The sequence below is a fragment of the Podarcis gaigeae genome, assembly GCF_964106915.1.
Source record: "Podarcis gaigeae genome assembly, chromosome: 8".
Classification (NCBI taxonomy): domain Eukaryota; kingdom Metazoa; phylum Chordata; class Lepidosauria; order Squamata; family Lacertidae; genus Podarcis; species Podarcis gaigeae.
This window is the reverse complement of record NC_139684.1, coordinates 53,147,699-53,275,068: the sequence shown is the minus strand read 5'-3', so window position 1 is coordinate 53,275,068 and position 127,370 is coordinate 53,147,699. Positions and strand designations below refer to the sequence as shown.

The following is a 127,370-nucleotide window of genomic DNA, read 5'->3' as shown; positions in this document are numbered from 1 at the left end:
ATGTTCCTTTCACATCCCAAACAGCATCAAGACCACTGCTGCCATTTAATAAAATGTAACCATGTCTCAGTCAGCCAAACAGAATGCACTTGGCTCCTCCTGAAGTTCAAAAGTCATGCAAATTACTTTCCCAGACACATCAGGTTGGAAACTGCATTTTTGTGGTTTTGCAAAAGACTTCCTTTTTGCTAATGGTTTCATGATGGAAACCAGCAAAATAACCAAGACTCGAGACATCTGAATCACTGTGTCTTACAAAATGAGAACAATACATGTGTTGAGGACATTGTTCTTCTTTAGTACAAATACATCCCATGTCTGCTCCCTGATCTCGCTAACATGGGAAGGAAGGAAGGTCACTTGGGATTCAGACCACCACAATCAAAGTACCGCCCTAGACATAATGCATTGAATTACCACCATCATATTTCTAACAGGCATAGAGATTGTACAGCAACAGTGTGTGATTGTGTTAGGAACACAGGAAGCTGCCATATACTGAGTCAGACCACTGGTCCATCTAGCCCAGCCATGTCTACACTGACTGGCAGAAGCTCTCCAGAGTTTCAGGCAGGGAACATTCACAACTCCACCAAGGGATGCTGCCCCCAGGATTGAACCTGGGGCCTTTTGCATGCAAGGCACATGCTCTGCCACTGAGCTATGGCCCCTTTGCAATGCTGAATTATTTAATTGTCTTGCTGGGTCTCTAATTAAGTCCACCATTTGGTAGCCAGTATCTTTAGCAGGTGTGTACCTTCCCATTGCAGCACTGTGATTGGAGGCATCGAGCAGGGAGAAAATATGTATTTTACTCTTAACTGATTGCACACTTTGCAGGTGGAGAAAGCGCGCACGTGCGAGAGAGAGCTAAATTAAATTTTTATTTCTTTTTTCCCTTTTTTCCTTTGTTGGGGGTGGGTGGGTGGGATGGATATTTGGTTGGGGATTCATTTTAGTATAATTGTTCTGTTCTTTGTTGTTGTTGTTGTGGTTGTTGTTGTTTTATTGGTTCTGTATAGTTTATGTTTTGTTTTTAAGGGGTGGGATCAGGGCTGCCTGGGAGTGGGGCCCCAGCCAACACTATGGCTGGGACAAGTTCCACGGGGGGGGGGGGGGGCACTGGGACATCTGATCTCGGTGATCATGGGCAGGAGGCGGAGTTACGCTAAGACCAGACCATGTCATTACCGAGGATGCAGGTTTAGTCGTTGTTTGAAGACTATCCCTGCCTCCGGGTCTGGCCTTGACCGGATGGATACTGGAATCAACAGGGGAAACCCACATGACCTGAAGGTGTTGCTGTGTAATGCCAGGTCAATGATGAATAAAACCACTGCCATCCGCGACCTGATTGTGGATGGAGGATTTGACCTGGCATGTGTGACAGAGACCTGGTTGGAGGAAGCAGATGGGCCTGTCCTTGCTGCTGCTTGCCCACCAGGTTTCTCTTACGCACAGCAACCCAGGTCATGTGGGCGGGGAGGGGGGTTGCAGTGATTTTTAGGAAGTCACTAGCTTGTGCCAGGCGTCTTACTGGAAAGATCCAGTTTTCTGAGTGCATGTTCTGGAAGTTGGGCAATAGGAGCAGTACAGGAATCCTTTTGGTGTACCGACCTCCCCGCTGCACCAAGGATTCGCTGTCCAAGCTGCTTCAGGTCGTGGCGGATTTTCTCCTGGAGACACCTAGTTTGGTTGTCCTAGGGGATTTTAATATCCATGCCGACACGACCTTACAAGGGGCTGCTCGGGACTTCGTGGAAAGCATGGCCTCCATGGGGCTGTCCCTGAATAAGTTTGGCCCAACTCATAGTCATGGACATGCCTTAGACCTGGTGTTCACCTCTAGTGACGTGGGTGATCTGACACTAAGTAAAAGTGAAACAAAAGAAGTGCCATGGTCAGATCACTTCCTGGTGCAACTGGACTTCTCCGCGACCCTTCCCCTCTGCAGGGAGGTGGGACCAATTCGGATGGTCCGCCCCTGCCACTTAATGGATCCAAATGGTTTCCAGAGAGTGGTAGGGGATGCTTTATCCCATGTTGATGACCTTTCAGCTGATTCCCTGGTGGCCCGCTTGAATGCGGAATTAACCAGGGCTATCGACTGTCTGGCTCCGAAGCGCCCTCTCCAATTGCATGGAGCCCGGACAGCCCCGTGGTTTTCTTCGGAGCTGAGGGCGATGAAACAATCACTGAGATGGCTAGAGCGTCGGTGGCAGAAAACTCACTCCGAATCTGACCGGACACAGGTTAGAGCTCAATGTCGAGCCTACCAAGTGGCGATAGCGACGGCGAAGAAGACTTTCTTCACCGCCTCTATTGCATCTGCAGAAAATAGTAGCAGGAGACTCTTTCAGGTGGTTCGCAATTTAATGGAACCACCTTTACCACCGGGGCCTTGTAAAGACCCCAAGATCTCCTGCAACGATTTTGCAAAGTTTTTTGCAGATAAAACCACTCATATTTGGAAGGAGCTAGACACCACCGTGGGCGCAGGGCTGGGGCGGGAGAGTGCTGGAGCTCTGTCTGGTCAAGTTGCATGGAATCAATTTCAATCCGTTACCCCCGAGGATGTGGAAAGGCTGCTTGGACGTGTGAAACCAACCACCTGTCTCCTTGATCCTTGCCCATCCTGGCTAATAAAAGCAAGCCGGGAAGGGCTGGGCGATGGGCTTTGCGGGGTGGTGAATGCTTCCCTCTGTGAGGGAACATTCCCAGATCCGCTGAAAGAAGCGGACATTAAACCGCTTCTTAAAAAACCACTATTAGATCCAGCCAGTATGGCCAACTATCGCCCAGTCTCAAATCTTCCATTCTTGGGCAAGGTGATTGAGCGCGTGGTTGCTGAACAACTCCAGGCACGCCTGGAGGATGTGGACCATTTGGATCCCTTCCAGTCGGGATTCAGGCCTCATCATGGGACTGAAACTGCCTTGGTCGCGCTGGTTGCTGATCTCCGGTGAGCTAGGGACAAAGGTGAGAGCTGTTTTCTAGTTCTGCTGGATCTCTCAGCAGCCTTTGATACAATCGACCATAACATCCTTCTGGACCGTCTAGAGGGGCTGGGAGCTGGGGGCACTGTTATACAGTGGTTTCGCTCCTTCCTCCTGGGCCGTGTTCAGAAAGTGGTGGTGGGGGATGAGTGTTCTGACCCCTGGGCCCTCACTTGTGGGATGCCTCAGGGTTCCGTCCTCTCCCCCATGCTTTTTAACATCTATACGAAGCCGCTGGGAGAGATCATCAGGGGGTTTGGATTGGGTGTCCATCAATATGCAGATGATACCCAGCTCTACCTCTCTTTCAAATCAGAACCAGTGAAGGCGGTGAAGGTCCTATGCGAGTGCCTGGAGGCGGTTGGAGGATGGATGGCGGCTAATGGATTGAAGTTGAATCCTGACAAGACAGAAGTACTGTTTTGGGGGGACAGGGGGCCGGCTGGTGTGGAGGACTCCCTGGTCCTGAATAGGGTAACTGTGTCCCTGAAGGACCAGGTGCGCAGCCTGGGAGTCATTTTGGACTCACAGCTGTCCATGGAGGTGCAGGTCAATTCTGTATCCAGGGCAGCTGTCTACCAACTGCACCTGGTACGCAGGCTGAGACCCTACCTGCCCGCGGACTGTCTCGCCAGAGTGGTGCATGCTCTGGTTATCTCCCGCTTGGACTACTGCAATGCGCTCTACGTGGGGCTACCTTTGAAGGTGACTCGGAAACTACAACTAATCCAGAATGCGGCAGTTAGACTGGTGACGGCCGCCAAGACCATATAACACCGGTCTTGAAATACCTACATTGGCTCCCAGTATGTTTCCAAGCACAATTCAAAGTGTTGGTGCTGACCTTTAAAGCCCTAAACGGCCTCGGCCCAGTATACCTGAAGGAGCGTCTCCACCCCCATTGTTCTGCCCGGAAGCTGAGGTCCAGCGTCGAGGGCCTTCTGGCGGTTCCCTCATTGCGAGAAGCAAAGCTACAGGGAACCAGGCAGAGGGCCTTCTTGGTAGTGGTGCCCACCCGCCCTGTGGAACGCCCTCCCATCAGATGTCAAAGCGATAAATAACTACCTGACATTCAGAAGACATCTTAAGGCAGCCCTGTTCAGGGAAGTTTTTAATGTGTGATATTTTAGTGTATTTTTGGTTTCTATGGAAGCCGCCCAGAGTGGCTGGGGAAACCCAGCCAGATGGGTGGGGTACAAATAATAAATTATTATTATTATTATTATTATTATTATTATTATTATTATTATTGTGTGTGTGTGTGTGTGTGACTGCATTTGAGTGTGTGAGAGGGCAGAAGTGTGAGAGTTTGGTGTGTTTCCATGCAAAGTGTGTGAATTTGTGAGTTGTTGATATGCAGTGTGGACATGCGTGTGGACTGTCTGGGGGGGTGAGTGTGTGTCCCTCTGTGCAGAGACATGTGGCCCTCCCTCCTATCTTAGATCATGTGCATGCTCAATTTCTTTGTGTCAGTCCATCTCTAAAGGTAAGAGGGGATGGCACTGGAGAAGATGGCTGGGGGACGTATGCTGCAGAGGTCAAGTCCTGGAGACCTCCTTGGTGATAAAACAGCAAACTACATCAAGAAGGGATGGAGTAACTTGGAGGTTGGATGTACCGGTATGTTGACAGTTTACAAATAATAGGTGAAAAAGGTAAACTACAGAGGATAAGGCAAGAAGATCAGTGGAAGGAGGTCAGATTTAAATGAAATGCCACTTAAAGCTTTCTGCTTTTAGGAGTGGTTCAGCCCTGGAATAAACTGAGAGGTTTCAGTATGGTTGGACAAATATTTACGAGGGATGCTTTTAAGTAGAGGATGTTTTGCCTCGGAGCATGGGATCAACTAAACGTCCTGTTGGATGCCTTCCAGTTCTATCAGCCAGGTGTTTATTCTGTTGTTTGGTGGAAAGGAATTAAGAGGCACTCATTTTTCGGTGTAACCTCAGACCATATATTAATAGAGGAGTAACTAGCACCCAGGGCCAAATCCAGCCCCTACTTGCCATTCCAGAGATATATGGAGAGGGGCCTGCCTATGGCCATGGCTAGCAGCCTTGTTTGGAGAGTGATGTGGGTTTCTAGGCTGCCAGCCATCACTGCCTCCTCAAACATTTTCCTACAGTAAAGCTGACCAGGACAATACTTGATGAATAGTTTGTTATTCATACCCCTAAGGACACAAGTGTGGGTCAGCAGTTTCATCTAGCAACAAATAACTTTAAACCACTTCTCTGAAAAAAAAGGGCTTTAGCTGGCCAGGATAGCAGAACAATGGCACACTTCCTGCCCTGATGGCTGGAAAAGATTATTTCTGACATTTACTTTTAACAGACCAGCTGGCTTGTGCAGCAGCATTGTCAAACAGCATTGTTCAGCGATAGCAAGTTAGGCATCCATTCATGAGAATGAGAACTCCCAAACTGCAAGAAAGAAATCAATCCCAAAGCATCCACACCCAGAGGAAGCTGTCTGCTGCCTCCCTGCATGATTATGCTGCTCTGGGCTTGCACCTATCTGCTGGTGGTAGGTGATTCTGCCACATCTCCATAATGGATCCTGCTCTTAGCTACTGGAAGTTTGGGAAACACTGTGTTGGAAGGATGAGTCCACAAAAGTATAATATGTACAACTGCTTCACACCCCTTTGTAAGTATTATCTCAACATTGCATCTTATCATCTAGTTACTAACATACGACTGTTTTTCCTTTTTCAATATAACGTAACAGAATATCCAAGTTCATTTTTGGGGCATGGTCTATTGGGAACATCCTGGTGCAGGACCGGGCTTGAAGCCAGTTTAAAAGTTTGGGGGCAGGGGAAGGGATGGACAAAAAGTAATGGAGCTGTTTAAGGGGACAGTTAATTATTATTATTATTATTATTATTATTATTATTATTATTTATTATTTGTACCCTGTCCATCTGGCTGGGTTTCCCCAGCCACTCTGGGCGGCTTCCAACAAAGATTAAAAACACATCAAAATCTGGCAGGTCCTTTTAAAGACAAAACTGTGAAATGTTTTTAATTAACCCTTATTTTTGGAGTTTTCCTGTAACTTAGGCACATTCAAACATTTTCACTAAGCAACTTCAACAAATCTTAATTATCTTGCCAACAATTAACACAAAAAAGGTTGTTAAAACATCAGGAATAACCCTATATCTTCAATGCCTTGTTTGTCCCTAGTCTCATCAACCAACAACACAACACAAGTACTTTAAGCCATTTGCTCCAGAAAAAAATCTACAACTGTTTGAGTCATGCTGTGGATTTCATTTTGGATTTCAGGGCTAGTATATTTAGCACTTGCAGGAATCATTTTCACAATTTGTTGCAAATTTTAAAATATTTTCTCATAGCAAATGCAGCTAATTATAAAAAGAAACCACCTGCATAATTGTTCACACCCTGAATCGTCCCTGAAAGACAATTGATTGACCACTACAAACTGAGTTACTCCAGCAATACATTTCACATAGTATCTGTTATTTTCCACCACTTGGCTGCAGTTTTTCCCTCTTGAATAATTTCTCCTGTTTATCCTTGCTTTTGTTGCTCCTGAAAATTGTCCATTGCACTTTTATGGGCAATTTACTTTGTGTGTCTGGAAAACATTTGCCTGCTTCCCTTCAGAGTCTCCTGCATTTACAAATACTGAGTCAGAGTTTGCAACAGGATTTTTTTCTCTAATGAAGAAGTAACATCTCTACTAACTGAGTACTCCAGCCACTCCTAAGATTTAAGACAGGAACACTGGAACTTCCATTTATGGCCAAACATTGTAGACCCCTGGGTATGATGAAATTTGAGGCTGTGCAGGTTTAGAGTTACCTAAATCTGTTGGTGCAAGTTAGTTGAATTACTTGCTGACTTCTCAGTGGTACATTCTCCTTCCAAAACAGCAGTCTACTGATAGTAGACAAAGAGTTAGATCCAATGTTCTCTTCATCAGGGAAGGACGGTGCCACCACCTTGCCTTGCGCAGAAGAGTTGCTATTCTGGATTTACTTCCAGCAAACAAACTTATGATGAATGTTTGCTTTGAAGTTACAATGGTAATAATGGTGGTGATGAATTGCGGACCTGCATTTCTCCAGCCAGGGGAAAATATAGCTTCATATCCTTTGCACCCTCACCTGACAAGACATAAAAAATACACCCCCATGGCCAGTAGTTCCTCAACCCAGCAAGCAGAAACTCCCAGAATCCCACCTCCTTGAAGAATAATAGCTCTTGAATGGATATCATAGTCATATAGCAGGTGTTTGTTTGCCATCTCATGTCAGGCAGGGAAATTCTGCCTACCTTCCGAGTCCCTCAACAGTGAATTTAGATACTTAAAAACAAATTGACCAGACTTGTCAAAATTCCTTCCATTTTAAGTTCTGCCTCCTGGCCCTTCTCATGTGAAGTTTTCATACTAGGCAGATTCCATTGCCAACCCACCCCAAAATATTAGCATTTGTGCCCTTGAGAACTAAAACAAAGGATTTCCTGTTTGTTTTTATTTTTTCTGTAACAAATTTAATTATTTGTTTGAAAAAAAGGACATTCGGGGGGTCACCCCCCTGCCCCCAGCTACAGGCCTATGCAGGACCCAATGAGTATTTTGCTGGGCTCATCACAAATTCACAACCTGGGCGTCACCCCATTCCACACAAACACATGTTAAGAAATGAAGGAATGTGCATGTTTTATTTCTGAAATGGCATGGCCAGTCCTCTCTCCAACTTTAAAGGCCATAGCAGAGCACTTCTAGTGCTCAATGGATTTCAGTGTGAGAAAGAATAGCCCAAGCTTAGGCATGTTTACTTGAGCTTAATGAGGCTCATCCCAGGTAAGTGTGCAGAGAAGATGGGAGTCAGAAACATACATGTAAGTCTTTAATTGAAATCAGTGTGCTTTCTGATCCTACGCAGAGTTAGGTGTGTGCCACGGGGGTGAGGTGGGAGATGATTTTTTGTTATATAAAGATGGGATCCAGGTTCTGCAGGTTAGGTGGGTTAAACACGTAAGACTCGCTAGGCAATTTGGCTTCTCTTGACTAGGGCAGCAGCTAAATTTATACTTAATCTCTGCCAATATAACGACTACCACGTATCTCTTTACTTCTGCTCTCTGCTGCATAGGGGACTTGCTTTCCCAAACAACTCTGGCTTTTATTTTTAAATGGGGAAACAGACACAATTTGCTTTTTGTCCCAACAGCCCTGGGTGCAATCTGCAATCTGTTTTGCACCCAGTATGGTTTAACTAATATATGGAACCAGGGGTGCCAACTCGGATAAAACATGGGGCTGGGGACAGGTAAGCCCTGCATAATCGATCACATGATGCAACACACACCCACACTATTTGAATGGCAATGCCCGTTAACTTTGTGGGGGTCCTGAAATATTTTATGGGGGGAAGGGACCTCGGCCCCTAGGAGTTGGCTCCTATGTATGGGGCAATTCTATCCCCAAGTTATACTGGCAGGATATGATTGCTGCTGAGCCCCATATGCCAGAATAACTCCAAGTTATGACAATGTAAGGAAGCTATGCTGATGTTACAGTGCCTAGCTTTACATTTCCCAAAACAGTGATTACTTTGGCTGAAGGCTGTAAGGTACAAAATGACCAATGAAGGGAACTGAGGCAATGGTTAGAGTGCTGGACTATGACCTGGGAGACTAGGGTTTAAATCCCCACTCAGCCATGAAGCTCACTGGGTGACCTTGGGCCAGTTATCATCTTAGCCTAACCTGCCTCACAGGTTTGTTGTGAGGATGAAATGGGGAGGAGGAGAACCATGTACACCATGTTGATATGCTTGGAATATAAAGGTGGCATATAAATGTAATAAACAAACATAAATAAATCTGTGGCATCAAAGACAATGACCTCAGAGAACAGCTGTTGCATGAGAGGGATCTGCCCCTGGATGAAACTATTCAGATTTGCAGGTCCTCAGGAACTGTAAAAGCACAGGCCAGAAATATTGTCCATACTCTGCATATTAAGGAGCAGTGTATAAGGAAGCTAGTTTCAAAAGTGGAAATAGCTTCTCTCACTGTGAGAAGAGGCCACCTAAAATTCTGTCAGGGAAAAAGGCAGGGTATAAATAAAAATATAATAAGAATACAAAAGAAAGAACCATGCAAAAAAATGTGGAATGCCGCATGGTCCTAAACCGTTGAGCATGAGGGGGGGGGGGGAAGCTGTTTTAACTGTGGGAATAATTTTGCAATGTGTTACCAAGCCAGAGAAAGAAAGAAAAATCAGGTGCACACTGTTGAAGATATTTCAGATGAGTTGTATGTTGATGTAGCAAAAGCAAGAAAGACTAGTGAAAGCGACTGGATCCTCTCTATGCAGGTGAATGAGATATCCATCTCATTTAAACTGAACACTGGCGCTCATGTGAATATTTTATCTGGAAAGGATTATTAAGGTCTGTCAAGGCCAAAACTGAAACCAGCAAATAACAAGTTACTGGTTATTGTGGAACAAACATTGAGGTGTTCTACCAGAAAGATAATATCTCCAGAACGACTTATAGAGAGATGTGCTAAAATGTAGAGTGTAAAATGTATAGTGTAATTCATTAGTCAAGATCAATTAAGTTCCATAGTAGATACATCTGTGTCTATGCAGTTCATGCAGCAGAATCAACATATATGTCTATAGTAATAATCCTATGGGTTGGTTTTTTTAAATCATTTCATTTTTTGTTCACATTTTATAACTTATTCAAGGTTAAAGGCTTGGGAATCTGAGGACTTACTCTGGAGTCACAGGACCCTGGGCCATTCCTTAGGCCTTGAGTTTCAGTTCCAGCAGAGGGTCTTGGAGACTACTCTGAATAAAGCTTGTTTTATAAAAACTACTCCTAATTCTTTATATCTTTTGTTGACCCAGAAACATTACACAGGTGATGAGCCAAGGACCCTAAATTAGAAGGAGAAGGGCATATGCAGGAGGGGATGGGAAGGTGGGCTGGTTCCATAAGCCCTGCTACCCAAAGAACCTATGGGACCAGTTAATTCCCTGGTTCTTGTTTCCCCAGTGCAAAAATATTTCAGCCTCCCAGGATGCTGTGTAAAGGAACTGAACTTAAGGCAGAAACCCTTGAACTTCAAAAAGAGACTGCACCTTGAAACTGCTACAGATTCAGTGCCACCACTTTGGACTGAATCAACACAATGTTTTGTTTTTTAATTGTACTAGCTGTTCATTGACACCAATGCCAAAAAGATGTCTGTGTTATCAAGAGGAACTGTTGCTTTGTATGTGTGAATGGCCACTGTCAATAACATGATTCTCAGCATTTCAAATACTTCCGTTCTTCCTGTCAACAACACCCACATCATACATATATATGAGGCAGAGCTTATGCCATAATAAATACAATAGGCATCCTAACCACTTAACTGGAAATAAGTCCCATTCCATTGAATGCAATAAGACTAACTTCTGAGTAGGCATGGTTAGGAAAACACTTTTTAGTTGCCACAAGACCCGTTTTGGGCTGCAATCGCTTATCATGGCTACACCTCTGGAAGATGAGTAATGATAATGTTCACTGAAGATGTTCTGAGCTCTCAAATGGAAGAGTGGGATGCAAGCCGAATCAATAAATCATAATCGTCTGGGTGTGGGAGTTGTTACATTTAATCTGTTTTAATGTTTATATTACATGTTTTTAATGAATAACTACTGTGGAACAGGGTTACTAATGCAAACACAATAAAACGGTGGTTGGCAATAATAATAATAACCTTATGCCTGAGTAAATGTGGTGTGCAGCCTTATCTGAGAGTAAGCCCTATTAAATGCAATAGGACTTACCCTTCTGAGCAGACATAGTTAGGCCGGCACCTTTTAAATGTCACACCACTTGTTTTCAGCCTGCAAGAACATAACGCGGCCACGCTTCTGGAAGGTAATAACAATATCCTTATGCCTGAATGTTAGGCATCCTACCCCATTAACCCGGGAGTAAGCCCCGCTGAAATGCAGTAAGACTTACCCCTGAGTAGGTATGCTTAGGACCGCGCTTTCAACTTGACACAAGACTCGCTGTTCTTTGCCTCAAGAGATAAGCACGGCCACACCTCCGGAAGATGAATACCTAATTAAAATAAAATAAAAAATACTTGTTGCTAATGAATAATGCAGCACTAATGCTACTAATAAACAAGACTACGTACTAGGACTAATAAATAATGCAGCGCTGCTCGGCCCCTCCCCCCGCATTCTTCCTCTCCGTCCCGCCCCTGAGCCTGTCATTCCCCGCCCAAGCCCCTCCCCCTCGGCGCCCGGCTGAGGAGCCGCCGCCACCGCCGCTCCTGCTGTTGGCGTTTCCGGACTGCCGCCGCCTCCAACCGCCTGCTGCTGCCGCCACCGCCGTCGACGACGCTCCCCGAGCGAAGCGTAGCCCGGCCGCCGCGGGGGAAGGGGCTGCTGCTCGCGGCCGGCTCTAGTCGCTCGGCCTGGGGGAGGCTTGTCAGCCGCGGCGGGCAGGTGAGTGGACCGAGCGGGGAGCCTCCGCCTTCCTTCTTCTCCGGGCCTGGAGCTGCCTCACGGAGGCCGGGCGGGAGGGCGGTCGGGCGAGGGGGCGCCGTCGTCGTGAGGGAATGAGGGGAGGCCGGGGTGCGGTGGGGGGGGGAGAGGCGCACAAACCACGCTGCCCCCTGTGAGGGGAAAAAAGGGGAGGCGCGCGGCAAAAGGCCCCGTGTTTGTCGGGGGGGGCGGGTGTTTCCCTCTTCGAGGGGGGGCAACTGCTGAGGAGAGGGGGCTGCAGCAGGAGGAGGAAGCGAATGGGGAGGTGGGGGAAACCTTTAGGCAGTCCCTGGGAGGGGGCGCTGTGGGAGCCTAGACCCCCACACCTATCCTCCTCCCCCCTCGCTTTGGGGGGTTTCAGAGAGAGGGGAAAGCTCTGCAGTCCGTGCGGGGGGGCAAGGGGGTGTCGAGGAGTTTCTGGAGCGACCCTCCCGTCCCCGCGGTCTCCCGTCCCTTTTCCTCTTATTTATTTATTTTAAGGTGGGCTAATTCCGAGCGGGACTGCGCCTGCGCGAATTCCAATGCATCTTCCTGTGCAGAATAAGTGACCCAGCCCTGCGAAGAAGGCTCCTCTCCGGGCAGCAGCTCTCTCTAGGAGGGAGAAAAGCCAGTGCGTGTGAGGGCAGGCCGGCAGGCTGGATACTAGTGTGCCAGGCCCTCGGAGAGAGAGGGAGGGGGGGAGGCCTGCTCTAATCTCTCTCTCGCTCCCTGGAGCCAGCCTCCCAGAGCAAAACATGACACCGTCACACAGGCCAAGAAAAGGGCCCCGGGATTCCTTGCTTGGGTGAGGACACCCTCTTCTCTGCCTTACAAGCGCTCTCCCTCTATTTCTCCCTGGCGCTTGTGATCATTTTTTGAAAGCTAGGAACTGGAAATGTTAGCCTGCAAACCCCTTTTTGTCCAACGCTGGCAGGAGCCACCTCACCCCCACCCCCTGAGCTTTTAAAGTTGCCATGCATTGCGAAGTATTGTCTAATCCCTTGGTCTTCAGCTGGTTGGCTGGGTTGCAGCCTGACCCTTGCGGCATTGCCACATTACAGATGGTAAAATAAACAAACGCCCCAATGCATGTTTAGCCTTTTAGTCTTAAAAGGTTGGGAAGACTGAACCTGTGTTGGTAGTTTTGGAACTACTTCTGAATCTGTGGGTTTTAGCAATTCTAGGGTGATCTTATTTACGGTAGGTGTGATGTAGGGATATCCCTTTAATTTGTTGGTGTGGGGATGATGCTGATTGTAATACTGCTGGGTGGTTTTGGCTTATTCTAAAGCTGGGGACATCCCTGAAGGTTTTGTTTGTTGTAGCATCTTATCAATGCCTGGTAAACTGTCTTCAACTGTGATTTCCTCACTAACACAATACCCTTGGTGAATGATTTGTTGTTTGAGGTACAAGGGTGAAGTATATGTTTTGTTAGAATGGTAAAAGCGTCTTTTACCTAATCACAAAAATATGAACCAATAAAGCTGCTTTGTTGACATTAAAGTTTTTAAAAGTTCTCTTTTGAGAGAGAAACATATTAGTAACAGCTTTTTAGAATGTGGTTGAATTTTCATTAATTTCCTTCAAGTATACCAATAAGCGAGATGTAGTTCAGACTACTTTTAGCAAAATTTGTGTTCTTGAACATTATTAAGCCCCTTAACATAGTAATTCTTGCCATTAAACTGGAAGGCTATCACTGTAGAGTTCTGAATGGTATACTCCATAGTTGTAAAATATGTAATCTCACTTTGTTCTTTATTGAATAAAAGTACTGAAATGCACATGACATCAGATTCTGCAGCTTGCAAATCTAACATATTACTGAGTACTCCTCCTCCCTCACTTGTGAGGGGCTTTAATTTCTTTCTTTGTGTTAATGCATTTTCAATTTTAAAAATTGTCTATAATACAAAATTCTATAGAGTAATGGTTGTGAATTTGCTTCCCCATATCATTTTTGTAGTGCTTCTAAAGTCATTGGTTTCTGATAACATATTAAGTATTCTGCTTTTCCAGATGGATAGTCTCCACACTGCATCTTACAATAACCAAAGTGTTATGCAAATGAATAATGCTAATTTAAAGAAGTGTGGAAACAGATTGTAAATATATACTTGTTTGGCAGATAAGATATGCTCTTGGAACAGTTTTAAGAAATGAATGGTAGCAGTTCAACAGATTATAATGGCAGTAGAGCAAGTGGCTGTTGAGTTTAGCTCTAAGGAATTAGTATTTTTGTCTATAATGGGGTCTGGTTCTTACATTAGCTTCTAAATGAGGCATTGTATGTTTATAGTTGCAGACTAGGCACTTGGAAGCAAGTCTCATAAGTCTTGAGGCATACTTTTGAGTAAATGAGCATAGGGATAGGTTTCACATGCGGCTATTTTTCCTTGCTCTTCCCCCTCACAACTGAGAGGGGAAAGGGAAGCAAAACAGACCAATGGCATTGCTTTGCTTTTCTTCTTTAAGAACCCCCATGCAGTTATTTGAAGTTAATGAGCATTGAACATTGGAGGAAGTTTTTGTACTGAAGGATCTCAAGTACTTTTATATGTGGTAATAATTGGGCATCTAGTCCAAGAAAATCTTTGTACAGTTGGTAAAAATTTAAAGTTGTACCACATGCTTGTAATGAGAGAAACCCCTATCTTCTGTAATGGGGTGATTTTATGATAGTTGGATCTTTATTCTAGATTCTAATTACAAAAGCTGCCACAAAGTTTACCATAAGCCTTTATTGCATGTTGCATGACATTGTGGTTCACTTCTAAAAGTACACCGGGGTTAGTTCTTAATGCAGTTGATCTAGTTCGGCAAACTCGCTGCTAGAAAATGTCAAGAGTGAGGCCAAAGGAAGTAATCCCAACTTGATGTAAAGATAGATTAGCATTCAAGATAGTTTATCAAGGAGATGATGGTTCAAATTCTAGTAGATTTAGGAGGCAGCACTAGGTACAGGTGAGTTCACCCTTTGACTGCTGTGCCCTATCTGTTCCTCCTCCTTGGGGAGGGTGTTCAGTTAGGGGATTTGTTAAGTGTGCCCCCCCCCCGCCCCCGTGAGGTGTGTATCCCATCAAAAGTGTGTACTGTAGCTTACAGAGAGGAGTATGTATGTGATGGAGGTGTCTGGGTTCACAGCTATAGACAGTGATCTTAATTAAGGTTTTCATTAATCCCACACACAGGTATATTAGGAAGCAATTCATGGGTCTATATTGCCTCTGGCATGATTTCAGATTGAAGCTTTTACTCTTTAGAGATTGTTACAAGAATCCATTTCAGCCTGCTGAGTGAGAATGCATCATCTGGGCAGAATGGTTGGCTGTTGTGATTGAGAGCTGTGTGTGACACGTGTGACTGTGTTTGTGTAGTGAAACCAGGTACCCATGTATTCATAAGATCGAACCCCTTCACTTCCTTTTGCATCTGTGTGCTCAGAGTTCATTTGGGAGGAATTGTACATGGACACTGATACCTGGACACTGCATCAACAGTTTCTCTGAGCTCCAAATGTTAAATGTCAGAAATTGTCCAGATGACATAATTCTCCCCCTGCCCTCATAGTGTGAATACAGATGCATATAGTAGGAACCATTGTGACCTTTTCTTTCCATTGTATACCTCATTAGCATGATTCATACTTTCGTCTCCTTCAGTGTACATACAGCTGCAACATGAATCAGTTATTCCTCTATTAACTATATATAAAAATCCCTGTGGGAGCTGTTCATATAGTCATTCCCCTAAGCATTTTACTTCATTAATTCCAATGGGTGGGCTAAAAGTGGTAGCCAATGGTTTATTCCTGGCTTACCACTTACGATAAACAACTGATTTGTTGATCCCTGTCCTGAAAAAGAAACTGCTTTGACATGCTCAATATTTGCATCTGCATTTTGTCTTTATGTGACTGGCTGAATATATGTGGTTTACATATTGTCTAATACCAACATATTCAAGTTCTTACAGATGCAGGATTTTTCTTTTATTGGCTCTCAGTTCTGCCTGTTTTGTTCATATGAGGAATGGTACCTAGGCAAGTCTAGTTTAAAGTAAGTGCAGATGCCCCAGAACTGCTGTTAGATCTGATGCAGTTTAGGCAGGAAATGTTTCCCATTGGTTTGCAATCCCTTTATAAAATAACTGTATTTCAGGGGCTTTCAGCTCAGCACTTGTGGGTACCATAGTGCCAAGAAGGCCGCCCTTGCAGTCCACGAGGCAATCTGAAGCATTGATCCAGACATTCACTGAGCTGTTGCCGCCCACCAACCACATGGAGCTGACAGTGGATGCTTCCTTACATGGAAGGCCTGTTTAAAAAAATCTGGTGGGGGAAGAGTGAGTGACCTTGCCTGCCAGCCACATGGTGGTGGGCACTTCTTTTGTTCCATGCAGAGGCAAAAAAACCTAACTAAACAAAAATTGGTGTGTGGGGGGAAAAGGAGGGTACATCAGGAATAGTCCTGTTAACTCAAGTTAGTGTGCTGTTGCTGGCCAGCCTCATTTCACTGGTGGCTGGCACTTCCTTTCCCCATTGGAGGGACTTCTTTAAAACAAATGCCAGGTGGGGGAAGAACCACATTTCTTCAATTTGCTTGAAGTTGCTACAACCATTTTGAGCTAGGAGTGGGCACTTCCTTTCTCTCTGAGGGGCTTTAAAAAAAGTTGCACAGGAAGGGAAAGGGATGAGTGAACAGGTTTGTTTATTGTTGCTGCCAGCCATGGGGCTGGTGGCAGGCATATCCTTCACTGCATGTATGTGTGGTCTTTTTGTGTGTGAGAGGGTGGAGGGGAAGGTGTATATGTGTGGTTTCTGTTACATAGGATAGATTTTTATGCAATGTGTTTGGATGAGGGCGAGATGCAGTTGGGCAGAGGCAAGTTGTGTGTGGCTGTGTAGATGTGAGGGTGAAATGCATGTATATCTATAATCTGCATGTATATGGTGAGTGCAATGTGTGTGCATGAGAGTGTGGTGTGGTCACCTTGTATACTTTCTCTAGTACTGGGGAATGCTTATTCTTGTTAGACAACAAATTTCTGATGTGATGGTCAAATTGGTTTGATATATCAAACTGTGGTGCTCTATCTTTAAATCAAGATTGAGAAGGTGGGAAATTTAAGGATGGTTAATTAACCTTTCTGGGCTTTTTAAAAGCAGTAACTGAGATTAAATGTATAGACATTCTCAAGGAGCTACACCTCGCAAGTCTAGTTGCAATTGAATTTTGTTTGCTTCCAAGACACAGATGGAGACAAACAATTATTTTAAGATTTAAAAGAGAAATTTAGATTCCATGGCATGTTGTACACTCTCTTGTCTCATTGTAACTGTCAAACAGGATTTGCAAGTTTTTGAAATGGTAAAGAAGTCTAAAAACCTGAAAAGTGATGTGTGCACATACCACAAGTAGTGATCATTCTTCCAGTCTGACTTCAACTTTGCTTTATTTATTTTTCCTTGCAGCTCAAGTTTAAAAATTCTTTTTTCAAGTTTGATACACTACTAAGAATGTTATTTAAACAAGTAAGTTTTGTTAGAAAGATTGTATACTATAACAGAAAATAGCCTAATATTCCAAGCGGTACTGATTTTACCTTGGTTGCATTTATTGCTTACTCCAGTATAAACAATCAGTACTAATGAAAATGTTTTATCCTGAACTGGCCAGTCCCATCTGTAGGGTATCGCGTTAATGCAGCAAAACTATGACTTCTCATCCAACCCAGTCTCTTTTGTGCCTTTATGGAAGCAGTTGATTTTATATTCAGATAAGTTTTTCTCATAATAGATCCACTGAAATTGATGTACCTGTATTTGAGTTGTATGTCCATTAATTTCAATGAGTCTACTCTGAGTAGAACTAATATTGAATACAACCCAGAAGGTCATAGAATCACAGGTGTCAGAGGGGGGATCTACAGAAACCACTTCTGCCAGGGGGATGCAAACTCACTGCCTCTGCTGACTGACTTGTGCTGCAAGCTATGATTATTGGGTGTTAGACAGTTTCTTGCATGGAGTAGCTCTGCAAGTATGTGGACAGTCACAGTCTTCGAGGTTTGCTTACACCACAGGTGTGTATAAAGGCATTATGTTTTGGGCAGTTTTATTTTTGATGCCTTTTGTAGTGATCTAGAATTTGCCTTTTTTCACAGTTTCTGCATACTGGTTTGACATTTACATTGAGTTATCTACCGTGACCAAAAATCTCTTTCCCAATCAATCATTCATACCCCATATTAGGAAAAGCTAAGATTGTTATCTTCAATGTACTTCACTTTACACTTGTTTGCATTGAACCTCATATGCCATTTGTTGCCCATGCAGAGTTTTGGGAGGTACTCTTGGAGTTCTTTGCAACCTGTTATACTTTATACTACCCTGAATAATTTTGTACAGTATCTGTAAATTTGGCTATATCACTGCCATTCCTGGACCATTTACAACCTAGTTAAAAATCACTAGTTCTAGGGTAGGTCCTTGGGAAAGCTCCATTTACACCACTTTATTGTGAGAACTTTGTGTTTATTTATTTCTATGCTTTGCTTCATGTTATTTAACCAGGTACCAAGCCATATCCATAACTTGTAAGTTTACTCAGGAGGCTTTCATGATGAACTTTCTTAAAAGTTTTTTGGAAGTTCAAGTATACAATGTTGGATCACCCCAATCTATGTGCTTTTGTAGAACTCTATACACTCTAAACCACAGAGCCTAGGGCTTGCCGATCAGAAGGTTGGCGGTTCAAATCCCTGTGACAGGGTGAGCTCCTGTTGCTCGGTCCCTGCTCCTGCTAACCTAGCAGTTTGAAAGAACGTCAAAGTGCAACTAGATAAATAGGTACCACTCCAGCGGGAAGGTAAACTGCATTTCCGTGCGCTGCTCTGGTTTGTCAGAAGTGGCTTGGTCATGCTGGCCACATGACCCGGAAGCTGTACACCGGCTCCCTTGGCCAATAAAGCAAGATGAGCACCTCAACTCCAGAGTCGTCCACGACTGGACCTAATGGTCAGGGGTCTCTTTACCTTTATACAGGTTTAGTGAGACAGAATTTACCTCTGCTGAACCTGTGTTAATCCTTCACATTATTTTGTATGCTTGATAATCATGCTGTCCACCAATTTCCCCAGAACTAAGTTGAAATTAACTGGCCTGGCACTTTCTGGAACATCGCCCCAACCCCCAAATCATTTTTTAAAAATGGTTTTACGTTACCTGTTTCTAGTCTCCTGGTACATAGGCTGGTTGTAGTAAAAAGTTAAGTTTTGCTTTTTTTTTTAAAGAAGACTAGTACAGTAATTTCTTATTTAAGTTTATTAAAAACAATTGAGTGGATACAATACAATGCAGACCTGGTAATTTGTTAATTTGTAAATAAGAAAGGAAGGTCATTCTTGCAGCTTGATACTCAAATTAAGGCCTTCCCAGTAGTTCAGGCATTTTTCCTGTCCCTAACTAGAATGGAAACATCAGGATAAGAAAATAAAACTCCGGTTTCTCTCTTACTTAGTAAACCTGAGTCAAACTGCACTGTTGGGTATGGTGATAAGGCAAACATGATGAGTCACAAATCCTTATCTGTGTGGGAAGGTAACATACTTGACCTCTGCTGTTTTGAAATAAAACTGGTGCTTGGTTTTGTGGTTTTAAAAAGGTTTTGATCTGCTAAGTGAAACACTGTGATTTGCAGATGTTGCTGTATATGAGATCTAGGCTAGCCACTAATTATTAAATTTTTTGCTGTTAAAAGAATGTTGCATTCTTGTGGTGAAGGATTGGTATGATGGAGTAAATCTGTAGTCAACACATTGGCAGTTTGGGAGGGATGCACAGTGTTTCTTCTTTGAAGACTGAGCAAAGAAAAATACTTTCCAATTTAGTTCTGGAAATGATATGCCTTTTGCTTGAAAATACAAGGCTAGTCCAGATTTTATGGGCCGCTTGGTCTCTCCTCTCTTTGGTTGTTTCGCTTCAAGGGGAGTCATGACAGAGGTTAATAAAGTTATGCCGTTGTTTTTGTCTAGTTTCACTTTTCATATTGTTTGTGGCTGTATTCCTCTACACCCTTACCTGAAAGTAAGTCCCTTGGAACTCACTGGTGCTTGCTTTTCAGTATACATGCATAGAGTTGCACTATTAGCATTGCCTAGGAAGGATGCAGCAAGTCTTGTTTTAGATTTTTGACGCCATTCGGTGATTTCACATTACATATTTTTGAAAAGTTTTTGACTTTTTGCTGTGCATTTGGACACTGCTTGAGATCTTGAAACCACAAACAAGAACTAAAATAAAGATACAAAAACCTAACCGAAACAACCCTCCCCCTGCTAACAAAATACCCCAAACACCCCAGATCTACTTCTCATCACTGGCTGCCAGTCATGATAGCTGCAGCCTTTTGGAACTGGACTCCACCAACACACGTCCCCACTCCCTGCATAAGAACGAGACACTGGTAGTACATACACACCATGTTAAGGATGGAGAACTCTTCTCCCTCCAGACGTAGATTGATGAGTACCTGTTTTGCATACAGAAGGTCCCAGGTTCAACTCAACTTCTTCAGACAGGACTGGGAATGTCCTCTGTCTTAAAACCTGGAGATCTCCCACCAGTGTGGTGTAGTGGTTAAGAGCGGTAGTCTCGTAATCTGGGGAACCAGGTTCGCATCTCTGCTCCTCCACATGCAGCTGCTGGGTGACCTTGGGCCAGTCACACTTCTCTGAAGTCTCTCAGCCCCACTCACCTCACAGAGTGTTTGTTGTGGGGGAGGAAGGGAAAGGAGAATGTTAGTCGCTTTGAGACTCCTTAAAGGGAGTGAAAGGCGGGATATCAAATCCAAACTCTTCTCTTCTTCTTCCACAAGCGGCCCACAGGGGTCATTTAATTGGCCCACGAGCCGCCCCCAAACAAGCCACCCTCTTGGTGAGTCCCTGTGCACTGCACTAAGCCAGAGCAGGAACTTGCTTCCGCTGCGCTGGAATTTGCGTCTGTGCAGACGCAGATGCCGGAAATCACAGGGGTGCACGTGATCCGGTGCACGGAGGGATTTCCGCTGGAGTGAACAGCTCAGGTGAGGTAAACCTTGCCGACCCCTGGAGTAGATTGTCTTCTGCAAGATGAACAGTGGTCTGACTTTGTATAAGACATCTTGCTATGTTCTGTGTTTCAAACTATCAAGCTGTGCCATGGATTGAACAGGAAGTGTGTGCGTTCATGTGCACAATTTTGCGTCCCTAGCCAGTTACTTAAAATGGGGCATATTTGTGCTAAAATGGTAGTATGCTTCCATTTTGACCTGAAATAGGAAAGCATGGTTCACATGACTTGTTCCCAGTTCTTTGCGCAGTGGAATCCTGTGGGGTGAACAGGAGAAAGTGGGGTGGTCCCTTCTGAGCAATGGATTATTTTTATTTTGCTTATTAACATTCCCACAGGGCTCTATGTTTTTGATCCTGTGCCAGCATATTTCAGAGTTGCACAATAAATTGCTTAGAATATTATGTGATGCAAATAGTGATGGTTTTACCGGATTCGCTTCCTGCTTTGTAGGAAGAAAGCACACAACTTTTACTCATTTCCAGTAGTTGCGTAGTGTAAGCATTAGCTACGGTACATACCAGTACTTTCATTTTGTTGGAACTGAAGAATGGATACTTGCCAGAAAATGACGGCTAGATTATTCAAAATGTAGACATGGGAATGTAGACTTTAATAAAGTGTCCATAATTGCAACAGAGTCCAGAGAGATGAAAGAGGGTATTGTAGGTTGGATTATATTTTGTCAACCAAATCCAGTTTTCTCAACCCATACCAGGAAAATGACTGCTTTTCAGGTATCTCAATTTCTTAAGTATTTGTTGTGTTAACTTCCCTTTGAGCACATGTATGTATATTGCTATGTGTAGTTTCAGTTTCGACACTGGCATGCAGTCAGTGTTCTTTCTACACCTATTTCAAACAGATCAAGCTCTTAGGGGCTTTCACTTGCTACTAATTTGACCTATTGTCTATGCCGGCCTGAGGTTCATGAATCAGAAAAAGATGTGGGGGAGAGAGGGTATGGCAGTGCCATTTAAAAGTCCCTGCATAGGCATCCCTCCACAGTTCTAATGTTTCAGCAAATTGGAAACGTAACATTTCACATTCTTTTGGCTCAACTCAAATCTGTAGAGCTCACAAGAGAATAGCTGCAGGAATTTGTCCTTCACAGTTACTTTGAACAGAGGAGGCTGTGGAGTTGAATGGGTGTTGACCCTACCAGCACCTCCCTATCAATCTAGGCTGGGAGGTGCTTGATTTAATAAACATTTTTTTCAGACTTATATGCATACTAAGTTCAGTGAGGCTCATTGCCAAGAAAGGTGTGCACAGGGTCATGCTATTAGTCATAGTGCTTTGTTGACGTTTCCCCACTGCCTGTAGAGCAGAAAGACCCCGGCTGGTACTTGAAGATAGGCAACATTGCTGAGAAAGAGGAGGCCATGTCTGGCTGCATTTGTTAGCATATATACTTAGGTAGCTATCTTATGACAATCTTAGTAGTGTCTCTACACTGACCGGCAGCATCTCTCCAGATGGGTCTTTCCAAGTCATGCCTGGGGATTAAATTTAGGACCTCCATGCAGACCATGTTCTTGTGTAGTTTCCCATGTTACATCTTTAATTTATATATAATACATCATCCTGGAGGTAGAGAGAAGCAACTAAAGTGGGCTTTAGAAATACTATTTCAGTGTCGTTCACCAGGTACATCTGGGGAACTTCATCAGGACAACATGGAGGCTGCATTAAGTGACTCATCTGCTTGATCACAGTGGGAGGTGGCACAATAGGCATGTTTTAATGCTGAAACAAAATAAAATACTTGGTATTCTGTCATCTGGAGCAGTAATTGCATTGTGCTTGGAGCAAAGGTGTGTAGGTCATTTGTATTCTTGCATGCATTAACACCAGAATAGTACCTGTTGAACAGATTATGTAGTGTTGCCACCTTTGTTCCCATGCATTTAACATTTGCACACTAGGCAGAAATCCATCAGATGAAGTGTTCCATCTGATGAATTTCATTTCATATGCTCTTAAGGAACTTGGGAGTGCCATGCAATGGTTATTTAATTTTATATCCTCAACATCACTGTAAGGCAGTGTTCAAAACTTCCATTGTTCTAGGCACATTTTGCAACAGGGAATTTCATTAGTGCGAGCATTTTCTGAGCTCTGGGTGCAGTACTACGCCTAAGATTTCAGATTAAACCTGCAGAGTGGAAGGAAAGGAAGACCCTTTTCTGCCTCCCCAATTCCAGCTACTCTCTGAAGACTGGAGAAGAGACCCTCTTAAGAATATTGGGGGGGGGGGGTTGCAGGGGAAAGACTAGACCATGTGAAAAATGAACATAATATTTTCACTGCAGTTCATTCATTATAAGCTTTGAAATGGCAACCCTAATTTGATGTACAGTACCTAATTTATGTTTGCTCATTTTGAAGATTCTTTCCCATTTTTAGAGTTTGACTGAAATTGCACATTAAAAGGCTGTTTTGTTAAGCCTTGGGTGCCTAATATTGTACCCTCAGAGACATTCCCTTTGGCCCCTGCCAAAGCTCCCCGTCCTTCCCGGTCTCTCAAAACTGAGGTCTTACGTTTTTTTTAGTATGTTTCCTGTTTATTGGGAGGTGCTGCCTGCTTTTTTTGACTGTGTTTTTCTTTTCGTAGCTGTGTTAAGTATTTTGCATGTTTGCATGTATTCTGATCATACTAGTTTTTCTTCCATGAGATGGATATTATGTTGTGCCCATTATAGTTCCTTAGATTTCCGAAAGTGCAATGGGGACCAAAAAGGGCAAGGACCCCTGAGTTAAGCTTAAATTCACCCTGTATTCAAGCAGTTGTCTGGTAGTCATAGGTGACAAAGAAATGTACGCAGGTGAGTGCATGGAATTCTAAGGTGGCAGCCACTGAGGAATGAAATGTTTGTAGCAGCTACCTGCAAGATAGCAACAGGAGAACAGGCCTTTTCCGTAATGCACCCCCCTAATCTGTGCAGTGCTCTCCCCACGGTGTCAATGTTCTTTACAAAGATGAATACTTGGGGGGGTGCTCATGAAGAGCCAGGCATAAGAACCCCAATAAAGGTACAGTCTTACCTCGGGTTGAATGTGCTTTGGGATGAGCGCGTTTGAGTTGCACTCCGCGGCAACCCGGAAGTAATGGAGTGCATTACTTCCGGGTTTTGCCGCTTGTGCATGCGCAGACGCTCAAAACGATGTAATGCACAGAAGCGGCGAAAAGCAATGCGTACATGCGCAGACGTGCTAACGCTGGTTACGTTTGCTTCCAGATGCAAACGGGGCTCCGGAATGGATCCCGTTCGCACCTAGAGGTACCACTGTAATTGATATGTTGGGCAAGTCACTTCATTTTGCTTCATGTTCATTTTTTAAAATGTATACTTATCCTACTATTGCTGTAAGTCATTGTTGCAATCACTGTATTGCACCAACATAATAATTGGCAACTACCCAAGCACACAAACTTAAATTAAAATATTTATATTCCTCTCCATGATACTCAAAGCTCTGTGCATTAAAACAAATTTTAAAAAACCACTCCACAGTAAATGATGCATGATGAATTCCATGTAAGCAAGATAAGCACTGTAGCAACACTGTTATTAAGGGAAAGTTCACAGCTTTTGTCTGTTTTTGTAAGGCTAAGTTAAACTGGGAATTGCATTGGGTAAACTGCCCAAGCTATCAAAGCCAAGTTGCTGAACTGGTGGCTTTGAAATGCATACTTTTAGTAACATGTTATGAAGGGTTTGTAACTATTATTTATCTGTGATTTTTTTAAGCACAAACAGTTCTAGTTTCAAAATAACTTTGTGTGATTGAATAGACCAGTCCAGCTGTCTTGTGTTTATTTTATAATTTATAATATGGTTGTATTCTGTGCAGAGTCTGTTCTTGGCAAACGGATTCAAAAGATCAGCCTAGGAAACTGAAACTTAAAGGGAGAAGAATTGTAGTTACTAGGAAACCTGAAACGTTGCAAAGGTTTCTGCTCTTCTGATTGCTTAAGAAGTTGAGCAGTACAAGGTTGAAATCTTGTATATTACTCTTCTTTTTTTACTTCGCCAAACCTTTATTAGGTATTACAAGTACAGTAGCGCCTCGGCTACTTTTGGTTCCGAAAGCGGCAAACCCGGAAGTGTTTTGCTGCATGCGCAGAAGCGCTCTACCGCTTCAGCGCATGCACAGAAGTGGTCTGTCATTGCGCACGCATGCACAAAAGCAGTCCCTCTGGTTGCGGAAACCTCGGGATCTGACCGGAGCTCCAGAACAGATCCTGTCCAAAACCGGAGGTACCACTGTATAGGCCATCATAAAACATCCATATATAAAAAAATTAAATATGTACAAATAGCCATGTAAAATATATAATGACAAAGATTTTCATTGGGATTTCTTCCCACTAAATAGTGCCATTCAGCACTCTAAGAGATACTATTGGGTATTGTTACTGGCAGGTCTGTCTTGCCAAAAACTTCCCCCCTCAATTTTTGTCATCTGCATATGGCTCATAGGCTGTTGTTTTTAAAGGTGCCAGTGTCATGGGCTTAAACAGCCTTGTTTTGCTTGGAAGATCAAAAAGTTTAATCCTGTCAGCATATTTTGTGCTTTACTAAGCAATAATGGCACAATAGAGACATATGGTTTCAAGCTTCTTGCTTTGAGGTCATCTCAGGTCAGCCCAGACACTAGTAGACCTTCACAGGCATTGCTGGAAAGCTCACACTACTATATTTGTTTTGCCAAACCTGGAGAGAATCATTGACATCTTCTCCTGGAGGGACTTGAAGCTGTCTGGATGCAACACTTCTTAGAAGATACTGGATTTTAAGGAGTCCAGACATCAATAATAGTGTACACCAGATTGAATGGAAAATGAGACCACTTACTCTACACCACTGACAATACAAGTTAACAGTATCTGAGTCAAAATGCTACATGATTGTCAAGACTTCTGTTCCACCAGCAACATAAGTTTCTATTCTGACCCATATTGGTCGACTACTACTCTTGATAACTCCAGTAGCTCCACTTGTGAATTGATACTATGCAGCACTAGAAATTCCCCACATCTTTGCTTCCCCCCAATATTGGTAGAGCCTCCGAGGAACACATTATCTGATCCTCAAAGTAAAGGTGTAGAAAATCCCATTTTTCTTCTCATAATGGTTTCAAATGTCTTATTCATTGACTATACCTGCTTTGGAAGAATACACTTCACTCAAGGTTATGGAGGGCAATCTTTACATCTATAGAAATTTTCCATGTTGATGGGTCTGTCAAAGTTCATAACATAAGGCAACACGTGGGCTAATAATGTATTGGCAATATTTATGAAACACTATCAATTGTTTCTTAATTCATAAACAAAAGCCATGTAATTGTTTACTATTAATATTTCTTCCTTTGACAGGGACATCTGTCCATTCGAAAATCCTGTATATCATGCATGGCACTCTGTCTATGGGGAAGGGGGTGTAAAGTTGAATGTCGTTCATTGACATCTGATTGTGATGAAATGCTCTACTCACTCATGAACCTAGTGGCATTCGAAGGATTAAATCTAGAGTCAGCCTTTTGTTGATCAGATTGTTTCGTGTTGTAACACAGAGGATTTTCTTTGTCTCAAAGTTCATAACATAGCAGTCTACTTCATGACTAGAAGACATCTCCCTTGAATCCTCTAGGTTCTAATCCAGGAGTAGCTACCATAGTCTACTGGCTCAGCAGTAAAATTTCCCTTAGAGTAAGAAAACAATTCCATTCCTGTAGTTGCATCATGCTTTTTAGCTTTGTTATCAGATACTTGGTATTGTCATGTCCACCTTTAATCTTGCCACCAAAGTCAGCTTTGGTTGATCTAGTTTTGACACTGCTCACCACTCTTCCACCAGTGTCAACTGCTCCATCACTCTTGGAGAAGAATCATAGAATTATAGAGTTGGAAGGTCATCTAGTCCAACTCCCTGCAATGCAGGAATCTCAACTGAAGCATCCCTGACAGAAGACCACCCAACCTCAAGGCCTGTGAATGGAAAGTGTCATTGTCCAGGATATGGTGTAGCTGATTGACGTGTTGGAAAGATTTTTAGCTGGGTGCTGTAGGTGTCTAATCATGTTCTGTCTCTCCTCCTATTCAGTTAAAAACAGATTAAAAAGGTATACCCAGTTAACTAGACTGCTAACCTCTTCTCTCTCTCCGCCCCCCATACTGGCACTTGTAAACATATAGGTTGTAAGTACAGCCGTACCTTGGTTGACGAATGCCTTGTGACTCAGATATTTTGACTCCCGAATGCCACAAACGTGGAAGTGAGTGTTCTGGTTTGCGAATGTTCTTTGGAACCCAGACATCCAACACGGCTTAGGCGGCATCCAGTTGACTGCAGGAGCTTCCTGCAGCCAGTCAGAAGCCATGCCTTGGTTTCCCAACATTTTGGAACTCAAACTGACTTCCGGAACAGATTCCGTTTGACTTCCGAGGTACAACTGTATACTCTTAAGAGGCACTCCCCTTTCTCCGTCCTCTTAGTGATGTTTGTTCTAAGAACCTTCTACAATGTACACATATATTCTCTAAACAAAGTGTGGTTTTGGCTTTATTTTTCCCTATATATGTTTTAAAATACAAACTTGCATTTATTTTTAAATAAATTAATCAAAGTGAAATAGAAGAGGCAGAATGTACCATAACCTTTGACTGTTGATTAATAATAACTATGTTCACTAATTCTGACTTCAAAACAATGGTTTTTTTTACTTCATAAATATTTATTTTATATGCAAACTTAATTGATGATCACTCATATACTTTTGGATGATTAAGTAGAGTACCTTTAAATGAGTCCTAGATAAGGAATATTGATTGGAACAGACCATACTGGGCAAATGGCATAGGAGGAAGTACAAGATAAAAGTACCTGTGTTTGGACGTGCTGTAGAGGTTTCTTGGCAAATTGAAAGGAAGCAAGTAAAGTGAGGGGAGGTAAACTCATGTAGTTGTGTAGTACACAAATGTTGAGCAAGAATAACTCACTTGATTGGATTTACTTAACAGACTTGCTCAAGAAGCTAAATAGATAATAAAATGTATAGTGCAAAGTTTATTACCAGGCACCCAACAAATGTGAGGCATTAGGAATAGCAGATAAACCAGCACACATGAGCACAGATGCAAGTTCATTTTAGAAAGCAATGCAAAGTCCTTTGGGTTAAAAAAGAAGCTGGAACATGGCATAGTCCTGTGATGCATTTTATTGTAGGTTCTTTTTTGTACTGGGCTTTCTGCCAGAAAGGAATCCCAGTGATCAATTCATGAACTCATTAAAGCTTAGACAGTTGAAGTGATGTTACTGTAATAAGTTCTTGGGATAGGGCATTCTGTAGATTTAAAGCTACCCACTCATCAAAGGAAACATTTTCCTTTTCCTGTCCTCATATTTTCTCCCTATATACTCTAGTCAAGGAGTACCTTGTCTTGGAATTTTCTTGTTGCTCTGGATACTTTTGGTCTTGCCAAGGAAGGCTTGGGGTTAGTGTGACTCTGACCCCTGTCCTCAGTAAGTAAAAGAACATTGTGTGCCACAAGTAGGCTATTGAAGTGACATCCTCTCACCAAGTTAGTGCCAGAAGAATGCATAGGTAGAAAACAGCTTCTTAGTTCTTTGCGGTTTCATTTTCAGATTCCACTTTGAAACCTGCAGTGTAGACCAGGGGTGGATATCTAGTGTATTTCAGCTAAACCCTTACCGTTGCTTGTCTTTCAGAGGGCACTGCATGTTGGAGGATATACTTCACTGTTCTCTCCATAACAGAGGTAAACCCATTTCTGTTGATCCCATGGAGAGATATGAGAGGTTGAGTCCAGAGTCTCTGGTTTTCCCATGTGTTCTCTTTCAACTCGTGTCTCTTGAAATGAGACATAATAGTCTTTAAAGAGCTGAAAGTGGCTTGAGAGAGAACTCTAGCCGCATTTGCATGTAACAGTAAGGCATGAACTCTGCTGATGCACACATCCTGAATGCTGCTTCACTCCTCCCCTGTGTGAATGGCTAAACAAACCAGAATTGATATAGCTCAATGTTGGATCTGAACTGAGATTACTAGCCAACCTTAACATATGATTTGCTGTTGGCTTACCACTCCTGGTTTGTTGAGGCAGAGTGAACCACAATCCAGGGTTCAAATGCAACACGATGGTTTGTTAACTCATTCATGCTAGGGGTGCAGCAAATTGAGAGTGATCAGTCTGTGTGCACTAACATGCATCTTGTGCACACTGGTTTATTAAGCCAGGGCTTGTGCACATGTGGCCATTGATTCCCATGATGTGTGTACACATTTATTTTATCCCACCACTGCCTCTAGTCAGACGTTATTAGGCAAGTTTTGGAAACAATTGAATAGCACAGTGTCCGTTAACCCAAGGTGAAAGCAGGACATAGATGCAGTGACCCCTCTTTGGAATTTCTTTCAGCTTTCTCAAAAAACTAGTGTCTGTCTCCAGCATTTGATTGACCAACCCAATAAAAAATTAAGGGGTGGCTATTTGAGGATAATGGAGCATGTAAACAAGACTGAGACTCCAACCCTAGCTGTAGAACTGTGGAACAATGTGCATATTGTAGTTTAAAGAGGATAAAAAATAATAAGCCAGTTGTGCAATAACATATCAAAGCCAAATTGAAATACAGAATTTTAATACCAACAGGTACTTTAAAAAGTACCGTACATTGTGTTCTAGGGATATGTCTAAAAGATTAACCACCTGATCCTAAGTATAGCTACTCAGAAGTAACTATTGTTAATTAGGACTACTTTGGCCTATTTTTTCAGTTGTGTGTAAATAAAATAGGAGGGGAGGGTGGCAAAAACCAAGAAAGGTTGAGTCCTAGGGGCCAAATTAATCTCTGATTTTGATTAGAGCAGTGGTACTGGAGAAAGGGGGCATTTAATTCTAACGACTCTGAAACTCTTGTTTGATCATAGTGAGGAGAAATACAGTAGCTGTCACCTATATTTTCCTTCCTGTAGAGCAAACAGAAACTGTGGTGGGGGATAAGGGAAAACACATGGGGGTGGAGGAACACACCCTGATGCTGGTGCTCGAATATAAAGCAACCCAGGAAAGGGCTCTGATTTTTGCAGAGTGGGAGCACAATAGGAGAACCATTAATGGATCTCCCACATCCTTTGTCATTATGCTTCCAAGCCAGTGTCAAATGAGAATTTGATACATTTGAATTCCCTAGTGTATTTTAGCAAGTGTCTTAATCAAAAGAAGAGCTGCTGGATCAGGCCAATGGCCCATCTAGCCCAGCATCCTATTCTCAGAGCAACAAACCAGATTCCTGTGGGGAAACCTACTAGTAGCTGCTGAAAGCCTTGTCCTCTATGAATTTGTCTAATCTTCTTTTAAAGCCTTCCAAGTTGGATGGCCACCAGTGCCTCTTGTGGCAGCAGGTTAGTAATAGTAGTAGTAGTAGTACCCTGCCAATAGCTTTTCTCCTCCACAATCAGTTTAAAAAGCTTAGAAATGCTGTCTAGCAAACAATTTTAGTGAGAGATTCTGGACAATTTTTTGAACCAATGAAATAAAATGTCAAAGCATATGTATATTTATCTGGGGAAGGCAACAAATCAGATTTGCAAAAAAAAAAAATCTAACTTGACTAGTTATGGTTTAACTGCTTGAGCAGTTTTGGGTTTCACAACCTGTGCAGAGTTGCTTGCACAAAAGTTAGTCAGAGAGCATCTTTGATCATTTTGGAAACAAGGCAACTTGGGGGTTAGACATTTTGCTGTTACATATCATCAAGTTTACTATTGGTTTTCCAGATGTTGCTGAACTACAACATCAACCCTAGCAAGCATGATCAGTGGCCATGTACAATGGAAGCTATAATTCAGCAACATATGCAGGGCCATTGTGTGTGTCAGTGGTTGTGCTTAAGCCCGTTCTGTCCCTGCCCTGTTCTACCGCCTTCCGGGGCCAAAAGCACCACACATGTTGGTGGTCGCGTGTCAGTTGGATGTGCACAGAATGTTCACTGCCTGTACAAAGTATAGAATCCAAGCAATGGCTCCTAATTTTCCTTGTTTCCTTTCACTCAAGTCACTAGTTATGGTGTCTTGTGGTTTCCACAATTTGAAGTGCTGAGCAAGTGTGAAATCTTGGTATCTGCTACTTACAAAGCAGGTAACTAGCCTTTATGGTTGCAGACAGGCTTAAGGAGGCCTGGCAGAGTGTGATGCAAAAGAAAAACCAGAAGCCAGAATGAACTGAGTTTCATAGCCATAAAGTGGATGGGACTTCATTCCTTTGTACAGTAATGGCTGCTAATTTGAGACCCTCTTATCCCTCCTAATCAAATCTTTTTCATTAACCCTTCCCTTAGCCTGTACTATTATTTTTGTTGTTGTTGGAAAAATTATAAATGTCTGTATTATGTGAGCACACAAATTTGAATATGATTGTAGAATTTGGATTGTTTTGGTGCAGAATTTGGAAGAGTGGGGAAATGCAGAATAGATGCAGCCTTGTTTAAAGTGCATCAGTGTAATTGAAACCCCAAAGCTCAGTGTCTTACTTGGTTGGCAACTAATTTTAGAAAGGAGCTGTATTTTTGAATTGGACAACAGCTGAAGGGTTGACAACATTGTCTCTGCACACTAACACTTGCTGCACAGTCAGAGATGCAGGCAAAGGATGCTACACCTTAGGCAAGGTGATTGAGCGTGTGGTTGCTGAACAACTCCAGGCACGCCTGGAGGATGCGGACCATTTGGATCCCTTCCAATCGGGATTCAGGCCTCATCATGGGACTGAAACTGCCTTGGTCGCGCTGGTTGATGATCTCCGGTGAGCTAGGGACAAAGGTAAGATTTGTTTCCTAGTTCTGCTGGATCTCTCTTCGGCCTTTGATACAATCGACCATAACATCCTTCTGGACCGTCTAGAGGGGCTGGGAGCTGGAGGCACTGTTATACAGTGGTTTCGCTCCTTCCTCCTGGGCCGTGTTCAGAAAGTGGTGGTGGGGGATGAGTGTTCAGACCCCTGGGCCCTCACTTGTGGGGTGCCTCAGGGTTCCGTCCTCTCCCCCATGCTTTTTAACATCTATATGAAGCCGCTGGGAGAGATCATCAGGGGGTTTGGATTGGGTGTCCATCAATATGCAGATGATACCCAGCTCTACCTCTCTTTTAAATCAGAACCAGTGAAGGCGGTGAAGGTCCTGTGTGAGTGCCTGGAGGCGGTTGGAGGATGGATGGCGGCTAATGGATTGAAGTTGAATCCTGACAAGCCAGAAGTACTGTTTTTGGGGGACGGGGGCGGGCTGGTGTGGAGGACTCCCTGGTCCTGAATAGGGTAACTGTGCCTCTGAAAGACCAGGTGCGCAGCCTGGGAGTCATTTTGGACTCACAGCTGTCCATGGAGGCGCAGGTCAATTCTGTATCCAGGGCAGCTGTCTACCAACTCCACCTGGTACGCAGGCTGAGACCCTACCTGCCCGCGGACTGTCTCGCCAGAGTGGTGCATGCTCTAGTTATCTCCCGCTTGGACTACTGCAATGCGCTCTACGTGGGGCTACCTTTGAAGGTGACTCGGAAACTACAACTAATCTAGAATGTGGCAGCTAGACTGGTGACTGGGGGCAGCTGCCGAGACCACATAACACCGGTCTTGAAAGACCTACATTGGCTCCCAGTACGTTTCCAAGCACAATTCAAAGTGCTGGTGTTGACCTTTAAAGCCCTAAATGGCCATGGCCCAGTATGCCTGAAGGAGCGTCTCCACCCCCATCGTTCTGCCCGGACGCTGAGGTCCAGCACCGAGGGCCTTCTGGCGGTTCCCTCATTGCAAGAAGCAAAGCTACAGGGAACCAGGCAGAGGGCCTTCTCGGTAGTGGCGCCCACCCTGTGGAACGCCCTCCCATCAGATGTCAAAGTGATAAATAACTACCTGACATTCAGAAGACATCTTAAGGCAGCCCTGTTCAGGGAAGTTTTTAATGTGTGATATTTTAGTGTATTTTTGGTTTCTATGGAAGCCGCCGGGAGTGGCTGGGGAAAACCAGCCAGATGGGCAGGGTACAAATAATAAATTATTATTATTATTATTATTATTATTATTATTATTATTATTATTACACCCTTTTTTCTCTTTCTGAGTGTGACTTGGGCAGAGTTTTCTCTTTATTCTGCATACAATGGTTGAAACATGGGCAGGCATCTCTTTCCCATGCCCTGCCTAGTGAAGAGTTTTTGGCAGAGCTGCCCCCCCCCCTCCATTCTTACGCACTTCAGCTGCTTTGCTTTGAGTGGGAAAGCACATGATCAGCAATGTCTTGTGATGTATCAGTTTCTGGACTATATACAACATCAGATTGTAGGGTCAGGACTGAATGCTCCCCCACATTAAAAAAAAACACAAAACATTTACACGCACAAAAATGAGACTCATAGATTTGTGGGTTCAAGGCCCATGTTGGGCAAAAACAACCCTGCTTTGCAGAGAGTTGACTAGATGACCCTCGTGGTCCCTTCCGACTCTATAATTCTATGAAACAAGCCCCCTCAAAGCTAGTACACATACAAAACTAACATGTAAGGCAGAAGTATTTAGTTCCCTTGCCTTTTCCCTCACATGCTAGTTAAGAGTGTGCAGGGAGTCTTTGTTCAATATTTAGTTCCTGCTCTGCACTAGTACAGTCAAACAGTTAATATAACATGATTAGTTATGAGCAGCTTCAGTGCATAAGCCCTCTGCTTGTGTTTCCAGTTCACACAGAAGAAACCAGTTAAGGTGTATGATGTGTATGATTAGGGGGATTAGGACCAGGGACTATAAATGGGGAAGCCTGATGGCTGTCAAGTGGCGCTTGATGAATGTGTGTTCTTGATATGAGTTCAGAATGTTCTTGAGTCCTGGCTGCTGACTACTTGAAGTTTGATTCAACTATGATTGCAATCTGTTGAGGGACACAGACACAAGTAGCATTATTTTGTCTTCCCACTCTTTCTCCCTGCCTTTAAATTTCATTCATAATGCCACACTGTTGAAACTGGCAGAAAAGCCTGCTCTCTTCTAGATTTAGAATATTACTGAAATCTTAAAGAATTTTTTGTACATCAGCTAAGTCACTCTTTGGCTATAATTTAGTAAGCTGGTGATTTTTAGACCTTGCATGAAGCTTTTCTCACGTTCCCTTTTTTAAGCCACGCTGATTCTTATGGGAAGCTTTCTTCCGATGTGTGTTTTGAGTGTGTGGATTCTTTTATTATGTGGAGAAACAGGTCAGAATAGTATGAAAAACCAAGGCCTTCCAAGACATTTTTCCAACTTCAATTTGTGTTGCCAGGCTCTTTAAATTTTCTCCAAATGAGTTATGACTGGCATTCCCCACGACTGAGAGTATAATGGAGTGCTTTGAGAGAGCCTTGTGCTCTGTTCAGAATGTTACTCAGCCTTCTAAATGAGTGGAATGCAAGTCCTACTAAGCTAATGTGTTCACCTCACCTAAGCTGCTCAAAAAATTCATTTTTTACAAATGAAATTTGTTATTTTTCTGCACATATATTTGTGGTGTCAGACAAGGAAGCTTGTTTCTATTACTAGCCTTTCTCCTCATTCAAATTTTTGTGAAGTTCCAGAAAAATTGAACATTGTGTCCCCTGTATATGGTTTTATATACAAAATATGGTTGAAAGAACTCAGAAGAAACTTAATGGTGGAGAGTCGACATCCATTTTTATTTGAATCTTTATGTTCAGATTTTTAAAAAATCTCTGTACAGAGACTGAGTGACATTGCATAGCACTTTTCAATTACCAGAGTGCTCATACATCCTATGTATTTTTCAGAGTTCCAAACAATAAAGCTATCCTTTTTTCCTGCAGCAAAAGTGAGTATTCTGTTTCTCCAGGGGTGCTGTGCAGCTTGTTAACAAGAGAGCATGAATATTTCTCCACCCTGAAAGCAAAGCTCTTGCTGTCCTTAACATGAGGATAGGATGTTAGCACTACATGGGGTATTGTGAGAGCATTCTGCTAAAGGGAGAAATTTGGAGTTTTGAATGTGCAAAAATTTTATAGATGCTCTACAACGTTGTTGTTTTTTAAGTCCTAGTGGGTTTATAGTCTAACAGACACAATACAAAAGTCAGTGGCTGGGGAGGGTACAGGGAGGGTACAGGGAATAATTCAAGCATTAATTATTCATAAAAGAGTATTTTAGTACCCTTAACGAAGTGGGTATCAGAAAGCTTGTGTGCGGGATATTGACTATAGTTGTTGCTGCATCTAATGATCTTGATCCTGATAATTCTGGGGTTTTTCATAAGGCCCAGGCATTGAGGCTGCTGGAGTCCTCAGGCAGAATTAAAAGCATTTTTTTCTGGGCAGTATATTATAGCAGCACTAGAATAGGATCTTCTGTTGTGGTCTGTTTGGAGATAGGAATGGGATGTGGCTGCTTGGAAAATCAAGACAAAGTGGTTGGAGGACTGGACTTTTGGCAATGGTTTATGCCAGCAGTGACTTGCTTTTTTACTTGGTAGCCTGCATGGATCTACTGATTTTTATATTAATTAGTTTATTAAACTTATTAGTCACTTGTCACCCAACTGTCTCCAAGCGACTTGCAATAAAGAAAAATATATGCAAATACGTAATTTCATCCTCTGCTTCTTACCAGACCTAAATGGATCAGAATATCAGGCTAGAATAACTCTTAAATGGACAATTACATCTTTCCTAACTGCCTTGGCCTTTGTGCTAGTACAGGGCAGTCCAGCTTTTCATACCAAGTGGGCTACAAGAGTACTTTGATGCACTGCTTTGTCGTGTGGGGGCAGAGAACAAGGCCAAAATTTGGTGCCCTTCCCCCAAGTCTTCCCACTGCCTTCCCAAGCCAGCTAAGTGGGGTGCTGAGTTTGGGGAAGGAGGCATGAGGCTCTTACAGGGCCCTAGATCCCTCTGACCTCCTTCCCAAAACTGGGAAGGTGCTAACTATGCTTTGGTAAAGAGGATGGAGGAACCTAGGACCCTGTCAAAGTCCTCAACCCTGCTTTGGAGTGGGGGGTGTATCAAAGCCGTGAGGGCCGCACATTGGACCACCCTGTGCTAGCAGCACAGCACATTGGATGGCAGGTATTAAGACTTCCTCTGCCCAGCTGTTACAGGAGAAACCAATTCATGAAGTGCCTGGTGCAGGTGATGTAGGATCCAAAGTGTTTTGACTTCAAGATCTTACAGTATTTTAGACCCAGTTCATGTGGCTCAGATAATGTTGGCTGGAGCGGGGTGGGGGGTGGGGTTCTGCTCAAACAAGTTGGGATCCAGTCCAAGCCAGTGCCTCATAGGAACTTTATGAGTGTATAACACTACGCTTGTACAGCTCCCATTTATTTTGGCGAATGTACAGGAAAAGAAAATGGCTCTTTGTCTTGTTTGCAGAGCATTCATTCTGCATGCTGTTTTCTGTCATGTCTGCAGACCCAAGGCAGGGATGTCTTTGTATAGCTTGATCAAGGAAGGGGTTCAAACTGCACTGGCAGGTGGCTTTTCATAACACGTGTGTGGGAAGCTGTTCGTCCTGAGAGCATCTCCTACACCCATCTTCCCTAGGCATGTTCAGGTGATACCAGTACCCAGGAGAGGTCTCAGCAGATCCTAATGGTTCACACACAAAGAAAATAGCTTTTACCATAGTACACTTGGCTGGGTGGGTTTGAAAATTGTGCTTTTCCACCTCTTTTTTTCGTTTCCTCCTTTCCCCATTATAAAAAAAATGGTGCAGCTTGGATTCTTAGAATAGATGCAGCTAATATTCCCTTGCATTCTTCATCATCTGTAATCTTATGAAGGATTTGAAATTGGTAGAGCATATTCTTCTGCATTTTTTTTTTTTTTTTGCTTTTTTACTGTTCTGGACTGCTGGACATGTCAATGGAAAATCCTCTATAAGACTTCTGGAATACACCAGGATCCATAAGCTTTTGGGGATGAAATATGTTGATTGTTCCCCCTCTTCTGCAGAGGTTTGAGAGTTTTCTGCAGAGGTTTCCGACTTTGCGAGTCCCAACCTAAGCATATCTGTACATGGCCCTTAAATCAAAGCAGATTCTCCTGCCCACAAATATTCTTTCAGTTATAAAAGTCAGATTGAAATTGTATCTGTTTTTGTTGTTACAGCACACAATTACCATGCATAGTTTATCAGTAAAACTATGAATTAGAAAATTAGAAGTTTGGTTTTATATTTTTGTGATTAAAATCTAAAGCAGTGGTTTTATTTGCCTTGTGTTGACTCCTTGTTATAGAACGCAGTGCTGTCTCCCAGCAACCTTGACTTTTTAGACTCTTAGCTTCACAGAAGACATTTCTTTGGCAATTTTAAAACCTACCCTAGGCATGTGTGTCTGCTGTCTTCAGGGCTGAGGATAAGCGAGTGTTGATTTTGCTTTGTCGTAGTGTTTGAGAACCCTTTGTTGTCCTAGCAGAGAAGAAATAGTTAAGGTTGTGTGTAACGTGTATTTCTTAAACTGGAACTTCTTATACAGAAACCTAGTTTTCACCAAGCAAACACATTGTGGAATTGAATCATGGCTTGGACCTAAGATGTTTAGAGTCCGTATCCTCAGGCATAACCTTCCATATTGAGGAGTCTTGTACATAATAATGAAAGAGCAGTCTGCTGCTGCTTCAGCAGCAGCAGCAGCAGCAGCAGCAGTAACAACAACAATCTGACTGGGTTGCCCCAGCCAGTCTGGGTGGATAATAATCTCCAGAAACAGGGAATAGGGATGGTGGATAGGGCATGCCTAAATTTAGTAAAACCTGGAAATGCTTCTTAGTAGAAGTCTAAATGAACCATATTGGTGAAGCATAAAGCACTTATTTATAATATATTATTAGCAGCAAAAAAATTATTGCTGAACAGCAAAATCTAAAGGTTCACTTTATATGTAAGAACAATTGAGAGATTTGAAGGTAGCTGAAATGAATACTCTGACAAATCTGCTATATAATTTAGAGGGGAAGATCAATTGCGATCTTGTGTAGAGATTGCTATCCTGTCTGAACAAAATCCCAGGATGATTTACAAATAGATGGGCATTCTTCATCACATTTGGGAAACCTTGATGTTGATGCCTTCCTTTTTTACTTATAATGATGTGATTGATGTTGGCAGCTACCTTTTAATATTTGTCATGAAGTTTATCTATTACAGCTACATGCATATAAGTCCTGTCCCAGCTTTTTGGCTATTTGTTTTGTATGGTTGTTTCTAAGCATTTTGTTTGTGGTCGTTGCAGATAAGACCTATTAAGCACTGCTATGTTCGTATTCATACTTTATTTATTTACTTACTGCTATTTCATTCCTAACCTTGCAAGTACATGCAGAAAATACTACAAAAGTTGTGTGATGCATTCTAGATTTTTGTGATTTGTGTTTTTGTTTGATTTTTCTAAATTATTCCAAGTTACATATATTTTATTAAAGTAGCTAAGTGTTAGAAAAACCCATTTGCATCAACACAATCAGAGGAAGTTGGCTTGGTATAAAAGGCTAACAATTGTAAATGTGAAACAGAAATATATGTGGTCTGAAGAATTGCATGAAAATGAAGAAATAAAAATAACTGGTTCATTCTTAAGATAATGCATTAACAATAGTAGAAACCCCGACTGATCAGCTGTGATCATGTGATGTCATGAGATGCTTACTAACATTCTATTTGTTGAAAGATGTTATGAAGCGATGCCATCCCAAAATGTTGTCAGTTTGCAATAGGGGTTCTCTTATAGTGATTACTTTGGGAAGCACGCCACTTAAATAATTTGTTTCTAAAACACTGTGTGTGCTACAGAGAGACAGCATCATCTTGTATTGTTTGACCCATACCTTAAGATCTAGAAGGGCTTTCTTGCTTTAGTGCCTGCCAGTAAAGGCAATTAGACTGATGAGGGTTGATAACTGGACCTTTTGATGGTGGTTCTGAAGTTATGGAGAACAAATACAAAGAGCCTGAAGGCACCATTTCTCTCAGTATTTAAGAAGGCTTTAAAAGCCTATATTTTTACAAAAGCTTTTGATTAGGGTGGGTATGCCTAATTTATTTTATCCTGATTTTGATAATTTTAATATTTATTACAGTCATACCTTGGGTTACAGACACTTCAGGTTGCGTTTTTTCGGGTTATGGACCCGCCGAAACCCGAAAGTACCAGAACAGGTTACTTCTGGGTTTTGGCGGTCGCACATGCGCAGAAGCACCGAATCGCAACCCACATGTGTGCACGTTCACAACCTGAGCGTCCACTGTACTGACTGTGTTAAAAGGTTGCGTGAAATGGATTTGTATTTTAAAATATTGTAAGCCACTTTATTGAGGGTTTTCTCAAAAAGCTGAGTATAAATCCATTAAATTAAATTAAATTAAATTCAAGCTGAGGTGGAGTATATTATAGATGGTGAAGGGGAGAGTTCATACCTTTCCGTTAAAGTGGTTTCGAAAGACTAATGTCAGTAGTGCTGTTGAAAAATATTCATAAAAGAGCAGCCTTTGGCTATTTGTTGTGAGCATGGCAAGCCAGCAAAAGAAGCAGCTTTTTATCACAATCTTTTAGCTGTCTATAAAATTCATTATTGGAGTTCCCTTCTTTAAAAACAAAACCCCAGCTGAAGGAGGGAGAAATACATATTTTGCAGTATTTGAAGTAATTTAGCCTTCTTTCACCTACTCTTTCTTTAGTTGAACTGCAGGAGTAATAATAAAAAAACAACGCCAGTATTTGCTTTGTTTTTGTTTTAAAACTGTGGATCTGTTTGTCAACTTGGGCTCCTTTGGGAGGAAGGGCAAGATATAATTTCAGTAAATAAATAATGTATTCTGCTGGATCACAGAGTGGCCAAATATTGGCCTGCACCAGCGCCTCCACCCTTCCTTGTATCCTTAATCTAATTCTACTCATTTAGTTAGTTAGCTATCCCGGTAGTTAGTTTTGTTTGTTTGTTTGTTTGTTTGTTTGTTTGTTTGATTAATATACCACCTTTTTTTATAACATCCCAGGGTGGTTCACAGAAAAAAATACAGGATAAAAACATGAAAATAAATAAAACAAAACAGCAAAACAATACAAAACAAAAAAACCAGCACTTTCAATCAGGCCCACAAACTAATTGGCAGCCAATGCAGTTGGTGCAATATGCTCAGACTGTCTTGTCACTGTGAGCAACCTGGCTGCTGCATTGTGCACTAGCTGAAGCTTTTGAACCATCTTCAGAGGCAGCCCTACTTATAATGTGTTGCAGTAATCCAACCTAGAAGTTACCAGAGCATAGACAACAGAAGTTAGGCTATCCAGGCCCAGATAGGGGTGCAGGTGGGCCACCGCCGAAGCTGATGGAAGGCTCTCTGAACCACTGAGGCCACCTGTTCCTCAAGTAACAGCAGAGGATCCAGGAGTACCCCCAAGCTAAGTACCTGCTCCTTCAGAGGGAATGTAACCCCATCTAGAGCAGGCAACCTCCCTGCCATCTGGTCTGAGGAACCACCCACCAACAGTACTTCAATCTTACCTGGGTTGAGCTTCAATTGTTGGCTCTCATCCAGTCTCTTACCAAGGCAAGACATCAGTTCAGCATATCCACTGCTTTATCCGCAGATGTAAGGAGTAATAGAGTTGTGTGTCATCAACATATTGCTGACAGCCCACTGGGGTCTAGATGACCTCATTCAGCATTTTCATGTAAATGTTAAATAGCATCGGGGATAAAATTGAGCCCTGAGAAACTCCACACTGAAGGCTCCACAGAGTTGAAAAGCACTCCCCAAGTATTACCCTCTGGGAGCGACCATCCAAGTAGGACTGAAACTATGCAGTGGTTGTGTACTTAACAGTACAATAGACAACTGTACAGTATTTTGTTTTAACATCCATTATTATAGCATCCCATTTAAATATACTAAATATATTACAAGTAGATGAATGGTTTAATAAGTAAGCTATGGATTGGTTTGTAAGTGAAAGGGACTGCATGAAAGCACAGAGAAAATAAACATGTTCAGATGTGTTCATAATAGTTTACTTCCAAAGAATTATTCCCAGAGAGTTGGGACTTAGCTCTTAAATAAAACAGCTCACTTACCTATAATCTTTTCCTGTTTTTCCCCCTGCTTAGGAATGACCTAGAGGCCTTAAATACATTTCTGCATCCTTTGGGCTCTACAATTGAGAGAAGCTCCCTGAAAGCACTACTCATTAATGTTAAAAGGAAACTACCTCAGCACACGGAAGGAAAGGTGGAAAGACTTGCAATAAAAACAAAACAGTTTTTCTGAATAATGTGTACTTGCAAAGTCTCCAGGAAACAAATTTCCATATTTTTTTTCAGTATTAAGATGGGAAATTCAAACGGATTTGACTGACGGGCTCTGTCAAACCAAGAAGCTGTTAGATCTGCTGATGTGAAGGCTCAGTGGTTCTTCAAAGAAAGACGTCTCTGTTAACAATCACTGTTGAACAGTGATTTTGCTCATCCCCTCCTAATACTATTTGAAGCAGTTTCTAACTATTATATTACTTTGAAAAAAATTAAGTTCCTTCAGTGTAAATTAATGTTAACATCAGGTGTCAAAAATGTGTTGGCAGGAAAACTGCAACAGATTGTTTTGTTTTTTTTGTTTCGTTTTGCCCCCTGCTTTGAAATTGTATCTTGAGTGCACACAATAGAATGCTAAGTGGAAAATAAAGTATTTTTAAAAAACTATCATAGCTAGCTTTTACAATTATAGTTTGTAATAGCAGCAGTGCTGCATTTGAACACTGAATAATACAAAGACAGTAAACCTGCTGCCTTTCTCACTGCTGACACAAATTACCTATCTTTTTTGTTTTTGAAATGCCTCCTATGAAAATTATGTGCATACTCTACTACTGCTACACATAGATCTATTTCTAAGGGAGCAATTCAAGAGGAGGGATTGTTAATTCAAGGAACCTTTGGTCAAGTACTTCCTTATGTATTGCTGCAGTGCACAAGAAAGTAAAATGGACTACAAGCGGCGCTTTTTGCTTGGCGGGTCCAAGCAAAAGGTGCAGCAACACCAGCAGTATCAAGTGCCAGAACTAGGCAAGACTCTGAGTGCACCTTTAGCATCTCCAGCCACAACATCCCCTCTGATTTCTCCGGCTGCTGCTGGCGGCTGCAACCATGCGACTCCAATTGCAGACATCCAGCAGGGAATCTCCAAATATCTGGATGCACTCAATGTATTTTGCCGTGCAAGCGCGTTCCTTACAGATCTTTTCAGCAGTGTATTTCGGAACTCGCACTATTCTAAGGCAGCTATGCAACTGAAAGACGTGCAGGAACATGTCATGGAAGCAGCAAGTCGACTCACAGCAGCAATAAAACCAGAAATAGCAAAAATGCTCATGGAACTGAGTGCTGGAGCAGCGAACTTTAAAGATCAAAAGGAATTCAGCCTACAGGACATTGAGGTGAGTTAACACTGATATCACTGATTTTCTATCCATCTCCTTAAATTGCCTGATATCTGCAAGACCTGCAGAGAAGGTTTAAGCCAGGGATAGGGAACATGTGGTCCTCCCAGATGCTGTTGGACTCCACTTCCTGTCAGCTTCAGTGAGCACAGCCAGTGGACAAGTACACTGGTACCTCTGGTTGTGGATAGGATTCGTTCCGGAGGTCCGATCGGATTCCAAGGTTTCTGCAACCCGAGGACTGCTTCTGCACATGCACGCATGGCAAAACCTGGTAAAATTCTTCCAGGGTTGCCACGCGTGCATCCCGAAGTTTACATAACCAGAGGGTTAGGTAAACAGAGGTTCAGTTGTATTATAGAAGTCCAACAACATGTGGAGGAGCCCATTCCATTTTTGTGCTGTTTTAGTGAAGATAGAAAAAGTATTAATTATACATCTGCACCTTTCTTATTGTCTTTTGGAGGCTTAAAGAATCCAGTGTATCCCTGAATGCCCTTGGGAAGTTTCTAGTTAGCACGGTTGGCTTTGTCCTGCAGGATTCCATCTTGTCTCCTATGCTGTTTGATATCTATATGAAGCCATTGGGGAAAGCCATCTGGGAATTTGGAATAGAGTGCTTTCAGTATGCTGTGTTTCTCCTAGTCAGGTGAGGTAGTGAAAGTGCTGAGCTGTTGTCTAGAATTTGCAATTGAGTGTTAATAAGCTGCAGCTCAGTCCCAACAAGATAGAGGTGTTGTGGGTATGTGGGGTTTTTTGGTTCAGGGCGGGGTGTGTGTGGCTTCAACCTGTTATTGATAGAGTCATAATCTTCTAGAAGAGTAGGGTGCCAGGATGCCTTTGGAGGCAGCCTTTGAAAACTGCCTAGAAGCAACAATCAGCTCAGAATACAGCTGCTAGGAATTTAATTGGGGAAGATCATTCCAATCATATCTGCAAAGTTTTAGAAGGGGATCGCTTGCTACATGTCCACCTCTGAGCCAAATTTAGGGCGCTAGTGTTTCGTTTTAAAGCCCCAAACAGTTTGAACCTAGATATCTCAGAGCACTTTCTCCCATATCAGCTGACTTGTGCTCTGGCTGATGTGTTTTGAAAAAGGATTTTGTGTTTTTAAGAAAGTGAGCTTAGCTGAATTATCCAGTAGGATTGCCATTGTTAGCTACATCTTGAGGGGTTTTGTGTGTGTGTTCCTGTCACATCGTCTTGCCTTTAAGTATTTCTGCAGTAAGTAAAAAAGACAGGTGCCACTTTATTTTGGTTGCATAGCTGCAGTTGCTTGTGTCACATGTGCTACTTTGCCATCTGTACAGGACACGCATAAGTAGTCAGATGCAGGACATTCTTTTGGCTCAACTAAATATACATACAAGTTTTTCAACCTGACGGTGGGCTTTTGCTGTTAGAGAACATTGTAGAGTTCACTAACAGCTTCATGTCTGAGTGGGGTTTTGAATATGGGTCTTCAGCACTCCAGTCACCACATTGGCACACTCATTTCTCAACAAGAGAGAAGTGATAAACACTGTTAAAAGCAGCTTTTGTCCTGGTAAGCCTCTGTTGTTTCTTAGGGTGTACAGTATTTCAATGTGGCATGAGGCAGAAATATGATCATTTGTACTCGCTTGTATCACAACATTTCCATGACTTGTCCAAAGCCTGGAGATGTGTATGTTTTTCTTTCCGTCCCTGTCTGTCTCCACCCCCTGGAGGGGGAAAGTAGTGTTGCAAAATACGGGAAGACGTGCATCTTGCAGCTTTGAATGACAGTCACGAGTGCAAGTCATTCATGCTTCTGACCTGCATGATGTCTAAAGCTGCCCCCAAGAGTGTTCACCTACTTCCCTATTAATTTCTCTTGGTAGCATGTTGTAAGCAAGATGATGACATTCAAAAGCCCTTACAGGGTTGTCTTTTTAAATTGGGGCTGCATGACATGTTATAAAATTTTCAGGTACACAGTATCAGTACTGCCTGTTCCCAGAATGCACAGCACAAAGTTTGAGGCAAGCACTATACCAGTATGCTGCAGGAATCCAGGCCCCAGGATACATCCATGGCTTACATATGGAGCAAAAAATGTATGAGAACACACATGTGTCACAATTCAGATTGTGTAACAGATAATAAAATTGGCTCTGAGATGGAAAAGAAGCAGAGAGAATTTCATCCTAGTTCTATATTGTTACATTATAAAACACTCAATGGACGCTTTAGCTGGTGTCCACAAATCTGCTTTGTTCAGCAGCACAGGAACACAGAAATCTGCCTGGTACTGAGTCAGACCATTGCATTTAGCTCAGTCTTCTACTACTGAGAGCAGCTTCCCAACATTTTAGAGAGGGGAGACTCCTAGCCCTACATCCCTGCCCCTGAGTTCTTGCTTGTGCTGCAGTTTGGTGGAGGTGAGAAGCAGCAGCAGTTTCTTCCATTTGTTGATTATGTTATCCAGGCTTTTGTGTAAATGTGAGAACAACTCCCTTCACCTGTGTTAGGTGTGGATGGTGAGCACAGAGGCTGGCTTTTAAGCCATACCAGTCTACACCGCTGCTGTCACCCCCACCCCCCTTTAGTTATAATGTTTTAGAAAGGGAACCAACACAGTAGATTTGTATTTGTATCACTTTTTAGAGTTGTACTTTCTGCAGTCTTGCAAAATAGTCTGCAGTACTGCAAAATGTGTTCTTGCTGTTTGCCTTAACCAGTGGCCCCCAGAAGAAAGGAGCTTTTCTGTTGGAGTGTGCTCTGGAGTCTCATCAGTTTCAACTTTTAAAATAAGATTTACTAATAATTTGAGACAAGTAGCCCTTGGCCTAAATAAACTGAATTCTGTAAGAACCCAGAATCAGAGTGTCATTCTTTCCATAAGAATCGTATTGACAGGCTTAACCATTGCAAATTTTTTTTTACGTATATGTGTGTGTGTATGCTAGCTGAATACTTCTTAAAATAAGGAAACTGCACTGGAGAGGCCAGTCGGCATACCTAAACTGTTCAGTTTAAACTTTGTACAAAGAGGGGAAATGATCGAATCATAAAGGAATGTTGAAGGGAGACTAGATGGAATGGGCAGGGAGGGGGAGCCACTACCACCAGCAGTTCTGCTTAAGTAGAATTAGCTGTTAGCATTTTGACAAACTCAGCCAGTAAATGAATTTATTAAAAGGGGAAACGTATTCTAAAAAGAAGTCGTATATCTATTTGCCTTATTGAAATACTTATTTAAATTTATTTAAAGCATTTTTATCCCCCTCTTCAGCTGAAACAGGCTGCAGAGCAAGTTACAGTTATCAGTGATAATACAGTCTCTGTCCTTGGGTATACAATATAAAAGGCACAAAAGGAAAAGGAATTGGTAGGGGTGGGGAAACAAGCTCTTAGTTACAGAGAACTGTAATTTACTGGTCTTTTAGATGGAAGGGGCCGTGGAGGCCCATGTCTCCCTCTCTTATAGCCTGACTGAACGGCTGCTTGTACATGCTACATACTCCAAAAATGAGGCAAGCAAATGTACTTTACTGCAGTTATTGTGTCTAGTGCATTTAACCACAGAATCCTCAAAATACTGGGTTGTAGCCAACTAAGTTCTGCTCAGAGTAGACCCATTGAAATTAATGGACATGACTAACTTAGGTCATTGTGTGGGAAGAGTGGCAACTCAGTTAGATCCCTCAATATGCTACACAGGATGGAGCCTTCAGTGTAAGTAACCAGTGCTTCATTTTGTGCTTTTATTAATTTTTAGATTAGATGTAGCGTAATAATGTATTTGTATGAATGTCAATCAGATATTTTCACATGGGAAAATTTAGTTCAAACACCAGAACACACTTACAAATAACTGAATGAAAGAATATCCTTTTGTTTTTGTTTTTTCATTTTCATAGGTACTTGGACGATGTTTCTTGACAGTGATGCAGGTTCATTTTCAGTTTTTATCCCAAGCATTGCAGAAGGTCCAACCAGTGGCTCATTCATGTTTTACGGAAGCTGTAGCTCAGGAAAGAAAGAATTCTAATATGGCTGAGACATCCAGTGCAAGTCCCACAATTGAGCTAGAAGAAGCTGTGCGGTCATGGAGAGGAGCGGCTGAGGTAAAGATGTAATTGAGTGGCTTTACTTTTCATAGTGGTGGTAACTTGCAGCTTGTGTGTTGGTAACCTTTTGGTTTCTAAAACTACCAAAAGACTGAAGAATTCTACAGAAAATCAGGCCTTTGGCCACAGAATGATAAGCTAGAGGTTCCAGCAAGCCACCATGAGGTTGGGAGTATAATGTACTCCGTAAAGTCAAGTGGTAACTCTAGCTGCATTAGGGAATGCGCATATATTGGTTGAATTTTGTACAGTCTTACCTTCATGCATAATTCCCAGCTTACACTCATCTTAACATTTATATGTATTTTTAATGTGTTGGTATCTGTAATTATTTGTTAATTTAATTAATCTACACACACAAAGTTCTCCCTCCCACCTCGACAGTAGTGCTGGCTACCATAATGAGGGTTTATTAACGAGTTTGTTTAAAAGATTGCAGTCCCCCTGCTGCATCTCCCCCTGCAATGAAAAATCAGTCATACAAATCTGATGATTAAATTGAGAACTTTAACTAAATTCTGAAGCTAGATTAAATAACCCACTTCCCTTCCTGTTTGCTTTCACCATAGGGACTATGGGGCTCAAAAGTTTATTTTGCCACTTTTGAGCCACTGCTATTTTGTCTTACCCATTTTTTGTGTCCTCTTTGAAGGCCACATCACGGCTACGAGAAAGGGGTTGTGATGGCTGTTTGGCTGGAATCGAGGTCCAGCAACTCTTCTGCTCCCAGAGTGTGGCAATTCCTGAGCACCAGCTAAAAGAATTGAACTTGAAAATAGACAGTGCTTTGCAGGTTAGTTATATCTTTATATCACCCTTTGGGTGAGTATGGAATAAAATATGTAGGGCAGTCTGAGGACTTAAGTAGGGTTGCTGCTGAGCAAGTCCTTTTTAATGAGAGCTTCTGTGCCAACAGCAGAGACTGCTGACATTCTGGAAGCTTTAGCTGCCCCCTCAGTTAAGGGAGGGTGTGATTGATCATGGGGAAGATGTTATTTTCTCTTTTAGGTTAGCAAGGTTTTGTGATGATATTGGGTGGTGGTTGTTTTAAATTCAGGTATGTGGTGCATTAAACATATATCTATTTAATATCAGGCATATAAAGCTGCATTGGAAAGTTTGGGTCACTGTGAATATGCGATGAAGGCTGGCTTCCACTTGAACCCAAAATCTATTGAAGCCAGTTTGCAGGTAAACACCCTCCCCCCCATCTTTTTCCAGCAAAGATGTTTACTGTAGATAAAGCTGAATTGCTTGCATATGGATTTCTCCCTGACACATTGCTTTGGTGTTCTGTCTCTAAAGGGGTGTTGCAGTGATGCTGAAGCCCAGCAGACTGGCCGGAGACAGACCCCTTCTCAACCCATTCAGTGTGAGCTCCCCACAGTTCCTGTTCAGATAGGTGCCCACTTCCTAAAAGGAATATCCTTTAATGAGTCGGCGGCAGATAACCTGAAGCTCAAAACGGTAAGTACCCCAAATCTGTATCAAACCCAGTAATATTTTCTTTGTTGGTAGCAAGCTCTGTGTTGATAGATATGCAAAGCAAGCATTTTAAACCTTGTCCCACTTTAGCAAGTTTATTCAGTAAATATTTAGTGTTTTGGTATTTAAAAGATACTGGATTGCAAGCGAAACTGTGTTCCAAAAGCTAATGATCACATTCAGCCAATTGTAGCCCTTCTGGCTGAAGGGACTAACAGCCCCGGTGATGCATCTTTTCTGCTTTGTGTCTTGTTTCCTTAAAGCGTACTGGTAGCATTCTCCAGAAGTTAGAGGCAGTTGTCTTAAATGCTCCTCCTTCCCCTCCACATGCTTGCTTGTTTTGTGTACAGTGGTACCTCTGGTTGCGAACGGGATCCGTTCCGGAGGCCCGTTCGCAACATGAAAAGAGTGCAACCCGCAGCGCTTCTGTGCATGCGCGTAATGTCATTTTGTGCTTCTGTGCACGCTTGAGCGGCGAAACCCAGAAGTAGCCCTTTCCAGTACTTCCGGGTCGCTGCTGGATGTAACCTGAAAGAACGTAACCTGAAGCGGACATAACATGAGGTAGGACTATATACATGTTGACTCTGCTTGTCATGAAGTGGCTCCTCACTTCTGTCTGAAGAGGTGAAGAGAGACAGAAGACAGATCCTCACATATGGCCACAACCAAGAGCAAAGTCTCTCCTTGCAAAGTTCTAAGGTGCTGTAACTATGATGATGATGTTGGCACAGTCTTTCTGCACTGGAGTTACCTGTTCCAGAGCATCTAGTTCTTTGCCAGCCACATTTTTTTGCAGTGTATGGAATGGATTGGCCTGGTTTAGTATGGAAAGAAATCAGCCACAGCCCAGAGCTTGAAAAAAAGGGAACTGTGATTTATGATAGAGGATTTGGGCCACTATTTGGTGCAAGAGGTTTCCTGCAAAGATAAGTTTTGAACCTTCAGCATGGTGAATTGTGTCATAAAAAGTTAGCTTCAAACAGGATTGTCCTAATTTTGTATCTTTTGCATCACGTCTGGGTAATTTTTTAATTATTTTTTTTACTATCATTTTATCCCTCTTTTCAGACAGTTGTCTTCCAAAATGACTTATATTGGTTTTAAAAACAGCTGGGATATCTTATTGGGCTTACAAAGGCACACTCAATGGAAGGAAAGTGAAGAGATAGTGTAGGAGGGAGGCCAGTCCTTTAAGGTCAGAAGGAAGTGGGTGAGCTATTTATAATCCAGCTGGTTCCAGGATGACCTTCCCTTGTTCTTCTTCTCTTGAATAGCAGTTGGTGACTCTTGTTCCTTTGGCCAATGGTTGGGACCAGAGTGTCCTTTCCATTTGCTTCTGCAGTCCCAGGACAATTGGCAGCGGGACCCAAATATTCTGTCTGGCAGGGAGGAAGACACAAACTTTTTCTCCGCACTGGATGAGAACAGGCTACACTCCCCCTTATAATGATGTACTTTATGGGAGTTGCGGAGAAGCAACCTCCCAAGGGCCTAGGCCAATGGCAGTTGCCAGAGTGTGTTGCCTTCAACTCTGAAATTCTTGAGCAAGCTGGTAGTTGGGTTAAGACTTTATTTGGTTCTGATATGAAGTTTTTAAAATACACATACATATTTTAACACTGTGAACATCTAAGCCTACATTATCCAATATGTGGCACGTACCATGCATATTAGAAAATCCATGCATCCAATGAAGTGGACAATAATCCATGAAAACCTATTCTATAATTTAAAAAAATATGTTTTAGAGTGCCACAGCACTTTTTGTAATAATAGATCTGATAACCCCCGCCTCTCTTCTTCAGCAGCCTTCCCTTTATTATCATTCCACATAATCTCATGCTACTTCTAATAAGCCATTGGAACCCCAGCCCTGGTTGCTGTGTGTTTCCTCCTGAATTCAGAGAATCTACACAGATATAGTATGAAACAGGGATATCACCATTGGAATGAGGGTGCTGGTGACCACTGGAAACAGCAGGCACAGGGGGAAGTGTTGGGCTAGAACCATCATAATTTGAACATTGATTTAAGTAATAACTGCAGTCATCAGTATTTATGTAAGGTGTTTATATATGGCTTAATTACCAAAGTGCCTGCATGCATGGTGGGGGGAGTGGGGAAAGGGTATCATGACTTGCATGCTTCCTGCATAGCAATCTTGTTTTGTGTTCTTGTTTTTGCAGCACACGATGATACAACTAATTAAAGAAGCTGGCTGCCATAATGGAGTGACCCCAAGGGATGACTCTCCTGTGACTGAAGTGCTGAACCAAGTTTGCCCTTCTACATGGCGGGGCGCATGTAAGACAGCTGTACAGTTGTTGTTTGGCCAAGCTGGGCTGGTAAGTAGCCATGAGTGCACAAGTGTTGATTTTAGAATACTTAAATCATTCATTACGGCTCCAAGGATATCTCGGGGCAGCTTCCCAAATATTTGCCCAATATAATCTCGTTTAAGCATAATTTAAGAAACAAAATAGCATGTTTATCGATTTGGTGCAAAGATTGTTCAGGCAGTCTTTCCTGCCCTCATCCTTGGTGTTCTCTGGTGCTGCCAGGTTCTCTGAGGCAAGGCAGTTGGGTCAAGCACCTGGAGCTCACTCAGCCCATTATGGTGAAGGGGAGATGTCTCCTTTGCTGCCAGCAGGTAGTTCCAAGGTGGCAGCTCCCATTGAGAACCTCTAGAGCCAGGTAATGGTACTGAGCAGTTGGCATACTCAGCTCATGGATGGAAACCATCTTCCTTTGCTAGCGGTTTCCAGGCAGAAGGTCTTCTGAGGCAAGGGAGTCAGGCTGAACAGCTATGTGAGGAGAGTAAAAAGAAGGGGATAGCTGACATGCGGCAAATATAATTTAGTTCTGAAAAACGTATGGGTCATCATCTATATGTTGGAACCCGTAGTTGATGGTTGCAGTGTAGAGTGCTTTGTTTTGTATGCCAGTCAGTCACCTGTGTCCTTTTCCAGGATACCCTATTCCATACCACCTCCTTCCCCATCTGTTTTCTTTCTCCTAACAGTCAGTAACCCATGGCCACTGAACACAACCAACTCACGTTGGGCATTTTTCATCCCCATCCCCAATAGGCTTTTGGCTGTATAAGATTATGCTATTAATTGACCAGCTTCTCCGTGATCCCTTTTGTTTTGGGGAACTTATATTCCACAGAGTAAAATATTCCCAACCTGAAGTTCATTTTTTGCATATTTGCCTGTGTGGAATCACACAAATCACTAGCTCCATCTACCTTATCGCACAAGATCCTTGACTACAATGAATAAGAGGCATTGCAAGGTTTGGGTAGTTTTTCTTTGTCTGCTCAGTCTCAAAGTAACTCTGGTCACTGTAACCAAGAGCTGAGTTGTAGCAACTGGAGTGTTAGGTTTAGATAAATGCCATTCAGAGCTCCTTGGAGGAAGGTATAACATAAGCAATAAAACAAGTGTTTGAGATTTGAAATTGTTGCCTTTGCGTAGAAGAAAATGAGAAGTACCAGTGCTTGGTTGAAAAGAAGGAATAAGAGCAAGTAGGGCCTTAGTTCTAGTAGCAGGGGTAAGGGGTGGTTTGCCTCCAGGGGTACCAAGCCAAGAAAGTTAGCTGCTTCACCTGCAGAGATCATTGCAGTGTGTTCTTTTGCTGTCTTTCTGAGAAGAAATCCATGTTGATGGAAAGTCGAGGAATTGGCCCCCCAAATAGTGCTGCTGCTGCTGCTGCTGCTGCTGCTGCTGCTATTTTGTGGTCTTGTACTGTGCAACAATTATGATTTCTTTTAAACTGGAATTTGCCATTTTGAAAACACTGCCTGTGCAGACTCTTAAGAAATCTGCTCTTGCCATCAGTCTTCTCATTCACATTTTTGATATGTGATGTTGGCCCAAGTCATGTGATAATGTGACTAGAGCAGGGACTTCAATTAGATGGACAGAAACTGCCACAGACTCCTCTTTTTTGCTGGATAGAAGCAGTGATATCTGCATGTTTATGTTCTACTTGCATTGCTTCTAATTTGGTGTACCGATGAGACATTATCTTCTGTTGTTTAGATTGTCCTCTAGGTGGGTGTTATGGAGGAAACATCTGTAAAGCCAGAACAATGGAAGTCGGGAGTCATTTCCCAGGCTGGGCGTGAGAAATGGCTGTACTGTGAGATTAGCTTGTTTAGATAAATGAAACACAAGGAGTTGGTAACGTGCTTCCTCATCCGTTGAAATGCTGTTGGCATATACTACAATGCCACTTAGAAATCCTGAATATTGAGTGGTATATAACTACCTGAAAATATGGAAAATAAATACCACTGATATATACACTCCCACAATTGAACTTTAAGATCTCAAGGCTTCATTGGGTATGGAGGAGAGCCTTTAAATGTATGGGCATTGTGCAGGCAGTGTTTCCACTAGATCATAGAATAGGACTTCTGAACTTGGCATTTCTCTGTTGTTCTTTATGAGACCTCAGTGTCTCCCTGTCCTATGCTGATAGCAAGGAAGCTGTTCCTTTTTATAACATTCCAGATTTTGCAGCACCTTAACTGTCCAGATAGAATGCAGGATAATCTTATTGTGAAAACTTGTTTTATAATCATAGGTAGTAAATTGAGAGGGTAGAACTATAAAATGGTTTACTAGATATCAAGTAGTTCCACCCTCCCAAAAGGAGGACAAAAGGAAAGGCCCAGATCATGTGCAGCTGAAAAATCTTTAGATAAGCCTTCCTCTTTTTAGTTAACAGTGGCCTTTTCAGATGTTACACTGTAGGATTTATCAGAGTAAATGTGAAACGATTCTTCTACACCCACGCACCCCAATTAAAATTCCCTACACGTGCCCCTCTTGCTTGCCTAGTGGTTGAATGCAGTAGACTGATGTCCAGCCCCTGTAGCAGTGGGGTGGTGCTTTTGCTAGTTTTAGGGAGTGACGTCTTACACTATCGCTTACTGCTTTTTTCTTCTTGAATAGGTCGTTGTGGATACAGCACAGATTGAAAACAAAGAAGCATATGCGCCACAAATCAGTTTAGAAGGTTCCAGAATTGTGGTTCAAGTCCCATCAACATGGTAATTATGACTTACTACTTCGGAAAACTCGGGCAAGCTTTAAATAAACAAATAAATAGGGACATCAATTTTTGGTATGAAAGTGAGTGTTGTTGACAGGAGATTTGTTATTAAAAATTGTTTCCTTAGGTGCCTGAAAGAAGATCCTGCAACAATGTCTCTGCTGCAGAGAAGTCTGGATCCAGAGAAGACTTTGGGACTAGTGGATGTGCTTTATACTGCAGTGTTTGACCTAAATCGTTGGAAGGAGGGAAGGTAGGTGTGATTTGTGCTGCGCTCTTACCACATAAGGGTTATGCACTGATGAAACCTTATTCAGGAATACTCGGTCACATGTGACAAGAGAAGATGGCAATGACAAGTTTCAGCCAAGGCTACCAGGTCTTAATGTTGAAGGCTAAGTAGTAGGAATGTACTGGTAGCAGTACCTGGGCATGGCTGGGCATCTGCTGAAGCCCCACTGCCTCAAGAGGACTGAGCTGGGGCACCTCACAGCCCCAGTGGGTAGATAGGAAGCTGCCATTTTGACATTCACACAATTCCCCAGAGTGACATATTGTTGGGCACTGTGGGAACAAAAAACAAAAAAAAAAGAGAAGCAGATTGCCACCACTGATGAGTCTGCAAAGGGGAGGCCTTGTGAGATTCAGATGGCACCAGGAACTGGATGGCACCCCACCTTACTTGTGGGTACAGAGCAAAGCTGCTGAAAAACTTTGTAATGGTGAAATGCTTCTTCTTCTTCTTTTTTTTTTTTTAGAATATACTTAGTAGGTTTTTACAAAAAAGAAAAGCACATAACCGCCACAAAAGTAAAAAGAAAGTAAATAGAAATAAAACAATCAAAAATACGCATAGAACAGATCAAAATACTAGAATATAGAATACAGTAAAGAAAAGTTCCACCCAACCAGATACAAAACATAAAAACTCCAGCTTTTAAAATCATACTTAATTAACTTCCTTTCTTGACTTCCTCACGCCTCCCTTTTTTGTGTTCCTCTTTACCCAATCAGATACAGCAAATCCTTACCCTCTTTCAAATCTCATTTCTAATTATTAGGTTCATTCTATTATGTCACCAATCTTTCCTCCTCATACTTAAACACCTTTATAATATTATTTACTTTCAACATAATATAACTTTAGTCTTTCCTCCTTTTCTGTTACATTTTGCATACTTTTCTTAAGCTATATCACTAATGCCATATTATTTCCAAAACCAACATTGTTTTAACATTCATAAACTTTACAGTGTTTCTGCAAATAGTCTTTAAACTTCTTCCAGTCCTCTTCCACTGATTCTTCTCCCAGGTCTCGGATTCTGCCAGTCATTTCTGCCAACTCCATATAGTCTATCACTTGCATCTGCCATTCTTCCAAGGTGGGCAAATCTTGTGTCTTCCAATACTTTGCGATGAGTATTCTTGCTGCTGTTGTCGCATACATAAAAAACATTCTATCTTTCTTTAACACCAATTGTCCGACTATGCCCAAGAGAAAGGCCTCTGGTTTCTTAAGGAAGGTATATTTAAATACCTTTTTCAGTTCATTACATATCATCTCCCAGAAAGCCTTAATCTTCGGGCATGTCCACCAAAGGTGAAAAAAGTGCCCTCAGTTTCTTTACATTTCCAACGTGAAATGCTGCTTCTTGTTAATATGTGCTCACAAAAAGCAGCTATAATGTGAGCAAAAGGCCAGAACAAACCTGAGTAATTTGCCTTGTTATTAGACTGAGTAGGGCAAAGATGAATAAGCATAGTGCAGTTCTCTTTCCTTTTTAAAGGATAATTCCCTGACCTCTTTTTCAAAGGAAGGAAGGCAGATCAGGGGAATTGGAAAATTTAGGCTGATCAGTGGCTGGAAATAGGTTCCATCAGATTGCCAAATAAATTATAAGCAACTGGAGGAAAATGAGGTCAGTCCATACCTAGATGCGTTTAAGCTCAGATCTTAAGACTTGACCATCAGCATGTAGTGAGTTCAGTGGACTTTGATGCAAGCTCTTTATGTAATTGAGAAATGTGGCCTGTAAAATAATTGGTGAGACTAGATACACAACTTGCTTGAAAGGCAGCATCCAGTCATAAACTGGAAAGAGGCAATGTTAAACACCATTAATTACTTACATAAAATACTGAAGGTTACACAAAAAATGAAAAATTGGGAGATATTGCTATTTTTAGGATAACCTGATTGCTAGTACTCTAGCAGAATACACTGATCTCCAACACCATATAGCAACATTATCACACCTTTTTAGATTATCACCTCTCTAGCCTTCAGTCCTAGGCTGAGGCATAACTCAATACCCAGTGATACCAAATGTCCAAGAATACCTTACCCAGACAGTTATCAGTAAAACAGGAAAGTCTGGTGGCCATGTAAGAGGAAACAGCATTTTATTTACCACCAGACTTTACAAACTTCAGCAACAACAGCAAACGTTTTGCCATTTTTTTAAAAAAACACAATTGTCTAAAACAGTGGAGCAGGATAATGGGGCAAGCACTGCTTGTCTTGCTCCCTTCTGCTTCTGTTAAATTCCTTCACCACCATCTTGCCCACAAAGCCAGCTTTGACTAAACATTTGCTTCTCTTTGCCACCCCATTCTTGATCGCCCATCACCTCTCATAATGTTGAATCCAAGCAAGCAACACCCTCTCCCAATAGAAAACTGAGGGAACTGTCCTCTCCAAGCAACAACCTTTGCTGGGAACTAATCAAAAACATAATAATCTCAACCCTATGCACAGGGGAGCTGCCTGTATTCCCTGCTGTTGCCTCACCTCCTTTACCTCACGTGACTATAGACCCAGCAGGCTGGGTGGCTGATGTGTCCTCCTGGCATGGGTGAAAGTTGAGCACTGAGCATGCTGCATTGTTTAAACAAAACATTTTCTCAGTTTACTTGGCTGTGTTGTGCTGTTTTCATAGGTAGGTCCATGTTCAGAAGTAGCACTGTGCGATATATCAATATATCACCCAGGACGGGTAGTGGGGGCGGGGGGGGGGGGGAGATTGCAATGACATCTTCACTCAGCGGTATATTGCTGGTGAAAGTCACTGTTTTTGAGTCCCTCTGCCTGCAGTGCCCAGTGCACTGAGGAAGAAACAAACTAGCCGGGAGCTGGAGGCAGAGGGACTCAAGCGGTGGTAGTTGCACCAATGATATACCACTGGTGAAACTTCCATTGCACTCTGCCCTGGCAGAGGGAGAAACAAGCTGCAGTGGTGAGTAGAAGCGGGATCAGGGCTGCTCAGCTGGGAAGCCTGCCCTTTCCAGCTGAGAGAGCCCCGACCCTGCTCCTGCTATCGTCTGACTGCTTTGTCTGGGAGGGTGTGCTGCGCCTTTCCTCCCAGAAAAACAAAGCCCACCCTTCCAGTAGAAGGCAGCCAGGCGGCAGAGGGGCTCCAGCAGCCCCTTTCCACAAGGCGTGAATAGGGTGGCTTTGCGCCCTATTCAAGGTAGGTCACCTGCCCACATGCCACCAAACAACAGTCTGGCCAAGGAGCCCCAAGGTCCTTGCTGCTGTAGCGGGAGTGGCAAGGACACCGGGGCTGGCTCCGCTGGGGGCAGGTGCCCTCCCACCCCCAGCAGAGCCTGGCCAAGGAACCCCGGGCCCCCTGCTGGTAGTGTGTGAGCGGTGGGGACTCAGGGCTCGCTCAGCTAGGGGCAGGAGCCTTTCTGCCCCCCCGCCCCCCCCCCCGCTCAGCAGCAGACCGTAGCCAGCTGTATTGGCCACAGCCAATAAGGTGAAAGTGCCTCAGCCCCCATGGTGACAGCTGCAGCAGTTTCATCCAACACCTCGCAGGCTGGGGCCAATGCAGCTTTTTACAACATCACAGTTTATCGCCAAACCTTGATGTTTGGCTGGTGATATACTGCGATTTTGAGAACCCAACAACGCCCAGCCCTATTCAGAAGCTTAATATTACCCGGACAGATTTATAGTGGTTAATTTCTTGAGGCAACATTTATTTATTTCTTCAAGTATATATAATCCACACTTGTATAACAAGGCAGGATACAACATACAAGAGTACAGTTACAGTTACAGGTTAGTAAAAACATAATTAAGATCAATAAATACTTAACACTCTTACATCTTATTGTGAAAAAACTAAGTTATAGGGCAGCTCACACATATCAGTAAGAAATAAATATTGGACTGTCTAATCCACAGTTTTGTGAATGCTTTGATTTTTCCTTAGCTTGGTTAACCTTTTATACTGGAGGTTGCCACATCTGGCTCACAAAGTTTTTTGAGCCTCCCCTCAGATTTGTCTTTTTTTAAAAAATGACTGCTGCTATGGGTCCCTCTGCTGTAATGCCATGATGCCAAAACTTTGTTGTGGCATCTTCTAAGATCCCAAATTTTCCATTTCAAAAAAATAAACATTTTTTCCTACATTACCACTTTCATAGGTCCCCTGGTTTGATACAATGGGTAGTATTCAACTTTTACTCACAGTAGACCCATGGAAATTAATGAGGTCCATTATTTTCAGTACGTCTAAGCTGAGTACAACTTACTTGAACGCCACCCAATGATGCCCTCAAAGACCCCCACTACCTCTATGTCAATTTTTTAAAAAAAAGTTATTGATGATGTTGTTGCTGCTTTTTAAAATAATAATAATAATAATGTTTAATGACTGCTTCCATAGGTACCCCACTGTGATGTCAAAAGGTTTTTTGTTGGGTCCCCCTGCTAAAATTTGTCATTTTAAAAATCATCTTACTGGCCACTCTTGCAGGCCCTGCTGTGATTTTGTAATATCAAAAGTTTTGTGACCTTTTTCAAAAAACAGAATGACTCCTTTGTTCACTCCCACTTTGATAAACAGACCTCGGAGTGTTGACCATGGGTCAGTGCAACTTCCAACTCAAAAATGGTTAGGCACCCCTGTTTTATACATTATCATACTTTTCAATACCTCCAGATTGCATGCCTTAGTCCTAATTACTGTAAAGTTGTTTTGAAGTTGGTGAATGTTGCTTTTTTTGCCTGAAATAGAGGGTTCTTTTTGTTAAACAGAGAGCAGGCTTTGCCGTGTATTCAGATCCAGCTTCAGCGTGAGATCTGTGACTTCGGGGGTCACATTGACTTACCATCTGGAAATGGAAGCAAATCGACGGGTGGATTGCAAAGGACTTTCTCAAAGCTGACTTCACGATTTACAAAGAAAACATCCTGTTCCAGTTCAAGCAGCAGTGGAAGTTACTCCATTCCTAGTACACCTTCCAAAAACCTTTTCATAGCTAACAACTCAGAGGATAAAGCAAAAATGCCCAACAATATGGATGCCCGATTGCAGAGTATTCTGAACATTGGTAACTTCCCCAGGGCTGTTGAGTCGGCCCAGGCAATGGCACAGAGTGGAAGCCATCAGGTTGTTAATGGGTTCCTCCTTGACAGGCGTAATGGCAGCAAAGCAGATGACAGCAAGGATGCCAAAGGCATGAATTTACCAACCGACCAAGAAATGCAGGAGGTCATAGATTTCCTATCTGGTTTCAACATGGGCAAGTCCCAGCAGACCTCTCCGCTGGTGAAAAGAAGAAACTCGGTTGCATCGTCTTCGGCAGTAGCAGAGCAGAAGCCAGCCACCGTGCCACAGCAGTCCCAGTCTTCGTCTCACACGCCTTTGCACCATCTCCAGCAAGGGTTGCCACAGCAACAGCAGCAGCAGCAGCCACAAAAGCCCCAGCAGCAGCAGCAGCAGCAGCAGCAGCAGCAAATGCATTACTATCAGCACCTGCTGCAGCCCATTGGGTCCCAGCAGCAGCAGCAGCAGCAGCAGCGTCCACCTGGCAAGTGGCCAACCAATTCCAGCCAGCCGTCAGCCCAGACTGTTGGTCCGGGGTTGTCTCATATGCCTCAGTGGAGCAGTCATGCCTTTCCTGACCTGAGCTCTGACCTGTATAGTTTGGGTCTTGTGAACAGTTACATGGACAATGTGATGTCGGAGATGCTGGGGCAGAAGCAGCAAGGACCTAGAAACAACACGTGGCCAAACCGTGACCAAAGTGATGGAATCTTTGGGATGTTGGGAGAATTTCTACCTTTTGATCCTGCAGGTGTGTGCATGTTAAGTAAATGCAACCTTCTACTACCACATGTTCATTGAGTAATGTGTTTGAATGTGTTGAATGCTGCCCATCTGTAGACACAAACCATTTGTGTCTTCTGCAGGTGATGGGAAAGATTATAAGATTACAAGAGCAAAAACAACAGCAGGGGTACCTTTAAAAAAAGTCTGCCAAATATTGGGTGAGGAAAGATAGTTTTTGAGGGCAGTAATTTTTGAAAATGTCATCTTACTGATAATCTTACTGTTTTATTATTTTTGTAAGTTTTCTACAATCAAGTGGTGTATAAATTTTATGAAATACACAAATATGTTAATTTAGTGGGTGGGACCCATGTCCAGGTCTTCAAACAGTTGACGAGTCACAAGGAATTTCCCTACTGCATCCTACCCTGACCTCCCAGATGTGTTCTGTGGGGTGGGTAAAAAGGGAAAGTGTGCTCCCTACACCTCCTCTCACTGCCACTTCCTGCCTTCTAGCTCACTTAGGTCTGTGGCAACCAATTCCTGTTCCCAAGGTAGTAGCACAATTTAGCCATCCTGCTAGTCAAGTTTTGTTCAACTTAGTAGGATTGAACAGATTTGCCTTGCTGAGGTTTTTCAGAGTATGTTGGGTAGAGGGGGAACATTCCTTTGGACAAAGTCATCTTAACAGCAGGATTTTTGAGCCTCTTAATTTCTTGGATCTGCTTCCTTCAGACATTCTTTAGTCTGTTCCATCTTTATGATGCAGAGCAGTCTCTCTTAGCAATAGCAATGCTAAGCATTGCAATAGCAAAGGCTTTCTGAAATTAGTTTTCCCAAAGGTCTGATGGGCTGCCAAGTTCCATAGCAGTATGATATGTGGAGATGATGGACTTACATGTGAATATACATGGGCAGCTTTTTGGCTCCATGTTGTTGGAGACAATGTTGTTGGAGGCAATGACTGACCCGACCAGAGGTATGGCCTGACTCTTCCTTTGGGTTGTCTCCCTTTCTTGTATTCTTCATTTGTTTGATCCTCCTCTTGATTTAAGCGTACTGAATGGATTTCAGTAGTATTGATCTGTCTTCCTATTTCACGTGCATTCTAAAATAGGATCTAAGCTGATAGATAGATAGATAGATGATAGATAGATAGATAGATAGATAGATGATAGATAGATAGATAGATAGATAGATAGATAGATAGATAGATAGATAGCCAGGCACACAGACAAAGCATTTCTTGGGCTTCCACTGTGTATGATGTCACCACCACCTCTCTACTCTGCTGGTGGCTACAATGTTAGGGATTTATGTAGCATATTTTGCCTGCCCCCACATAAATCGCTCCCTTGTGAAGTTCTTAATTTTCAGCACTTCAACAGGCATTCCCAACCACTGACTAGCTTCAATTGTGTTTGTATGCATGTGTACACATTCTCATATTCTCTCTGTTTGTCTGTCTGAGGGGTAGATGGCGGATCATTGCAATGGAAATAGCCAAGTGTGTCAATAGTTGACTGTCAGGTTTCTTTTTTTACTCCCAGTTGGCTCTGATCCAGAGTTTGCTCGTTATGTGGCTGGGGTCAGTCAGGCCATGCAACAAAAAAGGCAAGCACAGCACTTCCGTCGCCCCAGCAACACACGTAGCAACTGGCCGCATCCTGACGACCCGCACAGAACCTGGCCTTTCCCAGAGTATTTCACAGAAGGGTAAGGAGCTATCTGTGGCACCCTTGTGTACATCCAGCTTTGCAAGCAGCTGTAAAATATAGTAAATTAGGGATTTTTGCTGCATCAGTTACATATCTTGTTTAGACATACCTACCCATATGCTTAGAAAGTTGAGGGAATTTTAATCTGTTTTAGTATTCAAACTTTTATATGTTTTAAAGTATAGTTGTGAATTTTTCTCAATTTTATTGTTTTAACTTTTTGTAAACCACTTTGAGGGTTTTGGGTCTTTTTACAATCAAGTAGTATATAAATTTTAGTGTGTGTGTGTGTGACCACTTTGTGTGTGCCCAATTGACATGCAGCTGTCAACACGTGTGCTGCTTTCGTTCCCAGAAGGGGTTGGTGTGGGGCAGAATGAGCTTATGTGTGACTTCTGATGCGCACAATGACCCAGAACAGAACCCCTGTGCAAATAGGGAGTTGCCTGTTTATAATATTATTACTGCAGCTCTTCCAAGTTCAGGATTGCAGCATGTGGATATTTTCTGCTTTGGTTCTGAGGCCATAATGCAAGGGCAGCCAAGGTAGCACCTTTCTGATGTGGTTGGACTCCAGGTCCCATCATTCCTAGCCATTAACTGTGCAGGCTGGAGCTGATGGGAGCTGGAGTCCACAACATCTGCAGGACACCACCTTGGCTGCCGCTGCAGTAATGCCAGTTTTAAAGGGTTGTTAAGTGAATATGTACTGGGTCCTTAGAGGGGATATGGATTCCATATGCAGTGCCTGAATAAGCCATGGGATAAATGCTGTAAGATGATGCTGAATTTGTCAGTTTAGTTTTATTTTAGTGTTAGCATTCATAGAGATTTTTCTTCTTGCCCTGTGAAGGTTCAGTAACGTTTAAGAGCAACTAGGGTGGTGAGCCTCCCTGCCACCGCTCACATCTCTACTGTTTGTCTCTTTCTCTTGATTGCTTCCCTGCTCTCATCTCAGGGAGATGGCAAGCAGCTGGTCAGGTACTCAGGGCGACTCTGCCAGCTCCAGTGATGAGACTTCCTCTGCCAATGGAGACAGTCTGTTTTCCATGTTCTCAGGGCCAGATATTGTTGCAGCAGTCAAGCAAAGAAGGTGAGTTGAATTATTGACAAAGCAATAGGCAAAATCTTTGGTTTTGCTGGTGGATAAAGATTTTGCCACCTTAACTTGCAAGGGTCAGGCTGTTTCAAAACTTTCCTGTGCCAAGTGTGAGTCACAAGGTCAAGCTAGGTTTGGAAATAAGAAAGAAATCTGAACTACTCTTGGCTGTCTTGCCACCTATGTTTTGTTTCTCCTTTAATGTTGCCTGAGCTTGCAGTTGTCTCAGCCCTTTGAAAGAAGCAAGAAAAGAAACTGGGGCCCAGAGGGTTTGGGGAATATGCCATAATCTTCCATTTCTGGTTGTGGTTCTGACTATTTTCCCCTTAATTTGTCTTGTGGGATTTATTTCTGCTCATTAGTACGTGCCTGCATTGGTGGAAGCTAGGAAAGCCACATGGATGTGCTGCATGTGTTATGTCTCTGCTATAGTGACAGGCGTGCATTATTATTATTATTATTATTATTATTATTATTATTATTAGACATGTGGCAAACAGGTATTTGAAAATGCAAGTGTGGATTGGCTGTGGCTCCCTCTTGAGCACACCCAGCAGCAAGCACCAGATTTGTGGCTGTGAAATAACCATGAAGCTAATAAAAGTGCCCAGTGACAGAAAAGAGGATCCACAATTGAAAGTCCAGTTAATCAGTCCAATGTCACACAGTTTTGACAACAGCATGCCTGGCGTTGAGTCCATGTTCATAAATACTATTCCTCTGAAAACCAGATGCTGCTGAGTCAGAGCTGCTACTGCCAAGGGAGGTCTGTAGCCTTGCTGTCCTGCTTGAAGGCTTCCCCAAGGCATAAGCCAAGCTATTCTTAGGGACAAGAACCCTGTGGTCCCTAATGAATAGTGATTGTGACCATCCTACAGCTATTTGAGCAGGACTGGACAATTAAATATTAAGTATTGCAAAAGTACAAAACTCTGCTTTGGTGCAATATCAGAAGCACTGGTCCACAGATTTTATTGGCTGCAGTACGGCCTAGCTGCTGCTGTGCCATAGACTTCTATCTGCCTTGTTGGCTAGGTGTCTGAAAGTTTACTTTAATCCATAAACCTTTAATTGCCATGAAAGTAGCGGGTTACATGCAAAGGCCCTTAGTACAAGTGCACTTCAGTTGTAAGACTCCTATTGCCCTCTATTTTGACCACGGAAATACAGCATAAAGTGTTGTCAGAATTGAAGAATATTTTCTCATTTAAGACCCTGCCATGACACTAACAGACCATTTTCTCTCATTGGATAAATATTTCCACAGGAAACACAGCAGTGGGGAGCAAGACCCGAGCACACTTCCTTCCCCACCACTCCTTTCTACAGTGGATGATCATAGTCAGGCAAGTATCAGGCTGAATAGTGCCTCTTTTTGGGTGGCTAATGGTGGAGGGGGCCTCTTTGATGGGATTCCAGGTGGCTTTTCTTTTAAAAAAAAAATCCCTCAGTAACAATGTTCCCTGAATTCAGTCCAGTTTTAAATAGTCAATTTCACTATACTTCCAGATTTTATGGCCAGCAAAACTGCACTGCTTCATTTTTTATTATAAACAACTGAATATGCTTCATGGAATTTATTGGAGACTTCAAAATGTTTCACTTTTACTTTGATCTTAGGGGGTGTAGATCCATTGGAGATGCATTTCCCCCTCCCCCTTCTCTGAAAGCCAGATAATATATTGGGCTGCTGGGAGAACTTCCCAGGTGAATGTTATTGCTCTGTGTGGTGATTTATGTAGGAGGGCTTTGACCCCAACAGGCTGCCAAGCAACATGGCTGGGTGGCTCTTCCTCCTTCCCAAGGGAGTGCTTTTGGAGTGTTGCAGAAATGGCAAAGAGGTGGTACTAACTGCAATAATAGTCCAAGTTCTAACCAGGGTAGGAGAAAGAACTATGGGAGAGTTCTTCTTCATTGCTCCCCTCCCATTTGTAAAAGACAAGAATATTGGCTCTTCCTGCTCCTGGATTCTGTGGCTTTAGTGCTCTCTAGGGAAGGCATTGGAGGGGTGGGGCTATGAGTGGGCCCCTTATGTGTGCTGTTGGTCCAGGATGTAGTGGTTTACATGGGACAGAGTTAAACTGCTCCAGTGGGCAAGGGAGATGCCCCAGGAGTTCAAGTCATCAGTGGGACAGGTTACCTTGCACTCTGATAATGTTCCTGTGTGACTGTCATTCACTCTTGTGGAAGAAAGTGGTATACTAAAGAACATTTGCAGCAGGGCCAGAAATGGTTCCTGGCAGTGGATGTGCAGGAAGGAAGCTCAGATGTTGTCATTGGTCTCTTGCAGGACAACAAAACCAAAACCTGGCCTCCGAAAGCTCCTTGGCAGCACACACTGCCCAGTCAAAACATGTCTTTGTACCAGATGAGTAGCCCTGCCAGCCAGTGGAATGACACCATGCAGATCCTGCAGTCACCCGTTTGGTCCACAGCCAACGATTGCACACCATCAACAGGGATTTCCTCCACTTTTGCCTATGCGCAGCAGCAGCAGCAGCAATCGCCGCCGCCGCCATCTCAGCACAAACCGATGAATAAGGGCTTTAAACCTTTTCCAGTCAAGCACGAACGCAGGCCATCTTACATGCATCAGTACTGACGGCTTTTTCTAGCAAGAAATGCCGCAGAGGACCAAAGTCTTTGATGTGACAAACATTTGCTTTGTTTTACAGTTGTGCGGTGATGGCTGTCTCTTCTGGTGGTTCTGTGGAGTGACAGCTTCTAGTGGTGATTCTCTCTCTCTCTGTAGAGTGCTGAGCAAATGGTGCCAAGGTGTTACATGTACACACAACAGCCCTAAACTGTGATGCTTTCAAAGCGTATATGGACTACCCTGCTAACAAACTGCTACATTATTACCACAGAAAACACTGTATTTTATAGCTATTTTTTCATATAGATTTATAGTTACCATTTCTTGCTAAAACAAATTTGAGTACATTTTTAAGCAAATTTAGCAGTTTTGCTCAACACTCCTTTTCTTTAGATTTCTAATTGACAAGGTAAAAAGTCTTCACTCCGGTGACATCGGCTGCTGTAGCTTTTTTAATGCATCGGTTGTTAACGTGCCACACAAGCTCCTGGTCACAACGGTGGTGCACAGACAACTGCAAAAAGCTTTTTCCAGTTATTTGCTTCATGCAAAAATAGCTGGAACCACTCCAGCCCAGGTAACTTGTGACATAACTTAATGGGCACAATCCACCTGTAACCTGAGCTCAAGATCCATAAAGTAGTTTGGGGTGGATTGCGTTCATCTGTGGCTGACACTACATTAGAATACACAATTTGATACTTTTACATTTGGCCAAAGGCATTATCCATACAGTGCTCCTTAAATGTATGAAAGAATAGTTAAGACTACTTGCAAATATTTAAAGTCTTATTTCAATGCTAGACTTAGTGTGTAAAAACATGAGCTGGCTCAGAAGAGAGAGAACTTAAAAACACTATTTTTTTGTAGTGCTAACTATTAAAGTAACTACTTTCAGTCAATATGTGCCATTAAATAAATGAACCTGTGGAATTAGGAAATAACCTTCCAACCAAAGTGGATCTGGGGGAATGACTGGTGCTTAAATTGAAAAAAAAAAGGTAAATATGTATAGTTATCCCATTGTATATTAATTGAGGTGAGAGAAGTCTTTATAAAAACCTATTTAAATTTTCATATTTCATCTTTGAAAGAGTAATTATAAACCACAATATTTTCTGGTATAAAGGTTTTTGACAGTATTAATATTATTTTTATATTTTCTTAAGTCATATCATTCTAATACATTGACAAGTAAAATGGGTTATTAGTTATAAATGCATATAGTTTTTTGATGAAGATAAAAGCACATTTAAGTTCCCATTTTCTACAAACGAAGTACATGTGTATATTAAAGATACCAAATTATATATAAATATATATAAATAAAATACACAACACTAAACGTTGGGGTGGGCAGAGTCGAGGAACCCCTCCCCCGCCTTCTGCTTGTGTGGTGATGGGCCATCTTGGCAGGCCCAGAATGTTACTATTTGTGCTGGTTGAAGATGCCAATGTTGCCTGTATTTATGATATTGTCACCATGTTTCCTCAAAACCCACCCTTACCATGTTTACAGAGTTGTTTGCTGTGCATAACTTTAGTCATGTGCTTTGCACAATCAGTGTGGCTTCTGTCTGTAAATTGTTAATGTTTTGTACCTTCTGCTAAAAATGTTGGTGAATTTAACAAGTAGGGTTTTTTTGGTTGGTTTTTTTTTTTTTTAGTTTCCTGGAGTACACCATTGAAAACTTATATTGGACCCTACAATCTATTGCAGTTGTATGCCACAATGATTTCAGGTCAAAGTACAGATGTTTGTTGCGTTGACGTTCCCTACAGAGCATCTAAACTGCAGTTGCAAATGAGTGGTAAATACAAGCACTGGCAGTTTCTAAAATTGGAGTGAATTGTGGAAATACAGGTGTGTCAGTTTCTGTCTAGTAGGTGCTACACCATCCTCTGCTTCCAATTATGCTGAACACTGGTAATTTTCCCAAGTTGTTTGCACTTGGCAACCAAATGTTGCCATGTGATGTTTCACACTGCCAAGTGCATGGGGTTTGGTGCTTAGTTAACTTACCCTTATTGCAGTACTTCTGTGAATAGCTAATGCTTTGGAACTGGAATTGTACATTTTGTATTTTAATTTTAAAGCTCCTGTAAGTAAAAATAACCTTATTTGCTTTATTAAAGATATACCTTTAATAGTAGGTTATATCTTGTTAAAATAAGGTTTCTGCTGAAGATAATGAGCACCATCAAGCTGCAAGTTAATTGCAGTGGAGCATTCCTTGCTAGCCCCCAAATTACAACATTCACACAAATAGATACGTGCTCTGAGCTGAAATACCCCTAGGTCTGTCCCATTTTGAGGATAAGGCATGATTGTGGAATTACTGAAAAGATGGCACATTCGCTCTAGATGCAGCTGGATCGTGGTTGGTATATGAAGGTCTTGTGTGTGTGGTGGTAGGGAAAGAAAATCCAAAGTCGTATTGGACAGAGGCAGGCCCCTTGCAAGGAACTGTTGAATCCGGGCCTTGCAAAAGCAGGCACCATCCCTTTGATTCAGTACTAATACCCAACAGTTGATCGTCTCTGTGTAGTCTTCCTCAACCTGGTGACTACAGCTTCCAACATCCCTTCCTATTGGCTGTGTTGACTTGGGCCTATGGGACTTGGAGACCCAAACAGCTGGAACACACCAGGCTGCAGGAGGCTGCTCTGGAGCTTAGAAGAGCCTTGCAGCACGGAAACAAATACCTTGCTGCTAGATGCCTCCAGGGCAGGAACAAAGTGCTCTCCAGCTCTTTTCCCACTAGTACCAAGACAGCATGATAGAGAACACGGTCTAGATTGGGGGGGGGGGGGAATCCCCTCACAAAGACTGTTAGATTATCTCTTTTGATCCCTCATTCTTTTACTTATTTACAAAAATGAGGCTCTTGTGCCTTAAAACATTGCTGCATTTGTGAAGTTCCCTCTGCTTGACATGCCATTGATTTCTCCCCTCCCTGTGCCATTAAGGATTAAGTACTTACTTGAATTTCTCAAAAGCATGTGGGTTCCAGCCTGCTATCATAGTGTAACTTTGATAACAGTGATTTTCATTCAGGTGCCTCTTTCAGTGTTAACTTACCAAGTATGAAGTCATAGGCAAGGAGCATGTATTCACAATGCCACATGAAACCAAAAGTCCCGTAGCTCCTGCTCTGCTGTGGGTGTAGAACTGATGTGGGATCATTTGCAGAGATCATTAAAAACCTCACCTACACCATTCCAAAATCAATTTTCTTTGTTGAGCTAGCCCTTAGACTTGGTACCTAGGCCAAGCCAGCCTCAGTCCCTAGCATCCTCTATGCTTACAGCAGGCATGACCAAACTTGGCCCTCCAGATGTTTTGGGACTACAACTCCCATCATCCCTAGCTAACAGGACCAGTGGTCAGGGATGATGGGAATTGTAGTCCCAAAACATCTGGAGGGTCGACGTTTGGCCATGCCTGGCTCACAGTCTTAATACTACCAAGTGTAGGGTATGAAACACATGCTACGTGGACACATTTTCTGAATGGAAATGTATCTGGATTCCTAACCCAAGCTTTACTACCTAGCAGACATTGTGTATATTGTCTATAGGTCTCACTCAGCCTGTCTCATCCAGATGTTTTGGACTAGAACTTTCAACTCCAGCCAGCTCACATGGGCTGGCTGGGACTGATAGGATGGCATTCAGTTGAAAGGCTGCCCCTTAGGCATTGGTAACTAGTGTGGTTGGTACCAGAACTATAGCTGGTCCCATAATGCAACAGCATAAGTGGTGAGGGACAGGAATATAGATGTTTACAAGAACACCTGTCTATAAATAGTGTGGCAAAGCTTTTTCAGATGTCGGACCTGGAGCAGGAACGATGTCTCTGCTTCAGGAAGGAAATTTTTGACCAACATTCATGAGTATCTAGAACTCCTATTGACACTTTGAAGTCTCACTGCCTCATTCAAAGCTTGATATGGGCACTCTATATCCTCCAAACCCATCCAATCTGTCCTGTGTAGCATCTTGTACTGATGTTTCACTTAAGTATGTGGGCATCTATAGCACTTAAGTTCCATACCATGTAAGCAGTAAATGTCTTACCTCACTAACTATTCTGTTCATTTAAGTCTTCGCTTTCCACCATCTTTCTGCCCTTGTTCTCATCCAAATTTAACAGGCTTAACAGACTTGCGACAAATAGTTTTGGTTTTATTATTAGAAAATTCATGATTCAAAATGGCAGGATGCTATTTGATCCCACTGCCTTAACTAGTCAGGTACTATTGTCTTCTTGCCTCACTCTGCTTTAGAACAGGTCTGATTGCCCAGCTACAATACAGCATTCTGCCTGGGGTACCTCACTGCATTATCAGGTGCAATCGATGTGAATTTAGCAGCAGTTCCAGAAAGTAATGTTTAAAGTTAGAAAGAACATTGAAAATGTATGTTTTAAGTTACAATACCTGGATCTGCTCCACTTGCAGGATACCAAATGATATGGAATTGCTGAAGAGTGCATTCATTCTAGATGCAGCTGTTGTGTGGCTGTATCCTACAGCTGTGCTGCAAAGAACTGCACAGCTGCCATGGACAGCTTCCCAGGGCCCTGAGGCCAGTGGCAGAGGCTAGAGAATGCCTCCCTTCATCTCGGAGAGGATTAACAGGTGCTTTGCCTCTGGCTCGAGTGTGTTGTGTAGTGGCCTTCATTGTAAGTTGGGAGTAAAAACAATTTCTAACATGAAACCCCTTTGTATCAATATGCTGTCATTTGTTACCATAGACTGGAAACATAACTTAGAAACTTTTAGTTAATAAGCATGGTTGGGGGAGAGCTCCCATTTTATACTACTCCTGGTCCAGGGGGGCAGGGGTCCATTCCACCACCAGTGCAAATGTAGTAGGAGAGGCTTTGCACCACCAGCTTCAGTGATAGAACAAGCTGCTGTTACTACTTCACATCAACTCAGTGTATAGCTTTAGGTTTTTTTCTTTTTTAAAAGGAGAGAAATCCCCCATGCCAACAGTCCTCTTTTACAATTGTGTGCTCTGGCAGCAGCTACTTTGCCTAGTCAGGGGAGATAGCTGGGGCTACAGCAAACAAGGAAAGTAGTTTTAAGCAATAATAAAAGGGAGCTATAAACTAAGCAAGCAAACTCTGGGTGTTTCTGACAGTAAGCTGTTTTGAGAGTGGAATAGACTCCCTCAGGAGGTTGTGGGCTCTCCTTTCTTGGATGTTTTTAAGCAGAGGTTGGATGACCATCTGTCAGGGATGCTTTAGTTGAGATTCCTGCATTGCAGGGGGTTGGACTTGATGACCCTTGAGGTCCATTCCAACTCTACAATTCTAAGTGAAAAGCAGCAATGCACCAGCTCCTCTGCATTCCAAAGCAGCTGTGGTGCTCTTTCGTCACTCATTCATAAAGTGTTATTACTGAGGCAATCTTACCCAGCCTGCAGCCTTTCAGACAGTTTGAACTTCAGCTCCATGAACCCTGCATAGCACAGCTATATTGTCTGGAGCCAATGAGTTTTAGTCCAAAACACCTGGAGGGCATTGGCTGGGGAAAACAACTCATGCTAAGCTACGAAACCAGCTATCCTTTCCCTAAGAATCCATGGGAAAAAACTCAGTTCACTGCCTAGAATATTTCCGTAAGTACTAGCAAGAAACTTTTAAAACATTGCTAGAACTTTAGCAGTCCAGGAGGGAAAGAAAATATTTCATAAAAGTACACTGAGAACTATGGAGATATGGATTGATCTGAAAATATTAAGTGGTTCAAAACAGCCAGTTGAAATATCTTTTATTTTTTCCTCTATTGCATGTATGTATCAGGATCAATATGGTTTTTACTACAGAAAAGGAATACACATTAAAGTAATCAAAGCTTAGCAGTGCCCTTTACGAGTGACAATGTTTAATTCCATTCAAATAAGAGGCAAAAGGAGGTGTTTTGTCAGTAGGCATGTGACAGTTCTGTCTTCCAAGCACTAACGGGTGACTGCATACACCACCACATTGTTATAATCTCTTGCTCTTTTCACCATATCCGGAATAAGATTTTAATGTAAAAATGTTAAGTACCCCTTCTTTACCAACCTTCTTCATGAGTCAGTGGGCTAGAATGTAATGTCACCTGGAGAACTGATGCTCTGAGGCAATGGCAAACGTTGATAATAATACCCATCAACCTTGACCTTTTAAGCAGTGACATTGTAGCTGAAGGAATATGCAGTGCACTATGTCATTTTTCCTTTTGCACCCAAGGTGGGAGGTAAAGCAAATGGCATTTACTAGTTGATGGCAAAGAGGATGAAATGAAGGCAGGAATGTGTTCTGTTAAGGAAGCACAATTCAGCTGGCTTTCCATCAGGTGCTGGATTTATTCCTCTCCTTTAAAGAGGAGGGGACTAATGGATCTTCCAGATTCACTCCCCATTTCCTTCAAGGATTCACAAGTGTGCCAAGGAGCACAGTATCAGTCTGCAACAGTCTTCCCTGCATTTGGAGGGGGAGATGCATCCGCAATAGTAGCTAAATAAATCAGGTTTCTGTGCAGTGTGTGCTGGTGTCTGTAACAGAGAAACAGAAGAATGAGATTCCTTAGGGCAACTGAAATAACAGAATTGCTCTGGCAGCCACCATATAAGTGACAGTAGGATTTAGGTCTCTATTTTGCTCACTTTATACTTGAGAAAGCAGGGGGAAGGGAAGAGTTGTTAATTAATATGAAGCCAATAATATTTTTGAATCCTCTTAGCTACTTTCCCCTGTTCCTGATAGTATTTTATTTTTAAATTGAAGGATTTTTTTTTAAAAAAATACTAATTAAGTCAATGTTTTGTTGTCGTTTAGTCATGTCCGACTCTTCGTGACCCCATGGACCAGATCATGCCAGGCACTCCTGTCTTCCACTGCCTCCCGCAGTTTGGTCAAACTCATGTTGGTAGCTTCGAGAACACTGTCCATGTTTAATGATCACTTAATTCCTGCAAAGGCATAGATGAGTGGGCAATGATGCACACTGGAGCACATCATTCTAACTTTATATTCGCACTGATGTCTGAACTAGCAGTGTCTAACCAGGGAAGATCTTGGGGTTGTGGTACACAGCTCTATAAAATCATCAAGCTTGTGCAGTGGCAGCAAAAGGGGAAAATGTTAGGGATTATTAGAAAAGAAATTAAAAATAAAACAGCCACTATTACAATGGCCTTTCAGAAGTCCAGGGCTGCCAAGAAGAAGGGGTCAGTACATCTGTAAGCTATTACCTCCCACATTAAATTCAGCAAAATAAACAAGATTTTCATTAATGCCCTGCACAGTCTAGTTGTGTTTGACAGACTAATTGCATTTATTTCAGCAACAATGTGCCTGATTTCAGTTCTCCTTCACCTCCCCTGTAAATTTGCTCAGGACCAATGAGATTTATTCAAAACCACGTCTCGCAATGAGACACGCAAGCTCTCTAAACAATTACTTGATTGTTTGCTTTAATCAAGCAAATACAAAAATGAAGTCCTGAAAAATGCATAATAGGCGACTCTTAGATTGAATTTACTTACTGCACACATTCTTCAGCTCTTCCTTTATTCTGATATTCCACAATACATCGAATCAGCTGGTCATTTTCTTCAAGCAGCTGAAAGTCACAACAGCACTGGATCAACTGCATATTACTGAAACTTGTTCAAGAACAACTACTTAACAATTACACTAGATAATTGTGAGGATGCTTTATAGACTGTGAACTACCATCTCAAGATCAAGGAGGCAGTGGGTGGTCAGAGGCTTCAAAGGCACCAGGGAGCAATTTTAAGAGCACCATGGTGCCCGCAGGTGTCCTGATGACCCGATTTCAGATTATTAAAGTGGTGAGTGAAGAATATCCGGTGTCAACTTCAGTCGTCAACTTACAGACTTAAATATTAAAGGGTGAGTTTTCTCTTTGGTAGCGTTAAGGGTTTACTGTTACTGCAAAAGATATAGGATATTCTAGCAGACTATGCTATTCATTTGTTTTAGTCATCTTTCTGGCGGTATACCGCTTTTTATTGCACTTGGTTATGGCCTTTCGCTAAGCGATCATGATCGAGGAGAGTGAAGGAGCCGAACTGCGCAGCGACAGTAATTCCGCCCAACCCTGAGAATGTACAGAGTGCACTGCCCTTCGTAATGCGCAGGCGGATCAGAGTGGGCGTTCCTTGACCAGGCTCACTGACGTCACGCTCAGCTTTTAAGCAGCCCAGACCATGTTCACGCAGCCTGCAAGAGGCGGGGAATGAAATGGCAAAGATACTTCCGGTTCTAACCGGCTAACTAACCCAATACAAAGAACCTGGCCAGGAAACCAGAGAGAGAAGAAGGTAGAGCGGCGCTCTGACGCCTCCCGACGTTCTTGCCTTTCCTATGGCGGCGTACGGGAGTTAAAAAGAGGGCTGCGTGAGCGACGCTCCCCTCCGCTCTCTCTATGGCGCCCGTCCCTTTCGCTCACCCGTTGCAACGTCTCTTGGTTCACCTCCGCCTTGCCTCGGAGTTTCTCCGGCACGAAAACCACCGACATGCCAGCGGAGGGAGCGGCAGTGGCAGCGGCTTCTAAGCCTCACGCGAAAAGTGGGCCGCGACGCAAAGGTTGATGGGAGCAAAAGGACCAATACTTTGCACCGATTGGTTGCCCCTGTGCGGCCTCGGAAGCTCCCGTACATGAATGCAGATCATTAAAAGTAGAATAGTCGATATCCCGGTGTGACTAAGAAGCTTCCGAGTTTTTAAAATTCCGACCAGTTAAACGGGTTAGACTACAGTGAAAGAATTTATGTGTGTATATGAGAGAGAAGAGTTTGCCAATCAATTTCTAGCGTTACGGAAGAGGGAGGAAAACTTTACTTTCTCCGCGCTATGCATAATTTTGTGGATTTCCATCACGTCAGGCTGCAGCAAAGACCGTGCTAATTAAGGGGCCTGCTCGCCACTCTCTTCCGAAATCGGCCCTCACTCGCAGCACAGAAGCGGCTTCTCCGACTAGCAAAGCCTGCAACGAAAAAATCTCAAGTTAACCCGGGAGCTGCGCAGTGCGCGCCACTCTACTCCTTCCTTCAGTCTATAGTATACGTATCAGAGGAACTTCCTTCCCTTCCCTCTCCCCCGAAGCCTTCGTAGCAATTGGCAAGGCGGGCTGGTGGAGGCGGGCTCTGAAAACAAATTACGACGGCGGGGCCTCGGTTGTGTTGGGAAGGCGGGCCTCGGTTGTGTTTGGGAAGGCTCGAGGAGCGGACGTGATTGGTCAGCGGCACGAAAGGTGGGCGGGGCCAGGTCGAGGTGAGTTGCCAGGGCTTCGGTTGTCAAGCGGCAGCCAATCAGGGTGGGGGATGGGAGCGGGTGGGGGAGGCGGAGAGCGCTGAGAGCCGTTCAGACGGAGGAGCGCGCGGGTAGGAGACAAGCAAGGCCGGCCGAGACGGGCCTCACGTCGGGGTAGGCCGTGGGTAGCCGCAGCAGCCCCCACCCGAAACCTCCCTGGAGGGGCCGCTGGCCTTCGGGCTGCCACCCGGGGCCTGGCCGGCCTGTTTACATTCCCTCCTCCGAGCAGGTGCTCGCCTGTCCGGCGGTGTGTGCCTCGGAGGTCCCGGCCAGGCCTCGCCGGAGGAGAGAGGGCTGCTTCTCCTCCGGGCACCTCATGAGGTGGATGGGTGGGATCCTTCTCTCCCCGGGAAGAGTTGGCTGGCCTAAGAGAAAGGATTTCCTCGGGGCTGAATGGGATCTGCTGCTCACAGCACTTTGCGGGGTGGGGGTGGGAAAGTTCACAAGCTCGGGTGGCTCCCTCATATTCGAGTCACTTGCTGGGAGGTGCTGACTGGGAGAGGGACGCTGCCCTCGTGCCCTGCTTTGTGGGGTTCTTGGGGGGGAAGATCTTTCTGGGTCTTAAATAGGCCTTTAGCCTGATCCAGTTAACAGGGCTCTTCTGAGAAGCTGCTGAGATCACCTTGCCTACGTCACCCATAAAAACTCCATCCTGCCTAACACCTGCAGGGATGCAGCACACATGTATTTATTTGTTTCATTAAATGCTGCTTGATTATAAAAGCAAAAGCTCGAAGTGTTCTACAAAAATAATAAAGCACTGCAGTTATTAGTAAACAGAGGCAATATTTTAAAACATTGAAAAGTAATTAAGGTTGGCAATAAGCAAAAACAAAAAATAATGATTAAAATATGTGTCAGCATCTTGCATACATGAGTAGGCTTGCTTAAGCAGATATGTTATTAGCAGGTGCCAAAAACAGTACTGTGAAAGTGTGGGCCCTACCACACTAAAATATTGATTTCTTACCAATGTGGAATAAGTATTATATGCCACCTGTAACAGAGGCAGTTCAGCAGTTCTGTACAATGGGGTAGTAATCCTCAATCTGGAAATTACACGTGTGAGTGGAAATTAGACAGTAAATTGAGGAGTGGAGCATGCAGACAAGTTTTACCTCCCTCCTGGAGGCAGGCTGTGAACAAAGTCTATTTTTGAAGGCCACCTGTCAGATTAGGGATCCTGCTTTCAGGATCAATTCTGTGCCCCACTGTTGTCTCTGCACTACTCCCAATAGTTGTGCTAGTTGTATCCCAAAGCAACTGAATAACACCAAGTTGTCAAAGTCTGCTCTAATTTATTGATCATTGATGTAATGACAAAAGTACCTTTCATTGTTATTGGAAGATACACAGAAAAGTACCGTAGGAGTTCCTGATCACATACATTCCATGTTAAAAAACATAATTGGGTTGTATCCAGCCAAGTACTACTTGGAATATATCCAGTACAATTAACGTACCTAACTTGGTCATGTTCATCAATTTCAGTGGGAATACTTTGAGGAGGACTAATACTGTATGCAGCCCAATTCTGGAAATACAGTCATACCTTGGAAGTCGAACTTCTTACCAGTTGAATGTTTTGGCTCCCAAACGCCGCAAACCCGGACGTGAGTATTTCGGTTTGCATCCAACGTGGGTTCCGTGGGTTCTGATTGGCTGCAGGAGCTTCTTGGTTTACAGACGTTTTGGAAGTCAAACGGATTCCGTTCAACTTCCGAGGTACAACTGTACCTGTTCTAAGTTATTGTTATAAAAAAAAGATAAATGAAGAAACCTGCTAAGCTCTATTTTAATGTAGTTTGTTTTTCTGCTGTGTTAGCTGAACTGGTTAAAACGAACAATTTCCTCCTAGGTAACTTTAATGACTGCTTCCTGAGATTTTGCTTGCATTCTGGAAGAAATAGGCCACTGAATAAGCCTAGGAGACATATTTGTATTTTTAAAATAAAAGCGCCATCGCCTTGACTGCTGCAGGACAGTTCAGAAACTTGAACCTTGTATCTGGGGGGTTGAGCCCCACACATGCTGATGAAAACAGAGCTTTGGGAGAAAAAAGAAGACTGCTTTCTGTAGCTGTGTGAGAATCACTGCAATGGCAGCTGCAGTTGCCACCAAGACAGCTTGGAAGCTGCGTAAGTGAAGTCCACTCTTCTGCGTTTATAAACGGGATGTGTTCAGTGCCTGCAATTTTGTCTTCCACTCCTGCTCGACAGCTTGGGTTTCAGTGTTCTCATGATCACTAGCATCAGGTACCTGGTCCAGCTGCTTAGCTGATGACTTAGGGTCTTGTGTGGAATTATATTTAAAAAATCTTACTATGGCCAGAAGGGCTTACATTCAAGCAAGTGGACATAGAATAATTAGCTTAAAAAGCTACAATACATACCAGATATGTGTACCTCTTCACGTATACCTCATCAGTAAATGCCAGCTTAAATGTATTGATTTTTGTGTGGGGCTGTAATAGGAGAGAGATGTGATAAAATGAGCTCATGTCTGCGTTTGCTTTTTTTTGTATAGAGGAAATCACTGCTCACAGCAGCAATGTTTCTTCACTTGTGTTGGGCAAAAGCTCAGGTCGGCTCCTTGCAACTGGTGGAGATGATTGTCGAGTTAATATCTGGTCAATTAACAAGCCGAACTGCATTATGGTAAGGATTGGCTAATTTCTCTTTGCTTGTGGGCAATGTGAGTCAGGGAGCAACCTCTGGTATTAGCTTTAGCCACCCTCCTTTCTATACAGGAGATGGGAGGTTTATTTTAATCTGTGCTTTCGGTAATTTGGCTAAATACACCTAAGTGAGCCAAAGTATGGTGTAGTTAAGGCCAAAGTGCTGAGGGGAGAACAAGTTGCATTGACTGGCGCCTCGTGGATTGTTCCTTCCTCAGTTTGAGGGACAGAGCATGATGGCACCTTCACCCAGCAGTATATTACAGGCACTGCTGCTCAGGATATACAGTGATACCTCGAGTTACAAACGCCTCAGGTTACAAATGCTTCACGTTACAAATTCCGCTAACCTGGAAGAGTTATCTCGAGTTGAGAACTTTGCCCCAGGATGAGAATGGAAATTGTGTGCCGGCGCGCAGCAGCAGTGAGAGGCCCCATTAGCGAAAGCACACCTCTAGTTAAGAACAGTTTCAGGTTAAGAATGGACTTCCGGAACAAATTAAGTTTGTAACTAGAGGTGCCACTGTACCACCAGATAAAGGCACTATTGCACTCTGGCCCTTGAAATGGTCCTGGGCGATGTATCAGTACATCGCCCAGGCCTAAAGATGACATTCTGGTCTCTTCAAAAACCAGGATGTAGTTGGATCTGACATTAGCAGGGTTTCAGTCAAGTGTCGTTCCTTTGTGCAGATCTGGAGATATTTTCTCCACCACCACCTTGCCCGCTGTCTTTTGGCCTATGAGGAGCTAAGTTGAGCTATTGAGACTTGTATGAGTGGCTGCTTTGGGAGCTGTGGCTGTAGATCCCAGTATGTGTGTAATCCTTTGACTTGGAAGGGCCAAAAAGCTGCAATGGTATCCCTTTCCACAGCAATGGCCAGTTTGAAATAGTTTTTCTTTTGAATGATTTTTCTTCCGATCCAACCCCTACACTTTTTCAAAAGGGCATTTCTCTCCTCTTCCACCCTTGCCTCTCTCTTTTTTGTACGGTAACTTACTAGTGCTGCAGAATTGAATCTAGAGTGGGCATTTCGACTGTTGCAATACAGAGCATGATGTTCTTTGTACTATTGCATAGTTTGTGGGAAGTTTGTGATGCAGCTTCATTTCATGCTAGCTGATTGAGCTGCAATTCATTATACACATCTCTAGAAGTAAGTTGCTGAACCCAGTGGAATTTACTTTTGTGCAGGTAGACGTCTAGCCATAAACCTGCATTTCTGGGTGATGTGCTTAGTGCACTATTAAGAAGCCCTTAATGTGGTGGCCACGCTCTATATGGTTCTTGGCCTTTCCTTCAACCTTCCTGCAATGGGGCATGGGATTTCTCACTATTGCAGCAAAGCTCCATGGGGGAAGTGCTTCTGAGTGTATATTCTGCTGGATTTTATTAGTCAATTAATGACCAGTTGTTGTAACATGAAGAAGTCTTCACTGGGTGTATAAAGGAGGTCCAGTTTGGCACCAGGTGACATGTGTTTGAGAAAGAGACACTTGACGGAGGGCCTCTGGTAAACATAGGAAGGAATCAAATTTCTGCTCTTTCTGAAGTACCGAAACTTCAGTGTCTGTCCATGGCTTTCACCTAATCATTTCACTACTTGTGGTGTGATGAGTGTAAACATCCTAGCTGTCCTTGTTGTTGCATGCCTTCCTGTGGAGTGGGCCACCTTCAGATGATTCACTGCTGCTTTTTCATTTTGCCCAGAGTCTAACGGGTCACACCACACCCGTGGAGAGTGTGAAGATTAATACAAATGAAGAGCTGATTGTTGCGGGGTCCCAGTCAGGCTCCATTCGGATCTGGGATCTGGAAGCTGCCAAAAGTAGGTTCAGAGCCAATTCTTCTACCACTTTTTAGGTTGCCCAGCAGCCCCTTACTTTGCAAAGAGCAAAGAAAGAGAGAGCGAAAGCACACAAGGAAGGACAATTTGAAAACTGCAGGGGCACCTCTTCCTCCATCTAGGTGGGGGAGGTGTTGGTACTGTTCAGATGCCAACCCTATGAATAAGAAGAGCTGTTTTGTTTGCGCTCAGATCTTTATAATTTTCCCCAATAATATTTATCCATTTGTATTATGTTTACAGTGCTTAACCTCAGCAGTCAACAATCTTTCCTCCACTACTTTCATAGAAAAGCAGGTTTTAATTTGATGTGCTTGGTAGATGCGTGTGATTTCTATTTTAAGAGACTGTACAGGGAAACATTAAAACATTTGTATGATTTTCTGATTTCATTCTAAACCAGATTATTTTTTTTAAAAAGAATTTTACTGAACCATTGAAATAGCAAATCTGATCTGAACTGAAAAACTGTATCAATCCTGCATCTTCTTACACCATGCTTGCATCTCAATTCCCTGCCCTCCCTTTCCCATCCAGTTCTCCGTACATTAATGGGCCACAAAGCGAATATCTGCAGCCTAGACTTTCATCCTTTTGGAGGCTTTGTAGCTTCAGGATCCATGGACACCAACATTAAGGTAAGACTTTTGAGTCTCCCTCACTCCCTGCATGTGTATTTCAGAACAGCAGGATCCCCAAAGCGCTGCATATCAGTGGATGCAAGGAGCTGTTTTGTATTAAGTCTGAGGAGTTGTTCATGCAGCCCAGCAATATTCTCATGGACCAGAAGCCGCTTTCCAGTGGCGTGGGCAGAGCTCTTCCCAGCCCTTTAACTATGAACTGATCGTGCACCCAAGACCTCATTTGTGTGTGTTCTGCACTTCAGCTGACATCCTGTTTTTGAAATTTAAATAGTTGCATACTCTTAGAAAATGTCCCTCAACCCCAGGACTTTTTTAATTGGAGACCGGTGCTTTGGAAGATCTTCAAGACACTTCCAAGTTGCCATTGTAAAGCTTTTGTCCATTTCCTTCATGCAGCTTTGGGACGTGAGAAGGAAGGGCTGCGTCTTCAGGTACAAGGTAAGAAGGAAAGCATATTATTTTGTCTGCAGGGCACCCCTCAAATCTCCTCCTGCCTCTGGGAGTTCTTCCATGTCCAGTTGCTACAGTATTTCAGTTTGGAGAGCTCATTGAGGCAATCCCACCCACAGGTTCTGGGCAGTTTACAAAATTCCCAGCGTCTATTACATAAACAGGGTCTACACTGCCAGCCCTCAGGCCCCACCCAACCAAAGGAAGGGCCAGTGGGGAGAGGGGTCCATTGGGTACTGCTTCTTGAAGGTGCCCAGAGAGGCTTGATGTCATTAATCTTGCAAGTTAATATCTTCTCATCCCTTTTGTACTTTGGTACTGACCTTCACAGCCACCTTGCATTATTTTTTAAAATAGGGTGCTCCAGTTAAAAAGCATGCACTCGCTCACTGAACTATAGCACCCCCTGCACCTCTTCCCAAAGTACAACCTCTTCTCCTCCTGTTTTTTTAGCTGACTCGTTTCCAGGGCAACCCTTTTTCTGTGCTCAACTCCTATCTTCCAAAATTCATGGTTTCTTTCCACTGTTGATGGAGCCCTCAGCTGGTCTCTAACATGCCAGCTGCCCCTCACAGCTATTGAGAAAGGCTCCCCTTCCTCCTAAAGGAGCCCAAGTACTTGGCAAATCATTAAGCTCTTCCCTATCCAATCTCATTTTCCTTCCTTACTAGAAAGTGATATTTACAATGTTTGAAGCTGTATCTTGGCTATGTCTAAATGTAGCTTTCACCAACCTGGTGCCCTCCAGATGTTTTGCATGCTGGCTGGGGCTGATGGGAGTTGCAGTCCAACACATCTGGAGGGTGCCATGTTGGCAAAGGCAGTCTAAGGGATTGTATTTTTTCTCTTGCAATATAGTAATTTCACAACAAGACAGTTGTTGTGAGACATGCTCAGCCTTGATGTTTCCTGTGTGTGACCCATTATTTCATCCTGGGAGTGCCAAGCTCTGCTAGGAATGAACTGGGTCTGTTTTGCCTTTACAGGGCCATACTCAAGCAGTCCGCTGTCTCCGATTCAGCCCTGATGGCAAATGGCTGGCGTCGTCTGCAGACGATCACACAGTGAAGGTACTGGCCTGATTTTGCTAGACCCCTTTGGCACTCACCTTCCTTCTTGTGGCAGTTTTGACTGCTTGCCACACCAAGAGGTGCTCTTTTGTGCCAAACTATCAGGAATGGGGTTGGGCAACCTCAAGACTTTAAGGTTCTTTCTCTATCTAGTTGTGGGACCTGGCTGCTGGGAAGATCATGTTCGAATTCACAGGACACACGGGGCCAGTCAACGTTGTAGAATTCCATCCCAATGAATACCTGTTGGCCTCTGGTAGCTCTGACAGGTAAATTCTTGTTGGGAAATAAGTGGGGGACAATAGCATGTAATGTGGCTCATCTGCAACTTGCAATTATTTGCTGCAGATACTTACATTTTCATTTGTGGAATTGGAATAATTGTTGGTGATGATTGAAACAGCTTACCTTTTGAATTTCCTGTTTAGGGAGGCCCTTCTGGCCTCTTCATTATCCTCTTCTGGAACCTAGAACAAGGTCATACCTACCTGAATCTTTTGGTAGATGTCATCATGCTAGATTTTGGAGTTTGGTATATGCCGATGGCTCTCAAATCTTTTCTCTTCTTCCTTGAACCTTGGTGAGAGTATAGAGTCTCTGAAATGATGCTGGATAAATGGGCTGGATGAACTGAAGCAGGTTCAGAGGAGGTGTAGATCAGGGGTCAGCAAACTTTTTCAGCAGGGGGCCGTCCACTGTCCTTCAGGCCTTGTGGGGGGCCGGACTATATGGGGGGAGGGATGAACGCATTCCTATGCCCCACAAATAACCCAGAGATGCATTTTAAATAATTTTAAATAATTTTACTCATGTAAAAACACGCTGATTCCTGGACCATCCGCGGGCCAGATTTAGAAGGCGATTGGACAGGATCCAGCCCCCGGGCCTTAGTTTGCCTACCCATGGTGTAGATGAACAGTGGGCCTGTTGAGTTGAGAGTAAGTGTAAAATCTGTCTGAATGGTCTTACCCCCCTTCTGAAGGAACAGGTTTGCTGCTCAGGGGTGATATTTGACCCAGCATTACTGCTGTGCCTTTTCCCAGCTGCACCAGATATATTTGCTGCACCATCTTGTGTAAGATAAAAGATTTGGTCTCTATCATTACAGGAAAGTGTTTTACATAGCTCACAAACTTGGTTCTATTTGGTTTAGAACACAGCAGCTGGGACTGACCTTAGAGAGTGGTTGTTACAGAGCTGCCCTGGTTACCAATTGGTTTCTGGGCACTTCAGCGTGCTGTGTTTTCCTTTTAAATCCCAAAGTGCCCTAGCCTCTGGACACCTTTGCTCTTAGGTCCCACCATGTGATTTTAAGAACGACAGGAGTTTCTGATGAGCTTGCCATCATTATCACAGATCTATTGGCTGGTCATGGCTAGAGCAAGCTTGTGAGTAACTGAGTGCTCTGTTCCTTGCCTGGAATCCCAGACACTCATCTGCACCTGTTTGTTTTTTGTGCTCCATCCTTATTTTTATTAGGACCACAGACTGTTGCTAGAAACAAAGACCAATGAATAATGAAGTGTTGGATTAACTCCTCCTTGCCTTGGGCCTAGGAGATCACATAGGGTTTTTTTTTCCTGTCTTGCAGAACAGTCAGATTCTGGGACTTGGAGAAGTTCCAGGTGGTGAGCTGCATTGAAGAGGAGGCCACTCCTGTCAGGTACACCAGACTTGGGCAGTGATTTGTGTCAAGAGGCATGAGGGCATGTTCTTGCTTTGTGTGACTTTGCTATGGGGATCCCAAACTCTTAATGCTCTTTCAGTTCCAAGCTCTGGTTTGGCCAAGCGGCTGAAGCGAGGAAAGCATGCAGTTAAAGGCTAGCAGAGATTGTGACCATCTCCTGACATAGAATGTCAGTGGCACACCTTGTTTTGCACCAGTGTCTGGATGACCTGCACATTCACTTTTCCCCTCTCCCCTTCAGGTGTGTGCTGTTTAACCCCGATGGCTGCTGCTTGTATGCTGGCTGCCATGATACCTTGAGAGTGTATGGCTGGGAGCCTGAGCGCTGTTTTGATGTGGTCTTGGTGAATTGGGGCAAGGTGGCTGATTTGTCTATCTGTAACAATCAACTGGTGAGTGACTGAAGGGGCAAAAAGGGACTTGGGTTTCCTTCTCTGCTAGTGGGTGCAACAAGTGGACATGCCACAAGTTGTGCTTCTGACACTGGCAGTAGCATGGCAGGGCCATTCCTAGTGCACACTTGGCCCCTGACTCTTGCAAATGGACCCTGAGTCATCTCCTCCTCATGTCTCCTGGTAGTTTTCATTTTGAGTTTGCTTCCCGTTCCCCTCACATGGTTGCCAAGGTGGATTCTTGTTGACTTCCCAGAGCACTTTGGCTGCAAACCTGATGTAAAGTTGACTTGCACAGAACATGACTTCGTTTCTGTTGTTCACAGATTGGTGTTTCTTTCACACAAAGCACAGTCTCTTCCTTTGTGGTGGACCTCAGCCGAGTCACAAAATGTGGGCCTGGCACCCGTGGACTGATTCGGGATGACAAGCCTCTCACTCAGCCCTTGCCTGCGGGCTCTTCCCTTCGACGCATCTATGACAGGCCAACGACGACATGCAGCAAACCCCAAAGGCAAGGAAGGAAGACTCTTCCTAGAGGGCGGGAGGTGGCAGCCTGTGTATGCCAAAGGATTTAGAGATGGAAACTGAAAGCAAAGGGATGTTCTCAGTGGTTTCTGTGTGGTCCCCTCCATTGGTTCGGGGGGGGGGGGGTTTCTAAGAAAAACTTGTTTGCCTATTTTTGTGTGCATAGCTTTAAAAGAGGATTAGCCAAATTCGTGAAAAATAAAGCCATCAATGGCTACTAGCCACGGGGGCAATGTTGTTGGTGGCAGAATGCCTCTGAATACCTGTTGCTGGGAATCCTAAGAGGGGAGAGGGCTGCTCTTGCTCTCGGGTACTTGTTGTGGACATCCAGTTGGCCATTCAGGGGAAAATAGGACGCTGGGCTTCAGATATAGCTGAAGGAGCATCTCCACCTCCATTGTTCAGCCTGGACACTGAGGTTCTCCTCTGAGGGTCTTCTGGCAGTTCCCTCACTGTGAGAAGTGAGGTTACAGGGAACCAGGCAGAGGGCCTTCTTGGTGGTGGCATCCACCCTGTGGAATGCCCTCCCATCAGATGTCAAGGAGATAAAGAACTACATAACTTTGTGCAGGGGAGGAAGAGAAAGGAGAACGTTAGCCGCTTTGAGACTCCTTCGGGTAGTGATAAAGCGGGATATCAAATCCAAACTCTTCTTCTTTTAGAAAACACCTGAATGAAAGCAGCTTTGTACTGGCTGGTTTTTAATGTTTGACATTTTTATATGTACTAGAAGCCTCCCAGAATGGCTGGGGAAACCCAGCCAGATGGGCGGGGTATTATTATTATTATTATTATTAGTTACAGATAGGTAGCCGTGTTGGTCTGCCATAGTCAAAACAAAAAATTCCTTCCAGTAGCACCTTGAAGGTGCTACTGGAAGGAATTTTTTGTTTTGATTATTATTATTATTAGCCCCCATTGGCTTCAGGGCTGTTCTGTATTCTTATATCTGTGGTTTAATGACAGAATGAAACACAACTCAGAGAGCGAGAGGCGCAGTCCAAGCAGTGAGGACGACAGGGAAGATAAGGAATCCACAGCGGAGATCCAGAACACAGAAGACTACAATGAGATCTTCCAGCCAAAGAATCCCATAAGTGAGTGCTGCTGAAGTAATCTGTATGATGCCACAAAGCAAACCAAGGTGTCTTGCGCTGTTTTCCCCATTTTGTAATATTCGATCTTTGCGTGGCAGTTGTGAACAAGCATGTGACTCTCCCACAGTTGTTTTAATTTATCGTTGCCTCCAAAGACTTTCAAGAGGCAATCTTAGGTTCACAACTTGCTACTGAATATTGTGTTCTGGCATGGTCAGTCATTTAGAGGTAGAGTTCTAGCATCTAAGTTTGCAACATGTGTTTGTTAAAGTATTTGCACACCATCCTTTGTACAAATACATCTGAGGGCAGTACACAGTGAGAATTTACATCTGAGTATATAACTAACACTGCCCCCACCCCCACCAGCAAAAAAGCCCCACACCAAAACACTGTGATTTGGAGTCATACTTAACTAGCTGAACATAAGTCACATTGAAGTCATTATTAACTTGTCCCATTGATTTCAGTGGAACCTAAGTACAACTAGCTTAGTCTGAATTCTACCCAATATTCCCAGGATGCATTTTTAGCACATGGAATGGCTGTTCCTGTCTCTTGAAAAGAAATGTGGGAAGGAGTGAAGAGGCATAACTATACCCACTTCTTCCTCAGAGGGAGAAATATTTATTAATCCCTTTACCTGTAATGCAGAATTGTTACTGCCATAGTAGAAATAATCTGTAGACTCATGAAGGTGACACCACAGGATCATCTAATTTCTTGTGTAACTTAAATAGAGTGCAAGGTTAGGCGCTTTATTTTTTGTCTTTTTCAGCTCGAACTCCACCCAACAAGAGTGAACCTTTTCCTGCACCTCCAGAGGATGGTGAGTTGGAATTTCTTTTTCAAGTATTGAGAAAGAACCAGACATCTCCATACATCTACTGTATTGCTGGCTTCACATGGACATTTACAATGTCTATGTTGCTGGGGGAAGTTATGAGTTATCTTTTTCTCGAGTTCGGATTCTTCAGCTTTGCCTCCAAAGAGCAGCGTGTCGGCCCTTGGGGCAAAAGAGCCATGGACTGTCTTGGGTGGGAGTGGCAGGAACCTTTGAGCCCAGGGCCATAGAGCCCTGGGCTCTTTGACTTCTAGGGCAGAGCTCTCGCCTGCTGCCACTATTTGTGCAGTCTTGATAGTAAGAAAACATAGTTTTTCTTCCCTCCAGAGCCCATGGTTGCCAAAGAAGCCTCAAGGCTCAGTCAAGTGGCAGATATTCCGACTCCGTTGCCAAGCCAAGAGAATGTAAGTGCCTTGCATCCATTGGTGTGCCCTCTCCTATTCCTGCTTCCCCCCCACCCTGGCTCCAGAAATGATGGTGCCTCTATCCCAGGATTTCCCAGCCTTGGGTCTCCAGCTCTTTTGGGATTACAACTCCCATTGTCCCTAGCCTGCAGGACCAGTGGTCGGGGATGATGGGAAATGTAGTCCAAAAACAGCTGGAGGCCCAAGTTTGGGAAACCCTGCTCTAGCAGCATGAAAAAGAGGCAGTGGCCTGTCACTGTGTTCTAAGCAAGTCCAGACCAGCCATTGCCAACCTCCAGGTGTGTTGGACTACGACTCCCATTATTTGTAAAGGAGTTGTAGTCCAAATCATCTGGAGGGCTCCAGATTGGGAAAGGCTGGGTTCAGTGGGGGATTTTTAAAATTACTATCTCACACATATATATATATATATAAAATACACACCACTTAATTGCCAAAACCTCCAAGTGGTTTTGAAAGGCCTTCCCCAGCAGATCTTGGTTCTGGTGGTTGGAATTCCCTGCAAGCTTCTTTCTTACAGCCAAATGTGATGGAGGTGGGGTGGGGGGCAAGAGGAGACCCAGGGATTTCCTGAGCAGATCCTATCTTGCACCTTAACTCCATCTCCACTTCCCACAGCAGCCTGACCCTATTCAGAGGTCGCCAATAGCATCCTCGACCCCGAAGACCAAGATTGAGCCATCTGTGATCCCTGCAGCCAGGAATGAGCCTATCGGGCTGAAGGCCTCTGACTTTTTGCCGGTAAGTTTCTTCCCTGTAGAAGAGGGATTGGGAACGACAAGTGGCTGTCACCTGGGCAGGGAGGAAAGTCTAGTGATTTGCCTGTCCTGTGCACCCTGCTCTTTGGCTGCTTCAGAAGTTTTTAGCAGGTGTCAAAAAGGGGACAGTAAAGGTGCCTGCTTTATGTCAATAGGCAGGGAGTTCCAAAGTGTGGGTGCTGCTGCATTAAAGTAGCAATTTTGTATTGTGACCCTTGTAACAGTGCCAGTTCCACAGATCAAAGTGGTCAAAAGGTCACAGATGGGGTAAGGCAATCCCGCAGGTAAACTGGTCCACAAAAGAAGGGATAATGTTTAGATGAAAGGACATCAGAAACTAGCCTTTAGCAAGAGCATGGATGGTGGTAGATCCCCTCCCTGGCTAAGCACTTTAGATATTTCTCAGCTAGGGTACAAATAATTTAATTGTATGGCTAGTGATTTGGTTGGGTAGTAAATAGTATGATTGAATCAAGACAAAAAGTAGAGCCAGCCAGCCATTCTGAACAAATCAAAGGTAGTCTTATCAAGGAGACGGTAGAAAAGAATTCACAGCCCAGCATCCCCATCTTTCCAATTGTAGTGATAGACCTAATATGTTCTATTCTTTAAACAGTAATGTTTCTGCCTCTAGTTGTGTTAAGTAAAACTGTAATAAACTATACAAAAAGGTATAATTTATGTGTTTGTGTGTGTAATACATTACAAATTAGACCATCAATGCCAAGTTCCCTTTCCTTTCTGTCCTTGCAGGCTGTGAACAACCAAAACCTGGCGGAGATTGTGGATGAAGAGGCCATGTCCCAAATCCGGAAGGGACACGAGACCATGTGCGTGGTGCTTACCAGCCGCCACAAGAACTTGGACACCGTGAGGGCCGTGTGGAGCACTGGAGACATCAAGGCAAGTGGCCTTTTCGTTGCCTTTGTTAAGCAGTACAGTTCCAGGGGCTTTGGGCTTAGTAGGTCCAGATCTCAAACCTCCCACCACTGTCAGCTTGGATACAAAAGCTTGAAGTTTGATTGTTATCAGTTGACCAAGGGAGATGCAGATGATGAATGAGCATCTTTTGCTCCAGTTAGGGAGAGGGGCTGCTTTGGGAGCAAGCCCTGTGCCTTTTAAGAAGGCTCCTGTTCTTCCTGCTGACCTTAGGCAGCCAACACATCCCTTTCTTCTGGCCAAAATATTTGAAATTCAGGGTGGGGGTGAGGAATCTGCAGTAGGAATACATTCCACAAGTTGGTTATTATGGTGTAATCAGCAGCATCTCACCTTCCCATGCCCCCTCTCAAGAGGTCTGCTGGCTGCCCCCTGGGGGGCCTTGGTGTGTTCTGGCAGCTTCTCAGCCAGTGCTTGTCTTAGCCTGGAGATGAGCTTTGGGATGAGAAATGGCTCTTACAGCCCCTGAGGCAGGATCTTCCCTGGGTTGAATTCTTCCTGTCTAAGAGAGCATCATCATGGCAGGTGACCCTGTTCCTATTTGCTTGACAAAATATAGCCTGCTGTGTATAAAGAGACTCTTTTGTCCGATGGAAGGGCTGAAACCTGCATGGCTGATCCCCTCTGCCAAAGGCTGTGTACAGATGTAGCTGAAAGCCTTGGAAGACGTTCTTCTTTACCACCACTTGGCTTGCCTTCATGATGTCTATCTCTAGGAGACTTGCCCTCATCCTGATTTGCCTCTCTTGCTTTTTCTCAGACATCTGTGGACTCCGCAGTGGCCATCAACGACCTCTCCGTTATGGTGGACCTCCTAAACATCGTCAACCAGAAGGCGTGAGTTCCAGTTTGCTTTCCTGCCTGAAGGGAATGCTTTCTGTCATGTGGCTCAGGATCCTCTTCCCTTCTTGGGTAACCTACAAGTGCCTCTTCACCTCTTGAGTGGAGGCTGTGGCCAACAGTTACCCACAGGATCCCAGGCCTTATTTCTTGGCAGCCCCCATGTCCTGCCCCATGAAAACTTGTGGAACTTGGTGGTGCCACCTGGTGCTTACACCTGCTAGCCCTGTGCTGAGCTTGGAGCCATGGCATAACTCAGATCCCTCATGAGGACTCACTGGGCTGAGAGTCACCCGCTGTCTCATCCTTTGGCTCCTTTCTGCCTTGGGGTGAGCAAAGGAGGCTTCTTTGTCCTGAATGAGGTCCATCTAGCCCGAGACCAGCAGCTGCTCTCTGGCTAAGGTCTCTGGAGTGTTCTGCAGGTCAGAGGGGTTTGCTGTTGCAGGGCAGGGCTTGGGGTATCTCTCTGGAGCCTGTATTCTCTTTCCAGGTCTCTTTGGAAGCTGGATCTGTGCACAGTCATCTTGCCTCAGATAGAGAAACTTCTGCAAAGCAAATATGAAAGGTGAGTCTTCTGACAAATGGATGTCCTTGAGTAAGAGTGCCTGATCAATCAAGTGCTTTATTGGCTAGCTGTAGCCAGCAGCTTTTGAGAGTTTTGTCAACTTGCATTTGATGATGGTCCTGATGAAGTGGCAGTAGCTGCTGCACACCTGTGTGTGTTCATGTCTTGTGCATTTTTACTATTCTTGGAGGGAGTGGGGTTGTGACTTGCCCAGAGAGCAGGCCTGGAGGTGGGCCAGCAGGGAAGCAGGCCTGCCAGCTTTGGGCTTATCACAACTTCACTTTGCAGGTGCTGAACAGAAGGGGACCATTGCCCACTTTGCTGTCGCCATGGTCCCAGTGCACTTCTATATTGGTCAGGGTTCCCCCTCTGCCCAAATTTAGTGTCATGTTTGAAGCTTTAAATCATGAGGGGATGTCACCAGCAGAAATAAGGACTGAGAAGGGCCCATCCTAAAGCAGGCTGCCCCACCATCCAACAAGAGAAGTTTGCAGTTCAAGCAGGAGTTTCCTAAGAAAGTTGGATGTTGAGTTTTTTCCTCTTTTGCTTTACTAACCACCAAGCTGTGGTTTTCAGGGAGTGATTCCTCTGCCCCAATATTAAAACCACTTCAAAACCTGAGTAGTTGCAGCATCTATGTGTACATCACTTTGTGTTGATGCTTATATACAATTGTGTCACCCCCTCCAGGGGTGCGTGTACACACACAAATTCAGCCCTGGTGGGGTTTTTTTTGGAAGTGCTTCAGAAATCCCTGCAGCAGTGTGGTTGCATTTTGAAGAAGGAACTGGGTGAGAAAGAGGTCATGTGAATATCAGTTGCTTTTAACAGCAGCCTGCTGGGCAGATGCAGGGTGCCCAGCAGAAAAGCCTTCCTGCATCCAGATTTACAAGAAAAGAAACTAGAAGGACAACTGATTTTACTGTGGCTCTGCCCTTCCTCCTTCACCTGCTTCTCCACTTGCATTTTAGGTTTAGTTGTGAAAACATTTGTCCTATTCTGATTCTCCTTGTTCTCTTGTCAGTTACGTCCAGACAGGCTGCACTTCTCTGAAGTTGATCCTGCAGAGGTTTCTGCCCCTGATCACAGACATCCTTGCTGCGCCGCCATCCGTGGGGGTGGACATTAGCAGAGAAGAGAGGTAGGGTAGCATCCCTGTTGCTTCCGTTCCTATGTTGCAAATCCTATCAGAACCTTCCCCCGTACCAGTTAAGCCTCCTTGCACACCTGAATCCCACAGCTAGCTCGGTCACACTTGCCCCACAGAATCTTGAACAGTTCCAGTTTGTTGCTTTTAGGCTGGAAATATCTGGGCTCCCTCCCACACAACTGTCTTTATCTACTGGGGGGGGGGGCGTGCAGAAGGGGGAAATCTCATTTGGCTTCTGCCAGTAAAGCCTGTATGCCTTGCTGCTGTGTGTCCCTGCATTGGGTAGCAATCAGGTATCCACTGAAAGCTGGACCTTTTTAGTTGTGGTGTGGGTTTTATATTCCCATTGGGCCAAACTGATCACATGCCTTCTCTGTTTTCCAAGAACCTTTTTGTTTGTTTATCTACCATGCTCTTTACTTTTGTTTAGCTGCTGCTTCAAGAGCATGTTCTGAATTTAACAGTTCGGTATTCTTGTTGAGAAATGCAGAAGAGCAGGGCATCTAAATAATATTATTTAGTATTGGTGGATGTTGATCAGTCATGGCAGCCCCTCCGTTCCTTCATCCCAGTCTCTCTTTCCCATTGACAGGCTTCACAAATGCCGCCTGTGCTACAAGCAGCTGAAAAACATCAGCAACATCATCAAGAACAAATCTGGACTCAGTGGCCGCCATGGCAGTGCCTTCCGTGAGCTGCACCTCCTGATGGCTGTCCTTGAGTGATGGGGTGGTGCCCTTCATCCATCCACACATACCGCCTGAGGCTCGTCTTCCCTCCATGGCCTCTCACTCCAGCCACTTCGGGTAGTTTTCTTTGGTGTCCATCTCGCCACAGTTCTCCAGGAGGTAAGGGAGGGGGCTGATGGGTTGGGTGCTCCATGTTCAGTGCCTTACAGGCTACATTGCAAACTGGACTGTCCTGCTGTGGCACAGACCCCCTGCCTTTCTGTCTACATAGCTGCATTGGGCGGGGGGGCGCGGCAGCAAATGGGAATGCTGTGTTAGAATCCAACCATGGGCAGCATCTCTAGACCCTGGCAACCAACAGTGCTTGGGACCAACTCCCTAGTGATGAGCCCAGCCCTGCTTCTTTTCCATCCTCACTGTGGTGGGACTTGAGGCAGGAGTGGGTGGGATGGGACCATCTGCCTGTGCAGCTTAGTTTCTTGGGCTGGAGGAGTTGAGCCCCACACTGCTGCCCCCTCTTGTTTTGTTCCATGGTGGAAAAGCTTGATACTGAGGAATGGCCTGCTCTTTCCCCTTCATCTCTTGTTAATACGCTGCAGTCTGCTGTTCATAAACTGATAAGTTATGATGAATTTCATTAAAACATTTGTAACTTTATTTTGAAAAACAGTAGTTCTGTGTCTTTCCCCTTCCATAGCTCATAATTTTGTTTAGGTTACAGATTCATATTCTAACTCCCACAAAAGGAAAGTCTTACAATGCTTTACTTTATATATTATGCCCTTTTCTTCTTTAAAATGAAAGTGACCCTTGGCCCCCAAAGTGACCTAGGAAAAAGCAGAGAGGAAGCGGGTAGCTCCAGCTCTGTTTACACCAGCAGCCCAGAGACATACCCAGAGGTTTTTCTCCTGGTTTGTGGAGTCAAGTACGGAGGGGGTGAATGCCCTCTGGTGCTGGGTGTCCGCTAATGACAAAGTTAAGTCCAATTTGTAGACTAAATCCACCCCAGAGGCAAATTTTATCCACTTGTGTCAAAAGGAAAATGTTATAGCTGTTTATGAAAGCAGAAGGGAGGAAACAGCTTTGTTAAAAATGATTTGAATCTGAATTAAGTAGCTTCAGATAGACCACAGATTGACTCAGAACAGATTGGGCTGATGAACAAAGCAACAGATACATATCCAAATTGAATCTTTTGGCTCGTGAACACCCTTAGTAAATGCCAGTTTACAACTTGCCATTTTAGTCTGATCTCCCTACATGAGTTCCTTTGTGTGTTTTGTCTATTTAATTTTATACGCCTGATGGCATGCCTGCATTTCATTTAATTCTATAAAGTGCTCAGCCCTAGCACTGTGTGGAGTGGTGTGAGCTTACATTTGGAGTAAGTTTATCATTTGAAAGTGAGAAAACTAGGGATACTCAAGGAATTTGATGTCTATATTCCAGAGTGAATTCACTTGGTACACATCATGGGTGGGATCCTTGGAGACCTAAGGTGTTTTTTTTTTTTGTTTTTTTTTAAAAAGGCAGACCATAGATCACCTCATAACAATTAAATTTGCAGAGAAATGCATACTTGAGACTTCTAAAAAAATACACATAGAAAAATGAGAGAAAACAGAAGGAACATAGACAAAAGTGACATGGACTGAAAATAAACAGATATATCCTTAAATACAATAATAAAAACAAATAGGAGCAAATAAGTAATTCTGTGTGTTACAGGGACAATGATCCCTTCTGTGGAGCTCATTAGAGGATTTCTAATAACCTGGAGTATGCGGGAGGAAAGATGAAATTCAGAGAAAATGCCTTTAGTCCCAGCTATTCTCATAGCTGTTCTGGCCCAGCCAACTACTCATTGTGTGAAGTGAGTACTAGTGTTGCAGGTTAAGCTCTGCCCTAGTCCAGCTGAATTTTGCTTCCACTATTGCTTTTCTGTTACAAGGAAGACCGCTGAGTTGTTCGTTTTATAAAAAGCAGAAACACATGGTGCTTGGAAGCCACATCTTGGTGCAAAGAGTTTATTAAATTAAAAAAATCAATGCAGAGGGCCAAAAGGATGGGAATGGGTCTAGGACCTCCATTCTCCCTTTAAAAATATAGTAAAATTCACCTCATGTCAAATAGGCAGATGAACCATCTCCTGAAGTCCAGTTGCATCCAAGCCCAAGTCCATCCATTGCCAGCAACGGATGAGGTACAACAGGGGGCTGTCATGTCACCTTCTCTCAGGATGGGAGTGTGTCTGATGGAGAGACCCTTCGCAATTCAAGGGCTGGCAGATGGCACCACCCTTCTTTTTGCTGTGGCTTCCCTTTCTTTGTGTCTCCCAAATCAGTGTCTATTAGCCTCTGAGGTGGGCAGGAAGATGAGTAGTCTCTTTAAAAAGTATTCATGGTTTCTGAAACTCCTTTTAAAAAAGCATGTTCCTCAAATCAGCTGCTTCACACAGGAATTGGCCTCAGTTTCCCTAAAAAAAAAAAACCAAGGGAAAATATTAGGGCACTTTGCTTTCTATTCCTACACTGCATCCACAGTGCCAACCATCTCTTTGCTACATGCATAACAGGTCACCCATGAGTGGCAGCTGGCCAGGCTCTAGCCAAAACCTCTGTGCAGAATGTCATGCTAATAAAGTTTTAAAAATACAAAACTAAAAGAATTTACAAATTGTGTTCTATAATCTAATGGCAAATGATCCTTCAAGTTATGTTTACTGCATTACTGATTTTTGCACAGGAAGAGTTTCAGAATATGAAGCACTTTCCTAAAGGAACAGAAAAGAGAAGCTGGTCAGGGGTAGGTCAGAAAGCCACCTCTGGCGACAGATTTGGAGATCTGATTTGAGATCTGAAGCAGAAAAGGAATCTATGAAGCAGCAGGCAGTTATGCAGGCACTTTAAGTACAGTATACAATTAGATCAAAGAAGAGTTATCATACAGTGCCCAGAGGCTCCATCCCTAGAATGCTAGAGGTTTCGTAATACACCTCCATGGTTACAAGCAATCCAAACATGCTTTAAAAAGTAAAATAAAGGTGGAAACTTAAGTTCTCAAGGTTCAGTGCCACTTCCCAGATTCTGCAGATGTGAAAATGCCATCAACTACAAGCCCTGACCCCCAAGAAAGCAGGAGAGGTTGTGCCCATTCCCTGCCTCCCTGGCCAAAGCATAGCCCTTCACCTTGCTAAGCAGCTTAGTCTCCAGCACCCAGCACCTGTCCACACTCACCTGGAGGCAGACAGAGCTTCTCTTAATTCCAGGCTGAAATCAAATGGGACAACAGGTTTGTTTTGCATCCCCACACTTATAAATTAAGAGGAAAAGCAGCCGGGCGTGTACTGCATTAATGAACAATTAGCTGCTTGGTGCTGGGTGACACCATCATGTCTTGATGAGTTTACTCACAGCATCTGGCTGTCCAGCATGGCTGCTGGAACCTTCGATTTGATCCAACAAGAGCAATTCTAATCCTTGAACTTCCTAGAAAAGTTTATGAACATGGAGTGTGCCTGGCAAATGATGGATTTGAGGCTGGAGGCAAAAGGACTATCTCTGTTCTAATTGTAAATGAGGATAGCTGATCTCAAAGCAAAGGTGCATGGAGATGAATGTTGTCTAGAGGGCTCCCTACACTCTGTGCTTCTCCTGGAATACACTTGATGTTCTATGCACCCATCCCTCCCCTGCCATTGTGACCTGATTTGCCCCGGGAAGAGCAGAAAGCCACTACTCATGAACATGAGCAGCCAGAAGATTTTCTAAGCACCCAGCATCCATCCTGGTCCAAATCAATCCCACTCTCTACTGCCACCCCTACCTACAGTATATACAGAATGGAGGGGTGGCTGGAACAGGAGGGTTGTCTGATCTGCTTCCTTGAGGGATGTTTCAAGGCCTATTTGTGTGCCTTGACATCTTTTGGTAAATGAGACATCAGCCTCCTGTTTACTGCACCCTTCCTGATACCTCTATTATGCTGCTTCTTCCTCCCTCCTACCCCTGGATGATTACACAGCAGCAGTGAGGAGAGGGCTTGCCCTGTTGCAGGCCTCATCTTCAAAATAGTTTTGAAATTGTTTGGCAAATGCACATGCACACACACTCTGAGTGTCCAGAGGCACCAGTTGTGGAATTCAGCTCACCTCTACATGAAAACCCAGAGAGCATCACTGTGTCTCAGAATCTCTGGGAGAGTCAGAGTGCCCTGAGGAGCAAAAGGAAGAGCCGGCTTCTATGCAAGTCTTACCTGACGTCTGGAGTCTTGCCCGGAGTGAACTCGCTCGCCGAGTCCGAGGAGAAGACTGACTTCGGATGCAGGGCTGTGCTGTGACTGATGATGAGTCTGCCTAGAAGAGCCGCCACAGGAGTTTGCAACATTTTATGTTAACTTTGTGGAGGTTTCTGGTTTTATTTTTATATGAGAATGATTTTAGCAGTACGTACAACCAATATCACATTTCCAAAATAGAAGCTGTAAAACACCAAACTTGGTGCAGTAACATACACAATAACTGATTTTGTGTTAAGCCAATATAACCAGGGCCCACCCAAGACATTTTGGCACCTGAGGTAGACCCCAAATGGCACCAAGGAAGATCTACATCAGGAACAAGGGGGTAAGGAAGATCAGCATTGGGGTTTGCCCCTGTGGATCCTACTGCCTGATGCGGTTGTCTCACCTTGTCTCATGGGTGGGCCGGCCCTCAATATGACATACAAAGTCATAAGAGAATACAGCAAACTTATCAAACTAAAAGTATTATATACTACATCATGATACATTTGTTTTGGCTGATTTCCCCTCATATCTACTTCTGTTTACCTAAGAAATAAGAAATCTGAAGTGAAAAAGGCCTTGTAGGTTATTATTTACACTAGATCACCCAAACAGCACCTGCCTGGTGTCCAGATTATACCAAAAGCACTTCCCTGTAGGCAAAGTATGAAGCAAGAATAAGCCCAAAGATACACTCCTGCATAAGAAAGCAGGATGAAACCAATGAGGGCCAGTTACCTCTAAGTGCTCCTGACTGGTCCAGGAGCCCAATTCTGTCCTCCGAGAGCCACAGCCCAGTTCAACAGAGCGAACCCTCTCAGCAAACTTAAGGGAACAGAGTGTCTCACTTGTATTTTTCTCCACAGGAGAGACCTGACCAGGGAGGGAAAAGGGAACATTCATGATTATCCATATTTAAAGCTGAAAGAACCGAGGGAGAAGTGGTGAGCTCCTGCTGATGCCTCCCGCTTATAGATCTATGCTGTTTGTCCCCTTTCCCCAAAGGTGCATGGGATGGAAAGCAGGGAGAGAAACAGAAGGAGTCTTGCTGTCCTTTGCAACTTTGGGTTATGCTGGGTTTTTCTTTTTTTCTTAGGCGGGGGTGGGGAATGCTCCAGGGCTGAGATTACACAGCCAAGCACACAAAACATTTTTTAGATATCCAAACAGTGCAGGCAGGGAACTTACACCAGTTGTTGCATGCACAACTGCACATGGCAGTCAAAACAGGAACGGCCTTTTTGCTAAAGTGTTGTTCTGGACAATACAATACGATACGATACACTGTGTGTAGATTGCTAACAAAGAATTTTATTTGTGGTGGGGGCTGGAAATAGTTATTTGTTCTATTGTTACTTATGTATTGCATTTGTCAATCTTTTGCAATAACCGTTACTAACTTTAAAATAACAAGCATCTGGACTGCTGAATACGTTTTTTATTCCGTATCCAGATATTATTGAAAATAAATAAAAATATAGCAAAAAACAACATCCAGGAATGGCATAGCTCTCAAGGAGAAGTAGGCGCATCACACTGCACCAAATACACTGAATATGCAATTCATTATGTGTCACTTGAAAGGCCCCCCCCCCCATTATGGCAGCACCCACCTGGACCATCATGAGGGTCTTGCTGTCACCACTGAGAGAGTCTTGAAGCAGGTAGGTCAGCTTGGAGTTGCGGAATGGCACATGGCCCTGGCGGGAACGCAGGGCATAGATCACATCTCCCAAAGCTGAGAGCGATTTGTTGATGTACTGAGCCTCACGCAGCCTGCTCCCCTCTGCACCAGACCTCCCCACACGCTCAGATCCTGCCAGATCGACCAAATTCAGCTTCCCTAGGGGGAAAGAAGTCAGGCACACTTGAACTACAATCCTGAGCATACTTACTTGCTAATAAATATGTTTAGGACTGAGCTATTAGTATTCAACAAGACTTTGGGTCTTGGCAAACAACAGCCAGAGCCATCGATGATCAAGCACCCTTCTAAGATCACCAAGAAACCAAAGAGCTTGACTGCATGTAGAAACTGGTGGTCGAGAACCCAAGGGTTCAGTTACTGGTTTGTCCACAACGGTGGCAAACACAATGCAAAGGAACTATCCCTGGCTACCAGCCAAAGTGATGCCCAGTAATGTTTCTTACAATTTATTCTGCTCAATTAAACCTGGTGGCTCACTGCATGGACCTCTCCTGGACCTTGTCTCAAGTATCAACCGGCCTGAGCTACATTGTCATTTGGCTATCATCTACAAAATTAATTGTCATATCTGTTTCTTATGTGATTCACTTACAACCTAGGTTAGGAGACCATGTTTCCTTCATGGTTGACAACAACTAGGAGTAAATTTCTACCAACCTGTGGTTCGTATTCCTGTGCTGTAATCAATTCCCCTCACTGTGATAATCAGGAGGGCGTGAGATCGGGAGCTGTGCTCGTTCAAGTAGGTGCTTTCAGTCACTCGGTTGATATGACCAAATTCAAAGACCTAGAATAAGTGCACAGAGAGAGAAAGATGGACAAGCCACACCTGTCTTCAGCAGCCAGTTCTCACATAGGCCTCCCTCTCTGACCACCATCCCAGGCACTTGGCGCCCATTCAGAGGGCAGCAGGATGCCTGAGCAGCAGAGAGTGCCTTTGCAGAACTTCCCTGGCACCACACAGTCAGTGGAAGTCCTTAAGATTTGTTACAGCTGAAAACTCAAAGCCCAAGAAACAGGAAAAAAGATGCAGGCTGCACAGTAAACTCAGCTTCACAGTGCAACGCACACAATACTGCCCACATCACATTTTTATATAATCCTATCCTATCAATCAAAGCAGTTTCTGGTACTTGTGTCATAAAATACTCATTAAAATTCTTCATTTATTTTTCCTGTAAATCTCATTTACAGAAGTGAGCCTTTCTGAACTTCCCTCACCTGGACCTAGACTGGGGGGTGGTTGACTTGCTATTTAAAGTGAAGCCGCCTTGCCCGTTTTCTAACCTGGTTGATGTCTTCTACACAGTGCACAGGGAACTCTGTCAGGCCTGGCACATAGAGCTGTCCACTACCATCTGGGCACAGTTTGATGTCCAACTTCTCCTGTGGCTCCTTTCCAAGCAGGTCTCTGAAAGAGAGAGGCAAGCAAAATCTTTGTAAGGCTATGTGCTCCAAAAGGACACTTTTCCAGCATAGAAAGATGGGTTAGGGGTGCAGTAGGTGAGAGACAGTTGCCGAAGAAACAGTAACAAATAAGACACCCAATATTTGATTGCTGAAAGAAAACCCCCACATTGGTTCTCTTGCAGCAGGATCAGGTCCCTTAGCTAAAGAGCTATTTCTTCCTTCCCAAGTTACAAATTGCAGGAGGACAGTGTTCTTCAACCTAAGAGTGTCCAATACCAACACCATTCCAAGTGCTTTGAACAGAGGCAGAGAACAGCTAATGGAGGGAAGGAGGGAAGAACCATGGAACAAGTATTCCTCAGTCAAAGGAATTTTTTTAGCTGAACAAATTCTAACGAGTCACAATGAACTGCCTTGGCTAAGAGAGCAGCTACCCAAGAGGAACTAAATTCTGAAAACAGGTGAACAGAGTTGCCACTGCAAGAGCTAATTCTGTCTCGGGGCTCAGTTCCGAAACTTGCTTCAACACCAGAGCTAGTTTCCAGAGCATCTGAATAGGAATATTAAAACTGCCTATCGGCACATCCATCAACACCACTGGAGCCAGAAGGTTGGACTTTCCTGAAGCATTCCCTTGTTACATGGGGCGGGGTCGCTTCTCCTGCAGAAAGCACAAGCTGTTCCACCACTGCCACTGAAATTGTTTACTGGGACATTCAAAACCCTAGGGTTTTGAATCTAGGGACTGAGAAGTCTTTGGCATCCTGCGGTTACCTGAGGGCTTCGTTGTAGATCTCAGCCACACTGACAGTGATCTGGTAGTTCCAGTCGGAGGCTTTTGCCTGCACTTCTGAGAAGAGAAGCTGCAGTGCCCGCTGGTTGATTCCTGGGTTTTCGGGAGTTCCCTGGTGAGGAAAATGGAAGGGACATCATGTTCCTTCAATGAATTAACATTACATAAGAAGAAAGGAACACCAGAAAGTGTGTGTGTGTGTGTGTGTGTGTGCGCGCGCGCACGCACACACATGCTCATGCCAGGCAGTCCAGCACACCATCACTGACTCACTGCAGTGCAGTCATCAATTTACCTTCCCTATATCCATCTCCCTGCCATCCCCAGCAGTGGGGGACACACAGTTTTTTTGTAAAAATGCAAAAACAATAAAACCTTATATAGGCTAAAAGGTAGTATTTTGAACTCTATACCACAAATCCCCCTCAGCAAACATGGAAACACTATACAACACAGTCTGCCCCAAACAGCAGCCAGAAAGCCTAAATAGCAACTGGTGTTTTCAAAAGAATGAAAGGAAATTGGACCACTCCTACCCCTTGAGGCAGAGCAAGTGGGAGCAAAGGATTAACCCTGCTCATCCAGTGAAGGAGGAATCAAGACTGGTGAGAAGGTTCCCTCCTTTTCCAGTTGACCACAGGTAACCAGATTTATTGACTCCTAGTTTTGACACTGCCTTCCAAAAGAAGAGGTAACCCTTTCCTGTATACTCCACCCCTGTAATGAGTAAGAGCAGGAAGGAGTGGGTTTTTTTGTAACCTAAAACTGCACAATGATGCAGCCTGAAAAACCTTTGGAAGAGCATTGAGCAGCTGCAGGGCCACATTTTAGGGACTTGCCAAATGGGGCAAGACCTCCTGGGTTGGTGTGAATAACTGGGGACGTTCATAAGGGAAAAGATGCTCCCCAAGATATGTGGGCCCAAGGACACCTTTAAAAGGTGAGAGCCACCACCTTGAACTGAACTTGGAAACACACTCGCAGACACGTAATACGGGCTTTATATTCAGTCCCCACCCCCAAATAGATAGGCATTTAGCACTAGCTGAACAACCCCACAACTGGGCTATGGGAACTGCAAAATCGTTTAAAAAGGAACTGAAAAGCAGCTCACCTCCATTGTGTATGTCTTGCCGGCACCTGTCTGGCCATAGGCGAAAATGCAAACATTGTAACCATCAATGCAGGATGTGATCAGGGCTTGAACTTCCCGGAAGACCTTTAAAAAACAAAGTTTGCGTAAGGCATTGGCAGAGTACTTTGCTCTGCTGCCACCAGGCTCATACATATCCATGAGACTACTAAGTCCAAACTAAATGAATCACAACCTCTTTACATATAGAGTAAAGGAGGAAGATGAGACACTGCAGCAACAGCAACATGTCTAATTTGCCTGCTGGTAAACACATTCCTACCTAGTTAAGTAACTCAACAAATGAGACGTTTCCCTTTGAGCTACGTTCCTCCTTCTCTCACCCAGCAGACATTCTTGCTAACTTAACAGGAGAACACCGTGACTATACTTACATCTTCCTGTGTTGCTTCAGGAGGGAAAACCTTGTCAAGTTCAAATGATACCAGCTTCCCTCTATGCATCAGATGCAAGATGGCATCATCATCAGGGTCAAATGTCACCGCACTGGCAGCTTCTGGCCCATCGCCATCCTCTTTACATACTGGCCGAACACGACCAAACACACGGATATTGCCTTAAAGGGAAATTATAGCTTTATAAATCTGAGAACAGCTGGCTTCTAGGCTCCTAGGCCACCCCACAGAGAATCACAGTGGCTGATGGTTATCTCAACCACTAGGCTATATTCCAAAAGAACCATCTTTCCTAATGGCATTTAGGGGCAGGCCAAGGTTCCAGAACCTTGTTTTTGGTGAAGCAGAATGTGTGCAAATCCAGACAGCCATCAGCAAAACCACCTGAGCCACAATGAACATCCCTTGCATAAGAGATAGCAAGATGTTTCCACCGCAAAGGCTCCCCCAACTCTCAAGCTGGGAACCCCAGAAAACACCACCTCAGCTTCCTATCAGATAGCCTCAGCTGTCAAGTGGCATCTATGCCATGCCCTCAAGGAACCCATACATAGGGACCCACAGACCTTTCAACCGCACAAGTTCATTGTGACATTTCTTCCGGAGCTGCAGTTCTCTGCGGTATTTCCTCAGGAGCTCCTCATTTGTACTGTTGACCTCTTCAATGGCTTGGCCAATCTTTGAAGAAAGGACAAAAGAGTTAAGGGGAATATGTCACACTCTGCGAGGTGGAGAATCTTACTCCTCCTCATCTCATCCAGATCTTCCCACCTCAACTGAGCCACTCATAATTAAAAAGGAACTTTACAACTAACAGGGAAGGTGCAGCACCACACCATTTAGAGGACGGGAATCAGCCCTGAGATTTGGAAGTAGGACAATCTTGCTGCTGGACTGACCTCAGCCTTGGCACTCTGTAGGGCTTCTTGGAGAAGAACAGGAAATTCTTTGACCTGCCGCTTCAGGCTATTGTAATCATTTGTAAGGGTTCGAAGAGCTGGCTGGAGAGTCAGGAGATTTGTCCTCACTCCTACGGAGATGAATAAATGTACATTAAGGCAATGCTACAGACTCATACATTTTCCCATTTTCATTTGCAAAAAGCGTTTCTCCTCCTTAAACAAAACCACCATTAAGGCAGATGCTGGTTCAAATGATCTCTGAACTGAAGGCAGCTGCTTCTTCAAAAGCCAAACCAGGCCCTTGAGAGAAATGTTTGGCCAGCTTGAAGATACTCACCTGCCAGGTTCTCGTGGACAGCTTTCATTTCTACCTGGGCTCGAGCAAATGCTTCTTCAATGGCTCGATTCTTGTCCTCCTCCATGTTCTGCATCTCCTCCAGCATCTGCTCGTGGGCCCGCTCCAACTCAGACTCATACAACGTAACCTAGGAAACACAGCAAAGGAACCTGTCAGGGTAAAGAGGCCAGGCTACCACTTTCCCTCCCCTCTAGGGCAGGCAAATCTCTCCAATCAGTTCCTCTCTTTTTTTCATTTTTCCAATCTTATGTTCAGTTACCCACATTTCTACATGGGTTTGCAGTTTTTTTAAAATAATACAGTGGTACCTAGGGCTAAGAACTTAATTCGTTCTGGAGGTCTGTTCTTAACCTGAAATTGTTCTTAACCTGAAGCACCACTTTAGCTAATGGGGCCTCCTGCTGCCGCCACGCCGCTGGAGCATGATTTCTGTTCTCATCCTGAAGCAAAGTACTTAACCCGAGGTAATATTTCTGGGTTAGTGGAGTCTATAACCTGAAGCGAATGTAACCTGAAGCGTATGTAACCCGAGGTACCACTGTAATAATCTTATGAACATCCACCAGCATTTTAACCTGAATTTCTTCTTATGACACACATTTTTGTGTGCAATTTCCCCTAATAAAATTATATTTGTATGTTATTTTCAGAGATATATGCATTTGTGTGCAAACATTATCCTAGTATATGAATTTTTGTACACATTACTTGGTAGAGAACCATACTAAAAATATGAGAATTGTGAGAATTTCAAAGGACAACTGTTTCAGTTCATGTATGGTTTCAGGGAGCATGAATGTGGCAGGTTTGCCTTTAAATGCAAACTTAATGGAATTTCTCCCCTATCCCTCCTCTAACATCCATCAAGAGAGTGCCTTCTGCTGCTGATAGGAAGGTATTAGGACCCAGGGCCAGGTTGCAAATGATCCTCCCTGGGCACACCAGTGAGGCTTGAGAGAGAGAACTGGAAAGAGGGCCCTGGAGCAGCAGGTAGAGAGCCCAGAGAGGAGGAAGAGGATACTGCTGCAGAAGTACAGCAAGAGGGGGACCTAGAAGCTAAAGAATGCATAAGTCTCTTGCAAGGGACCAAAAGCAGAGAAGAAAGCACCAACAAATGAAGAAGCACCCTTAGCGCTTCCTGTTCTTTCCACCTGCATCATTTTGAACAAGTTGCCTGAGCTCTGCCTCTCTCTCTTTTTCTACACTCAGAAAGTGCTCACCTGAGCTCTGAGCTGCACTGCTGCTTTCTGAGAGTTCTGCAGCTGCTGTTCCATCTCTTTCAGCACCTGTCTCTGCATCCCAACTTGGTCTTGCAAGTACTGGTTCCGGGACTGGGCTTCACAGAGGGCCTGCTTGGTCTTTGAGGACTCGACTTCCACAGTCTTGATTACATACTGGGGGAGGAAAAGCAAGAAACACAGCTACAGAAGTGAGACACGGCCACAGTTCATTATAGATTACTTTTAGGGTCCTTTCCCACTCTACAACTCTACTTGAGGGCAGCTTATAAGAGATACTCTGGATCTCTGACTGAAGCTCTTCTGGGGACTGATGACTCTTCAAGCAGTTTCACTTTGAGGAAACTCATGGACTAAAGCCTTCACAGCAAGCTATTCTGCCTCACCTTAATCTGCTGAGGCTGGGCTTTGAGGCTGGCTATTGTCTCCTGGCTATCCCTCAGTCTGCGGCTGAGCCGCTCTTCTTCCTCTGCCTTCTCTGCTAGGGAGTCTTTCAGCCGGAGCTCCACCTCAGCCAGGCGATTGGTTTTCTGCTCCACTTCTAGGTCCAGCTCCGACAGGCGCCCTTTCACCTCTTCTGCTTCTTGCTTTAGTTGGGCCAGCTTTTCCTGCAACTTCACATTCTCCTGAGTAGTAAACAGGGAGGAATGAATATAGCATATAATGAACATGACTGCAGCTGAGCAGCCTGCAGCCCCACCCCAGCAGAAAGAAGAAGCAACTCTTTTTACCTGGCTGTGCTCGCAGTTCACGCATTTCACAGGATGCTTCTTCTTGAGCTCCTGCAGTTGCGCCTCACACATCTTCATCTCTTGTTTCAGACGCACATTTTCTGCAACCAAAAGGTCCCGGTGCTTCTCCAGATCTGTGCCACCCTAAAAAAAGGGCATGGGAGGCAGGCAGGGTGTTAGAGGAACCTATGCATTATGAGCAATTTTACTACTTTAACTACCAAGACACCTACTGGACCTGAGGGAAATCACAAGAAAAGCTTGAAAGTTTTCCACTGAAAAAATTAACAGTGTGATTGATTGATTGATTGATTGATTGATTGATTTATAAAAAAAGTTTCCACCCCACCAACTCCCAAAGGTATCTATGTTCAAAAACATGCCATTTGTTTGAGCAGAACAAACAGGCAATATATATATATGAGTGGATCATTCCTCCTCTAATAAGTTACCAGCTACAGAAGCACTGTCACCTGTGCCTAATTAATATAAATAAATTCAAAAAAAGGAATGCTTACTATGAGATCTGATTGGATGTGCAGTTAACATCCCACATTCACTCTTATAATTAAATTGGCTTTAATTATAAATTTGTTGCCTCTATTTTTTGTTTGGGTGCAGTCAAATTAGTAAGTATCTAGACTATTAGATGCAGGAATACTGTCTTTTGAAGACACCAGGAGACTTCTAGAGGGTCCCAGTCAGAGGAAGGAATATAGCTCAGAGGCAAAGCGCATGCTTTTCTTGCAGAAAGCCATGGCCAGTCAGTGTGGACAACACTGAGCTAGATAGACCAATGGGCTGTTGTGGCACAAGGCATCTCCCTACGTTCCCAGAAAAATGACTCACCGGCTACACTTTGTTTGCAAACTCTCTCAATAAATTTAGTTGAATTGATCTAGCAGTACTGTGTGTAGGTGGGTTAATTGCCATTTTCCTTCACACCCACCAGTGCTGGTAACACCCTTATAATTTGTACACTTGGCATTTTGCATTGTGTGGACTATTGCTTTTGTTATTCAATTATTAACATATCTGTGTTGTACTTATTACATATTCATTTTGTTTCCTGCATGTGTTTTTCAATGCTGGGTGCATTTTGGTTCCTGCTGTTTATGGGCAACTCCTCTTCAGCTCTTTTTTCCTTCAGAAAAGCAGACACCAGGCAGGGTCTCTAAGCTTATACATCTCCCTCAGGTGTTTCCAAATGGAGTGGCCCTGTGCTTCCCCACCCCCAGCATCAAGAAGAAATTCTTATCAGGCGGAAAGAACTGAACTTGCACATCTTTATGATGGGGAGCATATCACTACTGTAAAGCAAGGATTATAAACACTAAGAGAAAATCTGCATGATAACAGGATTAACCTTTCCAATGGGAAGGAGGGGGATTTCAGCAAAGTAACTCAAGAGTGGGAGAATCCACAGTCCTTCCTGCCTAGGCCAAATCAATAAGCAAAGTGTGATGAACTCAGCTGTTTATAGGAGCATGTTGAATTTCCATAAACACCAGCAAACAGGTTGCTTGCAATGCTTTTTTGGGGAGACCTCACGAAACATGGAGGTCAATGTGGGTCAAATTCACCACATTTAACTTGCAAAACTTGTAACCTTGTGCTAAGCCACCTTCAGGGTTTTGCTTCACATAATTGCAAAAGCCATTCAGAACAATTTTAGTCACATACATGAGCACCATCCCCTAGTTGGGGTAAAGAAATCCAAAGCTGTACATACGTGCGCGCGCGCACACACACACACACACAAGTATTGTTGCCGTAACATGCATTCCTACTCAGAAAGGAGTTCAACAGCAGTTACTTCCTCTGTTTATAGTTTAGCCTACATGTAAATGTTTTCATGATACATGTATTATGGAAGAAAGTCTTTCAGAGATGTTAGCAGTGCAAAGAAGCTTATGTAGCTCACCAACACGGAATGGAGCCTGTTCATTTCCTGTGCTTGCTCCAGGAGTTGGTCCTTCAGACTTTCTGTCTACCAACGCAGAAAGGTAGCTTTAAATACATAACACTTCCACGTTGGAAGGAAAACAGATGTACTTGACAGTTAAGTTTCTTAAATTTATAAGACTGACCATCAATAAAACTATACAGGTGGCTTATTTAAAATAATAGAACAATTAAGAATAAATACAGTATTTGTCCATAGCAGAAACAGTACAAAACAGTTTGTAGGTTAGCTTTAAACCACACTAAAAGAGAGAGGGAGGGAAAGAAAAAGGCTTATTTAAGACCACACTGAAAAAGTGAATGCTAAGGGTCTTTTTTGAAACACAAGTTCAAAAGGCATTTTCAGTGGTGATTCCCCAATTGTGGAATGCTTTCCCCAGAGAAACCCTCCTGCAGCCAACAATGTCAGCTCACTGGGTGGAAACATTACTTTTCACTGTTTAAGGATCTTAATTTAATCGTGATGTGGAAAGATTCTGGCCTGTTTTGGTGTTTACCTTTTAGTGGGGTAGGGTAAGATTAAGCCTTCTTATTTTTGTTCTAAAACTGCAAGTATCCAAATTTGTGGATGGCATGAACTTATTCAGGATGGTAAAATACTGAGCAGATTGTGAAGTGCTCTTAAAGGTCCATTCTAAAGTTTCTTACTAGGGAATTCAAAAAAGTACTACACACAGGTACTGCTTTTGCAGAAAAAAACATCACAAGCACACAGCATGGTCTCTCCATGTATTTTTTTTTTGGGGGGGGGTCCTATAATGACGCAATTACTTTACTGACACAAATCCTGGGATGGGATGACTAATCTAGAATGCCATCCAGGATGAGGCAAGGATTCCACAAGCTGCTCCCAGAAAAATAGCTAGCAGAGATGCATGTTGTCCCGCTACAAGGAGCCTGAATGACAACATACCTGGTTCTGCAGCTGTACAGTCTGACTGAGTTGGCTGCTCTCTTGCGCAGAAAGCTTTTCCTGCAGCAGCAACAACTCTTGCTGCAGCTGCAACTTTTCCTCTTGTAGCTGGGCCAAAGAGTCCACCAACTTCTGTACCATGGGAAGCTGACGTGCCCCCGGCAAGCTGGGCCGTTTTCCACTGAAGAATCTTCCCTCTGCAACAAAGCAGGAAATTATTAACAAGCAGAGCAGGTGCCAGGCAGGGATGAGATGAGGGGAAGATTAGCATGTGATGAAGCGGAGTGCTACACCATGAAGGGCCGTGAACAGTACAAACTGCAAAGCAAGATCTTCTGATGCAAGATGAAATGCACCTGCCAAGCATTATTGCAGGAAGGATTGTTGGTGGGTATGCGGAGGCCACGGGCTATTTCTCCCACCAAAACTCTGGGCAGAGCCATCAGCCAACAAAGCCCAACATTAGCATGTTGACCAAAGAAAGGAATGCTGTGATGCTGCTGAAGTCAAAGAAAAATTACCTTGCATGTTAGATATTTACCCTCAGCAGTTGCTAAGAGGTTGGCCCAAATTTATATTCTCAAATGGTAAATTGTCCTCTCTTTGGCCTTACAGCCCATGGGGCAACTTGAAATCTGCTTTGTCACCTAATGTTGTGCAACTATTATTATTATTATTATTATTATTATTATTATTATTATTATTATTACCCTATACGTGTCTACTCAAAAGTAAGCCTTACTAATTGCAATGGAGATTACTCCCAGATAAGCAAAGTTGTCAAAGTCTGCATAACCGCTCATGTATGGTCATACCTTGGAAGTTGAACAGAATCCGTTCCAGAAGTCCGTTTGACTTCCAAAACATTTGAAACCCCATTGGACGTTCGGGTTCCAAAAGAACATTTGCAAACTGGAACAATCACTTCCAGGTTTGCGGCGTTGGGGAGCCAAAACGTGCAATTTCCAGGGCGTTTAGGATCCAAGGTATGACTGTACTTCAAATGAACTGTTGCAAAATTCAGACTTCACAACATTTTCCGCATACCCTAGGGGACATATGCTTTTCTCTCTCCCCACCCTCCGCAAAATAGCTTTTTTCCCTTTCAATGAATATCTAGCTCTGCAGAATGTAAAAATATGATTACTGCTTTGTGACTTTTTAGTTGGGATATAATGAAAATTGTTACCCTAATGTTTTGATTTTAGAATTATTTTAATGGACAGGCACAGCTACTGTACCTTCCCATCTTTACCTAACAAAAATGAGTATGTCTGAGTGAAGCCTAGGTTGTTTCATATTTTAAGAAAACATTATTCATTCGCACATGGAAATAATGGCCTCCGATCTTACAGAAAAGCACAGAGAAACAGCTTTCCAAGCACAGCGACGTAAGTACGCATCTCGGGGAGATGGCATAGTAAGACAGAAAAGACAGAGATGCCACATCACCACTTCTTGCTGCCCAAAACTCCCTGAAGAAGTTTGGCAAGTGGGATGCACACAATGACCACACAAGCATGGAGAAGAGATAAATACCACACTGCCTCTGTGCCCCAGGTGGAGGAGCTCTTCACTCACAGCAGTCTGAATTCCTGTCACCATAAGCAAGAAAGAAAAACACACAGAAGACAGAACCTATGATTCTGCAAAGTCGAAAATACCCAAGTTGTTCTGTGGGCAACTAAAAATAAATACTATCTCCCTCCCTCCACCCAACAGCTGGTTGGTTTGTGAAAGGAGCAAAGAATGGAGAGCAAAAAGGGGCCACTACATATGAGAAATAAACAGCTAATGACAAATGAAGAAATATCTATCTAGGAAATAGTTATATGACCAACAACTTTAGGATAGCATCACTACACCACATATTATTGGCACCAGCTGTTCATAAGAAGTTGGCATTGCAGGGTTCCCTTAAAGTCTCTGCTGCTAGTGCTAGATACTACTCGTGTTTGGACCAGGCACATAGCTCTGGAAAGAGCTCCCAGATCCCACTGCCAGATAGCCAGGTTGCTCCAGAGGTTCAGCAGCTCCAAGAGGTGTCAGAGGGCAAAAAAAAGCAATGCTGGGCAGCAGGCCTTGCCTTGCAGGCTGGGGCAGGGAGAATTCCTTAGATTACCTTACATAACTTCCTCCATTACTTCTGCAGCCATAGCACACTCAAGATTGGAGACAAAAGATCTGGGTCAGCCTCCTAACAATAGAGGCAATGGCCAAAAAAGGAAAGCATCAAATCTGCCCTTGACTGTTTGAAATGAGGCACACATCGTACTCTTTCAGAGGAGGGATTTATCTTAATGCCCTCTTCTAAACTGGGGTTTGTGTGTGAATGCGCATTATAGGCAGGGTCATTCCTTTGCTTCCAAGAAGAGCTCCTGAGCTGTTAACAGCTGTATGACAGAGAGACATAGATGAAGTTTTTTACACTTCTGAATCTTTATGCTAGGGAAGGTTGTTTAATTTTTGTTATTTAAACATTTGTCTCACTACAGCCAACCAAAATGCTATTCAATCCCAATGCACATCATACTCTCAAAGAACAAACTTGGATAGTCAAGTGCTAATTGCTTTACAGGTAAAACTGGGCCACCAGAAAATAAAAAGTATGCAAGCACCCAACTTTAAAAGACTTTAAACAACAACAATCAGCCCTGGGAGCTTCAGAATATTGAAGGCATAAAGACAAGGAAAAAATAATAAAGCAACAAAAGTTAATGCCTGGAAGAGGAACTTCTGGCTTTCCACTGTACACCAAGCAAACACTAAGGATACACTGCAACATTTTGGTACAGCTCATACTCATATTTATTTCTGACATTCTGCCCTGACTTTCTATATAAAATATAGTCTAGGTGGTTACATATATACAAAGTACATATAAAAACATCCTGAAAGTGATCATGTTGTTGTTTGGTAAAAGAAACAGAAGTGGAACATTCAGGTGAATCAATATTGAACTGTTATGTAGGGTTGGAATTACAAAATTTTAATTATTTATTGACTGACTTAAGGTAATCACAGGACCATGGCTTGAATATTAATTGATAAGGCATTTAGTGTATGCCTTCTGTCAGTACAGATATATTTTTACATGCTTACAGAACAGAAAATAGATAGACAAGGGCAAGACCTTCATCTCTGCAATGCATGCACTACACTTGCAGGCGCTTGCTTCATTAACAGCCATCACATCCAGTCTGAAATAGCCAAGGAATATCCCTGTGTGAAACCATGGAGCATGACTACCAGTCAGTGCAGACAGTATGGAGTCAGGTGGATCCATGGGTCTGATTCAGTATATTGTAGGATTATATATCACCCTGAGAGATGTGAAAGGTGATTAAAAACAGCAACAATAGCAACGCTGCAGTTTCTGACAGGTAGTCAAATAATATCAAGATAAAATCACACCAATTAAAAACCAGTCAAAATAGTAACAGCAAATTATAATTACCCTGTGCTGCTTTCTCTGCACATGTCTCAAGCAGGTGACATACCCACCCATTGCTTCATGATTTCCCATAGTCTGTGCTGAGCCCAGGAGAGACACCTGAGAAAAACCTGGGAACTAATACCTGGGAGGAAACAGATGCATGTCTTACCAACCCTGACCTGGATGTAAAGTCCATTTCAGACCTCCAAGGATAAAAATGAAAGGGCTCTAACAAGGCCAACATTAAGAGCTGTCAACTGATGTGCCAGCCTTTTTTAGAAGGGTCATCTCATAGTCATCATTCCACATCACCTAATTGTATGTCCTGCACCCAATATAGTTAATAGGTAAAGGTAAAGGTACCCCTGCCCGTACGGGCCAGTCTTGACAGACTCTGGGGTTGTGCGCCCATCTCACTCAAGAGGCCAGGGGCCAGCGCTGTCCGGAGACACTTCCGGGTCACGTGGCCAGCGTGACAAAGCTGCATCTGGCGAGCCAGAGCCGCACACGGAAACGCTGTTTACCTTCCCGCTGGTAAGCGGTCCCTATTTATCTACTTGCACCCGGAGGTGCTTTCGAACTGCTAGGTTGGCAGGCGCTGGGACCGAGCAGCGGGAGCGCACCCTGCCGCAGGGATTCGAACCGCTGACCTTTCGATCGGCAAGTCCTAGGCGCTGAGGCTTTAACCCACAGCGCCACCTGCGTCCCCAATATAGTTAATAACTCCTTGCAAATGTTACACTTGTGTGGTTCTATTAAAAGGGAAAGCATGAGTACTCCGGTCCCACTACAAACATCAAGCAGCAGGTGTAGCTGGCTTGTTAAAACATTCTTTTTTTCCCTACAATACTTTTAAGCAAATGTCTGCAGAAGGATAAACTATTTCAGTATGTCCAGCTGCTCATCCAACACTCTTTCTGATGCTCATACACCATTTATTCTACCTTTTTATTTCTATTCTGCCTTTCCCCCTGTCAACCACCCTACAGGCTACAGTAAGAGAGAAAGCGGCTAGCCCAAAGTCAAGAAGCAAGCTGCTTGCATAATAGGTGGAGACTTGAATGGAGGCTTCCTGTGTCCACATCTGGCATTCTAACTACTATCCTGTCTGGTAAGGAAACAGACAAGCAACCCCCACCAAAGTCAAAGGCTCTTCTGAAGATGCCACCCAGTTCCACTTTATAAGCTTCTGTGCAGAACTCATTTTCTGCTTACTTATTCTTTCCCCCTCCACCCCGTGCCCCTCACTCACTCTTTTCTGTCTGCAGTGCTCTTCGCCCCTCCTGGTCATAGCCGTGTTGCCATCTTGCTTTAATGCTCTCTCTTCCGTGCACACTCTCTCCTCACGCTTCTTCACTGAAGCACTTTGTTGTGAGGCCTCACAAAGGGGAGAAATGGGACTCGCTGCAACTTCCAAATCAGCACAAAACAGGGAGCACCTCCTCACTCTGATATGTCTGGGCAAGCTCAGGCAATTAAGGCTCAGAAGACCAGAGAAAGGGAAGCCAGAAGAGCTGAACTGTAACTCTCTCCTGGCATCAATTCTTCCTTTTGGAGGGAGGTCAAATAACAAGGGGTATTTAGGGTGCAGTAAGGCACAACATGTGGGGAAAATGTGCCATTAGAAAACTGACAATGTGCATATGTGTTTATTAGGCACTTATATGATAGGTAATGTCACGAGCAGCATGTATACAAATTATATAAGGATGGAATGCACTCCATTTCTATACTTAAAACAAAATTAGCCAAGCCATATTAAAACACCTTCTTTTTGGCCAGAACCTCCTATTCTTCTTCACCTTCATCTTTGGGCAAACAACACTACATTATATGCTTGTAAATCCCCTTAAAGTACTCCTGGTTTTGCATCTGTTATTTACTACACTAAGGCAAATTCATAAATGAATAATCAATACTGAATCCTGTGGAGAAACCGCCACTAACACAGCACATAGGAGAAAAAAATGCTTTGTGTTCATTTGGCTTTTCTTTTATGGTGTGGCATGTCTGACAGGGAATTTCTGCAGCTGGAAAATCTACTTTAAAAAAGTACTTAGCCAGTAAACCACAAGTTCAGCATTGAAAGAAAACGGAGGAGCAAAAATGGGAGTGAAATAGGTGGAGGAAGCCCACATATCACAGTATCCCATATTTAAGCCAGTGATCATGGTTTGTTTCCTCTCAGTGTACGCTGAGAGGAGTGATTTGCTTATGCACAGCAAACCATGGCTTACGGCTTTACACGGTGTGTGAACAAGGTCAATGGCTCAACCTGAAAGAAGGGACTCAAAGTCTGCACACATACACCATCTTGAATCCCTCCAGCAAAGGGACACAGTTTCAGACTAGCTTTTGCTAGTGCACTGCTGACATAGTTTGGAGTTCAAGTTTCCACTGCAAACTTCACATGGAATGTCCTTTGCCTTTTGCACATGGGCTTTTCCAAAGAATAAGCAGCTGCATATCAAGTGCACGGCATGGAACTTTCAACAGAATTCATAGGGCAATGATGGACTTCCTTTCAGATGAAAGGGGAGAGAAAGCCAGTTGACACCCCCCCCAAAAAAAAAATACTGTGGAAAATGTGGAAATTTCGGGTTGTTAAAAAGGCTTTTTAGAAGCAACACATCAACTCTCATTCAAATAGTCTCTTTCTATTTCATATGATAAACAGAGTACTTTTTAAAGTAGCATCTTAAAATAATATTATGGCCAGTTACACTACTGCAAAATTCTTACTTCCAGAATTCAAAGGCAGCACTGTTAGGGTTTTTACCATTCCTACTGTCTTCATCTGGATTGTAACAATCTTAGGACCAAACACATAGTTCCTGCAAAAGAGTGGCAGAACTAAACAGCCTCTCAGCACTCTCATTTCTCACTTGCCTCCAAATCAACATACACCATCAAGGGACAATGAACATAAAACCAAAAGCTAAGGAGACAGGGAGGGAGGGGGATGATCACCACACCCTATGTGAGGATTCACAGCAAAAGGAGGAACAGATTTTGCCAACTCAACACTAAACCCTTATTATGACAAATCCTGCAATAAGTCACTGGCTCAGCATTAGTATCTACATGAAGACACCCCCTGCTTTTATCCTATCCTATCAACCGGGATGTGTATGTTAATGATCAGAGAGAGGCGAGCAGACAAAGACATTGCTATACTGTACAACTAATCCTACTTCAGCTGAACTGTCCCTTTCCATACAGACCCCTGCCTCCAAATAAACCCCATAGCAAGCCTCGTAAGAGAGAACCAGGAGGAGGAGGAGGAGGCGGCAGACAGACACCACCACAGGTCTGCTCAGGTCTTGGCCCCACTCAAAACTCCACCCACTTTGTCCTCCCCACCCATGTTCCAAGAAACTAAACAGTCTCCAGTTTCCACATGTGGAAGGTGTGTTTGCTTCTCTTGGCTTCTGTGTTTTGCTTCCTCTTAGAATTAATTATTTTAGCATTCTGTTTCCAATATCCATATGGATCCTTTTTTTCATTTTTTAAAAAGTCATATTTTATTAATGTTGCTTTGGGGACTCCAATCAAAAAGTGATTACAAATTAAATACATTTACATTTTAAATACCTACTTAACTAACCCATTGGGTTCCAATCTGTTTCACTCTTTGGGGTTTAGGGTAGCACACATGGCAGAAATCCTGTTTTATTCTGCCAGGGAGCTTAATTGGAAAATTCCTGACTTGCCCCAAGGTGCCAAGTATGCTTCCTGCCCAAACCCATCAGCCTCCAGGCCTCCCCAGTCCAAATCCAACACTCCAGTCACTACGCCTCATCGGCTCCCGGACTGTCTTTCCCAAATAACCAAGACGGGCGCAGGTTTTGTGCATCTGCTGTACCTGAGTTATCCATGTTGACGTCAGCTTCCTGCTCCAGGATGTCGCAGCAGCTGTCAACAGCTGCCAGCCTCTGTCTTGTGCCCAGCTTGGCGATGGAGCCAACACTTCCCTCAGTCTTCACCTGGCAAGTGGCCTTTCACACCTTGGCTTGTAGAGCCTGCTGAGAAGATAGAAACCCTTGTATGGGAGGCATGCTAATAATACCAACAGCACTAAGACACTCCCAACCCAATACGGAACTATTTGCAAATAATTCATGATTCAAGTGCCTGGGGAAATGTCATCAATTAAAGTTGTTGATGATATCTTACGTCTTCTCTGCCTAACAAATATGACAATGGTTGCTGGCTTTTTCTATATTAGATCCACAGTAAAAAAATATATTATGTTAGCATAGTTATTATGCCACTATAGTTGACAGCCCTTGCTTAGGTCTGGAGTGTTATTTGTTTAATGGGGGGGGGGATTAAGGCTTGCCCCCAGCTAAATTATTTCTATAAAAATTAATGGAAATCCATGTTGGTTATCAATTGTTTTTAATGGGTCTACTCAGAGTAGAACACTAGCTACAACGTCAGGCGTGAACTATTGTCTCAGCTTGCACCGAAAGAAAGAACTTTGGCACATCCAATTCTGCCACATGCACATTGTGAAATGCACTCCCATCCCCTTGAAGTCTAAAACTTTCCAGGGAGGTGCCTGCTTATTAACAAGAGCAACCCACATTTTTCTGCATAGCTACAACTTCCTCTCCGGGGTTTTTTGTGTCAAGAAGAAGAAGAGGAAGAGGAGTTTGGATTTGATATCCCGCTTTATCACTACCTGAAGGAGTCTCAAAGCGGCTAACATTCTCCTTTCCCTTCCTCCCCCACAACAAACACTCTGTGAGGTGAGTGGGGCTGAGAGACTTCAAAGAAGTGTGACTAGCCCAAGGTCACCCAGCAGATGCATGTGGAGGAGCGGAGACGCGAACCTGGTTCACCAGATTACAAGACTACTGCTCTTAACCACTACACCACACGCACAGGAGATACATGGGGAGCATTGCACTTTGAGATTGGCTGTCTTGGTTGATAGAAGCAGCCTCTGAAGCTGGGCAAAAGTACATGATGGGCACTGAGGAAAGCACTGCCAGGGCGAATTGTCTTTTACTTTGCCCTCTACAATCTGGAAACCCATCAAACAAGCAGATCAGTTGCTGAACACTTTAAAGATGGTCTATAAAGATGGGAAAAACTCACTCTGATAAAGTCATATTGAACTTCTCACCACTTTTAAAAACCACCACCACTATCCATTGGATTACGGGGAATCCAGATGTGTTGGTCCTATCACTCCCTTTGCTACCATAGCCCAGTGAAGGGGGTGTACAGGATAATTTTCTATGCACTGCGTTAGACTAATTTGATGGATGGATGCAAAATCAGCTTAACACCCTTGCACGAAACATGCCCAACTTCAGCTCCCACATTTTTATTCCCCCTCCCTCTGCACTTTTCCTACTGCAACTCCTGCTCCTTGCAAACTCTTCCCATAAACCAAGGGCCAAACTGCATGCAGCAATCTAGAGACACAGGCCCAGTTACCCAAAATGTTGTTTCTCTTCACAAGCACATTCCCTTGCCTGCCAGCCCCCATGCCAATGAAGTGGGCAGCTACACACTGATATCAGATTGTGCCATTTCACCTGTCTTTTTTTGAAGTAGAATGATTATGACATTGACCATGAGGAGAAAATTCCTCCACCACATGAAGAGAAGTATGACTTCAGCCATTGTGTTCACCGCTGTCTGTTCACTCTCACTGCCATCTGTTCCAGGATGTTGCTACTGTCAGAAGTGAAGAGCTCTCAAGTTCCTTCAGCTACTGTGGCAGTGCAATTCCTCTCCCACTGCTATCTACAGGCTACTACACTACAATAAAAACCAGTTCAAGAATCCACTTATATCACTTATTACATTCCCAATCTACCAATGATTGATGGTGTGTGAGTATGTGTGTGCAGACTTTTCCCATGTGTTTTATAGTATCTTTCCTGAATGGACAGTGCATCACTCAGAATGGCACAGAAAAAAATTACAAGAAATGTTTCCACTGAATCCTTGGGAGAATGCTTTGGCTGGACTTCCTCTTAAACAATAATGTAAAGTATATACTTGCTGGAAGCTCCATCAAGAGCTGGTGCGCGCGATCATGTAGAGGAAAAACAATACCCTGATACATTTTTAAGACAAGGTAGTCTTGTTCTTTCATCTCTGACTTTGAAATCCTTCAAGGTCATCCTCACTTGCATGGTCAGGTTTCCAAATATACCTGCTCCACACACAGAAGATGGCCATACAGTAGCAGAACAGCAACCTCAGAAGATTCTTTGCTCAGAAGACAGCAAATCCTGCCTGTTGTTTCACACTAGATTTTTTAAAATCATATATATCTCAGAGGCCCATCTGACTAAATCTCACCAAAGACAGTATAGTTAGTGTCAAAAAGCGACCTCCTTCCATGTTTTCTAGTATCTGAAGCTGGCATGCAAGCCCCTCCTCTTTCTGGCAATCTGCCAACATTTCTCTGAAGTTTGCAAATCCTGCGGCTCAAAATAGTCCAGGTCAGTGGAAGAATGGCAAGTTTCCCATTGAAACCCAAGACACAGGCATCTCTCATGAGCTGAAGAGAAGAAGAGATTCAACAAGTCTTTTGTCTCTCTACTGACCCAGCAAGGACACACCAGGCCCAGTTTCAAATGTAGGCACTAACTTTAGGAAACTCCACGGAATAAGTTCTCGGATTTCAAGAGACAAGAGGATGCATGAATAATGCATGGAGAAGCACAATACAAATTTCTGTCACAGGAAAAAACAGTGTGTTGTAAATTTTCAGAAACCATTCTAAAGTTCACACATATCCTTTCTATTATTTATACAACTTATATCTTGCTCTTTCTCCTCAAGAAGCCCCAGGCAGCAAACCTAAGAACAAAACAGAGTAGTACAGGCTTCCTCAAACCCGGCCCTCCAGATGTTTCGAGACTACAATTCCCATCATCCCTGACCAATGGTCCTGCTAGCCAGGGATCATGGGAGCTGTAGGCCAAAAACATCTGGAGGGCAGAGTCTGAGGAAGCCTGGAGTAGTATAAAAGCATTTTAAAAAACAGTTGAACATGTTTTTCTAAGAACATTTAGAAAACACAGTTTTACCAGTAATTTCAGGGTTGCATGGGGAAACAAGAATTCATTTAACTTCTTCCTAAAAGTCAACAACACACCTCACCAGGGAGAGCATTCCACAAATGGGAAGCCACCACTGAGAAGGCCCTGTCACAATACTGTAAATTCACAATATATGTGGATGACACTACATGCACATGAACTCAGCTGCAAGGCTCAAGTTTACAGAAAATTACCGTATTTTTCGCTCTATAACACGCACCTGACCATAACACGCACATAGTTTTTAGAGGAGGAAAACAAGAAAAAAAATGCTGAATGAAACAGTGGATGTATCATTTTGGTGCTTCATGCTGTGGCCACAGACATGTGATTTGACGGTGAGTTTGGGGTAGGCTAATGCAAAAATCCTGAGAATCCATGTGGATCTGTACTTTGTAACCACAGCAACCAAAAACAGCTTTTACAACTTTGTAAACAAAGCAACCGAAAACAGAAGAGGGTGGGCAATAAGACCCTGAGGCAGAATGCAGGAAAGCAGCAGCCTCCTCTCTGCAGCACGCGATCTGATTTTTGCCCCTGCACTCAGGCCAGTCGGCTCCAGGGACCACACATTCGCTCAATAACACGCACAGACATTTCCCCTTACTTTTTAGGAGAAAAAATGTGAGTGTTATAGAGAGAAAGATACAGTAAATGTTATGAAAAATGCCCTGGTTATAAGCTGAATGAAAATAAATCTTCTGGGGAATAATATTAGGAGTCAAGTGTGCAACATAATGTCAGACATGATACAAGCACCACAGAAAAAAGAAAATAAATATCTAGTGATAAGACTGGGAGATTTATACAGGTGAAAGTACTTGCTTGTGAATAAAAAATAGAAGCTAATAAAATATGAAAGAATATTTAAATGTCATGGAAAGCAAGAATAGCAGCAGTGAAGATACTGCTCATTCTTAGCATTGGGTTGTATCCAATATAAGTTCCACTCAGAGTAGAGGAATTAAAATTAATGACTATCTAAGGTCAATTTCAGTTGGACTCCTCTGAGTATTATTTTTGTTTGGTTGGTTTATTATTATTATTAATTGTATGCTGCCCTGCACCCAAAGATTTCATGGCACTTCATATATTAAATGTTTTAAGATGAGAAAAGGTGATTAAAAAAATCCAAAGACAGCAGTAAGACAGCAATATTATTTTATAATACTTCACCAGGCGGAAGAACAAATTCCAAGTCATTCATTCTATCATTTATCATCTCAACTGGTGTCATTGTAATAAGATGCACTGTAATAAAAGATTTCCAAGAACTTTCTAATTAACTTAATAGCTGCAAGAATCAAAGGGACTAGCATATGAAAGAACATACATTGCTGAATGGTTAAATGAAATATGGAAAGTGTTGCTTATTGTGAAATTGACATATCTGGTGAAATATAATGAAAGGGTAGAAGGAATATATAAAATAAGAAGTTATAAAATGAACTGGAACTTGCCTTTTCAAACACATATTTTAACCCAAATGTCTACCTCACTTTCTGAGTTTTATAGTAGGATTGAGGAACCTTTGTTTCACGTCCTATGTGAAGTCATTTAGAAATGCAGCTGGATTGACTGCATGGGGAACTTGATTGTGCAGGTAATCCCTACAAAAAGGAAGGATTGACTACACTACCTATGAGCTGATAGGTGGTGAGTTCAAGTTTACTAGATTGGCTACATAACCTAGTTCCCTGTGAGAAACTTGGATCACGCAGCTAATCCCTGCAAAAAGCAGGACTGGATATTAAGCCTGCTGGATTGGCTGTGCAACCTAGTTTCCAATGAGGAACTCAATCACCCAGCAGATACCTGCAGAAAGGAGCTTTACTAACACTAGGCTTGGGGCTTGTAAATCAGAGAGCACTGGGCTCTGTAGTTTGCATTTGGACCACCTAACACCAGCTAATAAACAAGAAGGTGCACTGCAGACCAAAGTCTATAGGCTATCTGCCACACAGTCCCACAGAAAATGCACCACAAAAATCTAATCTGGAGGTCACTGAGGCATGCATGACAGCGAAGAACACTATGACCATAAACTATACAGAGAACCAGCCTGTATCTTTGTCTCTCCTGATCCTCTGCTTAATTCAGCACCTGGCTTGCCACACCCACTCAAGCTTCAACAGCTGTCCTGACTCCATGCCCCCACCTATCTATCTCAACTACTAAGGCTGTGAGAGTAGCTGCTTCTATGAGGCTCACTGAAAGCACAGCCCAAAATAGCAGCAAATGAAGTTATCACTCTATAAAGATGTCACATCAAGCACCTGGGGAAGACTGAAGAATTTCAGCATTAATTCACAGTAAACATTTTATGTGCATCAGGATGCATTTTAATTAGAAGCAAAGCAAGTTTACAGGGTTCTGAATAAATAAAGCAAAAGGCTGCAGCAAATCAGATGCGAAACTAGATACAGAAAAGAAAATCTCTTTGAAGAACTTTATTTTTTGTTGTGTCTGATCTCAATAATGCTGACAGGACAGGTTGCTGCAATCAGGAGTCATCCAACAGCAGACCGAAGAGTCAGAAGAAATACTGGCAAGGAAAGAAGCCCAACCAGTCCAAGATTGTGTAAGTCAGGCACCTGTGCCAGATCCCCAAAGAAAGCACAGCAGGCAGGAGAATGGGATGGTCCCAACACTTGAGAGGAAGGAAGCTATCATTTGGAAAGCTCGTAAGACTCTGGCTGGCTGGCACCCAGAGACAGCAGAAATGGAAAGGCCTCACACACCAGCCTCCTCACTTCCAGTGCTTGCTCATCTTGGCAGCCGTGTCCATTTTCACCAAGACATATGGTGTACTCTTAATCCCAGCAGCACCAGGGCCCAAGACAAGGGACTGTGTGTTTGCACTAATTCCCCTAGGCTCAGGATGAGAACAACCACTGACCTTAGACAAGCAGTCTGAGTAGACTCCACTACATCCAGAAGAAGCCTGATTATTAGCAAATCAGTTGGGTCAAGGGAGGGGGGGGGGGATTTTCGCAGTCAGGGTTTTCCCTAAAACTGATAGGTTGAATTTTTTCTACCTTTAAAAATATTTTAGTTTTCTTACAGTCACTAACTGCCCGTGTAGTGTGCCCCTTACCTGGCCTGCCCCACCTCCCACATCATAGCTCCCCCTACCCTTATTTTCATTATAAGGGTTGTATACTAAGTGTATATTGACCTCTAAAACCAAAGGTGTTTCAGGTGAATTTGAACTTTTAATCCCTGATTTATTATAGTGTATTTTAAGTGGAGGAATGCTATAAAATGCAGTTTTATTATAAATAATTTGCAAGCCTGCCACTTTTTGATAGTTTCCAAATAGTTGTTTTAAGTGGGGAGCTGCAGCTAATGGGTCAAACAGCATAATAACCATAATTTCCATAACCATAAATTAATTAGGTGTTCTGATTAATTAGGTGTACCTCTAGATTTTTTTAAAGAATTTGAATTCATAGCCATTTATTCTAACCTTAGCTGTAGAGGGTTGGTAAGTGGGCTTAATGGTATTAGTTATTTGTGGTGCTAGATACAGGAGAAACCTATTTTCTATATAATCAAAGGCTTTAAAGGTATCTATAGCTACCTTTTCCATTGTTGAGAGGAAAATGCTGCTCATGCTTCTGAGGCACAACAAACCTACATTGGTTTAAGACTCATGCAGGGGAATGCAGCTAATAGGTAATTATCAGCGTTTTTTCCAAATGACATTGCCCCACATTGCTTTAGAGAAGTCATTGAAGCTATAATTGTATAAAATAAATACATGTTTGCTGAATTGATAGGCCTCAAATATTACTTCTATCCTTCTTCGGGGGAGCAAAGAGAGAGAGAGAATTTCTGGGAGATCATAGAACTTTTACAAAATGTTTGTGTCTTAGGCACACACACTGATATGGCTGTTTGCGTGGGGCATGGAAAGTGAAGGAAGGGCCTCTATAAATCAGTCTTTAAGGAACAACAATGGGAGACGGCTATCGTATTCATCTCCTGCTTGGCTTCTCTTAGAGTTCTGGTTGGCCACAATGGAAAATGAGGTGTAAATAATGTTTGGACTTGATTCAACAGTGCTCCTCTTTATGTTCTTATGAGAGGAGACATAGAGGCACATCAGTCTCAGATATACCGTATTTTTCGCTCTATAAGATGCACAAGACAATAAGACGCACCTAGTTTTTGGAGGAGGAAAACAATAATAATAAATAATAAATTTTACTTCTATCCCGCCCTCCCCAGCCGAAGCCGGGCTCAGGGCGGCTAACAACAACCAAATAATCCAACATTCTAAAAACATTTCATTATAAAAATTAATTAAAATCAAATTGATGGCAACCGTTAAGCAAAATTCTGTGCAGATTGCCAGAGGAGGAAGTCAGGCTGCGCCCTGACCAAAGGCCTGGGGGAACAGCTCTGTCTTGCAGGCCCTGCGGAAAGATGTCAGGTCCTGCAGAACAGCAAGAGTAATCACTGCGCAGTGCAAGCAGCAATCCCTCTTGCTGTTCTGGCTTCTGTGATAGCTGTGCAGCCTTCATTTGCTCCATAAGACGCACACACATTTCCCCTTACTTTTTAGGAGGGAAAAAGTGAGTCTGATAGAGCAAAAAATACGGTAATTCCTCCTTGGTCCTGGGAAGAGTGATATATTATACACTATGGACACTACTAGATCTGTAGGGCAAACTTGAAAGGGAAAAGCAATAGAAATAAATGTTCTGCTATTCTGTATTATGAAGGTTTGATATTCTGTATTTTTCCACAGAGAAATCCAGGAATTAGTGACCCCACCCAGTAAGATTCCCCTTGTATGGGATAGGTGGGAAACCAAACTGGAAATCAAATTACTACTTTTACGATAGACAATGTGTGCATGTGCCACTGAAAGCTAAAAGAGAAACACCCTGACAAACTATTTATTGAAGCACATGAATATGGCAGAAAGGCCATCCCACTAAATAATCACCACAGCTTTTTGCAACCATATATCAGCAGAGATGCCAGCATTAATCAATTAAATTAGTGCAGAGGCCAAGAATCACAATCAACAAACCAATCTGCAGCTTTCAAAGAACACTGAAAGGTACTGCGATAGGAGGCTGGAACAAACTAGTGCAGACATCAGTGACTACCATCAATGCTCCATGTTATCAGGTAGAACTGCCAACTTATTAGGATTGTTAATCACCTGGCCTGATTAAAAGTATATCTATATTAATAAAACCTCGAAACTGCCTTTGAGGGATCTTGACAGAAGCAAACTATTAATTTTCATCAAACTCTGAGGGAAATGGGATACTTCCCACAACAGTTGCATAAAAGAATCACAATGGTTTCGAGAACTAAAAGAGGTCAAGAACTATCAGCATTATGAAATATTCAGGTTTAAAGGCACCTTGACATTGACTGCAATCTTCAGTTGCCTTCAATGCTACTAAGAACATAAGCCTTTGTGATGCCACTCTATAAGTGTCCCTCTTTGCTAGCTTTGGATACAAACTGGAAGGAAAATCCATTAGATTACAAAGGGTGGGATGGGAGAACAAGTTTGTGGGGCATCCATGGCTGAATGGCTTTTCACTGCTGTGAATTCAGTAATATTTGCTCATTGTTATTCCCAGTGATTAACAGGAAGTCAATTTTCAATCTGCAGTTAAAGTTTAGTCAATTAATTGTACTGATTAAATCAATTAAAGTAGGCAATCCTATTATATGGTGGCATCTAACATGCCATGTAGGGACATAACAAGGGGACACTCTACCTATTAAACAATTCCCTTTCCCAGGGCTGTTGTGAGGATGAAAAACAGTTTGTGATGCAAGCTAGAAATACAGATAAAAACGATAGCATTACTATAAAGGTGTATGACCAAAAATTCTTGTTTCCAATGCCAGTAGGAATGGAATTAATGCTTTGCTATGTATTATTTTAGTTTAGTTGCTTGAAGCATGCTATAATTGTCAAAAAGTAAAAAAAAAAAAAAAATGCCATAAAGGTACAGACAATCTTTGACCTTTCTATTAGGAAAACACAGCTAACCCAATGTCAGATCACTCAACTATTTCCACACATACCAGTCAGACACATGTTGGTCCTACGCATCTTACTCAGTTTCCTTAAGGAGGGAAAAAAGAATGTGAATAATTAAGAAAAAGTGAACACACTTGCAGTGCCTTCTGTTCCTCCCTGCTTCCCTATGAAAGACAGAGAAGTGATCCCACAGATCTCTCCTGAGTCCGTAATGGGGGCAGTGAAGAAATGCACAACCATAGCACGCCATCCCTAAACTTGCCTGAAAGGTAGTCTCTGACCTTGAAGCCTTTTGCCCCAATCCCAAATGTCCACAGACAAAATGTGTTTACTCATTAGTGACCAAAGGCCACTAATGAGTATTCTCAGAGGCATTCTAACCTTTACAGCTTCACATGTTTCAGGACTGAGTTCTGGCATTGAAACTTGATTTTGGTGCTAAGCTCTGGAGAACTCTAGCTCAAGCCCTGCACAGAACTAGGAGGGAAAAAGATATAGGTAACTGCACAGCTCAAGGGTAATCCTATATTTTCTTCTGGTCCAATTGTACATTCCTCTTTGCCAAAATTTCAGACATATTGTGACATAAGCGGATTGTCATCCTTGCTGTATATGATACATTTTCAATACTTAAGAGAGGAAACAGGAGAGAATATGGAACATAAGAGTTAGAGGTTCAAATATACATGTGAAAATTCTAGACACCCTATTTGCTTATTTCTCTCTCAATTGAGCTTCAGCATCTAGCCCTAGAGCAGCCTTCCCAAACCTTGATACACGCCAGCTATTTTGGGTCACAACTCTCACAGCACCAGCTCTGCTGGAGTAGACAATATAGGTGAGGCAGATGTAAGTAAGTCCAAAACCTCTGGAGCACATCAAGTTACAGAAGTCTGCCCTAGAGTAATCCCAACGGTAGAGAGGAACCAGAAAAAGGATGCTGTTCTGACTCACCGTGTAGACGGCAAGCTAAACAGCCACCATCAGTTCAATAGGAGCCAGTCCCTTTAAAAATGTATCAAATCAAATGCACTTACCCAGCTTTATCTGCTGCCAGAGATAACAAAACCACAAGGACAAAGTGAGGCCACGTGCTTTTCTCCAATGTAAGCCAATGATTTGTTTTTCCAATGCTGTTAAAATGTAACTTTTCTCTGGAGGAAAGAGTAGGGACAAAAGTCTTCGTCCTCCAGCCTGGCAGTAGCACCTTTGTCTGCCAAGCCCTGGAGTTGCCTAATTGTTGGTGTCTGTTTTAGTCTCTCTTCCTCCGAAACCCTCCACTCATCTGTGGCATCTAGAATGGAATGCCAGAAATGCAGCAGTGCTGGTTACTGAGTCGCTCCTGGCAGAAGCAGCAGCAGTGAGAAAAAGGGTGGAGGAGGCATGGAGGATGATCCAAAAGGCAACACTCACACTGTGTTTGGTAGGAGGTGCCTTCCCCCGCAAGTTTCTCACTCAGGCAGGTCCCAGGTCATGACGTGGGATTCTAAGGCAGGCATCTGCAAGAAAACAGAGCAGGTATTTCAACAGGAGGCACAGTTCCAAAATCCCAGAAGTTAGTAAACAAAGACAAGATGCACAGATGTCTCGGCTGCTCCAGAATTAAGTGCTACTTTTTTTTGTAGATTGCAAAAGATGCATTTTTAGCACTCAGTGCCTGCCACTAGACACTTTTGTACTTGCAAATGAGTTAGGCTGTTTCCCCACCTGAAAAATGTAGCTAGCAACCTATGTTTCGGGGCGAGATGCTGGTTGCAGCCTTTGTTCACTCTGCGGTGTCTGACCACAAAGGTGCTTGAGATGTCACTCCGGTGAGCAATGTCAGTGGTTGAACAGGAGGCTTCAAAAACACTAATCGGAACCGTAGCTCGCTGCCCTGTGTGCCTATTCTGCCCACCTACTGGGACTGGCAGTAATCAGAAAGGGCACCTTAACAAGTTCAATTTAGAATACCAATCGTGCAGAGGCTTCCCTGACGTTCTTTTCCATTTGCAATTCATTGGTGGCCCTAGGATTGCTGATTCTCTCCTCTGCAGAATTACTCCATTGACTAGCACATTCGGGATCAGAAACGCAAACCTGGGCTCTAGATGTGCCGATTCCCTGTGACAAGCACAAGAGGAGGATCAGCTCCTGCCAGAAGGCACAGGCAGCCCTCTGTCTCTTTAAGCAGGGCAATTTTCGGGCCGGCTCCTGGGAGTTTGACTAAAGGAGGGAAGGGGCTGTCATGCCAGCCTCCCAGCCTGACATTTACCGAGACAGACGGAGATGTCGACGGAGACTTCCGAAAACAGGAGCCTGCTGCGACTCCAAGATAGCTGAACCCCTCCTGGGTTTCGGGTCAACCTCGCCCGCCGCACTCCCTCTCACATTCCAACAGCAAGCCACGCCCCGAAATGGGCAACAAGGGTGCAGCTTATAAAGGTCTGCAGACAAGCTAATCGGGAGATGCCCGGTCCAGCCTGACCGGCCGGCCGTCGCGGTCACGAACGCCGGAGGAGAGCCAGCACGTCCCCAACGCGGGCGGCGCCCAGAGGCCCGGGGAGAAGCACCTCCCCAATTCCTTCGTTGCTGCTGCTGCGGCGGCTGCGAATGCGCGCGGAAACTCCTCCTCGGCGGGCCGCTTCAAACTGGCCACGGCGCTAGTCCCTGGCGTTGCGTCCGGCCGCTGACGAGTCAGGAGCTTCGCCCTCGCCGAGAAGGAAAAGCTAACGCTCTCTTGAGCCGCCGCCCGCCTCGCTCCGAGGCAGGCGTGGCCGCGGCTGACTCGCGTCTCGTCAGGATCCTTCGCGCGCACGTGGCCGCCCCTCCCACCCCCTCAGAAGACGTTGTCGTTGTTGGCTTGTCGGCCAGCCGAGAAACAGCGTCCCCGAGCGACCTCCCTCCTAGGCCCACCTTCACCCTGTCAGTTAGAAAAAGGAGGAGAAAAAAGGCCCGGCCCGGGACAAGCGCCTCAGGGAGAGATTCCGATGGCAGAGGCATTGCTGTCTAGGCAGCCCATGCTACCGCGCGCGCGCGCTCCCGACAGAGCTAGAGCGGGAGCCGCCGCCGCCGCCCCCTTCGCAAGGAACGAGCGCCTACTTGTCGCTGGTTGCCATGGCAACTCCGCCTGCTCCGGCCTTCCTGAGGAAGCGCCGGGGACGAGCACACGGGCATGGGGTGGGGTGTTTTTTTTTGGAAAAGAAACCTGCAATTTCCCCCTGTAAGTGGGTTGGGCGCGGCGAAAGCCAGCCAAGGCAAGGGTACTTTGGTTTCCTCCACCCCATCAGTAAATACTGTAACGGTATTCATTTGCCCCCGTGGGAGTGAGGAGCTTCCGCTGTTCTTTCCCCCACCCGAACAGCGGTGCTTTTACTTTCCTGTGCAAATCCTGGCCTCTATTAGCCACCTTGGGAGTGTGGTGGAATGTTTGGAGGGACATGTTTATTGTATGATTTTATTTGTTTCATAAAAATGTTAATTGTAAAAAATGCAAAGCCAAATACCCAAAAGGATTAGCAAAAAGGAATAAAGCAGTAAAATTGTCAGTTTAAAACTTCTGTTTTATTCAAAGCTATAGCATTCAAAATATAATTAAAAACAATGATAAGCCCTTTAATCACCACCACCATTATTTTATTTCTTAAGCACTCCCTCCTCCTGAGAGCCCAGGGCAGCTGGCAAAAACACAGCATTAAAAACAAAAGTAGATCCAGGGTGCTACCAGTAAGAAGGCTACATCCCTCAGCTCCCAGGCAGGTCTCCCACTCCTGCAGTTGGCAAAACTTGGGTTGGCTGGTTGTGGGGAAGGCAGTCCTTGAAGGAATGTGGCTTAGGCCTTATTTAGGGCTTTGTACTGGCACCACCAGTCACTGGCAGCCAGAGCAGTGCTTTCAGGATTATTATACAGTCAAACCTCAGTTGTTGAACTTAAACCGTTCTGGAAGTCTGTTTGGCTTCCGAAAAACGTTCAAAAACCAGAACACACACTTCAGGTTTTTGATGTTCAGGAGCCGAAAAGTACAATAACGAAGGCCTTCGGGAGCCGAGGTTTGACTGTAATGTGATCCCAGTATTCTGCACTAGTTGCAACTTCTGAAGTGTTTTCTAGGGAAGTCCAATGTAGAGCGCATGGCACTAATTCAGGCAAGAGTTTATCAGAGCATAAACTCATACCCTCCAATATTTCTCCAATGAAAATAGGGACGTCCCATTCCATAATGATCATTTTACTGTTTATACCCTATACATCTTACTGGGTTGCCCCAGCCACTCTCGGCAGTTTTCAACATATATCAAAACATAATAAAACATTTTTAAAAATTTAAAAACCTTCCCTATACAAGATTTTCTTCAGACGGCTCAGAGGTTGGATAACTCCATACCCTCCAGCATTTCTCCAATGAAAATAGGGACATCCTAAAAAAGTGGGACATTCCAGGATGAAATCAGAAACTGGGATGGCTTATCTAAATCAGAAACATCCCTGGAAAATAGGGGCACATGGAGGGTCTGTAAACTACTGTGGCCAAGTTATCACAGTACAAAAAGAGCTGTAGTCTTCCTCCCCAAGGAGAATGGTTTTCTTGAAGGTTAGGTACACCTTCAGAAAGTTAAGAGCTAGACCTTGGCAAACAGCGTGAGCACAACCTCCCTTATCATTAGCTCACCTGATCTGAAGCCAGAGCAAAACTTCTGCTTTAACCTGTCTCCTGCCTGCCTGTTTTTAGAAATAGACTATATGAAATAGACTATAGACATTGCATGTATTTAGTTAATAATATCCTGCCTTTCGTGTGAATCCCAGAGTTGGTAATAATAAGAG

The 127,370-nt window shown here is 43.6% G+C and overlaps 4 protein-coding genes and 2 long non-coding RNA genes across 35 annotated transcripts; 2 read left to right on the top strand and 4 right to left on the bottom strand.

Moving 5' to 3' along the window:
• Positions 1–6,704: 6,704 nt before the first annotated feature.
• LOC310850212 lies at positions 6,705–11,227 on the bottom strand. Of its 2 annotated transcripts, XR_014567260.1 has the most exons (4): positions 11,195–11,227; positions 11,014–11,115; positions 10,833–10,919; positions 6,705–7,137 (listed from the first exon to the last, which is right to left on the bottom strand). It is a non-coding gene; the product is annotated as an uncharacterized lncRNA (long non-coding RNA). The 2 variants fall into 2 exon arrangements; XR_014567261.1 differs by having other exon boundaries at positions 11,014–11,212.
• Positions 11,228–11,276: 49 nt separating this feature from the next.
• GARRE1 (granule associated Rac and RHOG effector 1) lies at positions 11,277–68,968 on the top strand. The gene is made up of 14 exons (XM_083751340.1): positions 11,277–11,507; positions 40,801–42,122; positions 46,010–46,216; positions 46,872–47,012; positions 47,315–47,410; positions 47,525–47,686; positions 49,894–50,052; positions 52,672–52,769; positions 52,899–53,024; positions 57,816–58,858; positions 60,384–60,549; positions 61,510–61,644; positions 62,918–62,996; positions 63,941–68,968. The coding sequence occupies exons 2-14, from the start codon at positions 41,640–41,642 to the stop codon at positions 64,250–64,252; spliced, it is 3,207 nt and encodes a 1,068-aa protein (XP_083607466.1). The 5' UTR covers positions 11,277–11,507; positions 40,801–41,639; the 3' UTR covers positions 64,253–68,968.
• LOC310850213 lies at positions 13,054–22,498 on the bottom strand. The gene is made up of 3 exons (XR_014567262.1): positions 22,292–22,498; positions 20,402–22,136; positions 13,054–20,188 (listed from the first exon to the last, which is right to left on the bottom strand). It is a non-coding gene; the product is annotated as an uncharacterized lncRNA (long non-coding RNA).
• Positions 68,969–70,012: 1,044 nt separating the features above from the next.
• Positions 70,013–72,885, bottom strand: SS18L2 (SS18 like 2). The gene is made up of 3 exons (XM_083751392.1): positions 72,721–72,885; positions 71,792–71,868; positions 70,013–70,798 (listed from the first exon to the last, which is right to left on the bottom strand). Exons 1-3 carry the CDS (start codon positions 72,787–72,789, stop codon positions 70,705–70,707), a joined length of 240 nt encoding a protein of 79 aa, XP_083607518.1. The 5' UTR covers positions 72,790–72,885; the 3' UTR covers positions 70,013–70,704.
• A 523-nt stretch (positions 72,886–73,408) lies between these two features.
• KATNB1 (katanin regulatory subunit B1) lies at positions 73,409–90,842 on the top strand. 8 transcript variants are annotated; one of them, XM_083751367.1, is made up of 21 exons: positions 73,409–73,544; positions 75,075–75,196; positions 75,442–75,721; positions 76,110–76,240; positions 77,972–78,089; positions 78,645–78,745; positions 79,148–79,189; positions 80,188–80,271; positions 80,425–80,540; positions 81,863–81,934; positions 82,200–82,350; positions 82,677–82,864; positions 83,845–83,975; positions 84,754–84,804; positions 85,147–85,223; positions 85,863–85,985; positions 86,756–86,905; positions 87,702–87,778; positions 88,272–88,346; positions 89,371–89,487; positions 90,089–90,842. In XM_083751367.1, the coding sequence occupies exons 3-21, from the start codon at positions 75,682–75,684 to the stop codon at positions 90,219–90,221; spliced, it is 1,977 nt and encodes a 658-aa protein (XP_083607493.1). In that variant the 5' UTR covers positions 73,409–73,544; positions 75,075–75,196; positions 75,442–75,681; the 3' UTR covers positions 90,222–90,842. The 8 variants fall into 8 exon arrangements, with proteins under 8 accessions (XP_083607493.1, XP_083607490.1, XP_083607497.1 ...); XM_083751364.1 differs by having other exon boundaries at positions 73,543–73,697; XM_083751369.1 differs by lacking the exon at positions 73,409–73,544 and adding an exon at positions 73,579–73,697 and having other exon boundaries at positions 85,866–85,985.
• KIFC3 (kinesin family member C3) lies at positions 90,818–125,645 on the bottom strand. Of its 22 annotated transcripts, none has more exons than XM_083751350.1 (23): positions 124,821–125,584; positions 123,980–124,065; positions 123,604–123,860; positions 113,337–113,493; positions 112,214–112,305; positions 110,724–110,849; positions 106,036–106,232; positions 105,082–105,147; positions 103,158–103,301; positions 102,813–103,052; positions 102,409–102,582; positions 101,168–101,315; positions 100,828–100,958; positions 100,495–100,606; positions 99,908–100,089; positions 99,495–99,599; positions 98,362–98,492; positions 97,465–97,588; positions 96,835–96,964; positions 96,083–96,312; positions 95,208–95,342; positions 94,440–94,539; positions 90,818–92,661 (listed from the first exon to the last, which is right to left on the bottom strand). In XM_083751350.1, exons 7-23 carry the CDS (start codon positions 106,174–106,176, stop codon positions 92,636–92,638), a joined length of 2,319 nt encoding a protein of 772 aa, XP_083607476.1. In that variant the 5' UTR covers positions 106,177–106,232; positions 110,724–110,849; positions 112,214–112,305; positions 113,337–113,493; positions 123,604–123,860; positions 123,980–124,065; positions 124,821–125,584; the 3' UTR covers positions 90,818–92,635. The 22 variants fall into 22 exon arrangements, with proteins under 22 accessions (XP_083607476.1, XP_083607467.1, XP_083607482.1 ...); XM_083751358.1 differs by lacking the exon at positions 110,724–110,849 and adding an exon at positions 93,422–93,454 and having other exon boundaries at positions 92,199–92,661; positions 113,337–113,496; positions 124,821–125,565; XM_083751341.1 differs by lacking the exon at positions 110,724–110,849 and having other exon boundaries at positions 124,821–125,587.
• Positions 125,646–127,370: the final 1,725 nt, after the last annotated feature.

Coding starts and splice junctions, on each gene's coding strand:
- GARRE1 (XM_083751340.1), top strand. CDS start 41,640: ATGTATTGCTGCAGTGCACAAGAAAGTAAAATGGACTACAAGCGGCGC. Junction 47,687..49,893: donor ATAACCTGAAGCTCAAAACG/GTAAGTACCCCA, acceptor TTGTTTTTGCAG/CACACGATGATACAACTAAT. Junction 50,053..52,671: donor TGTTTGGCCAAGCTGGGCTG/GTAAGTAGCCAT, acceptor CTTCTTGAATAG/GTCGTTGTGGATACAGCACA.
- KATNB1 (XM_083751367.1), top strand. CDS start 75,682: ATGGCAGCTGCAGTTGCCACCAAGACAGCTTGGAAGCTGC. Junction 78,746..79,147: donor CCATGGACACCAACATTAAG/GTAAGACTTTTG, acceptor TCCTTCATGCAG/CTTTGGGACGTGAGAAGGAA. Junction 81,935..82,199: donor GAGGAGGCCACTCCTGTCAG/GTACACCAGACT, acceptor TCTCCCCTTCAG/GTGTGTGCTGTTTAACCCCG.
- KIFC3 (XM_083751341.1), bottom strand. CDS start 112,268: ATGAAGACAGTAGGAATGGTAAAAACCCTAACAGTGCTGCCTTTGAAT. Junction 103,053..103,157: donor TGAACTGCGAGCACAGCCAG/GTAAAAAGAGTT, acceptor TTTACTACTCAG/GAGAATGTGAAGTTGCAGGA. Junction 94,540..95,207: donor CCAGTCAGGAGCACTTAGAG/GTAACTGGCCCT, acceptor CGGCTCTTCTAG/GCAGACTCATCATCAGTCAC.
- SS18L2 (XM_083751392.1), bottom strand. CDS start 72,789: ATGTCGGTGGTTTTCGTGCCGGAGAAACTCCGAGGCAAGGCGGAGGTG. Junction 71,869..72,720: donor ACCAAGAGACGTTGCAACGG/GTGAGCGAAAGG, acceptor TGTGACTTTCAG/CTGCTTGAAGAAAATGACCA. Junction 70,799..71,791: donor AGAGCTGAAGAATGTGTGCA/GTAAGTAAATTC, acceptor TCTCTGTTACAG/ACACCAGCACACACTGCACA.